The sequence below is a fragment of the Plutella xylostella genome, chromosome 12, assembly GCF_932276165.1.
Source record: "Plutella xylostella chromosome 12, ilPluXylo3.1, whole genome shotgun sequence".
NCBI lineage: Eukaryota > Metazoa > Arthropoda > Insecta > Lepidoptera > Plutellidae > Plutella > Plutella xylostella.
The window spans coordinates 11,727,882-11,845,318 of record NC_063992.1 but is presented as its reverse complement, the minus strand read 5'-3'; the positions used below and the strand labels follow the sequence as shown (position 1 = coordinate 11,845,318).

General features: G+C 41.4%; 5 protein-coding genes across 6 annotated transcripts; 4 read left to right on the top strand and 1 right to left on the bottom strand.

Moving 5' to 3' along the window:
• Positions 1-37,597: 37,597 nt before the first annotated feature.
• Positions 37,598-43,039, top strand: LOC119694070 (probable glutamate receptor). The gene is made up of 11 exons (XM_048624497.1): positions 37,598-37,712; positions 38,211-38,334; positions 39,599-39,825; positions 40,114-40,248; positions 40,324-40,451; positions 41,221-41,388; positions 41,481-41,628; positions 41,709-41,793; positions 41,881-42,092; positions 42,277-42,402; positions 42,929-43,039. Exons 3-11 carry the CDS (start codon positions 39,820-39,822, stop codon positions 43,037-43,039), a joined length of 1,119 nt encoding a protein of 372 aa, XP_048480454.1. The 5' UTR covers positions 37,598-37,712; positions 38,211-38,334; positions 39,599-39,819.
• Positions 43,040-46,146: 3,107 nt separating this feature from the next.
• Positions 46,147-47,430, top strand: LOC105381186 (39S ribosomal protein L4, mitochondrial). The gene is made up of 2 exons (XM_038119524.2): positions 46,147-47,037; positions 47,120-47,430. The coding sequence occupies exons 1-2, from the start codon at positions 46,406-46,408 to the stop codon at positions 47,334-47,336; spliced, it is 849 nt and encodes a 282-aa protein (XP_037975452.2). The 5' UTR covers positions 46,147-46,405; the 3' UTR covers positions 47,337-47,430.
• A 638-nt stretch (positions 47,431-48,068) lies between these two features.
• LOC105381156 (hydrolethalus syndrome protein 1 homolog) lies at positions 48,069-49,553 on the bottom strand. The gene is made up of 4 exons (XM_011550808.3): positions 49,323-49,553; positions 48,801-49,118; positions 48,504-48,685; positions 48,069-48,185 (listed from the first exon to the last, which is right to left on the bottom strand). Exons 1-4 carry the CDS (start codon positions 49,438-49,440, stop codon positions 48,135-48,137), a joined length of 669 nt encoding a protein of 222 aa, XP_011549110.3. The 5' UTR covers positions 49,441-49,553; the 3' UTR covers positions 48,069-48,134.
• A 2,597-nt stretch (positions 49,554-52,150) lies between these two features.
• Positions 52,151-71,976, top strand: LOC105381157 (aminoacylase-1). 2 transcript variants are annotated; one of them, XM_048624403.1, is made up of 11 exons: positions 52,151-52,342; positions 54,301-54,470; positions 54,880-55,051; positions 55,292-55,438; positions 55,507-55,577; positions 55,677-55,793; positions 56,008-56,103; positions 56,405-56,538; positions 56,810-57,032; positions 71,902-71,907; positions 71,964-71,976. In XM_048624403.1, the coding sequence occupies exons 1-9, from the start codon at positions 52,258-52,260 to the stop codon at positions 57,012-57,014; spliced, it is 1,197 nt and encodes a 398-aa protein (XP_048480360.1). In that variant the 5' UTR covers positions 52,151-52,257; the 3' UTR covers positions 57,015-57,032; positions 71,902-71,907; positions 71,964-71,976. The 2 variants fall into 2 exon arrangements, with proteins under 2 accessions (XP_048480360.1, XP_048480361.1); XM_048624404.1 differs by lacking the exons at positions 71,902-71,907; positions 71,964-71,976 and having other exon boundaries at positions 52,152-52,342; positions 56,810-57,264.
• On the top strand, positions 61,203-100,143 carry LOC105381187 (1-phosphatidylinositol 4,5-bisphosphate phosphodiesterase classes I and II). The gene is made up of 21 exons (XM_048624496.1): positions 61,203-61,614; positions 63,679-63,825; positions 73,372-73,509; positions 75,279-75,412; positions 78,711-78,896; positions 79,821-80,012; positions 81,129-81,308; positions 83,415-83,564; positions 84,730-84,842; positions 85,921-86,084; positions 86,921-87,086; positions 87,474-87,631; positions 88,444-88,581; positions 89,294-89,527; positions 90,183-90,353; positions 91,583-91,796; positions 93,350-93,569; positions 94,294-94,429; positions 95,023-95,160; positions 95,863-95,982; positions 98,612-100,143. Exons 1-21 carry the CDS (start codon positions 61,495-61,497, stop codon positions 98,660-98,662), a joined length of 3,270 nt encoding a protein of 1,089 aa, XP_048480453.1. The 5' UTR covers positions 61,203-61,494; the 3' UTR covers positions 98,663-100,143.
• The last annotated feature ends 17,294 nt before the right edge of the window (positions 100,144-117,437 follow it).

The window sequence follows — 117,437 nt, the reverse complement described above, 5'->3', positions numbered from 1 at the left end:
CGGAGGAGAAATCTGGGGTGTAGGATAGGGGAATAAGGAATATCCATGTATTTTTTATATTCTTATTCGATATTTCTACATCGTTCATATTATGGTAAAAAATAACTCCAAAAAAGTAATTTAACGTATTTTAAGGAACGTAAAATTTTTATTACCGAAATGACCACTTTAAGCGCCTAAAACTTTGTGTGACGTCATACTTTCGTTTCACAGCTCAGAATAATGAGTTTCGCCAGTCGCTCCGACGCTCAGTTCTATGGGCATGATGATGATGATGATGATGATGATGATGATGTCCTCTTCGTCGTATCCGACAACAGCGACTCTTGCTACACTCTGTTATGTGCTCTTATGTGGCTGGCAAGTCCGAACTTCGTCTTGAACACCCTGTCACACTGAGCACAGTAGAGCTGTCCCATCATGTTGTATGGGCATAGATTATTGTTAGAATGACAAATCCACTCATTTTACGTCACATCCGCTGTAAGAAAATGCGTCACGTTTGGTTTTGACTGTTATCAGCTCTTGCGAGCTCATCTGAAGGAGCTACCGATTCAAGCCAGCTCGGTACACACTGGCTTACCTTGAGGAGACTGACCCCAATATGTATAAATGCGTCACGATTCAAAAATTTGAAGTTACCGCAGTTTTTTTGTAATTTTCAACAATTACCTATGTATTCGCTCAAAAATAAATTATAATCAAAAATATTGATGGAGGCATAATTTTGAAATAACAAAGTTTATTAAAAATAATATTTTAGCTTTATTTGAATCACATGCATATTCCCTATTAATTACATAATAACTAGGTAGGTACAAACGGTCACGAATTCAATAAAAGTGCGATAGACGTGGCGCTGCACTCACAGAGGGCTAGCACGGGGCGCAAGACGCTCATATCAAGACGTGAACTTCAGTATTGCATCGGAACTCAGATCGCGATTTCTCGAGAGTGAGCGCGACGGAGAAGATTTTTCAGGCTTTGACGTGCACGTCTTGAACCCCGTGCTAAGCTAGAAGGATAAGTGTGCATTAGTCGTTTTATTTCCCATTTTGTGGCAAATATATGTACACGGCGAGCTACATGAATGGGAAGGGAAGTACCTTAAATACTGAAGATGGGGAATTTTACTACTATAACATAATAACTACTTATATAAAAAATCCTAAGGGACGAGAGAACTTCTTTCATGGAAAGGAAAACATTCTAAGGCGAAGCGAAGCTCGCAATGGGTCAGCTATCCTAACTTCCTAAATAATATTATAAATGCGAAAGTAACTGTGTCTGTCCGTCTGTTACTCTTTCACGCCAAAACTATTGAACGGATTAGAATGAAATTTGGTATAATACGGTCTAAACCCTGGGAAAGAACATAGGCTACTTTTTATCCCGGAATTCCCACGGGAAAACTTTTTAAGGCGAAGTGAAGCGCGCGGGTACAGCTAGTATTCAAATTAATCTACAGACATTAATTTCAAGTGGATCTATTAACAAAACGTCTTATGTAAATTGGTAGAGATTCTTGACGATACTAAAATAGACGAAATACACATACTATGACCCAAAATGTCGCCGCAGACCTTGACTTTAAATATTTTACGAACTTGTAAACATGTATAATTGGTGTGATATTTATATTTTATGCCTACCTCGCCATTATTAATACATCTAACATTAGATGATTTCAATTTATAGGCAATATTCAAAATTACAAGGTTTTTGAAAATACGCAGGCTTTATCTATTTACATAAAATTTACATAATAAATAAATACCTACATATTCTGCAGCTGCACTGACTGAAACAAAAACAAGGTACTTACTATTTGTATTCATGTGATGCCACGAGGAGTTGATGTGTGTCGGAGGAAGACAACGACCCTTGGATAAATATAAAGTAACTTACTGATTAACGTCTTTAGAACTTATCAACATTTCTTTAGACTTATCGAAACCTGGGCCTCAAGTCTGCTAAGGAAAGTAAGGAATGGCGGCTCAATGCTGTATCGTCTGAATGGTTTTCCGACTTTAGGTATCCGTTTTTTCTTTGTTAGTGAGTCCCAGTAGCGCAATATGAAACACTTATTACTGTTTATTAACGTTTTAACTATAAAAAACTATAGAATAAAATTTCCTAAAACCCAGATAATTAATACACCTACAGTGTGAACCCATGCTGCCGACACACAACTGTGCCGCCATTCCTTAGCAGACTTGGGGCCCTGTATACATGTCGCCTGTGGGTTAACTACACGCAGAAATCCTATAATGCCCTGCGAATCCAGTATAATAATGCCTTTAGGATTCTGCTTCTACAGCTGTACGCTATTCTATAGCGCATCTGGGATGTTTGCTGAAGCGCGGACAGACGGGTTCCAGGCGATCATGCGAAAAAGAGCTGCATCACTGCTGCGCAGGACTCGCGGCGGTGGCTGCAGCCTCCTGAAGATTATATCTGATAGGTTCGATCACAGAGTACATTATTTATACTGTTCGATGGTCCCTTTCTGCGGCATTGGTCAGGTCTGCACGTTCCATCCCGGCAATTGCAACGATTTTATTAAGTAACCTTCAAATGTGTTTTAGTATTTTTAAATTACCTATTTATTTTTTATTATGTAAGTATTTAGATTTTGTTGACATTAATGGCTTGTTTCACAATTTCTGGTTAATGGCTACCTGTTGGAAAAAATACATGCTGTCACTGTCTAAAACATATGTAATTACAAAGAAGGACAGCATGTATTTTATCCAACAGATAGCCATTAACCAGACATTGTAAAACAAGCTCTTAAATTTCAAATTTTATTTTTATGCTTGCTGATTATGATTCTAATATTATTTGACATGTTTCATTTATTTTTGTTATAATATTATCATGCATGTTTGTGAATATAATTTACTTACATAGACTTATTGCGGGTTGCACCATTTAACTTTAACTATTACAGACGTCAAATCTCTTGAAGATTGATCTGTCTCGCCAAGAGATTTGACGTTTGTAATAGTTAAAGTTAAATGGTGCAACCCACCCTAAGGATACATTGTTAGTAACTAGTTAGTACTAACACATTTTATGGATTTTACTATCTGAAAATAAATTGATTATTATTATTAAACCAGAAATGTAAACTTAGACCTAAGAGTTCCATTATACATGACCTATAGAGATTATTTAGTAAGCAGAAATATGTCTCACGATCCACGGCCTTTTGATCGATCTTAGGCCGTGGGTTCAAATCCTGGCCTGTACCACTGTAACGACTGTCACCGAGCCCGCCTCGGCAGCACGAGCCCGCCGCCCGCCGCACCCACCGCCGCCGCCGCCGCCTCCCAGGCCGGGCTGTGTAACGACGCGGCGCTCCGGACATTGTTAGTTGTTACTCTCGTACAACTTTGACCTCAGACCTTCGCATGCGTGACGTCACAGATGGACGTGGATGAATTGCACATTCATTATTTTTGATGTAACTAATAATACCATTGTGAAATGGTGGTAGAGTAATATTATTATTATGACAATGGATAAATAATTGTAAAATTTTACGTCCAATAAACAATATTTCATTTCATTTCATTTCACCGACCGACCGCAGCACAGTTTAGGAAGTAAACACTTGACGTAACATAATAACATATGACCGCAACTTCTATACAAAAGAATTCAACGCGCAAGTTGGTTCGCGGACGCGCGTCTTCTTGAAGTTACCTAGTATAATCATAGAACAACTGGCAGAAAATGCTTTTAGCATTAAGTCCACCCTTTGTACTTTTATTTGTAATATTTGTACAATAAAGAGTTAAATAAATAAATAAACAACGCGGACTCTATATAGAAGCGTCCGTAGTCGAGCGGGCTTCACTGATCGTAACTGATCACTGAGGTTAAGCAACAACTGGCACGGTCAGCCCAATGGATGGGTGGTTCAAGTGGTTCTTTTCTGGACGCCACGTGCCTGTTTCGTTTCCGTGCTTCGGACGGCACGTTAAGCCGGGTCCAGCCAGATTCGTCCCATTCCACACTCGACCCGGCCACACTCGACCCGAATTTCTAAAATACGATAAGGTTTAGGTACTTTTGTTAAAATGTATGAAATGTACCGTCAGCCACAAGAGTTTAGCAACAAAAGTAACAATTTGTACTTTTAATTATTTATTTATCATTTTCTATAAACATTATTAGTAGGTAACACATGTTTTGAATTATAAACGTAATAAGTAATAATAAATATTGACAAAATAAATTTCATAGTAAAGATTATACGTAAGTGCAGGAAAGAGATGGATGCAGGCTATCCAAATCTTGACCATTGTTATCCATAACATTATTTCATGTAAGAGCTAAAACAATGAGAAGGGTAAACTACCTTTCTCTGTTACTGAGGTAAAACTTAGGCTAGTTATACTATTTTATAAAATAATAATAATTTTAGTCAACATATTTCTTAAATTTAAGTGATAATCACTTTATATGCAATCAATGAAGAAATCCATAAACATTTTATGTCGACTGTACTTTGAGATAAGGAAAAAAATACAAACAAAAATGAAACTTATCGAAATTATTGAATTCGGGTCGAGTGTGGCCGGGTCGAGTGTGGAATGGGACGAATCTGGCTGGACTCGTTAAGCCGTGGGTCCCAGTTGCTGCTTCGGCAGCAGTCGTTAAGCCTAGTCGGAGGCCTTCTGTCGGCTTGAAAACATCTGACAGTCGACAACCCTCTCAGCAGCTAGCTCACGCACTAGGCCAGCGTGGTGGACTAGGGCTAAACCCTTCCTTCATTGGAAGGAGACCCGTGCCCCAGCAGTGGGGACGTAATGGGTCTTGATGAACGCGGACTCGGGTGGGTGTGAGTATAATCCTAGTAGATGTATAGTAATGTATACAATGTGTTGTTTTTCGGACCCGACAAACTTTAAGGGTAGATTCTACGAGTGATTTCATCGAGAAAAAACCCCATATGTACGGTCAAATCTCAATATTCTAGAAATGGCGGCCATTTTAAAGTTTTAGATACTTAGTTTTTTCTTCTTCTTCACAAAAATCATATCTCGAGATATAAACGCTTTACGGACATGAAATAAAATGCTTTTATCCGCAAAAAGTCATCTCTATCCAATAAAAATATCCACATTTGAAATAATTTAAAAGCATCTAATCTAGATTTTGACAATAAAAATCAGCAAAAATTTACATTTACTTTAATTACTTTGAAAATAGCCCCCCTTTGATGATATTTTTATGTATTTTTTTTTAAGTATTTGAAATAAGCTAATTAATGATACCAAAACCGTATTTGTACGTCAAGGTAGTCAAGAATTCGGTATGTTAAGTAAATTTTTTTGAGGCTAATTCCAAAACCGTTTCGAGATATTATCTTCCTAAAAAGTGCCTCATTCTAAAAAAAATAAAACATTCAAGGATTCCGATTATTTTATAAAAAATTTAAATATAATTTGTCCTTCAAGGTTAAAGTTTCAAACAAAGAGAATAAAAATGTTCAATGTCACTTCCAACTTAAGAGAAGGCGGGGTAAACTCAATAGGGGTTTCCATACTAAAGTCAACAGGACTGAAATCAATCACACTTTTTACCGTTAAATTGGGCTAATTTTGTTAGTTTTTCTGTTAAATTTTGTCCGCCTGTGCTGGTTGTTTTGACCATATCTTGGTGATACCTAAATCGATTTGATATTGAAATATCTTATTTGAAAGCTTATAAGTTGACAATGTTTTTAAGCTAAAGTGCACAAAAAATTATCGTATGAAAATTCTTTTTAATTTAACTTATTTGTGTTTACGTTTTGAATATTTTTTTTAAATGTTTATCTATTTTAAGTCGAATAATGCACATTTGATTATTTTAATTAGTGTATTAAGGTGTTAATATTGCAAAACAACCAAAAAATATACAGTGTTATTTGCAAGTAGACCTGATCCTTTCAGGAGGTGATAGAGGAAGGCATTTCCAGTCGATTATACCCTATAATGAATTATCCGAAACTTAACCATTTCTAAGATATTTAATATTTAAAGATTTTTTGAATTTTTGCCAAAATTTCATGTTTAAAACCGAAAATAAAAAAACTAGCCATATTTCAATACTTTTTTTGTTTGTTTAGCATTAGTAACATCTTAATAAACTAATTAAAATAATCAAAAGTCGAATAATGCACATTTGATTGTTTTAATTAGTTTATTAAGATGTTACTAATGCTAAACAAACAAAAAAAGTATTGAAATATGGGTAGTTTTTTTTTTATTTTCGGTTTTAAACATTTCATTTGTCAAGATTTCGCACTTTTTAACCGACTTCAAAAAAAGGAGGAGGTTCTCAATTCGTCGGGATCTTTTTTTTATATAGGTATATTTTTTTATGTATGTTCACCGATTACTCCGCCGTTTATGGACCGATTTTGAAAATTCTTTTTTTGTTGTATTGAATTGAGCTCCCAGGTGGTCCCATTTTTTTTTCAGAATTTTAGTTAACCCCCAAGGGTTGGTAAAGGGGTAAAAACAGGGTATGAATTTCCATTTTGGGCACATATTAACCGATTCTAATGAAATTAAGAACGTAAATATAGTTCTTATAACAAAAAAATATGATGGTGACCTTGAGCTGATCTGATGATGGAAACGGAAGGCAGTCAGGGGAACTCCTCAACGGTATATAGCAACTACTTCGTGTTTAGGCTTGAATGATTCGTATTATTAGTAGGACTTTCTGGTATCATTTGCACCTTACTTTTGATTGAAAATTATTGCAAAAAAACTAAAAACTATAAAATAAAATAATAATTAAAAAAATTAAAAAACCGACTTCAAAAAAACCACTAAAATGTAAGAAATAATTTAAGGTTTACACAAATTCTACTCGTATGTAACAGTACAAATATACCTAAGCAGGAACTGTAATTTTTTGAAGTTGGTGCCATATTTCTTCAGATTACTTTGTCACTGCACCAACATCAAAAAAGAACAGTTCCTGCTTAGGTATATTTGTACTGTCACATACGAGTAGAATTTGTGTAAACCTTAAATTATTTCTTACATTTTAGTGGTTTTTTTGAAGTCGGTTTTTTAATTTTTTAAATTATTATTCTTTCACAACTTTATTTTCAAACAACGTTCACTACTATTATTGTTATTGACAGTTTTGACACTTACGATTGACAGGTAGAAAGTTCCACCGAGCAACTCCATATAAAATGTAAATATTCACAGAGTTACGATCTTTGTGACGTCAGCGGCTGCACGGTAGAATTAATGAACGAATGTCGTCATAAAGTCGCCGGAAGAGCCGATCTTTAATTTTTTTATTAAATTAACGAGAGCAGTAAAATAAAAAATATCTGGGGGCACGGCAGTGCCCCCACCAAGTCGAGCAAAGGAGCGGCACGGCCGTACCATCCTTTTCTCGAAGCAATTCACGCCATTTTCGACCCCTTCGTTGTGGATAAAACTAGAGGACTGAATTTTCACTAACCATGCAGGCATTGTAAAGAAACGGTATATTTCAAATTTCATTCAATTTGAACCAGTAGTTTAAGAATTATAACGGGTCAAAGTTTCTTAATTTTGTCACTCACTCACTCACCGATCATAAAAAATCTAAGGCACTTCTAGCAGACCTAGAAGCTTCAAATTTGGAATATAAGTAGTGTTTGGTGTATGAATCAAGGGAAAACTAAAATATTCGAGTATTTTTTTTATTTTGGTCCAGTTTTCTAGATAGGTACATAACTGCTTAAATAATAATAATCAATCACATATCTGGGGGCACGGCAGTGCCCCCACCAAGTAAATATAGGCGCACGGTAGTGCCCCTGCCAAATCGAGCAAAAAATTCCCGTCATGCAAATTAAATCCGCAAAGGATGGATTACCTACCTACGGACAAAGCACATCAGGCTACTAGTGCTACCACTTATAGTCAAATTTTCTTAATGTACAATGAACTTAGTGTATTGGAAACTAAGGTTGAAATTTAATTAGGGAAATTTGATGCAGTACGAAGTATCAAAGTTACGTTTATTCATTACGTAGCCAAAAATATTCTTTAATATTCTTGATTCTTACCTCAAGTTTGCGATTTATGTAGGTAGGTACCTACCAAACTAAGTTAACGCACCTACGTACCTAGAAGGTACCGAAAAGAAAAAAAAGTAGAACTGTCTACAAAATACCCTCCTACTTACCTACCCTCCTGACCTACCCTCATACTTGGATAACTACCGGTGACAGTTGACGTCATACTGACAGCTGAATTGACATTGACAACTATAATTGTCACATTGACAGCTTCCCCAGATAACCTGTCACGTATCAGTGTTGCCAGTACAAATAAACCTACCTAAAGTAAGGGAATATTTTACAAACACAGATCTGGTTACCTATATCATAATCATGATAACGAAATGCTCTTCCTGTAATATAATTATTAACGAAGTATTGGCATTTCTACAATGCAAAATTAATGTGATGGATGACAAAAGCCTCATCGACATATGCGCTACCCACAATACAGAAGACGAAATAACAGTAGCGAAAAAACTTCTATTTGATACGACCCAAACAAGTAAACGCCTCGTAAATAGGAAACAAGATAAAGCACGAAAGGACCTACAAGATATCATCACACAACTTAGAGAGGTTGAGCCTAATCGGGCACCGATATTTGTTGCACGAGAACTACACAAACTGCCTCCTGTAAATTTCGACCACGTAGACGTATCACGCCTACTGAAGGATATAGTTCATCTGACTCAGGAGGTCAATAATATCAAGAGAAACTATTCGACGGCAGCAGAAGTGGCTGAGCTTAGAAACGACATAACTTGTATTAGGTCGGGCCTTCCCTCTACACCAACCGGAATCAAGCACACACTGCTAGCCGCATCGCCTCCTCCCACACCAAAGAAAAGTATCCAATCGAAGAACGCATCCTCAACAAAAAGAGCCACCAACGCATGGGCTATTCCCTCCTGCCCTCTAAAGACTACCCCAACTAATAAAACCGATAAAAACAATCAAAACAGTAGTGCCTTACCATCAGGCCTGTCTTCATTGGCTGATCCAAGGACTCCAAGTGGCAGTTCTAACACAATTAGTAAGGAAATTAACTCTAACAGTGAGAATCAAGAAGAATTTATACTAGTTGAAAGGAAAAAGAAAGCAAAACATATATCTAAACCTAAACCTAAACAAAAAACGTTAAATATTCGCGGTACTGCTGTAAACTACTCAAACACTCTTAAAGTTGCTATTAATTCTGCTGAGGTGTACACATCTGGCTTTGACAAGAGCGTCACAACAGAAAATATCAAAAAACACCTTGTAGACACTGGACTAAGTGCACTGCAGGTTGAACTGCTGCCTGAAAGAGAAGGGTTTAATCACAACGCGTTCAAAATAACTGTCTCTAGCAACAGCATAAATAGCGTGCTAAACCAAGATCTTTGGCCACCCGGCATATCAGTCGGCATATATAAAGAACACGCGTACCTAGCGTATCAAACCAAAAGAAAACATCGTCCAATCCACAAACATGTTCATGTTTGTGGATTGGACTAAACTAAAAATTGTCACGATAAACTGCAAATCACTGCGAAGATCCAGTAAATTCATTGAGGAGCTCTGCTCGAACAATGATGTAGTGGCTTTGCAAGAAACGTGGCTCCTGCCTACAGATTTACATACGCTACAGAACATACATGACAGCTGTGATGCGATAGGCACCTCCGCCGTCGACACTAGCGCAGGCCCACTCGTCGGTCGCCCACATGGTGGAATCGCAATCCTATATAAGAAAACTTTAAAAGCAACAGCCAGTATACTGTGTGAAACACCCCGTCTAGCGGCAATTGAGCTGACTCTATCCAGTGAAAACAAGCTGCTTATAATCAACATTTATATGCCTACCTGTAAACAGGATAACTTTACGGAGTTCGTAGACTGTCTCAGCAAAATTCACGCCATAAAGGAGGAGAGTAACTGCAGCGACTGCCTTGTGATTGGGGATTTTAACGCAGACTCATCTACACAGTTTGGAAGAGAGCTCTTATCTTTCTGTACTGAATATAACTACGAGTGCGTCGATAGAACTATGCTACCTGCTGATACATACACCTTTGTCAGTGATGCACATGGCTCCGTCTCGTGGCTTGACCATTGTCTGATATCAGAGACAGTGAAGAAGAGCATAACAGACATATGTGTGGACTACGATGTGACATGGACTGACCATCGCCCAATACGTATAACACTTTTAATAAATAAACTGTCAAGGGTGTCAGTCGGCCCAGAGAACTCTCACACTAATCCCTGGGCATGGAGACCACGGGATAGAAACGATATTGTTAGGTACGGTAACCTGATGAATATATACCTACCACATGAAAAACATTGTGAAGAACCTAAAACGGCTGCAGAGATAAATGAGCTGTATGAACTTATTGTTACCACTATGCAAATTGCTGCTGCAGGTGCATTCAATAAAAATAAAAAACGCAATAAAAAATATAAATCTCAAGCGGGCTGGAGTGAACATGTTGCGGAATACTATGCTAAATCACGGGATGCTCTGAGAGAATGGCACTGCGGCGGGAGACCTGCTGCTGGCGAACTCACTGATAATAGACGACTAGCTCGGTCCAAGTTCAAAGAGGCGCTCAAGAAATGTCAACAAAATGAAGAGCAAAATAAGATGAATAGCATAGCAAAAAACTTCTACAACAAAAACTTCACTAACTTCTGGCAAAAAACAAATAAAATATGCAAGTCTCGAAGTTCAATTCCCTCCAATATCGATGGTGAAACTGACAAAAAAATAATAGCAAACTTGTTTATCAATAAGTTCACACACCCGCCACCGGCTACGCAAACCTATGCCCAGTCACTGCAGACTGCCTCTGCTGGAAGTGATATTACGTGTGAAAGGGATCAGCCCGGTGGTGATACAGCCAACAGTATTACGCCCAAGTTGCTTCAGAAAATTATGAGTAAAACTGCGAACGGAAAATCCCCGGGGCATGACGGGTTATCAATTGAACATCTGAAAACTCTTGGGCGCCCCTTGTGTGTCATCCTGTGTAACCTGTTTAGAGCGATAATAAAACTGGAACACTTACCAATTTCACTTACTCGGACAGTCGTAGTGCCCATATGCAAAGACAAACAGAAGGACATATCCAACTCCAACAACTACCGTCCGATTGCCCTCGCACCTATTATAGCACGACTGCTAGAAAAAGTGATTCACTCTCTATCTGAGAAATACCTCTATAGCAGTGATCATCAGATGGGGTTCAAGAGTAACTCGTCGACAACAACAGCTATATACGTAGTCAAGCAAATAGCTCATTACTGCAAGCACAGAAACACATCTGTTATAGCCTGCTACCTGGACCTTAGCAAGGCTTTCGACCGCGTCTCTCACACTCTGCTCTGGGATAAACTTCGCGAAAGAGGAATGCCGGAGATCCTTGTGAGGGTTCTAGTGAAATGGCACCAACAGCAGACGAACTCCGTGAGATGGAACGGCGAGTACTCCAAACCTGAAAAGCTGTACTGTGGGGTGAGACAGGGAGGATCCAGCTCTCCAGTGATGTTCAACGTGTACATGGATGAGCTGAGCAGCAGGCTGGCGAAGTCCGGTGTTGGCTGCTACATGGATGGACTATGTGTGAACCATGCAAGCTACGCAGATGACATGGTGCTCTTGGCGCCCTCGGTATCCGCCATGAGGCTTATGCTAAAAATCTGCGAAGACTATGCAGAATCACATAACATGTTGTACAACGCAAGCAAATCTGTGTATATGGTGTTCGAGTCCTCTAACACTCCTGCCGAAAATCCCCCCTTACATCTCAATGGGGCAGCTCTAGCAAAGGTCAGCCAAGTTAAATATCTCGGACACCTAATTGACGACAAGCTTCGCGACGAAGCCGACATCGAGAGACAGCGCCGGGCTATCAGCGTCAAAGCCAACATGCTGGCGCGCCGCTTCCAGCGCTGCAGCGTGGAGGTGAAGCGCCTGCTGTTCACCACGTTCTGCTACAACCTGTACACGGCTGAGCTCTGGTGCCACTATACGAAGGCAGCATACAACCGAATCCGCGTGCAGTACAACAATGCATGGCGGATACTGCACCGCCTGCCCCCCTGGTGCAGCGCGTCAGAGATGTTCGTGGCCGGGCGCGTGCACGGCTGGGCGGCGCTTATGCGCCACACCACGGCGGGCGCGGCGGAGCGCCTGCGCCGGTCCTGCAACACCGTGGTGCGCGCGGCCGGCAGCTGGCAGGCGAGCCCCGTCCATGCAGTCTGGAGGCGACTACATACACACTCACCTTGACTGACAACTTTTTAATTATTGTGTGATAAATGCATGTAAAATAATGTGTAATATGAAATGAATTATGACTGTATTTGAAGGTAAAATGTAAATTAATTTTATATAATTTATTAGTAATCTTGCTTTATAAATAATTATTAATGTTAATGTTATTTAATCAAAAATATGGGTTGTGACCTGGAATAAATAAATTTATTATTATTAAAATACAAAAAGAAATGAGATTCCATCAAAAACAATACTTGTCAAAAAAACCAAGTCTCGTAACTCAGTTGTTCGTTCGCATGGAAACACGTGTTAATTAAATTATTTAGTGCGATGACCAATGTCAATATCCTAACTAATATTATAAACTAATATTATAAATGCGAAAGTAACTGTGTCTGTCTGTCTGTCTGTCTGTCTGTCTGTCTGTCTGTCTGTTACTCTTTCACGCCAAAACTACTGAACGGATTTGGATGAAATTTGGTATACATACGGTCTAGACCCTGGGAAAGAACATAGGCTACTTTTTATCCCGGAATTCCCACGGGAAAACTTTTTAAGGCGAAGCGAAGCGCGCGGGGAACAGCTAGTATTTATATAAAATATTAAAGATTTTAAGATTGAGATGGTTCTACCTTTTTTGGCATAAGATTTATTTGCCTAATCTCGTATTGCATAGTAACGTTTGGTCAAAGTCTCGTTACGCCGAAAATCGTATGGCATAAATCTCGTTTAGTAAAAAGTTATTTCGCATAACATTGTTTAGCCTAATAATGGTATGGCCAAATCTTGAATAGCCTAATAATGCTATGGCATAGGTTTATACAAAGTAATAATATTCGTTTGGCTTTTAACTTTGACGGAGCGTCTCCCTACATAGCGCAAACTGGTGCCTTGTATTATTTCCGCTGTTTGGAAAACGCTCCGCTCCGCTTCGCTGCGCTCCGCTTTGGTTTTGATGAACATGTGCACCTAACACGCTCCTCCTCGCTTTGCTCGTCGTCGCACCTATTTTTAGGTTTCGATCTCATGGGGTTTGTAATTTGTAATAATTATATTGGTCGTTAACTTTCGATTTTTGATCATACAATATCATGATTTTCGGGATGTAGGAGAAAAATACCACAATTTGTACATTTACTACATACTTAATATATTATTTATTAAGATAACATTAAGAGAAACAAGATTATACATAGGTATTGACGAACATAAATTTGAGCAAACGAAACATAGGTGTTTAAAGATTGTGCCTAAAGAGTTTTAGACGAAACGAGCCTTATGCCACATAAGTCTTGGCAAAGTGATGGTTCGGCCAAAAAAGTTTAGACCATACGAGTTATGCGAAATGAGTTTTGGTCAATAAAGATTATGCGAGATGAGCGGAACCCGATTGGGTTCTACCTTTTTTGGCATAAGATTTTTTTGCCTAATCTCGTATTGCATAGTAACGTTTGGTCAAAGTCTCGTTACGCCGAAAATCGTATGGCATAAATATCGTTTAGTTAAAAGTTATTTCGCATAACATTGTTTAGCCTAATAATGGTATGGCCAAATCTTGAATAGCCTAATAATGCTATGGCATTGGTTTATACAAAGTAATAATATTCGTTTGGCTTTAACTTTGACGGAGCGTCTCCCTACATAACGCAAACTGAGGCGCGAGCATAGGATTCGATACTATTTTCGAATCTACACGAAGGGTCGCTTTTACCAAACGCTAAACGTATTTAAATCAAATTTTAAATACATTTTGTACTAACTGACAGACGTATGACAGGCTACTAAATACGTTTAGAGTTTGGTGAAATTCCACCTAACATGGAAAAAACAAATGCCACTTTTGGAACTAACAAATTTGCCTTACATTTTGACAGTGATGTAGTGTGGCAACACTTCCCCCTACCAATAAACGTCATTCTAACATCAGACTTGGCTTTGATTGCGCGCGTCCTTACATGGCGACCGTGCCAGCCGGCCTGCCTCCGTGGCAGTGCCGGCGGACCGTAATATAAATTAAATGAATAATAAACTCTAAATTGTGAAAGTGGTGAAAAATGGACTAATTAGATATAAACTTGTTTAATCGATAAATATGGATAATCAAAAATATATAATAATAAATACATAAGTAAAAATACAGAAAAAAATAAACATACATAAGTACCTAATTTTATAAAAATAAATTTAAAAACGAAAATGGATCTATAAAAATAAATAAAAATGGATGGCGCCGGGAGACAAATTGGCTGCTGAGGAGAAGGCGCTGGGAGTGTGCGAGTCGGGTAGCAGAGGATGTCCTCCGAGCTACAGCTGCGAGGCTGGAGGAGGATGCTGCTGCCTGATGCCGCCCAGAGGGACGCGTGGAGCTGGACGCGCCCACAGTTGGACCCCCGCATGTTCTACCGCCGCGCCACCCAGATGAGAAATTTATATTCTTTCGGAACATTACTTAGAAATTCAGGTTTGCAAATTATTTAAATTCTTTTTTTTGAGTTGATTTACATTTTTTCAGTGAAATTCGTTAAATTCGTAAAGTTATTGTTGTCAAAATATAAGTAAAGTATTTTTGTAATTTTATGTAGAAGATGAATACATAAATATTTCAGTAAGAATAAATAGTATTCGAATGCTTAAATAGTAATTCAGTTCTAAAGTATTAATATTAGTAATTCAGTTATAAATTGTTGCATGTTTATTTTCTTTGGGAAGTGTAATTAGTTTAATGACGCTTGTTGACGACTAGGTATTTCATCAGCTGAATGTAGTAAGTAAATTTATTAGAAATCATACATATATCGTACGTGTCGATACTTATTTTCAATATTTTAATGTTATAATACATAATAGTATATTTCATATCAGGATATTTTATTTTACAGGTTTAGAGTACCTACTTGCAAAATTACATAAAATTACCAAAAAATAAAATATATAATAATAGAAAATCTTACCTTAATATCTTTTATAATTTGTTCAAAAATATTTTTTAATTTAAAATGTCTTAATTCCGTCAAAGTACTATTCAAATTTCAAAATTAAACTGCTAACCTAATCAAATTACAATAAATTAAATTATATACTTAAATAGGTAATTATTGATACATTTTTGTTTAAAAAATAAATATCCAAATTACAAATTCAATGCATTGCACAATTTTCTATTGTATTAATCACTTAATTAAAAATATTCTTTGGTACTATAAAAACACACCTTGACTAGCTACCTATATTAAATTAATTATTTGCATTTAAAAATTAAACTGCTATTCATTTATTAAATCACATAATTTTATAGATACGAAGATAAGAAATAATAAATAAATTATTTTATTGCACTTAATTTACAATTATTAATACATAATTAAATAAAAAGTAAAATAGAAAAAAAATATCAATTAATTAAATAATCCACCAAGAGCCAGATATTGCCCAAATGTAATAAATAGTATGGAGGTAAATACCTCATGTACCTACATATATAATTCAATAAATACAAATTTAAACATTTTTACTTGTGATAGTAAACCAATAAAATAATTATAATCTTTACAGTATAATAAAAAAAAAACCGTAATATAATGGTATCTTTCTTGTACCTTACAGAATCGCATTCATAAAGAGATATTTTATATGTCATAGTTTCGTAACGCTAAAACCGATAATATATTTTTCCCATTTAGCTCATTATCTTAAACTAATATCCCATAGAAAACATAGCAATAAGTCTATTATACCTGTAACGAGCCGTTACCAAACCATCCACCGCACCTACCCACATACCGAAGCCACAAGAGCGCCCGCAAGTCGAGGTGGGGCACCACACAGACGACTCCGGAGAATACAAGGGGCGCGGGGCGACCCGCCTATAAATAACCGCGAGCCGGCCGTCCGACCACCATTCGTCACCTCCTGCTCCGACGAGTGACCAGTCCGCTCCCGAGATCCTTCCCCGCACCTATATCTATCTTAAGTATCTATTCACGCATACTAAGCTCACAACACCGTCCTCCCTACGCTGTGGGTCGCCTACTAGCGGATCGAGGTTCCCCGGAATACACGGACGCCTGGGTCGCCTAGTTGAAAGCGGCCGTGTACCGAACTATACAATCGCTGAACACACACCGGCCCTCAGCCACACTTTCTTATCAACACAAGTACACTCCACAAATCCTGGAACAAATCGACACGCACCACCAGTATTCGCCCGACCTCCTGTACCCTATATTCCTTCCCCTTATTAAGATACATAGAAACGTCCGCGTAGGCCCCTTCAGGGCCCGATCAATATAAATATCGATAACCGTCATAAGTATTTGTGCATTTGTGTAGTGTGTTAATATTAAGTACATAAGCTGTAAGTACCCTAGATATATAAGTTAACCTGGTTGTAAATAAAGCGGGTCCAGTGCCGCCTGAATTGTGTTACACTAATTAATCGGCATTATTAATTCTCACCCCGTACACCTACCGAGGTTATTTCCCTCCAGGGGCCTCAGGATCAAGATCAGGATAGTTAGGACCGCTTCACGGTCATTGTTGATCCCCCAGGCGACCAGGCACTCCTTCAGAGGCCGGCGTCAAGCTGAGCTAGTCTAAAACCGCTTCCCGGTACATATTAATTGAGAGTTATTAGGTAGGTACCAGCCCTAAGCACTAGGGACGTTAGTCATAAGGGTAAGTATCACATTACAATATAGCACCCAACCCCTACTCTCGGGGGAGGCCAGGCAGGTCGATTCGCCCAGGGGTCGCTCCCCGGTGATCCAGACCAGCTCCTGCTGAGCTGCTACATTACATACCTATTCTTATAAACACGTATCAAAGTTCAATTACAGATTTGGAGCGATGCTTAGTTTATTCTTCGAATCCATATAACAAAAACATACTTCTCACAAAAATGGTCACACGCTCGACAGATATCGTATTTCGATCCGCCGCGCATGCAGTGAGGAATCTGATGATCATGCATATTGGGAAACCATGTCATGTCACGATGCAACATTTAAGCTATAGTTATAACAAGTCTAAAATAAAGTTATTATTTTTGGATGAAACTACGTTTAGAATATCATTCATTGGAAGTATAAAGCAGAATCACGAAATATGCAGTAGTCAAAAATTCAACGCGTTAGATAATTAAATACATAATAAAAATAAAAACTCATGATAAAAATAAATACTTACGTACAGTTAGATTCAGAGAAACCTGACCACCTGTAATTTTTTCACTAAATTAAAATAATGTAATGCCCGAACCATATTGATAAATCGAATATTAAAATATATCTCAACAGTATAATGAAGTTCCAGTATCATCATAATATTCAATACGAATTATTAAAATGTACAGTATCTCGAAAAGACACGTACGTCACTACAGAATATAGATAAATAAATAATAAATAAATTTAGTAAACTAATAAAAATATAACTACGTACCAGATTTAGATTACGAAAAATTATTTTGAAAAATAGTTACTGATTTTAAACTTAGGTACCCATAAATAAAAATTGTAAAGTTTGGAATGTAAAGAATTAAAATACATTAATAATATTAGATGTTGTTACGTAAACATAATGGTTTAAAAAGAAAACAAAATCGTAATAGGAGAAAGATAAGTAAAATGTGAGTATAAAGTTTATTTTGCGAGCAAAGACACGGCTAGATGTAGTATTAAAGATCTTTTTGTCGTTCCAAGAAATGATGATTAGGTACGAATCGTCTTGTCGTCGTCGTATGTAGATAAGCGAAGGGTTTAGGTATCGATGTTTAAGTATAAAGATTGTTTAGTACTCTTTTGAGACTAGGAATTGACAAGTATAGTTTAATTGAATGAAGATGTATGAATTATGGTGAAAATGGTTATGAGTAAGCTATATAGAATATTAGGTAACGTTTGAGAAGTAAAGTAGCTCTATACGCGTAAGAGCAGTGTATGGTTGAGGATACTTTGGTCTCTAAGACGTTGATAAACAATTGGACTGATCACCCAAGCGTTAACAATATTTTATTGGCCGAAGGATTCTAAAGGACATGAGTAATATATAGAAGGTAATACGAGTAAGGGACATACAGAGCGCAATTACCAAGATAATTAGCGATTACGTATGGTCAGAGGACTTATAAAAATAAAAAGTATATAGCAAAGTCATCGAAGGTACATATGGTAGGGTACAACAAGGTGTCACGTCCTTATTTCTGATCATAGTGCGGTCGAGAACCCTCCGTGAAGAATTTTGGAATTGCCTAAGAGTAGAGCTAGTTTAAATGTGCCCTTGTAATATTTATGGAATATGTGTTTTATATTATAATTATTATAGAGTCGACTCTCGTTGTTTAGCGTACCCTACAGATAAATATATAAATAAATAATAATAAGACCAGGCCTGGCCCACCAAAGAGTGGAAATAATTATATGTACCTTTTCGTAAATGTGTATGTGTGAAATTAAATGAATTATAAATAATAAAATAAAAGATGACTTTGAAAATAAAAGGATATGAATGATGAAATATATACGCAAAATAAATGAAATAAAGTAGGTATAAATAAATGAATAAAGGTAATTTTGAAAATAAATGAATATGAATGATGAGAAATATACGCAAAAATAAATAAAATATAGTAAATGTCTAAATAAATATATAAAAAAAGAAATATCTATAGAAATAAAAAAAATATAATGGTTAAATTAATAACTTACGTCAGTTTGGTAAAAAAAAAAGGAGACAAGAGAAAGTTTTAATCATGATGTAGTAAAGAAATCATATAGGTATAAACTAATAATTTACATTTAAATATATTTACTAGTACAATCAAGGACAAATCCTTCTATAATCATTAAATAATTTTGAATTTTAGTTGGACACAATTTGTGTTAAATGAGTTTCTTGTAGAGCAAGTATGTACTGAGTTTTAATAATATTGAAACTAAATAACTTGAAATAATTAATATAAATACTTATTGAAATTTTAATATTAAATCTAAAAATATGTTTGGAGTATACATTTTAAGGGTACCTATACAGCTATATAGATGTAATAAAAATACAATATTTTTAAATAATAGGTAAATACATTTATGTTTGGGTAATCAATTACCTATCAACAAGCGAGTCGTCAACAATGCGTCAACATTACGTTATAAGTAGTTCTAAGTTACAAATGTATAATCATTCGTATATTTTATATATTCTTAATTAGATGATGTTTTAAGCTGTGCTTGCTTCTGATTATGACTTCCTTCATTCAACATGATGAATATCTAATAATAATAACATACATATTTTTAAATATTTTTCATTTATTGGTTTCAAATGTCATACGAAAATAGGTACTGTTGAGGTACTGTGTATTACCTAATTTGAGTTGTTAAAAGATAAAGTAGCAGATAAATATTTGACTACGAAAGTAGTACAAACTTAATCATCCTATAGTGCCTAAGTACATATCTATAGATAAAATATATTAAAGTAATCAATATATTAAAAAAAAAAAAAAAAACTTATGATGTCAAGATTGTCAAGTATAGGTAAAATTGTTTTGTGCCTTCAGTGCTACAAAAACCGAACTTCTCTATCTTTATTATTATAAATTTTAGGTTTTCTGAATATTATACAATTCATAAGTAATTATTTCTGTATAAGCAATAGATATTAGTTACCTTGGTGAAAGAACGAAATTTAAATTAAACTTGGTATGCATTAGGATATAAATAACTAAAATTGTATTCAAAATAAAATATTCATCCTCAGAAAATTATACTATACTTGTTACTGCATACTTAAATTCATTATAATATTATGTAAACTTTTAGCAAAATTATAGTTTCTTGTTGTTTTGGCTCTATATAATGGTATACCTACTATAAAATATTTTAAATTACCACGGTGTTATCGATATGTATGAAATCATAGTTATTTTGGTAATAATATTGTATTATGTAGTCTGAGCCTATCTGAAACCTAGTTAAACATTGTGAGATATGGCGTTTCGACTTTCTCCGTGTTCGGCATCATAAGGGTCACAGTGACAGTTAAATAAAGTCCATTTTTCTCTCCACCTTTAGTTTGCAAGGTGCGGGTGCCTATATAAATAGAGTGAGTCGCCCGCGCGCCTCAGTTGGTTTTTGATTTTTGAAGTGAACACTTCGGCAAAATGGCTCAATGTAGCCACGGTTCTCGTCGGCTTCGCTCCGACGGGGAAAAATATAATATTGAATTTGCGGAGTCCTCGCTGCCGGGAGCTGTAGCGTGATGCGGACCAGGCGGCGTGGGGCCTGCCGGCTGCTGCGCACGCAGCCATTGCTGAGGATTTCGCAACGAAGGTTTGAGTTGATAAGCCGTGAGTAAAATGCTATTATTTACTGCTTTTAAAAGCTCAGCCACTGGTCATAATGCTCCGGCGCTTGGGGTTTTTATCCCACGCAGTAGGGTCCGATTCAATAGTCGTGGTGATGATTGATCACATATTCCGGTCCTACTAGTGGCGCTTGAGCTAGATACTTACATTAATGACCGCTTTTAGTAAAGCATATGTTAATTTTATACAGGAAAAAATTATAAAAATATATTTTTCTACCCTCAATTTCTAATATTTTTAGAAAACAGTTGATAAAAACTTTGCTATTACAATAATGCACTTGATTATAGCTTATGTAAGGCTTTACAAACAGGAGCTTTCCAGGACCATCATAGGATTTTTTTACAGGAAGCACGTGGCTCCGAGTTTCAGTATGTTGGGACATTGTGGCATGTGCGGCGAGTAATGTGATCCGCCGGTACCTACCCGCTGAGGGTAGGCAGGCCGATTCGGTGAAATTGAAGTTTCGTGTAACCTGCACCCGGCCCTGTGCTCCCGCGCTGGCCGCCGTCTCGTGGCACCTGCATCGCAGCGTACACCCGGCCCTGCGCTCCTGCCCTGGCCACCGGTTCGTGCCACCTGCATCGCAGCATACACCCGGCCCTGTGCTCCTGCGCTGGCCGCCGTCTCGTGCCACCTGCATCGCAGCGTACACCCGGTCCTGGCCCTGGCCACCGGTTTGTGGTACCTGCATCGCTGCATAGACCCAGCCATGCACTCCTGCCCTGGCGGCTGTACACCCGGTCCTGGCCCTGGCCACCGTTTTGTGCCATCTGCATCGCAGTGTACACCCGGTCCTGGCCCTGGCCACCGGTTTGTGCTACCTGCATCGCTGCATAGACCCAGCCATGCACTCCTGCCCTGGCGGCTGTGTTGTTCCACCTGCATCGCTGCGCACACCTGGCACTCCTGTTCTGGTTGCCAGATCCAAACGCCCCCTGTCTGGGAAGAGATTTTATGCTCAGCGGAAACGCCTGCACTATTGCTAGCACGGTCATCATCGTCATCAGCCATCATTATGAGTGACTTATCTAGAAGGTATCGAGTAACGTGCGCTATTCATCAGTGATTTTGGCATATGCAGACGAACGTTTACTGCCAAGGTTGGTCATGTTAGCCATACAAGGGCACACCAACGAAGCCTGAGTAACCACCTGCAGTCGCCGTAGCCACATCGGCATGGAGGACGACAAATCGGGTAACGTGCACCGCTTCTAAAAGTGTTATAGCACTTCAATTTGATGCCTCCGCTGAGGTATCCTGTTAAAGCAGCTTTCTTCTGAACTGCCCAAAGTGACCTGTAGACTGCTCCTGGGGATAGTTGTGCAATCAATTTTTTTTTTTTTTTATTTCATTTCGATGTCTCTTCTGAAGAAACTGTCTAATGCAGCTTTTGTTCTAAACTGCCTAAAGATCATTGGACTGCTCATGGGAATGGTGACGCACGGTAAGTACAGGAGCGTTACTCTATACTGATGAGAAACGAACGAACGAGAGCTGTCGTTCAATCGGCACGTTTAATACATACAAACAGATAGAGCGGCTCGCGCCGCAGTGCACTGAAAGTTCGTTTTTCGTCATATAAAGTGACCCCCCAGACACTATCTTTAAGTGTCATGACACATCGGCAGATTCCAGCTTTGAGTCTTTTCTTTTCTCGGCTGTGAGCAAAGTGAATCCCACCGGCGAGTGTTCAACCTAAAAGCACTGAGCTAATTCCTGATTTCGTGAAAGTCGCTGTTGCTATACCATACCGCTTCTCAAGTTACCGAACTTATTATGATCCTACTGTCGGGTGATCATGATCAGAGTGTCATCGCGGTTTCTGAGTGGCACCACATTAGCTGTCTTCCTTATGTCCCAGTGGATTGTGAGTGTGTATCCGAGCTCTTTGTTGAAAAATGCGTGAACCTCCTACGCAGCAGCTGTCTACTATATAGTTGTGTATCGAATAAATCGAGTAACGGTGCTCTTGCACGAGACGACTACCTTTTGGTAAAATTATAACTTCCACTATTCTGGGAACATGCATATACCTACTGTGTACTGTGTATCACATCACGAGTAGCCGCAGCCTTACTCAAATTACTGGGCTAGATAATAAACAATGGCAGTCGTCATTAAATTTCTATGAATTCATCATTTGGAGCACAATTCAAAGGATGAAAGTACCTATTCATGCCTAAACGGCTTCTCAATGAAAATGTATTTTTAATTCGATTCTGGCGCAAACGTTTCATAACTATTTTTCAACACTGTATCTGCTGAAACTTCTTAGACTGACTGGTGCAGACGTGCCGTTTTCACAATTCCATTTTGAGTAATCCTCAACTTTTTTATGGATCTTTCAGTTAGTTACGTAACTAGTTACCAAATAAAATGTTTGTACTCGCATCTGATTGGAGCTCTCTGGTATATATATCTACTAAGCTAGTACAGAGTTATAACCGGGCAGTGGTGACGTGGCGTCGTGGTAGCTGCTTGATTTATTAGAGTTTGCTGAAAACTTTCAAAATAAGTAATAATTATTAGTCATAACTCTTCGCAGTTCTTTCAGAATGCAATATCAGGTCGCTGAAGTAGGTAACCTTCCTTAGCTGGGTATCAACAACAAGCCTTTTTGTTTTGAAGAATGTCATAGTTATTCACCGTTCCACTGTCATATCGATGTCCAAGGACTTTTTCTTTGGTATAGCTTACTACCTAAGTTTACCTATAGATAGCCGCAAGTTATCTGCTGTTGGCGAACTGTCAGTTCTGATTGATAAGTCAGGCTCGAGGTGGCTCGTCCAACTGTCCATGTTCCCGCCACCATGATTGTTGCTTCCACAGATTAGAGAGTCTATGTTGGCTGTCGTTGCATCAGGTCTGATCAGGTACAACTAACATCTTTACGTACCATCTTTATTTAATCGAGCTATTTTATTTTGTGTTGTCTTGGTTAACTTAATGGTTTTAAAATTTAACCTACAACAATGTAAGTAGGTACCTAGTGTACCTACTTACGTACCTTTGAAGTTGCAACAAGGCGAAGCCTAAATTAAGGTTTTGGCCGGGACCTACCCTTAGTGTTGACGAACATACCTAAAGGTGACCTTGTTAATGTTTTTCATATGAAGTACTGAACATTTTACTTATCCTGGTGGCATGACTGATCATTTACTTACCCAGTTAAGACATGTTAGCCGGGTTTCATTTATCAACTATTATAATTGTTATTGTTGTGTTAATCAATCTTTATTAATTGATGTCATCTACCAAGGAATGCTGCCAGAGCTCATAATATTCACACCATGATGATACAGAATGATAGTAGCCCACAAAATCGGTGCAAAGGCTTATAAAATAACTTTCCTTCCTAGTAGGACTGCGCAGGAACTCGTTAACCGCCGAGTTAGTTAGAATACAAAATTAGACTGTGTGTTACTTGTCAATCTAGAATATGAATATGGTGACCTGCATCGTGTTTTGAAAAACTGAATACTTAGTTATCCGCCAGTGTCACAGCCTTCATCTAATCTTTTCCAGTAGCTGATGAGGCTGAGATATTTAGTAAAATTATCTTCCCTTCAAGCACCACTCCTCGTTCCAAGGACTAGATGCCGCGCCAGGTGTTGCAGGTCGTGTCGTCGTACGGGGCTGACTGAGCAGGTCCACGAGGCTCCAGGGTCGGCTGCTGCATTTCTGAGGTCAGTCCAGAATTACATACCCTAGTCAGCATGTGCTGACCTGAGCCCCAGCGGCCTGGATCGATATTCTACATTTTACAGCTTTTAAATATTGTTGCAAAGTATTTCACTGGTTCCATCCATTCGGCTAGTGTATGTTAAAAATATTGCCTTGACAATAACAAGATTTTGATTAATAATTACTTATAAGTATTGCTTTCGAAGAGGCACTGTGTGTATCCATATGTATAATACCTACCTATATGAATAGGTACATACCTTCCATAACTTTCTGACAAGTCAGGAATAATAAGGAAGTACTTAAGTCTTATGTATACTTATACCTTTCTTTTTAGTATATCTACTACCTAGAAATCTATGCATTATAAATTTATAGATTCAAATATTTATCTACTGATATACTCATCAGTAGCTTATGGGTCACAGTTGGTTTTCTCTCCACCATGCGATAATAAACACATCTCACAATGTTTAACTAGGTTTCAGATAGGCTCAGACTACATAATAGACCCATTTTTCCTGAAATAAAAATGACATATTATGTATCTAGCCTATCTGAAACCTAGTCATTTCTGCATGGTGATATTACAACTGAGGCGCGCGGGCGACTCACTCTATTTATATAGGCACCCGCACCTTGCAAACTAAAGGTGGAGAGAAAAATGGACTTTATTTAACTGTCACTGTGACCCTTATGATGCCGAACACGGAGAAAGTCGAAACGCCATATCTCACAATGTTTAACTAGGTTTCAGATAGGATAGATACATAATATGTCATTTTTATTTCAGGAAAAATGGGTCTATTAACTTGTACACTATAAATATAACTAAAATTATCTTGACGTTATTCACACTTAAATGCATCATATATATAAATTCAAATTCAAATTCAAATTCAAATGGTTTAATCGACGTAAAATTTTACAATTATTTGTCGATAGTCATCTACCACCATTTCACAAAGGCCCCGTCATTGAGAAGGAAAGAAATGGCGAACATTATAATTACTGCGGCGGTGACATTATACTTTTAATAACCTTTAATGTTTAAGTAAAAAAAAAAAAGTTTTGTTGTCAATGATGTGATTTTTTTTGTGTTCAATATAAATTTCAAAACCACTTATTAAGCCATGAATATTGCTGTAAGTAAATTTAACCATAACCATGTTTGTCTATGTATATTATTTTAAATTTGGTTTTTTTTCACAAGACTTAAGTAGAACAAATTTTTAAATAGAAAATTAAAAAATGATTTATGTAACATTTTTTTTTCGAAAAGGGGGAAGGTGTAGTGTGGCAACACTTCCCCCTACCAATAAACGTCATTCTAACATCAGACTTGGCTTTGATTGCGCGCGTCCTTACAGTGACATTTGACGATACGCAACGTAAACGGAGGTTTCGAATCCTGTGCTCGGGCAACTGGTGACTTGTATTGTTCCCGCTTTTTGGAAAACGCTCCGCTCCGCTTCGCTGCGCTCCGCTTTGGTTTTGATGAACATGTGCACCTAACACGCTCCTCCTCGCTTTGCTCGTCGTCGCACCTATTTTTAGGTTTCGATCTCATGGGGATTGTAATAATTATATTGGTCGTTAACTTTCGATTTTTTGATCATACAATATCGTGATTTTCGGGATGTAGGAGAAAAATACCACAATTTGTACATTTACTACATACTTAATATATGAATATTACCCTGGAAAAAGTTTATTTAAATTAAACATTATGAAGTTATTATTAAAATAAAATATTAAGTACTTATTATTTAACTAAACTATCTATATATTTTACAAATAAAAATGATAATAATATAAAATACTTATAACTGGCCTGGAAATATTCTACCCTTAATAAACAGGAGTTTATCAAAGGTAGAATATTTCTTTTAGTTCGCTGCCGTCGCCCGGGATGGTTCCGAGGAGGCTGGCAGCGTTCCCTCTCTGTATAGCCAGGCTGATGCGCTGGCTGAGATAGCTGCCAGCCCTCTGGTCCCTTGATACCTCGACCAGGCGCGACGAAAGTTCTTTTACTAATCGTCGCGCTTCGGGTCCCCACGGCCCCAGGGTCTCAACCCCAAACGGCACAAATATGTAGCTGTCAGACAGACCGTTGTATTTGCGCCGTTTGAGGTTTTCTGCAGCAGCCGCCGCCGTGCCCGCCGCCGCGGCACTACCCTGGATGTGGGAGGGGGCCACTGTGTCGGTGCAGGTGGCGTCCCAGACAAGGCATTTCCCGTACTTCCAGGGCATTACGGTCATACCGTCGGGCCTCTTCCCGTCGTCTCTCGCCAGGCCGGTTGGCTCCAGAATTTAATAATTTAATAATTTAATATATTATTTATTAAGATAACATTAGGAGAAACAAGATTATACATAGGTATAGACGAACATAAATTTGAGCAAACGAAACTTAGGTGTTTAAAGATTGTGCCTAAAGAGTTTTAGACGAAACGAGCCTTATGCCACATAAGTCTTGGCAAAGTGATGGTTCGGCCAAAAAAGTTTAGACCATACGAGTTATGCGAAATGAGTTTTGGTCAATAAAGATTGTGCCAGATGAGCGGAACCCTGCATTGTGACAGCCAAGCGAGACGCTCGGGTCCGCCGGGCCCCCACACTTGTTGGGCGCTCCCGGGCCCCAACACGTGTTGGCCGCTGGCCCTTGCGCATAAAAATCCTTTGTTTCGCGTTGCGATTTGTTTATAAGTAACCGTTGTTCGAAAGGGATTGAGTCTTTATTAGTATCCATAATAAGTGATCTCTTATTTATTGAAAAAGTTTTGCAATGTGTACTAGAACTAGAGTGTAACATTACCTCTTGCCTTGTACCAATATAGTCATTTAATTAAAGTGTGCGGTTCTACTGTGTGAGTGAAGTGTATAATTATAGTGTGACGCAGCCACTTTACAGGCGTGATAGAAGTTCGCCATCCGCCACCGTCAAACTTGGGTCTTGGGTGTTGATATTTATCTTTAATATGTATCTATCTATGTATTTGTGTAGATATATCAGCTGTCTGATACCCATAACACAGGCTCTGCCTAGCTTGGGGTCGGATGGCCGTGTGTGAGATGTCCCCACATATTATTATTATATTATACCTTAAAGCAACAATCGTCGCGAGAATCTGGTGAGAGAATTCCAATCCTGATCTATAGAGACCGGCTGACGCTGCTTCAGAAATACCACCTATCCGCACCACCGTAGTTTGACCATCTAAACTAAACCCTCAAGGCACCTGACAGAAAGCAATCAGTATACTTTATCATCCTTCATAATACTACATTTGAAATTAAAAACCTTTTATCTCTATGTCCTGAACGATAGTGGTGGTTACTTCAACTAAGCAAACGTGGTGATTAATGCAATTTTTTGAATAGGGTTAAAATAATCTAATATTGCTTTAATTTAACCTTGTACCTACTTATCCAAAGATCCATCATCAAGTCCATCCGCGGCAAGGACGGCGTCTCCAGGATGGCCGACATCCAGACTGCGCCGGGAGTGCTGCGGCGAGCATACACGAGCATATTATTATGCCCACTCGTCGAGGAAGACGCGAGTCAGGTGTAACACATTGGAACAACACTTCCAAGGCGGGGGGGATGTTCGGGCCAAAATAAACCGGAACAGCGCCATCTAGTGGCAAGCCTGGTACTACTACAAATACTGCCACCTGATTGGATGTAGATGGCGTGAAGCATTATCACTGTGATTGGTTGAATTGTTCCCTACCCCAATCCCTCGAATCTTGTAAATTGTAACTGTCTTATTTTAATTAATATACAATATATCAGTATCACAAAGCGGTCGTTCCTTATTTCTAAACCAAAAATATAGGACAAATTCAATAGTCAAATTAGGCCGCTACACACAGTATCCAGCAGAATATCACCAAATAAATTTACCTTTAGTCAACAATAAAAAACTCAAATTTCTTTATTGCTTGAACAGTGTACCTAATATCTGTTATATTTTGAAAATGTTTAATAATGAAACCAGTGCGAATCCAAAAATATCTAGCACGACACCCCCACCAACCAGCAAAATACCAACGAATAAATTGAACTCTAGTTGTAAATAAAATTAAAATATCCATGATATATGTATTAGGGCATGCAATACCGCAATAGGGTGTTAGGGACAAAATTCACGCTTTTTTCAATACCGGAATCGGACTTTTTAGGCTATAATAAAGCGATTAAGATATAGTATTCCTATGTACTGTGAAAGCGCACTTGTTTCCAACCGTTTGATGCAGTTTTCGGCCGTTTGATATCTACTGTTGTCCATGCGTAAACGGACACTGGATGTAAAAAAAAGAATTTATTGTAAAATTTAAACTAATACTCAATTCTCGTAAAAATCTATTATGTAGTCTGAGCCTATCTGAAACCTAGTTAAACATTGTGAGAGATATGGCGTTTCGACTTTCTCCGTATTCGGCATCATAAGGGTCACAGTGACAGTTAAATAAAGTCCATTTTTCTCTCCACCTTTAATTTGCAAGGTGCGGGTGCCTATATAAATAGAGTGAGTCGCCCGCGCGCCTCAGTTGGTTTTTGATTTTTGAAGTGAACACTTCGGCAAAATGGCTCAATGTAGCCACGGTTCTCGTCGGCTTCGCTCCGACGGGGAAAAATATAATATTGAATTTGCGGAGTCCTCGCTGCCGGGAGCTGTAGCTGTAGCTGCTTGATGCGGACCAGGCGGCGCGGGGCCTGCCGGCTGCTGCGCACGCAGCCATTGCTGAGGATTTCGCAACGAAGGTTTGAGTTGATAAGCCGTGAGTAAAATGCTATTATTTACTGCTTTTAAAAGCTCAGCCACTGGTCATAATGCTCCGGCGCTTGGGGTGTTTATCCCACGCAGTAGGGTCCGATTCAATACTCGTGGTGATGATTGATCACATATTCCGGTCCTACTAGTGGCGCTTGAGCTAGATACTTACATTAATGACCGCTTTAAGTAAAGCATATGTTAATTTTATACAGGAAAAAATTATAAAAATATATTTTTCTACCCTCAATTTCTAATATTTTTAGAAAACAGTTGATAAAAACTTTTCTATTACAATAATGCACTTGATTATAGCTTATGTAAGGCTTTACAAACAGGAGCTTTCCAGGACCGTCATAGGATTTTTTACAGGAAGCACGTGGCTCCGAGTTTCAGTATGTTGGGACATTGTGGCATGTGCGGCGAGTAATGTGATCCGCCGGTACCTACCCGCTGAGGGTAGGCAGGCCGATTCGGTGAAATTGAAGTTTCGTGTAACCTGCACCCGGCCCTGTGCTCCTGCGCTGGCCGCCGTCTCGTGGCACCTGCATCGCAGCGTACACCCGGCCCTGCGCTCCTGCCCTGGCCACCGGTTCGTGCCACCTGCATCGCAGCATACACCCGGCCCTGTGCTCCTGCGCTAGCCGCCGTCTCGTTCCACCTGCATCGCAGCGTACACCCAGTCCTGGCCCTGGCCACCGGTTTGTGGTACCTGCATCGCTGCATAGACCCAGCCATGCACTCCTGCCCTGGCGGCTGTACACCCGGTCCTGGCCCTAGCCACCGTTTTGTGCCACCTGCATCGCAGCGTACACCCGGTCCTGGCCCTGGCCACCGGTTTGTGCTACCTGCATCGCTGCATAGACCCAGCCATGTACTCCTGCCCTGGCGGCTGTGTTGTCCCACCTGCATCGCTGCGCACACCTGGCACTCCTGTTCTGGTTGCCAGATCCAAACGCCCCCTGTCTGGGAAGAGATTTTATGCTCAGCGGAACCGCCTGCACTATTGCTAGCATGGTCATCATCATCATCAGCCATCATTATGAGTGACTTATTTAGAAGGTATCGAGTAACGTGCGCTATTCATCAGTGATTTTGGCATATGCAGACAAACGTTTACTGCCAAGGTTGGTCATGTTAGCCATACAAGGGCACACCAACTAAGCCTGAGTAACCACCTGCAGTCGCCGTAGCCGCATCGGCATGGATGACGACAAATCGGGTAACGTGCACCGCTTCTAAAAGTGTTATAGCACTTCAATTTGATGCCTCCGCTGAGGTAGGGTATTCTATTAAAGCAGCTTTCTTCTGAACTGCCCAAAGTGACCTGTAGACTGCTCCTGGGGATAGTTGTGCAATCAATTTTTTATTTCGATGTCTCTGCTGAAGAAACTGCCTAATGCAGCTTTTGTTCTAAACTGCTTAAAGATCATTGGACTGCTCATGGGAATAGTGACGCACGGTAAGTACAGGAGCGTTACTCTATACTGATGAGAAACGAACGAACGAGAGCTGTCGTGCAATCGGCACGTTTAATACATACAAACAGATAGAGCGGCTCGCGCCGCAGTGCACTGAAAGTTCGTTTTTCGTCATATAAAGTGACCCCCAGACACTATCTTTAAGTGTCATGACACATCGGCAGATTCCAGCTTTGAGTCTTTTCTTTTCTCGGCTGTGAGCAAAGTGAATCCCACCGGCGAGTGTTCAACCTAAAAGCACTGAGCTAATTCCTGATTTCGTGAAAGTCGCTGTTGCTATACCATACCGCTTCACAAGTTACCGAATTTATTATGATCCTACTGTCGGGTGATCATGATCGGAGTGTCATCGCGGTTTCTGAGTGGCACCATATTAGCTGTCTTCCTTATGTCCCAGTGGATTGTGAGTGTGTATCCGAGATGTTGTTGAAAAATGCGTGAACCTCCTACGCAGCAGCTGTCTACTAGTTGTGTATCGAATAAATCGAGTAACTTGCACGAGACGACTACCTTTTGGTAAAATTATAACTTCCACTATTCTGGGAACATGCATATACCTACTGTGTACTGTGTATCACATCACGTGTAGCCGCAGCCCTACTCAATGTACGGGGCTAGATAATAAACAATGGCAGTCGTCATTAAATTTCTCTGAATTTCGAAGGTCATCATTTGGAGCACAATCCAAAGTGTGAAAGTACCTATTCATGCCTAAACGGCTTCTCTAATGAAAATGTATTTTTAATTCGATTCTGGCGCAAACGTTTCATAACTATTTTTCAACACTGTATCTGCTGAAACTACTTAGACTGACTGGTTAAGATGCAGACGTGCCGTTTTCACAATTCCATTTTGAGTAATCCTCAACTGTTTTATGGATCTTTCAGTTAGTTACGTAACTAGTTACCAAGTAAAAAATTACTTGTGTCATGCTCGTACTCGCATCTCATTTAGGAGCTCTCTGGCCTCTAGCTGAAGGCTAGAACTGGTATATATATCTACTAAGCTAGTACAGAGTTATAACCGGGCAGCGGTGACGTGGTAGCTGCTTGATTTATTAGAGTTTGCTGAAAACTTTCTAAATAAGTAATAATTATTAGTCATAATATTAACTCTTCGCAGTTCTTTCAGAATGCAATACCAGGTCGCTGAAGTAGGTAACCTTCCTTAGCTGGACAACAACAAGCCTTTTTGTTTTAAAGAATGTCACAGTTATTCGCCGTTCCACTGTCATATCGATGTCCAAGGACTTTTTCTTGGGTATAGCTAACTACCCAAGTTTACCTATAGATAGCCGCAAGCTATCTGCTGTTGGCGAACTGTCAGTTCTGATTGATAAGTCAGGCTCGAGGTGGCTCGTCCTTCTGTCCATGTTCCCGCCACCATGATTGTTGCTTCCACAGATTAGAGAGTCTATGTTGGCTGTCGTTGCATCAGGTCTGATCAGGTACAACTAACATCTTTACGTACCATCTTTATTTAATCGAGCTATTTTATTTCGTTTTATCTAGGTTGACTTAATGGTTTCAAAATCGAACCTACAACAATGTAAGTAGGTACCTACCTACCTACGTACCTTTGAAGTTGCAACAAGGCGAAGCCTTAAGGTTTTGGCCGAGACCTGCCCTTAGTGTTGACGAACATACCTAAAGGTGACCTTGTTAATGTTTTTCATATGAAGTACTGAACATTTTACTTATCCTGGTGGCATGACTGATCATTTACTTACCCAGTTAAGACATGTTAGCCGGGTTTCATTTATCAACTATTATAATTGTTATTGTTGTGTTAATCAATCTTTATTAATTGATGTCATCTACCAAGGAATGCTGCCAGAGCTCATAATATTCACACATGATGATACAGAATGATAGAAGCCCACAAAATCGGTGCAAAGGCTTATAAAATAACTTTCCTTCCTAGTAGGACTGCACAGGAACTCGTTAACCGCCGAGTTAGTTAGAATACAAAATTAGAGTGTGAGTTACTTGTCAATCTAGAATATGAATATAGTGACCTGCATCATGTTTTGAAAAACTGAATACTTAGTTATCCGCCAGTGTCACAGCCTTCATCTAATCTTTTCCGGTAGCTGATGAGGCTGAGATATTTAGTAAAATTTTCTTCTCTTCAAGCACCACTCCTCGTTCCAAGGACTAGATGCCGCGCCAGGTGTTGCAGGCCGTGTCGTCGTACAGGGCTGACTGAGCAGGTCCTCGAGGCTCCAGGGTCGGCTGCTGCATTTCTGAGGTCAGTCCAGAATTACATACCCTAGTCAGCATGTGCTGACCTGAGCCCCAGCGGCCTGGATCGATATTCTACATTTTACAGCTTTTAAATATTGTTGCAAAGTATTTCACTGGTTCCATCCATTCGGCTAGTGTATGTTAAAAATATTGCCTTGACAATAATAAGATTTTGATCAATAATTACTTATAAGTATTGCTTTCGAAGAGGCACTGTGTGTATCCATATTATGTATAAATAGCTACCTATATGTATAGGTACATACCTTCCATAACTTTCTGACAAGTCAGGAATAATAAGGAAGTACTTAAGTCTTATGTATACTTATACCTTTCTTTTTAGTATATCTATTACCTAGAAATCTATGCATTATAAATTTATAGATTCAAATATTTATCTACTGATATACCTACTCATCAGTAGCTTATGGGTCACAGTTGGTTTTCTCTCCACCATGCGATAATAAACACATCTCACAATGTTTAACTAGGTTTCAGATAGGCTCAGACTACATAATAGACGCATTTTTCCTGAAATAAAAATGACATATTATGTATCTAGCCTATCTGAAACCTAGTCATTTCTGCATGGTGATATTACAACTGAGGCGCGCGGGCGACTCACTCTATTTATATAGGCACCCGTACCTTGCAAATTAAAGGTGGAGAGAAAAATGGACTTTATTTAACTGTCACTGTGACCCTTATGATGCCGAATACGGAGAAAGTCGAAACGCCATATCTCTCACAATGTTTAACTAGGTTTCAGATAGGCTAGATACATAATATGTCATTTTTATTTCAGGAAAAATGCGTCTATTACAAAAAACTGAATTTAATTGCTTTTTCTCGTTTAATTTTTACCTATACGACCTTTAATCACAATATATGCCATTTATTACAAGGAAATCTAATACCGGTATTAATACCGGGATCCGGAACTGTTTTCAATACCGGTATTGAGTTCCGGTATCGCATCTCAATACCGGTATTGAAGACAGAACAGTTCCGGTATTGCATGCCCTAATATGTATGTATGAACAAACTTAACATATTTGGCTTAATTAACAATAACTGGAAACTAAAGTAGGTATTTAATATTATTATCTCTATCCTCCACGGGACAGGCATTGCCTAGTGTGGGGGTCAGTACATTCATAACATTCACCATCTCTTGTATATTTTTAAAGGAAATAAACTTTTTTACTTTACTTACTTTACTATGATATTATACAAACACGTGCAGGGTTTAGGACCATAAACTAATACTTTTCCCACAGCAAACGCAATTCTTAAATATAAGCTCTCTTTCAGACTAGAAAAAAAATATATTAAAGAAACCCAGCAATAGACCTATTGCGCTAGCAAGAAACATAACATCTGCAAGCCATTAAATAGACCCAAACTAAAACAATAGGGTAAAAGTAGACAAAGCCAAAGTTGGTTTAATAAATTCCCACATTGCAACAAAGATACTTTGAAATAGAATATAACAAAAATGTTTATAGACAGTAACTGCACCCCTAAAACAATAGCTCACCGAATATTTTAATGGAATTCTTTAAAGTATTATTTGTCCGCTTGGATAAAAATTAATATGTAACTGTTATTGGTTACAGCAAACCCCAAGCCTCCGCGGTAGATATTTTAAGCAGCGTTGATAATATCATAAAACATTCAAATAGTAATGATATTATTGTCTTGTCTCTCGGATCAAATGATATAGATCCCTATCAATTTGTTTTTGAATTGTGTAATGCCTTGTATAGATTGAAAATATTCAGAGTTTTTGTCCTTAGTATAGCAAATAGCGAATATATAAACTCAGATATGCAAAACCGTTATGTAAAATTATTATGTAAACATTACAAATATGCAAAATTCATTGATGCTAATGAAATGGACCGTGATACACTATGCTAAGCTAAATATAGAGATAGTTTTTTTTTTTATTCAATAAAAACGCACAAATTGATATGGTCAATGTTATTGCGACGACAATTAAAAATGTAATATCGTGGTTTATTTATTTATTTATTTATTTTTTGGACAGTGGCCCCGCGCTGGCCGCTGGTCACGCTGGCCGGTCAGTCCAAGAATTTTCGTGTAATCTGTTAACTTGACGTACCGTCCTCACGTGAACCACTTGCGATCAGAGTCGTGAGCACAAGTTTCGATCCTCCGTTAACGTTGCGAGTCGTCAACTGTCACTGTCAAAATGTAAGGCAAAGTTAGTTCCAAAAGTGACATTTGTTTTTTTCCATATGCTAGGTGGAATTTCACCAAACGCTAAACGTATTTAGTAGCCTGTCATACATCTTATCTGTCAGTTAGTACAAAATGTATTTAAAATTTGATTTAAATACGTTTAGCGTTTGGTAAAAGTGACCCTTCGTGTAGATTCGAAAATAGTATCGAATCCTATGCTCACGACACAGGGCGCTTTCAACGCAAAGCAAGCGTGCGAGCAGCATGTTTGCACCGAGTGGTCCGCGCGTGTAGCGAGGGCATGCGGCTGAGGCGATGCGGTGATGCTACGTAGTTCGGTTGATGTAGTGAGCGCATCGCATACCCATATTACCCATACAATTTCATAATTATAAAGAATACTAACCGCACGAGGCGAGGCGGTGCGGAGTTGTAGTTGGGTGGATGTAATGAGCGACTACCTTTATTAAGATTATCTACCTACGTACCTTTAAAATCGATCTGCTGTTACCATGATACAGTGCTGCAACATAATAAATATTATTATTATTTCATAACACCAAAGTCCTCTACAATTACTAAAAGGGGCTCTACAATTATTTATGTAAGGTAAGTATACTTGAGCACATACTTAAACTCAAACAGTAAAATTATCGTAAGTACATAAGTTAAGAATGACAGTAAAATGAAGTATCACAAAACAGCAACCATTAGTAACAGGGTACACCCGAGCCCGCGTTGTTCTATGGTAATAGGTTATCAGTAGGTACAACACCGGTGTCAGGATAAATTTTAATGTGCTTTGTTTTCCCTCAATTTATGTTATGTCTAGGTAGGTAGGTAGTTTAAGCTCGTTAAGAGTAATTTAAACAAAAGCCACATTCAATTTGTAAAGAGAATATGTAAGTGATACTTTCATGGTGCCCTTTATAAAAACGAGTCTGTAATGTGCCGTTGTTAGAATGAATTCCATGTTGGCGAGGTGTCTACTGGTGGTGGTGCTCGCGGGGCGGTGGGGGCCGGGGGCCGCTGCGGGGGCGGCGCGGGGGGCGCGGGGGGCGCTGCCGCTGTTCCTGGACTATATGGCCATGCACTCGCTGGACCGCGCCATCATCTACTCCTGCCAGAACAAATCAGGTATTATTCACTGATTGTGTGAGTGAACCCACCAACCCACAGTGGACCAAGGTTAGGAAGGGAGTAAAGATGTTGGGGATATGCACAAAGATTTGGGTTAATGAGGTTCAGGCATTTAGAATAGTACCTAGATTTCGCGATATAGTTATTATTTTAAATTTAAATCCGATATTTTGTACGTTAGGGACGGGCAGAGGGACGAATAGAGTGTAATCAAAGTGATCGTTTGTCGGCCACACTGCACGCGACTGTTCCGCGAGTTTCGCGTTCTCTGTACTATGAGGTATGCGGTGGCTGAGAATCCTTCACACACAAAAGTGGTGGGACCGCCACGTCTTTCTTCAACGGATTGCAGAACCTGGGCTGTCTGACCGCCTGGCCTCGTGCATTGGCGAGCAAGTGCCACGCTCTTGTTTTTACCCGTTTAATTTATTTTTTTAACCGACTTCAAAAAAAGGAGGAGGTTCTCAATTCGTCGGGATCTTTTTTTTTATTTTATTTTTTTTATATTTTTTTTTATGTATGTTCACCGATTACTCCGCCGTTTATGAACCGATTTTGAAAATTCTTTTGTTGTTGTATTGGGTTGAGCTTCCAGGTGGTCCCATTTTTTTTTCAGAATTTTATCTCACCCCCAAGGGTGGGTAAAGGTGTAAAAACAGGGTATGAATTTCAATTTTGGGCACATATTAACCGATTCTAATGAAATTAAGAACGTAAATATAGTTCTTATAACAAAAAAATATGATGGTGACCTTGAGCTGATCTGATGATGGAAACGGAAGGCAGTCAGGGGAACTCCTCAACGGTATATAGCAACTACTTCGTGTTTAGGCTTGAATGATTCGTATTGATTAGTAGGACATTTTGGTATCATTTGCACCTTACTTTTGATTGAAAATTATTACAAATAAACTAAAAACTATTAAATAAAATAATAATTAAAAAAATTAAAAAACCGACTTCAAAAAACCACTAAAATGTAAGAAATAATTTAAGGTTTACACAAATTCTACTCGTATGAGACAGTACAAATATACCTAAGCAGGAACTGTTCTTTTTTGAAGTTGGTGCCATATTTCTTCAGATTACTTTGTCACCGCACCAACATCAAAAAAGAACAGTTCCTGCTTAGGTATATTTGTACTGTCTCATACGAGTAGAATTTGTGTAAACCTTAAATTATTTCTTACATTTTAGTGGTTTTTTGAAGTCGGTTTTTTTTTATAGATTTTGTATACTTTTACAGAACAATCCAAGTTAGTGTCCCTGCTATCGGCGGCAGGAGTGAGTGCGGCGCTGGTGGACCTGAGCCCGGCGCGAGCGGGGGGCGCGGGGGGCGCGGGGGGCGCGGTGGGCGCGGGGGGCGCGGTGGGCGCGGGGGCCTTCCCCGCGGTCTCAGACACCTTGCACAGGAACGCTGTGCTCGTAGACTTCGATTGTGATGGAGTTGTGGAACATATCAAGGTATGCAGCGCTGATTTATTAATTATGCAGGAACAATTGATTAGGCTATTGAAGCGTCCGTAGTCGAGCTAGCTTCAGTGATCGTAATTTGATCACTCAGGTTAAGCAACACATGGCACCCATTGGATGGGTGACCGATTTCAAGTGATTCTTTTTTGGGCGCTTCGTTGCTTCGGACGGCACGTTAAGCCGTGGCTCCCGGTTGCTGCTTCGGCAGCAGTCGTTAAGCCTAGGCAGAGGCCAACGGGCAGCTTGAAAACATCTGACAGTCGGGTTGCCCGCTTACCCGCTACCCGCTTACCCGCTACCCGCTTACCCGAACACTCTCTCAGCACAACCTTGCTTGTGATGGGGTTCACCAACCCGCACTAGGCCAGCGTGGTGGACTAGGCCTAAAACCCGTGGCCCAGCAGTGAGGACGTAATGGGTCGTGATGAATTGATTAGGCTGCAGTGTTCCACATTGTGTACTTAGTACTTACACTAGGAATGCCGGCAGGAGGTGCCCCTGGGCGAGCGCGCGTGGGTGGTGGCGCTAGGGGCGCCGGGCGCGGCGCTGGCGGCGGCGCGCGCGCTGCCGCTCACACTCTCCTCGCAGCTGCTGCTACTCGTGCAACACCCAAGTCAGTATACCTCGCCTTAATAACATATTGATACCACGTAAGTACAACTAAATTAATTGAATGCTTTTGTAACTCCAGAAAAGTCAGGTGAAGCCTTGATAATGGGAACACCCAAATATTCCGAAAAACTTTTTTCCGAATTTGAAAATACCGAAAGTGTAATTTACGAAATATTGCAATACCGATTTTTTAAAATACCGAATTATAAAAATCACGTAAATTATAATTCCGAATATTATAACCACGAAGATTTGTTATTACGATTGTCAAATACACGAACGTAAAAAAACACGATTACTTAAGTACACGAAAAATAAAATACCGATTTATTATAATCACGAAAAATTTAAATCCCGATCGAAAATGTGATAATTCGTGATTTTGACAACAAAAAAAAAAGTCTTATTAAAAACCTTAGAACCAAAACCTAAAGATAGGTGCGACGACGAGCAAAGCGAGGAGGAGCGTGTTAGGTGCACATAGATATCGAAAAACAAAGCGGAGCGCAGCGAAGCGGAGCGGAGCGTTTCAAATATAGAGCAAAATAATTGTTCGGATTTTTATGGTGTTTAAACTTACAAATCTTAGGACCTAAACCTAAAGATAGGTGCGACGACGAGCAAAGCGACGAGGAGCGTGTTAGGTGCACATAGATATCGAAAAACAAAGCGGAGCGCAGCGAAGCGGAGCGGAGCGTTTCAAATATAGAGCGAAACAATTGCTCGGATTTTTATGGTGTTACCCTTAAAAACCTTAGGACCTAAACCTAAAGCGTAAAGGAGCGTGTTAGGTGCACATAGATATCGAAAAACAAAGCGGAGCGCAGCGAAGCGTTTCACACAATATATATTATGTAGATTAAACAATATTGTTAAATTGTATACGGATTATACTGTTAATAAACACGCTATTCCTAATAGATAACTATTTCTTGTTAACTTAAGATACATTCGGGAACTTGTATTTTCGGAATATTAAAACTTCGGGATTCGTAATTTTAACATTTCGATATAATAAAAAAACATACTTTTGAAAGATCGAAATTATAATATTCGGAAAATTGACTTTCGTCATTTCAATAAATCTGTTGTTTGAAATTTCGTTTATTATCCTATTCGTGATTTTCGTTATTCGGAAACTTAAAATTCGGGATTGTGAATTATTCGGAACTATGAAATTCGTAATTTTAAAAATCGTTATTTTCATATTCGTAAAAAAGTAATTCGGATTTATGTAGTGTACCCCTTGATAATGTATGTTTTAGCCGAGTGGCACGCATATGACATTCACACTCGATACTTCAAGAAGAACACCCCCTTGAACGTCACATTCTACGGGTCGTATTCCGAGGAGAACCTTCGCTTGGGGAGCGCGGCGCGCGCGGAGGACGCGGCGGTGGCCAGCCCGCCCTCGCTGCTGCTGGGCGCCGGGAACTACTCCCACGATGAACTACAGGCCAAGTTTAACGAACTAGAAGCAAATGTTATGGCAGTAAGTACCAACCTATGCAAATTATTAACTTTAATGTAATTTAAAGCTGCTTCATTTTCTACTGAAATACACTTAGTTAGGTAAAATTGATTTGCCCCTAACCGAAATAAAAACTCTCCCTTTTTATGAAATAGCTGCCCAAGTACACAACAGATAAACGTTCATCTCGTGCTCTGGTGTCAGCACCATCTGTAATGGTGGTGAAAGTTTTATAGGTTATTTTTATCACCTCGTCGCTTCCAACCATCGTCCCTGGTAGTGATGCACACGTGTGTTGTGGCGTGGTAGGCGCTGGCGGCGGCGGCGGGGCGCGGGGCGCCGCGGCGGGCGGCGCTGCGCGGGCGCTGGCTCGTGCTGCTGCCGGGCACGCTGCTGCGCCGCCGCTACTCGCTGCACAACGCCACACTCGTCGGCACCTTTGTGGTTAGTTGTTTACCAAACTATTTACATTCAATTACTAAGTAATTGATGCAATAAATATAATGTTGCCCACTGCAGATCAACCAGAAGCCGCGGCATCTGTCGGACGCGCGCTACATGTACAGCGTTGCGGCGCGGCACCTGGACGCGCACCCGCGGTACACGCTGCTGGTCGTCACCTACATGCAGGACATGTTCCACTTCCAGTCTGTAGTTTTTTCATTATTTAGACCGTTTATAGAGACCGAAACTTATTGTAATGTTCCCAATGATTTCAAAAGGATAACGCAGTAATATATATGTCAATGAATGTTCCACAGTTCCAAATACGGTTATTAAGTAGGTACAATGTCTTTATTCATTACTAGCTGTTCCCGCGCGCTTTGCTTCGCCTTAAAAAGTTTTCCCGTGGGAATTCCGGCATCAGAAATGAGGTTATCCGTCAGAGGACTAAGGTTACCGACATAGCTGTCAAAATATGCAAGCTGAAGTGGCAGTGGGCTGGTCATATCTGCCGAAGAACCGATAACCGTTGGGGTAGACGAGTTCTCGAGTGGAGACCACGAACAGGCAAACGCAGCGTCGGACGCCCTCCTGCCCGCTGGACTGACGACCTTAGGCGGGTGGCGGATAGTGGTTGGATGAGGAAGGCCGAGGACCGAGTGTTGTGGCGCTCCTTGGGAGAGGCCTATGTCCAGCAGTGGATGATTATTGGCTGATGATGATGATGAATTCCGGGATAAAAAGTAGCCTATTTTTTCCCAGGGTCTAGACCGTATGTATACCAAATTTCATTCAAATCCGTTCAGTAGTTTTGGCGTGAAATAGTAACAGACAGACAGACAGACAGACACAGTTACTTTCGCATTTATAATATTAGTAAGGATAATACCGTCTGTCTTAATAAAACTGTCACGGCACCGTCTATGAGCCGTGATTATCTCTTGTGAACTGGTATGAGTGTTGCCCCTGCAGGTTGTCGATATTCCGGTCGGAGCAGTGGGCGGTGCTGCGCAACGGCTCGTGGTCGGGCGTGGCGGGCGCGCTGCGCGAGGGACGCGCGGACGTGGGGCTGGCCCCGATGGCCGTGAAGGCCGTACGCCTGCAGGCGCTCGAGTTCGCCGGACTCGTGGCCGAGGTCGAGTGAGTCTACTTCTCCATACACTAAAATTAACAGTTAACTGTTGATCTAGCAGACAGTGGGTCATTATTTAATGTGTATGATTGTGTGTCAGACTGCCTACAGTGTTCCGGCAGCCGGAGGTGGCGGCGTCGCCGTCGCTGAGCGAATTCACGTCGCCGCTGACGGGCGCCGCGTGGGCCGCCGCGCTGCCGCTCGCCGCCGCCGCCGTCGCGATGCTCGCCCTCACTGCCACGCTTGAGGTCACTGATTTTGTAACTTTACTTATTCCAAAACATCCCGAATTAAAATTTGATGTTTACTTATTGGTAATTTATTTCAGACCATCTATCTTGGAAGCGCCGATAACTACAGAGCCAACTTTGGAGATATGCTTCTTGACTTCGTTAATATATTTTACTTAGATGGTGAGTTAGTTAATAAGATGAAGTTTAGACGTAGCGTGACGTAGCTATGATATGGTTGTGTAATGTGTTGTGGTGTGGTGGGCGCAGCGTCGTGGCGCGAGTGCGGGCTGTGGGCGGGGCGCGGCGCGGCGCTGGCGGCGGGCGTGCTGGGCCTGCTGCTCATGCAGTTCTACTCGGCGTCGCTGCTGGGCGCCGTGCTGGCGCCGCCGCCGCGCCTCATCGCCTCGCTGCAGGACCTGCTCCGCAGCGACCTCGCCTACAAGGTCGAGGACGTCGCCTACCAGCGGCAGTTCTTCAAGGTATACGCACACAGCTCCACGCTTATTTACTCCCTGTGTTATTATACTTATTATTGTAAGTATAGTGTATAAGTACGTTACACAAAATGTTGCTTACTGTAACAACCTAGGTACCTGAGCAAAAATTATATTTACAAACTAACGTAACTTTGTAAGTAACAATAAATTAATGTTATTACTGTAGGAACACATGGACATTCCAGAAATAGCTGCACTGTACAACACGAAGATTTTAAAAGGACCTCTTCCCCCGTTTGTTGATAATGCAGTCGGGGTCAAGCATCTTATGGAGGGAAACTTTGCTTTTCAGGTAAATTGTATTTTTTTACCCCCGACGGAAAAATAGGTGTGTCATAAGTTTAACGCATGTGTATATTCTGTGAATCTGTATCTGTCTGTGGTAGCGTAACTCTCATCTCAAACGGACTGATGATCGTTTTGTTTTAGGGTCATAGGTAATGACTGTTACCCCGACTTTTTTTGCAATATTTTATCAGAATCGGCTCAGCAGTACAAAAGTTATGCGACTTTTTATGTCGAATGTCGGGTTCGTTTGGGTAGTCGTGGTGTGGTGTTGCACGAGGTTACCTGTGCACGTGTTCCCGCGCATGCACCAGCACGTCTCTCAGTAGTGGTGTCATTGACTTATATATTACTTGCGTAAGGACAGGCCCAACCGCTCTAGAAAATGGCACCCTCGCGTTGGTCCTAAAATCTCATAAATCGGTCATAATTTGTATGAATTAAGGCTAGCGCGCGGGTGTCATTTTCTTTTGACAAAACGTTCTGACGGGCGTATCCTTCCTTTTGAAATCGTTGAGTGGTGTGTGTTGCAGTGCACGGGCACGTACCTGTGGCACGAGGCGGCGCGCTGGGACGACGCGCTGCTGTGCTCGCTGGACGAGCTGCGCGTTTTCCCGCGCATGCAGCAGTACGTCTCTCAGTAGCGGTGTCATGGTGTGTGTTGCAGTGCACGGGAACGTACCTGTGGCACGAGGCGGCGCGCTGGGACGACGCGCTGCTGTGCTCGCTGGACGAGCTGCGCGTGTTCCCGCGCATGCAGCAGTACGTCTCTCAGTAGCGGTGTCATGGTGTGTGTTGCAGTGCACGGGCACGTACCTGTGGCACGAGGCGGCGCGCTGGGACGACGCGCTGCTGTGCTCGCTGGACGAGCTGCGCGTGTTCCCGCGCATGCAGCAGTACGTCTCTCAGTAGCGGTGTCATGGTGTGTGTTGCAGTGCACGGGCACGTACCTGTGGCACGAGGCGGCGCGCTGGGACGACGCGCTGCTGTGCTCGCTGGACGAGCTGCGCGTGTTCCCGCGCATGCAGCAGTACGTCTCTCAGTAGCGGTGTCATGGTGTGTGTTGCAGTGCACGGGCACGTACCTGTGGCACGAGGCGGCGCGCTGGGACGACGCGCTGCTGTGCTCGCTGGACGAGCTGCGCGTGTTCCCGCGCATGCAGCAGTACGTCTCTCAGTAGCGGTGTCATGGTGTGTGTTGCAGTGCACGGGCACGTACCTGTGGCACGAGGCGGCGCGCTGGGACGACGCGCTGCTGTGCTCGCTGGACGAGCTGCGCGTGTTCCCGCGCATGCAGCAGTACGTCTCTCAGTAGCGGTGTCATGGTGTGTGTTGCAGTGCACGGGCACGTACCTGTGGCACGAGGCGGCGCGCTGGGACGACGCGCTGCTGTGCTCGCTGGACGAGCTGCGCGTGTTCCCGCGCATGCAGCAGTACGTGTCCGTGGCGCGCGGCTCGCCCTACAAGCAGCACGTGCTCACCGCGTCGGTACCTACCACTCAGTATTCATATTTTATCATTAGCATACTAATAGTTATACTTAAGATGAATAGCTGACCACCAATTTCCAGAGACCAGGATCGGCGGACTTATAGTGTATAGCTGTTCCCGCGCGCTTCGCCTTAAAAAAATTCCCGTGGGAATTCCGGGATAAAAGTAGCCTATGTTCTTTCCCAGGGTCTAGACCATATGTATACCAAATTTCATTCAAATCCGTTCAGTAGTTTTGGCATGAAAGAGTAACAGACAGACACAGTTACTTTCGCATTTATTATAATATACTAGCTGTTCCCGCGCGCTTCGCTTCGCCTTAAAAAGTATTCCCGTGGGAATTCCGGGATAAAAAGTAGCCTATGTTCTTTCCCAGGGTCTAGACCGTATGCATACCAAATTTCATTCAAATCTGTTCAGTAGTTTTGGCGTGAAAGAGTAACAGACAGACAGACAGACACAGTTACTTTCGCATTTATAATATTAGTTAGGATTAGGATTAGGATTATATAGTTAGTATTGTTGTCAGGCTGCGCGCGATCCAGGAGCGCGGGGTGCGCGCGCGCATGCTCCCGCGCTACTACTCGCGGCGGCCGCGCTGCCCGCCCGAGCACGCCGACGCGCCGCGCCCCGTCGCGCTGCCGCAGGCGCTGCCCGCGCTGCGCATGCTCGCCGCCCTCGGTACTTACTGCCGCTGCTCGCTGCTGCGTCACTGCAGCTGTTTAGTGCTTAGTTATAAAATATAAATATAAATATGTGGGGACATCTCACACACGGCCATCCGACCCCAAGCTAGGCAGAGCCTGTGTTATGGGTAGCGGACAGCTGATATATCTACACAAATACATAGATAGATACATATTAAATATAAATACCAACATCCAAGACCCGAAGGGAATCAAACCCGGGACCTTCGGCATAGCAGTCAGGGCCACTAACCACTAGTTACGCCATTCGACCGTCGTGTTTAGTACTTAAGTTATAAAATGGGTGTAATGAGAGACATGTCGGAAAGCAGAGAGCCCATACCACAGTATCGATTGGGTGAAAGCGATAACGGCCCAAGTAAGCTTTTTAACGAACGCCGAACGCGGGTGGATTAAAACACTTTGCTACATATGCTACTGGCTTGGTGAAAATTATTCGTACCATTTAATAATGTACTCCCTTGCGGGGGTAGGCAGAGGTGCATTGCTGCACCCACTTTTCGCCAGTGTTATGTTAGTCACAATGTAATAGGGGGCGGGCCTATTGCCATTTTACGGGCACATCCAAGACCCGAGAAGAAATATCTGTGTTTAAACGTTTAAACAAATATCTGTCCCAGCCGGGAATCGAACCCGGGACCTTCGGCTCAGTAGTCAGGGTCACTCACCACTAGGCCATTCGGTAATAATACTACCTAACTAACATTTAACAAATGAAGCCTAATATCTACGTAGGTGGTCTGAAAAGTTTCCGACCTCAACTTGAAAATGGCAGCACAGAGCACACATCAATTAAAGTCAGGGAATGTAATGGTGTATCTTTTGACAGCAACACTTCAAAGTTTCAGCCATTTTTTGATGCGCGGTTTTTATTTGACAGTCACTTGAGTGAGTCGATGTGGGTGGCCTCATTTGCAGAAAAAGAAAATTCTGTTTCACCAAGACAACGCCCCGTCTCACACCTCAACGGTTGCCATGGCGAAAATCCATGAATTACGGTTTGAACTGCTTGACCATCCACCTTACTCACCAGATCTAGCCCCAAGCGACTTCTTTCTGTTGCCGACTTCGAGATCGACTCACTCAAGCGACTGTCAAATAAAAACCGCGCGTCAAAAATGGCTGAAACTTTGAAGTGTTGCTGTCAAAAGATGCACCATTACATTCCCTGACTTTAATTGATGTGTGCTGCCATCTTCACGTTGAGGTCGGAAACTTTTCAGACCACCCACGTAAATAGATTTTTTGTTTTCTTACAGGAGCTGTATCCGTAGGCGTTTTATTTATTGAAATAGTTTCTTCACGCGTCGGGAAATATTCCAAATCTAATAACAAATTTGTTGTGTAGAACTCTGGAAAAGCTAGCCAGTATAAACACATTTTTTTTATTATTATCGTATGGCTTTTATCACTGGTTGGTTACACATAAAATAATAATATTTAAATAGGTACATGCACAGATTAGACAGCCTATGTACCGCACATGCAGTAGCGCTGAGAGTAGCGCAGAGCTGGTGGTGGGGTTGATGCTCAGACCAACTACAAATGGGGTTGATGAGATGAAGCCATCGGCTGGTATTTAGAATAATAACTAGTAACGCCTAGTTTTTTATTTTCTCTGTGAACCATGGTGCACAGATTATAATATTTCTGTCATCCACCTCTCATCTGTCAAAATAAATAATATAAAATATAACCTCAATTCGTTTATTATTTTACTAAAACCTTATTATTTAATCACTGAGTTGTGTATATTACCAGATGAACTCATTATACTAGTATTAGTACGGTTAAGTAATCAAATAGTGTAAAGATGAGTTCTCTAATTAATGCTCTGAAAAGACTACACATAACAGTAGCTCCTCAAGTAAGGGTATTTTCGTCGGTGAGCAGCACACCGGCGGGCGGCGACGCGGTGGCCGTGTCCCGCGAGCACTGGCAGTTCCCGCCGCAGTACACGAAGCCGCGCGAAGTATGGATCGAAAACTTGGACACAATCGAGGAAAAGAAACTGGGCTTGATGGAGCTTCACCCGAGTGTGTACGCCGCGTCGCCGCGCATCGACATCATCCACAACAACGTGACCTGGCAGAAGAAGTACCGCTGGGTGTCGTGGGCGCACACGAAGACGCGCGCGGAGGTGCGCGGCGGCGGGCGCAAGCCGTGGCCGCAGAAGGGGCAGGGGCGCGCGCGGCACGGCTCCATCCGCTCCCCGCTGTGGCGCGGCGGCGGCGTGGCGCACGGGCCGCGCTCCGGCACGCCGCACTTCTACATGCTGCCCTTCCACCTGCGCCTGCTGGGCCTCACGTCCACACTGTCCGCCAAGCTCGCGCAGGACGACCTGCACATCGTCGAGGACCTGCACCTGCCCACAGATGAGCCAGGCTACCTTGAACAATTGATTGAAAGCAGAAACTGGGGACCATCCGTTCTGATTGTTGATGTGTGAGTAAATCAATTTATTTAGTTATTTATTAATTATCAACTAGTGTTGAGTTAGAGTAATATGAAAGTGTTTTTTTTTCAGTGATGACATAGTGCCCCGTAACATAACGGCTGCGACGGAAGGTCTGGCGCATGTGAATGTGATGCCGGTGTACGGGCTGAATGTGTACTCCATGCTGAAGCACTCGGGGCTGGTGCTGACGCGCGCAGCGGCGGCGGCGCTGGAGCGGCGGCTGCTGCGCCACCTGCACGCGCCCACGCTGCACCAGCAGCAGGCCTTCAAGCTCGACCAAGTGTAATGCTCATCACATTGGCTACTTATAATATAATATATGTACCTAGGATTTTTGTTAGTAATAGCTTTAATTGTTAATAAATTGAACTTTGGCACTATTTCACACTTGTTCTGAATTTGTATATGAAATCAAACCACCTTAAGGCTTGTAAAAAACGGCTTAAATGAGGAATGAATTAAGTACAATTTTATTCTGAAAAACCTAATTATAAATCCCTGTTTCTAATACTATCGCAAAGTGACTTGTACCAAATATTTTAACAAAATTAAATCTATTGCTCTGTTGCTTTGACAGTCTGACTAAGCACTACAGCAATAGATTCAAATTACGTTTAAATTAGGTGCATTGTTTTATGCTTAACATTTTCTCAAATTTTAAATACATTTTGTGTTGACTGACAGACATGACAGAAAACCTAAATATGTTTAGCGCTTGGTAAAAATTGCCCATATTTGCGATCTTCTGTTCTTCTTTCTTTCATTTTGGTATTAAATTTATATCTGAAGGGTTGCTGTTGTTAAAGTTATATTGATTACATACCAGATAAAATGAAAAGCATGTGATCTTGTGTGTTGCATAGGATATCCTTCTACTTTTTCCATACATCCAGACTCAGGATTTCTGTTCATTAAATAAAACATGCAGATAACCAATTTTGTTATGAATTAGATTTTAATTTAACCCTTAAAGGGAAAATAGTTTGCACCTTATTTTAAACTGCAACAATTTTTTTAAATTGCCATGCCTTACTAAGGCTCAACATAAAAAAACCAACTTCATATACTGATGGTAATCCCATTGTCAAGGTTTCTTCTTGCCATGCTTGTGTTCTACTTTTAGTTTCTCTGTCATCTGAAAGCAAAGATACATCTAAAATAATACAAATGAATACACTTTGTTGAATTCATTTTTAGGAACTAGACAATTTGAAAAGCTCTTTCATGATTCAAAACAAGAAAGTACCATACTCAGTGGCTAATCATTAATCAGTTAGTTCAATAACTAAAGCAGAAATTACCGACTTTTTAAAAATAATCTTTACTGTAGTATGATGCCATAGTAAGCAGCATGTGAACAATAATATCTGATCTTAAGGCTATACAAACAAAGCAGCAGTTACACTTATGTATTTGAATAAAAATCCAATATAATCATGGATTATGTGTGTACCTGGTTGGTGGTTGGCTTCGGCAGCATCCCGGCCATCCTCTGGCGGGTCTGCCAGCGCAGGTCCTGGCGCCGGCTGGTCCCCGGCAGCTGCTCGCGGTGGCGCTCCCACACCGCACTGTAGTAGTGGTAGAGGGCCACAGGGTCACATTTCTTTTGTAATGGCTGTTTTGCAACTTTGATTACTGAAATAATTAAGCAATGTTAAGACAACTTTACAATCTTTCTCACTTGTCTACCACAGAGCTCTCTCTCTCAATAGTTAAAGATTCCACATTACAGGTAAATAGTGTAACTTACAGTTAGTGGAACTTGTAGTTTGTGTTTTGGTAGCGGTGGCCGAGCGAGGCATGCTCTCCATCCGCACGCATGAGCAGGATCTCCGCGGGGCGTCTGCGGCCGCCGCTGCACTTCTGCTGAGTGACGGTGCAGACTGCACTCGAGTGCTGTGGCACTCACGAGTACATTGCAGATTACCCTTTTCAAGATTCTTGGAACGTATACGAGAGCAAAACGTACTTGCACTATGCAATCTTTCAGGGCCTTGAATTTCATAATTTTCCTTGTCATCAGATTTATGTTTTTTTTGTAAGTCATATTTTATGAATTTCTTCAAATCTGAAAGTAATCAAGCACATTTCTGATAAGTGACAGCCTCCCATGTTGGAGCTTTAATTTGATAAAGAATAATCGTGAAGAAATTGAACCAGAGTTTTATTAAAAAATAGAAACAATCATTCAAATGCTGCATTGCGGTTGCGGGTTGCGGCTCGTCATGCGGGAGTTATACGAGTAAGTACTAAAAAGCTTCTCACAACTTACCAGTCATAAAATACTTGAGAACTTCACCGCTAATATTATGAATGCCCAAGTCATTGAGGTATCGCAGTATTTCTCGTGCGTCCAGTTCCGACGTAACTTCGTAATAGTCAGCCTCCATTTCCTAGATAGAAATAGGAAATACAGGTTAAAAGAAGTTAAGTGTAATGAATCAAAATTAATAGATCCAAACAAACTGCAAAACAAACAATAACATAACGAAAAACGCAAACATGACATAATGGGGACTACCGTTTTTTTGCTCACCAGTTGGCGCCACTGTCGACTGAGGTAAAGAGGTACCATAGCTGTCAAATTTATCAAAGGCGACTTTATCAAATTGGCGCCAAATATATTAATTATAAAATAACTATCATCATATCGAGTTACTATGCCGCAATGTTGTTCAGATCCGTTATATTGGGAAAGAAAAGGAGGACATATGTTACCAAGTGATAAAACTGTTCTAAAACAGTGGCTTGTGAAATAATTATTATCCGATTATCTCGTGTTTGTGAAAATCATTATAACCAATTTCAGAAAGAACATAATGTAAATAAGGATTAGGCATTTAATAAATACACTAAAAATAAGAGAATTACACACTGATTTAACTTTTATTTATCCTCTCCGTTTAAACACACTGCTATACAAAAAATATAACACATTAGTAATCCACACAATGAATGCTGGTTGAGTTGTTAGTTGAAACTTAATAATGGTAGTATAGTATACTAAGTATTCTATTATTTGTGGGGGTGTCAGTACCTGCACCTGGCTCACTCGAATGGAGCCTTTGTCCATGTCCGCCTTAAGGTCTAAACTCCACTCCTAAGCTTGGACCATTTCCTACCACACTGGTCCTCTGCAGGTTGGTGGGTTCGAAAATCTAGATATGCAGGTTTTATCACGATGTTTTCATTCACCGTAAGAGCGATGGTATGTACACTGTACATAAATTCCAAAGTAGTTACTCATTGGTGACAATATCTAGATCTGGAGTTTCATTTTTAGTGTTTACACTGCTATACAAAGTTTCTTAAGGCCACTCAACAGTATACACTGAATCATTTTGTTGTATGATGCTGTCCTCTACGTTAACAACCAAGTTACTGTTACGGTCATAGTCTTGGTGTCTGTAAAAAGCAAAAACATAGCTGTTACCTAAGCAAACAAGCATACATTTCGTAAAAAATAAGTTTGTAAACAGTAAACAAACTAACCTCTGAATTAGCTGCTCTTTGAGACCGCTTATTTATGCGCCTCTTTTCCTTAATTCAGCTTTCAAAGCGTGCACATTCATCGATAAATAATCCATATTTGCGATAATTTCGCGAAAAGAGATCACTTTTCAACAGGGAAATGAACGAAAATATAATTTATCACGAAGCCCGCCAAACAAATTATATGAAAAGTAAAATGTCACTTAACCTCAGTCGACACCAGCGCCCCTAGCGGCAAATTCACACGCGTTACTCCCCATTATGGCAGAACATTGGCAGAAGTAGAAGTACTCTGTGTGTATTATTGGACTTGTTGGTTGTCAATGTCAGTTTGCAGAATCTTTTCTACCAAGTTGGGTTGGTTTCTTATTTACCGGATGTGGCAACACTCACGATTACTCCATCTCGCTCTTTCAAACCTATGCAACCAAAGTGATTTGATATTTTCCACGTATTTTCAGTGTATTGAGGTAAGTTGGAACATTAAATATGGCATTGATGGATGAACCGGATGTTGTGATTGTGGCTATCGATATGGACAAACAGTCTATAGTCTTGTTATATTAAAATTTTATAAAAATACGAGACAGCACTTTCATTTCTAAAGGATTTTAGTGGTTGATCTAGGTTAGGATCAATGTAAACAAGCTCTAAACAAGAAATGTAAGTTAGTAAAGTATAGCAACCGTTAGATGTCGCTAGTTACTTCTAAAGTTATCCCCCGAAGTGTAAGTTAATCGTATGATAGGTAATTGGTAGGTACCTAGTTACTAAATTAAATGTACCTAGTTATTGATTTTTTAAATCCTTTATTGCACAAATATATTCTTATAAATAAATGTACTAAAGAGTTGACTTAATGCTAAAAGCATTTTATACCAGTCAATCCTCTCGAAAGCTCGATATATCGATTCAATACTGGCTTAAATAATTAATTAGGATCGAGGATCCATTTCCGTTTCTATGACTTAATAAATGGACTGTATTGTATCATAAATAAATTATGGTGAATTTAAGGGTGGGTTGCACCATTTAACTTTAATTATTACAAACGTCAAATATCTTGAAGATTGATCTCTCTCGTCAAGGGATTTGACGTTTGTAATAGTTAAAGTTAAATGGTGCAACCCACCCTAAGTTGTTTGGAGATAAGAGACCGTTCCCACTTATCCGATCAGTCTTTTTGCCCTGAAACCGGATTCACCGGATGTCATTACTTATATTCGATCAGTTTGTCGATGCCATATAGGTACCTACTTATAATATTTTACGTTGTATTTTTCAAATCCGTTTCAAACCCAACAAAGAGGTTCCAGAAGGTAGGTAGGTACTCGTACCTAACCTAGTACCTACTTATCTCCATAAGCTGAAAATTAATTCTGAGAAAATTTATAAAGCATCACCATCGAAGAAAAAATGTAGGTTCTTCGATAAGCATCATATTTTTTTTGTTGGGTGTAAATACTGTGTGGGTAAATACCTAACTAGATACATAATATGAATACATTTCATAGCGTCGCGAAGTATCATGTTATTTATTAGATAATGTAGGTTGGTGTTTGCACATGATTACTTTATCACTAAACAGCGTTTATTGCAGCGGCAGCGGCTCCCTCCGTCGTCTCCGCACTCGCCAGCCGGAGCCCGCCGCCCGAGGACCTCCCGCCGCCGCCGCCGCCGCCAGCCACTGAGATCAACCCGCAACCAGCGCTACGATGGCAAACTATGAAGATAATGTCGCCATCAAAAACTTCAGGGAATATTTAAAAATACCAAGTGTCCAGCCAAATGTAAATTATGGTAAGTACCTACCGATATATATTATAGAATATACTTAATTAAGTACCTATACTCTCTAAATTTAAAAAATATTATGGAATGTCTCCTTTTAGTAAATGTAACTAGAAAATTTTAGGTAGTTTCGCTCCTCCTACATTACCCGACTTATTATCTACATAATACCTCATCATAATATGCAAGGTCAACACATACAATGATAATATTCATATTATTGTACCTGTTTACACGTTTACAAGTAAAAAAAGCGCCCCCTCTGAACGAATATTTTTTTTACCCCCGACGAAAAAAGGGTGTTATAAGTTTAATCGGTCTGTGTATCTGTCTGAGGTAGCGTAGTTTCGAAACGACTGAACCAATTATCGATTTATTTTTATTTGGGCCATGTGATGTTACCCCAAATGTTCTTAGCCTTATTTTATCAAAATCACCTTATCCGTTCAAAAGTAATGAGACTTTGAATTTCGGGGGTTTTTAACGATAATTGGGCACTAATACCTATACTTACATCCATGACTTATTTACATAGTTTTTTTAACGCTCTTTATGGAATTTATAACACAAAGGAGAATGGCCATTTCTCTATGGCGCCATGACCCAGAGCGGCCATTGATGAAACATACACTGATGTGTAGTCCGTGACTACTAGGTATTAATTTTATTATTATGAGACATGGGAGAACGAAGATATAGGTGCTGAAAGATCAAGTCTTTCTACTGTACTAGATGTTACCCTTGAGCTAAAAATTGATTCTAAAAGTGTTTCCGTGGGAATTCCTGGCTAAAAAGTATTTTATGTTACTTCGGGATAACGGGAACTTGAATAGAATGAAATAATTTTTGAAATTGGTCTCTTTATAAAAATAGGTTTCTGAGTGTGAAATGTGCAAAAACAATTATGATATTATTTGCATAAATAAAATCATGTAGGTAATACATTTTGTGATGCGCTATGAATTGGGAATCCCATGATTTAGATTATAAAACTTATTTGTTCGTGTACCATTCAGCAAAGTCTTATTTAACGAAAAAAAAATATTTAATTAATTTACTTTTGAAACCTAATATCTCAAGAACCCCATGGTTTAGATTTTTTTTAATATTTTTCCCTGATAATAGACATTTTTATCAATAACTTAAAATAGGTTTGGTGAGTGGCTGCTAACTTATGCAAAGCGGGTCAGGTTTCGCCATTCTTCTTTATTTACAATTTTTAACCCAAACAGTATCGCTAGGTAGTTCGGCAATGTAGGTAGGTAGTTACCTACATGTCAGATAAACAAAGTAGATGTAGCTATCCATATATCAATCAGGGATCAGGATATAACACTTTAGCAGTTAATGATGCCTAGCACGGGAGGATGCAATTGAGATGACATGACAACTAAATTGCATAATAACAGGAATATACTTAGTAAACCAGTAGGAATGTTAGGAGGATAACTACTTAACTATAACTCAATCAGAATCGAATGTAATAATATGATGTAGTAAGAACCGTGGTAGCTCAGTCGGGTAAGCGCCCGCTTCTCACGCCAGAGATGCGGGTTTGATCACGGCGCTGACATGTACCAATGAGTTCTTTTAACTTAAGTACAATGTATACCATCGCTCTTACGATGAAGGAAAACATCGTGAGGAAACCTGCATATCTAGATCTAGCACATCTAGATATGTGAACCCACTAACCCGCAGTGGACCAGCGTGGTGGGGAAATGGTCCAAGCTTAGGAAGGCAGTTTAGACCTTGGGGATATGCACAAAGGTTCCATTCGAGAGAACCAGGTGCAGGTACTTACACCCCCACAGAGAATAGAATAGAATATGTAGGTAGGTACAGTACTTATTTATAAATGTTACTTAAAGTGTACGTCACTCACATGCTAATCCCATGCTTATGTATCACAAACAAAAACGATCACAATTATTGTAACAAGTAAACATTTATAAATACAATTTCAGATGCGTGCGTGTCGTTTCTGCGCGCGCAGGCGGCGGGACTGGGGCTGCCGGCGCGCGTGTACGAGCCGGTGCGCGGGAAGCCCATCGTGGTGCTGACATGGGCCGGCGTCCAGCCCGCGCTGCCCGCCGTGCTGCTCAACTCACACATGGACGTCGTGCCCGTTTTCCAAGTACATACTACTACAATTAAGTTAAATACGGCCATAAAGGAGCGAGCGGTGGTAGCTCAAACTGGTAAGCGCCAGGTTCTCACGCCAAAGATGCAGGTCCCGGTGCTGAATGTACCAATGAGTATGTGGACCGTGAATGCCGTCGGTCTTACGGTGAAGGCAAAATATCGTGAGAGACCTGCATATTATCTAGATTAAGCACATTTGTGTGAACCCACCAACCCGCGAAATGGCCCAAGCTTAAGAAGGCCAGTTTAGACCTTGGGGATATGCACAAAGGTTCCATTCGAGAGAGCCTGGTGCTGGTACTTACACCCCCACAGAGAATAGAATAGAAGGGCATAAAGTTATTACATTAATTTTAAACTTATTACTGAAATGTAATACATATTATGGGTTAAAATTTCAGAATAGTTGGAAACACCCTCCATTCAGCGCTCATATGGACGCCGACGGGAAGATATTCGCGAGAGGATCTCAGGACATGAAGTGCGTCGGCATCCAGTACCTCGAGGCTATCCGCCGGCTGCAGCAAGACGGTGTCCGCTTGAAGAGAACACTTCATATCTCTTTTGTGCCTGGTAAATATAATTTTCCTTATATTTATAGGAGCTAAGCGCCAAAATTCTTTAGTAGGGGCTTCTTTAAGATACGCTTTAAATAGAATTCATGTTAAAAAAGTTTTACCACGCATCGATCAGAAAATCATGTGAGTATGAAGTGGTTCAAGCTAACCAAAAAAATAAGCCTCACATTTTTTTACTCAGAAAATGATTTTCGCGCTATGACAAATTTGTGTTTATTGACAAAATTAATTTCAGATGAAGAAATCGGAGGACACGATGGTATGGCCAAGTTTGTGCATACAGAAGACTTCAAATCTTTAAATGTAGGATTTGCTTTGGATGAAGGAATGGCCAATCCTGGTGAAGAGTTTATTTTGTTCTATGGTGAAAGGAGCATTTGGCGTAAGTATTTTTTGTACCTAAAATACGTGATTTAGTGAGGTTTCCGCCTAACTTACTTTGTATTGCAGAGCTGCACATTCATTGCACCGGCCAGCCCGGCCACGGCTCGCTGCTGTTAGACAACACAGCGGGTGAAAAGGTAAATAGCCCATACCAAATATGCCCTTAAGAGATTGCTAGGTAGGTATGTGGTGTTCAATAATGTTTTATTTGTAATATTTTATTTTTATTTTTGCAGCTAAGATACGTAATAGACAAGTTTATGGACCTGAGACAAAAAGAAAAAGACGTATTGGAAAGTAATCCAAAGTTGACTATTGGGGATGTAACTACTATTAACCTTACGCAAGTATATGTAAGTTAATTCATTGAAATTGTGACTGAGTGCCTCACTTAAATTACTTTATTTATGGGTACATCTTTTTTTACAAGCTTTCTGTATTTGTAATGGCATATGGTAAGTACTTCGTAAAATTTGTTACGTAGCTACAATGAATAGTGGCTTTGATAAAAATAATAATTTTATTATACAAATAAAATATTTTAATGTATCTAACAATAATTTTTAGGGTGGCGTACAGTCGAATGTGGTCCCAGAAAAATTGACTGCTGTATTTGATATAAGGATAGCTGTGACCGTGGACCACGTGGAGTTTGAAAATATGGTGAGATTCTTTTTAATGAAGGACACAGTACCAACACAGTTACCGATAGGAATATTTGCAATCTCGTCATAGACATGCTTACGTCTAATAAATGAATATTTTCAATCATAAGTATTTCAATTAATTTAATTGATGTGTCGTGATGAGAAAAGTTGTTAAGTATACTTATATTATTTAAAATAACTTTGTAAGTAGGCATAAAAAATAAACATTTTAAATGTCTTGACGATTTTAACACACAATACATAAAAAAAAACATTATACCAACACAATAATAACAACATTATTTTTATACTAACAGATCAAACAATGGCTGAAAGAGGCTGGGGACGGGGTTACGTATGAGTTTGAGCAGCGAAACCCTTGCGTTCCAAATACTAAAATGGATAACTCTAATCCATTTTGGATGGCTTTCAAATCTGCTGCTGACAAAATGTAAGTGGTTGATAAAACTATCATCATTACGAAAATGTAGTGTAGTGGGAGAAAATTATATACCTCGGTAGTACCACCGTGCAGTGTAATGTAGCCCGTAAAATTCTTAACTCGCGATTGGAGAACTTAACTATCGGTTTCCAAGACGCCTGTAAAGCCTCAAGTTACCTAACTACCTACAAGAATTTTGAAATTTATCCATATCTTTGTACCTAAGTCCTATAAATTAGTACAAAAGACACACTCCAGATGATGGTGTTTCTGGTCGCAGGGGCCTGCAGCTGGACTGCCGCATCTTCCCGGCCGCCACGGACAGCCGCTACGTGCGCAAGGTGGGCATCCCCGCCTTCGGGTTCTCTCCCATGAACAACACGCCGGTCCTGCTTCACGATCACAACGAGTTTCTCAAAGCCGACATATTTTTGAAGGGAATTGATATTTACATAAACCTTTTGACTGCTGTTGCCAATGTTTGATATTTTTTACTAATTTGTACCTAACTATATTTACTAAGAAAACACATGTTTTTTACTATATTTTTTAATATTAACTACCTAAATATTTTATTAAGTATATTATTATTATTTATCGAGGTGCCTGCTTGTTGTATAAGTATCTGTATAAAATAATTAATGTTAAATTATTACAAATGTCTACATTTAAAAGTTATGTTGATTAAAGTCATTTTGTTGCACTGTTATTATTAAAATGAAATACAATGTTTCATTCTTTTTTCTTTCTCCTGCCCTCTTGCCATTTTAGCTGAGGTCGGGCCGCCCGGGCCGTCGATGCGATCAGGTTTTAGGCTTTCATATCCTCGATATTGAACCACCATGTCGATGGTTGTCCTCTCCCTCTCGCCGAGTCCGCGCCACCCAAGCGCCACCACAAAAGTCTTTAAGGCGCCGACACATTAGCGGACGCGGCTTACGGACGCAGCTGTCAGCCGCGCCGCGACTAAGTGTGCACGAACTGTCCCAAAAGATCGTGCACGAGTGCATGAGTGGAGCAAGATTGAGTGCAGGGTAGTGCAGCCAAAGAGTATAAATACTACTTTTTCCAAGTCCTTTCTATTAATATATTTTGAAGTCAATGGTGACGGGGACTCTTATCAATGATTTCTTCTCCTCTTAACAAAATTAGTACCTATACACTATATTAACAAAAGTAGAGTTTACTCACTCACTCTTCCCGCGTCGGGGAATCAAATTTTGCGATCGACGAAGTAAGATTGTTAATATTTTGAGCCTTACAAAAATGTTGCTAAGTTTATTTTAAATTTTCTACCATGAAGTATGAAATTCAATTGTTATTTTTCGTAAACCAGAATTAGTCTACGGTTTCCTTGGTCCTCTATCTTTATTTACAATTCTATTCTATTCTATTCTATTCTCTGTGGGGGTGTAAGTACCTGCACCTGGCTCTCTCGAGTGGAACCTTTGTGCATATCCCCAAGGTCTAAACTGCCTTCCTAAGCTTGGACCATTTCCCACCACGCTGGTCCACTGCGGGTTGGTGAGTTCACATATCTAGATGTGCTAAATCTAGATATGCAGGTTTCCTCACGATGTTTTCCTTCACCGTAAGAGCGATGGTATACATTGTACTTAAGTTAAAAGAACTCATTGGTACATGTCAGCGCCGGGATTCGAACCCGCATCTCTTGCGTGAGAAGCGGGCGCTTACCCGACTGAGCTACCACCGCTCCTATTTACAATTATTTATGACTTGATTTTTTACCATTAATCATCGAGAAATCACTTACACCATTTATTAAAGAAGACAAAGCTCATCCAGCATTTACTATTGAAGTACAAGATCTTTCCATAACTTCTTTAAAAGAGGTGCATGTACCAAAACCTAACTTTAGGAAAGGAGATTATGTTGCTATTAACGAATATTTAACAAAAATTGATTGGCTTACCGAATTAGGACCATGTTGTGTGGATGAAGCAGTGGATGTATTTTATCGGCACATTCTAATATGTATAAAAAAACACATTCCTTTGAAAACTAATAATTCTAAATTTCCCCCGTGGTATAGTCCGGCCTTGCTTAAAATAATGAAAGAAAAACTTAAAGTTCACAGACGATGGAAAAAGTTCGGCAATCCCAGGGATTACGATGAGTTTAAACTACTTCGCGCGAGGCAACTGCGTGTCCATAATCTCTGTTTCAAGAAATATACTTCGAACATCGAGAATTCTATTAAAGTGAACCCGGTTGCTTTCTGGTCCTACGTGAAATCACTTAGAGGGGGATCTAATTATCCTAAGGCTGTAACATATGGTGATAACAAATTTACGGATGGTCGTGATATTTGTAATGCCTTTAATAATTTTTTCCAGAGTGTTTTTGGTACTCCCATTGGAACTTTCGTTTCTCATAACTCAAGCTCAAACAACGACTGTCTTTCAGGTTTTAAGATCACAAAGGGACCGGGAAGCGACGGAGTCCCACCTTTTTTCTGGAAACAATGTACGAAGTCGATTTCTTTCCCTATCACTCTAATTTTTAACCGCTCTTTACGTGAAGGGACGTTCCCAAAAAAGTGGAAAACTGCACAAATTGTACCAGTTCATAAAAAGGGGTCGAAAACCAAAGTTGAGCACTATAGGGGAATCTCAATACTAAATACCATGGGTAAATTATTTGAAAAACTTGTTTATGATGTCATATATCCTATTATAAGCAAGGGGATCTCAGATAAACAACACGGGTTCCTTCGCAGACGCTCGACTATTACTAATTTGGCAACTTTTCTGAACTATGTGATGGGTGCTATGGACGGTGGCGGGCAGGTTGACGTGATCTACACAGATTTTGAAAAGGCTTTCGATCGTGTGGATCATGTCATCCTGCTCGTAAAACTACATAACCTCGGAATTCACGGAGATCTTCTACGTTGGATCAAATCTTACCTCACCAATAGATCTCAGGCAGTTGTTATTGGAGGATATCGGTCTGATTATGTTTCTATCCCTACAGGCGTCCCACAGGGATCTCATTTGGGCCCGCTTTTCTATTGTGCATACCTGTATGATATAACTGACTGTTTTAAATTCTCCAAACATCTTCTTTACGCCGATGACAAAAAAATATTTTTTAGGGTAACCAATGAACAAAACTGTGCCGCAATTCAAGCTGATCTCAACAGATTATGTAAATTTTACGAAAATAACAATATTACTGTAAATGCGAACAAATGTGAATGTATAAGTTTTACACGCAAGAGATCCCCTATCTACATATTACAATTACCATTTGAACGGTATAAATGTCAACCGGGTAAGAGTTATTCGAGATTTAGGTGTTTTACTAGACGAAAAACTACTTTTTGATAAACATATAGACACAGTCACTAACAAAGCATACAAAAATTTAGGTTTTGTTTTACGTACCTGTCAACTTTTTAATGATCCGCACACAATAAAGATAGTTTTTTTATGCATATGTTCGCAGCATATTAGAATACGCCTGTCATATTTGGTCACCCCAATATGTTATATACAAAACACAACTGGAGCGTATACAAAAAATATTTATCAACCACCTAAACTATCGTGCTAGAAAACCCGTGGACGCGTACATAGATGGGTGCAGATTGCATGGACTGTTAACGCTAGAAGAACGCAGAACAGTGCTTGATATGTGCTTGCTGTATGACATCGTGCGAGGATTACTAGACTGTCCTGAGCTGGTAGGTAGCGTGGGATACCGAGTACCAGGCCGTCGCACCCGTCATACGCCTTTGTTTCACGTTCCATCTTGCTCCACTAATTATGCTGCTAATTCTGTACTCAACCGAATAACACAGACTTTCAACAAGAGATTCGGAAATATTGATATTTTTAACTGTTCTAAAATGTGTTTTAAAAAACAAATTATAGATATACTCACAAACAGATAATATCTATCCTACCCCTATCATTACCAATTAATTAATTTAATGTATTAATTATACCTATATATTTATATGTATGTATTTGATAGTAAATTTTTACTTATCGTAAGTACTTATGTATGTATTGTAATTATGTATTATCTATTTAATATTTTTATAACAGTAATTTATATATACAACTTATATTTATTAGTATAATTAGTCTTAATTCCTATTTCTTACCCTATCCTTCTTCCCAAACACTACTCTGAGAAGCTAATCAATTTTACTTGATGAATGATGGTTTTATTGCCTTACAAACAAGATTTTAATTTTAACTTTAATTACGTAAGTACTATACTCACATCATTATGCAGTTAGTTGGACCTATTTAGTTACATTTAAGTTATCTAATTGATAAGATTATAGTTATGTTACTTATATATACCTAAGTTTTTTAAGCCTTTTTTGTGATCTGTCCCGATCTCGATATAGAATTTACTATAGTAATCTTACTGTGAATCCTATTATTAGCCTTACTGTTTTGTTTGTACTTAGCATTAATTTTTACAATGTAACGCTGTTGGATTTTCAATAAAAACTAAATAAAAATAAAATAAATGATTTTTAATTAGGTATGTGGGTAGCAAATATTATTTTTTGAATAATATTTGTTCATTTTATGTTATTATTATTATTCTAAGCATCCTTGATTCTTACTTTAATGTACACAGAGCAATTTTTTTGACAACCTTGTATCATGTCATTAGATGAAATTTGACATTTTCGAATAAGAAATTGTAAATGGGCGAACGACCGAAACGAGAGCTGGCGAATCGAGAGCGCTCTCAGTAAATCAATTCGTATCATTAGTTGTTGTCGATATCTATCGCCTACTCTTGGCTGAGTGGGCTTCTAATGACTGGCTCTATCGAATTAGATTCATCCGCAGGTCTCATAAAACGGCGCGAAATAGTGGTAGTGAAGTGATAGTGGGGTGGTGTTGTGAGTCTCGGTAGAGCAGCGGCTGCAGCCGAGGCGATGTCTGCGCGGTGGTAGCGGGCGGCAGCAGCATGGCGGCGGCGGCGGCGGGCGCGGGGGCCGCGGGGGGCACGGGGCCGGGGGTCTCGCTGAAGCCCATCGAGGTCCCGCAGGCGCTGCAGGACGGAGACAAGTTCATCAAGTGGGACGAGGTGCGTACACTCACTCCGCTCGCTCACCTGACGAGCTAGGACTAGGCAGAGGTGCAGAGCTCTGCTACAGAGCCATGTCCACCAGTGGATCATTGTTGGCTGATAATGATGACAGTGGCATATCTGGTACAGGATTTGTCTTATGACATCCTGAAGAAATATGGTCTTAATAAGTTTTTAATAGAGCTGTAGTCAGTTTAATTAATTTGGAGAACTGCATATCCCCTAACCTGCACCTTCGGAGAGAAAAGGGTGGTTTATCTGTGTCTTTCCTCAGAAATTTGTGGCAAGGGGCACTTTGTAAAAAAACAGACATCAATGCTCATGTATGCACATCCTAAGGCCATCCACCGATCTCACTATTTAGAAAAAAACAAACTTATTAAAATTTGATCTACTTTTAAACCTTTGATCATGTTGAGTTTTTGTATGAGGGTCATGGCATTTATGATTATATTTTGTAAAGTGTATTATAAAGTTCCTATATAACATGTATATGTCGCAGGCATCTGGTTTAATCTCCTGTTTGATTGAACCGCTAGCCCGTTCATTGGATGACGCTACTCAGTTGAATGACTAAACAACAACTCGTCAAGAGGTTGACTGTAACATCCAACGTCTTGACTGAACGTTATTCAGCGAAGTTGTTAAATAATAGCGGTTCAATCAAACAGGAGATTAAACCAGATGCCTGCGACATATACATAATAATACTTCTAATTTCTGGCAATTACTGAGCTGCCCCTGTATTTTGTAACTCCAAGTGGCATTGGTTGTTATTTAAATTGACTGTCAACTTACAGCATTACTAATTAATAATAATATACCTACGAAAGTCAATAGTTTAAAAATAATACTTTTTGGGTATCATAATCATATTTTGAACCAACAATTTTGGCAGCAGGGAGGGGGGGAACACTTGAGTCTAACAAAAATTTGCACCATGAAGCTTAATATTTCGTAAACCAATGACAGAATAAAAAAAATGGTTTGAGCATACCTATAATATTTTTTGAAGACCTATTTAAAGATACATCACCAAAACAATGGAAATAAAAATCTCCACTCAACGTTTGTAGGAGGTATCCCAAAATTGGCCATAAATGTGTAATGTTGCATGCGAAATATCAGCTTGATACCATTTACCTGTTTTTGAGAAAATAGGTGGTGACAGACCGAGAGACAGACGGACAACCAAGTAATAGTGATCATAAGGGATCCTTTTTTCCTTCTGAGGTACAAAATCTTTTAAGAAAAGTTGTTGATGTAAATATTTATTTCCACTGCCAAACCATGTCTTATAATCAGTACAATAGTTTGTACAACAGAAATGTTTCAATATTAGTGTGAAATATGTAATTCAGCATATCTAAACAATTGGATGCATCACATCACAATCACTGTTTTGCTATCTTGTGGCACATATTGTGCCTTCCTGTTACCATTCCCAATTCACAGTAATAAGCATTGCTGGCATTTGGCTAAAATATCTTTAAAATCTACACAGTTTATACCAGGTTGAAAGAATGCATCACTGCTTAAGAATGAATCAGTATGCAGATTATAATCATAATATGATTGCATCTTAGTATGTTTGGAAGGTGCCTTTATCCAGTATGGTCACAACACAAGTGAAACTTATTCTTTGGTGAAGTTTTATGTATTATGCCACCTTGACAACATTAAATTGAATCCAGTTGCCCGAGCACAGGATTCGAAACCTCTGTTTACGTTGCGTATCGTCAAATGTCACTGTCAAAATGTAAGGCAAATTTGTTAGTTCCAAAAGTGGCATTTGTTTTTTCCATGTTAGGTGGAATTTCACCAAACGCTAAATGTATTTAGTAGCCTGTCATACGTCTGTCAGTTGGTACAAAATTTATTTAAAATTTGATTTAAATACGTTTAGCGTTTGGTAAAAGCGACCCTTCGTGTAGATTCGAAAATAGTATCGAATCCTATGCTCGCGCCTCTGAATACATTGCAGGCTGCACTTACTAAATTTGTTTTCCTTTCAACTGGTCCAATTTACAGTGTCAGTAACTAATGTGTGTGTGTGTGCAGGAGTCGGGCGCGGGCGTGCCGGTGACGCTGCGCGTGGACGGGCGCGGGTTCTTCCTGTACTGGACGGACCAGAACCACGAGGTGGAGCTGCTGGAGCTGGCCACCGTGCGCGACGTGCGCACCGGCGTGCACGCCAAGGTGCCCAAGGTCAGTCACTCACTCTGTTCTGTACAGTGCGACAAACTTATCTGTTCCGGTGAGAGCGAACTTAATTGATCCATATCTCATTATTTACTAATGAATTATATATTGATTTAGATTAGATGGGTTTATTGAAACCACAAGAGCGAATTACCACTACCGGCAAACTTAAAATCTTATAGAATGAAGAAATATTACACATTTACGTGAGCTGTCACCGGAACAGATAAGTTTGTGGCACTGTAAATGGCGCTTAAACGTCACTATTTATATGGCGTTATGATGATGCGCCACCGACCGGATAGAGTTTAATGGCGGGTGGTAGAGAATTGAGTTGAGCCCCAGCTATCGTCAAAAACTTATATGAATTTTGATAATTTGTGAAAAAATAATTAACCCTTACCCATACTAAAAAGTCATGTGACCAAAGGTTGCTGTCCTAAAATACACGTAATTTTATCCCAAGTTGTTCAGAATGAGCCCTTGAGATAGATAGATACTATGTGTAGATTGTAATAATTTAAAAGAGGATTTGATGGTATACTTCAATCAGTGGTGAGAGCTGACAGGACGCCATGCCGCCCGCGAGCCGAGCGGCGGCGGCGGCGGCGGCGGCGGCGCCGGAGGGGGGACCTAGTGGAAACGGAACTGAGCAGGACATTTGTCACGTACTTTCTTATCATCACTAATAATAAATGAGGAAAAACAACATCTTCATCGGAGTTTTCATCAGCTAAGCAAGCTTAGACCTGCTTAGATTATCTTTGATGTACTTTATCCTATGTTGGCCGTCACCTGGCTCATGGAATCTGAACTTCTGAATGCTCACCTCATACTTTACCTATGGTGCAATGCTATTAGGACATTCAGCTGGCGCTGACTGCAAAACGATTCTAGCACTAGAAGTGAGTGAAGTCGATGGTAGAGTGGGCCGCGCGGTTCCGCCCCTACCCGCTCGAGGTAGAGCTGTTATAGAGTTCCATAAGAACCATCAGTACATCCACTTTAGAGTAGAATAGACATTGACGAAGGTTCTTTATTAATTAGCTAGGGCGGCGGCGGCGGCGGCGGCGTGACGTCACGGCGCAGATAGCGACTGACGGCGGAGACGGAAACATGCTTATCGCATTACACTAATGTTTACGTTCCTTACTTTGATTGAAATTTCATCGTCGTTTACTGTTACTAGTTGAATTGAATATTATTAATCGTATATGAATTATTTCAGCGTAACTAACGTACATTTTTAACATTTCTGTTTCAAACTGTACTTAACAGTTTTTTTATGGCTTTGATAAATTCATCTATTGTTTTAAAGTCATACAGGTATTTATTATCAGTTAAGATATTTATGAATATGAAATGAAATGTGGTGTGTTGTGTGAGGGCGGGCGGCGGTCCCGGGGGCGGGCGGAACTCATCACAAGCAGAGCCCCTCGCCGCCGCCGCCGCCGCCGCTGAACTACAAACACTATTTGTATTTTAATGCGTATATTTATTCCACAAAAGCACTCAACTCCCAACAACTATCACATGCCTCAACACTACCGAACACGGTTTTGCTATTAGCTTTAAATTAAAAATCTTTTTCAAGCACACTAATGGATATAATAGTCATATTATGTTCATCTGTACATAGACATGTAATTTTATATCTTTTTTGATCAGTATTAGGTATAGGTATTTTATTATGTAAATATGTATATGTAAACTCTTATGTACCTATTATAAAATGTTTTTGGAAAATAAACGAAATAATAATAATAAATACGTTCAAGAGATGAGTGATGAATGTAGTCTTCGAAAAGTCCTATATCGAACGACGATCTGAGAGCAAACGGATTGTTTTCAATGGAGACTGTAATATTCTTACTCAAGCTCACCACAAATCAATATACATATTATCTATATACCTAAGCGCAAATCATTTTTTTTTAATCATATAGTTCCCAAGATTAATACCTATGCCTAGGTGCTGAGGTAGACGCAACGAGTACTCTCTAGATTAAACTTAATTAAGTGAGACATTCAAACGCTTGCTGCATCTGCGTTTTCCATTGTCATCTTATCAAATCGCAAGCGAACTCAAGTTGATTTCACGGCTTGAATTTGAAATCGGTTCAGCAGTTTATGATTTACACACATACAAAGAGGCATACACGTAAATGTTACAACTAGGTTACAACACAAGTCAAACGATATAACCCTATCCACCCTAACGTACAAACCCCCGCCGCCGCCGCCGCCGCCGCTCGCCCATGCTCTAGCGATCTGTAATCCATTAGTTTAGTGGAATCAGCTACACGGCCCGGCGCGGCGAGACTCCGGGATACTCCCCACAAACCCGCTCATTTCCGTACCTTTACAATATTCATTACAAAAGATTTAATTCCAGAAGATTTTGGAATAGAGATGATGGCTCGGTCGATAGTAGAGCAGCTGCTAAGCCGAGTGCATAGTTACATACAATTACATACCTACTACTAGTTTCACTTAATGTAGAACTGTTTTCGTGTTATGCTATTTGATTCTATGAAATTAGATCTTCCCAGTTTATCATAGAAGTCGACGCCTAAATTAGGACAAAGCCGGTCCTCGGCTGGAGGGGACCCTGTTGAATAGAAACTGGCGTCGATTGTTCTGTTGCACCGGTGCCGCCCCCCCTCTGCCTCGGGCCTCGACGGAGAGAGGAGTGCTCACCTGCTCACGACGAGATTAAAGAATAGGTACCTACATCTATGAATGTACACTCATGAGCAATGAAAATGTTCCACTCACAAAATGTCGACACCAAATGTCCCCGAATTCTTAAAACATTTCATTTAAAATTTGAACATAAATCTTACGTTTTAGTTAGTTATTTTCTGATGGACTGTTAAATGTAAGTACAAAATACTTCAATATTGCAGAAGGTGTCGTTTAGATAGCTTTCTTTCTATTCATCATCAGCCAATAATCATCCACTGCTGGAAATAGGCCTCTCCCAAGGAGCGCCACAACACTCGGTCCTCGGCCTTCCTCATCCAACCACTACCCGCCACCCGTCTAAGGTCGTCAGTCCAGCGGGCAGGAGGGCGTCCCACTCTGCGTTTGCCTGTTCGTGGTCTCCACTCGAGAACTCGTCTACCCCAACGGTTATCGGTTCTTCGGCAGATATGACCAGCCCACTACCACTTCAGCTTGCATATTTTGACAGCTATGTCGGTAACCTTAGTCCTCTGACGGATAACCTCATTTCTGATACGATCCATCAGAGAAACCCCAAGCATAGCTCTCTCCATAGCACGCTGAGCGACTTTAAATCGGTGGACCAGTCCTACCGTCAGTGTCCACGTCTCACCATACGTCATCACTGGCAGGACGCACTGGTTGAAGACTTTTGTCTTCAGGCTCTGAGGAATGGCCGAGGAGAATATGTGACGAAGTTTCCCGAATGCAGCCCAACCCAGTTGGATGCGCCTTGCAGCCTCCTTGTCGAAGTTGCTTCTGCCTAGCCGAATAGTCTGCCCGAGGTAGACATATTCTTGCATAACTTCGATTGTTGCCTCACCAACACACAGTAAAACACTAAACATCATACACTGAGAGACCGGGTTCCGCTCATCTTGCATAATCTTTATTGACCAAAACTCATTTCGCATAACTCGTATGGTCTAAACTTTTTTGGCCGAACCATCACTTTCCCAAGACTTATGTGGCATAAGGCTCGTTTCGTCTAAAACTCTTTAGGCACAATCTTTAAACACCTAAGTTTCGTTTGCTCAAATTTATGTTCGTCTATACCTATGTATAATCTTGTTTCTCCTAATGTTATCTTAATAAATAATATATTAAGTATGTAGTAAATGTACAAATTGTGGTATTTTTCTCCTACATCCCGAAAATCACGATATTGTATGATCAAAAAATCTAAAGTTAACGACCAATATAATTATTACAAACCCCATGAGATCGAAACCTAAAAATAGGTGCGACGACGAGCAAAGCGAGGAGGAGCGTGTTAGGTGCACATGTTCATCAAAACCAAAGCGGAGCGCAGCGAAGCGGAGCGAAGCGTTTTCCAAACAGCGGAATCAATACAAGGCACCAGTTTGCGCTATGTAGGGAGACGCTCCGTCAAAATTAAAGCCAAACGAATATTATTACTTTGTATAAACCTATGCCATAGCATTATTAGGCTATTCAAGATTTGGCCATACCATTATTAGACTAAACAATGTTATGCGAAATAACTTTTTACTAAACGAGATTTATGCCATACGATTTTCGGCGTAACGAGACTTTGACCAAACGTTACTATGCAATACGAGATTAGGCAAATAAATCTTATGCCAAAAAAGGTAGAACCTGAGAGACCAGACATCATTTATTTATTATTTGTTGTTAGAATCTCGATTCCATGAATTTGATAGTGACAAAAGCGACTGTTGCAGTGGCCGCAGCCGAGCCTGTGTAGTGAGACGCTTCTTAGACCATGACTCCGTGCACTATGAATATCGAGATATGAAGAGCGGCTCGTTGGCTGCACCGGTTGTATTTCAGATTTAGAGCGCGCTTTGTATTGGGGGTTATTTGAAATTCCCTTTGTCCCGTGAGTGTAGTGAATTTTGAATGTAGCGCAGCTTTGTCTGAATGTCATCAATGTAGCGCGCGTGGCGCCGCCGCCGCCGCCGCCGCCGCCGCGCCGCGGGCGGACTTCCATCAACTTTGCAGAACATTTTTGCTCCACAAACACTGCTGTACACTGGAAAAGTTCGGAGAGGGGCTTCATTATTTTAAACAAGAACATTAGAATGAAGTCGGTTTAAAAACACAGTAAAACAAAGAACGTTAATCTAGGAACGGAACAGGAAGCAGGTTTAATATTCAGTTCATTTCAGCGTCCGAGTTTGGTTTTTAAAACATTAATTACTGAGCTCTCGCAGAGTGCATTTTTTCGTCGAATGCTCTCGGCTAAATCCGAATTCTGGACTCTCTAGTATCTACTTTTCAAACTTCTTAACGTTTGTTAAATTCGCTTTGATTTAATATGGCGGTGATGATAAATGTTACCCTATAACATGGCGTTTTACGCAATGCTAACGTAAATGCACTAGTTATAGGAGTGGATGGATGGTTTGATTGATTTGCTGTGTGCTGTGGCGGATGCTTGTCTGTGATTGCCGAGTGTGGAGTGTGTGTGACGAGTGTGTGGAGCGTGTGTGTGTCGAGTGGCGAGTGTGAGGAGCGTGTGGACGGCACACAGCGGTGCACGGCGGGTGGTGCTGGTACACTCGGCGGCAGGTATTGATTGGGCGCTAATATTAGCGGTCGCGCCTCGCGCCGAGACTGATCCACGACGCCACCGGCGGGACGTTGCTCACTGATATAATGCTCGGTATAAACAAATACCCAACATAACGTATGGCATGCAGTGACTTTGAATGAGATATCTAACAGGTAAATTGCTATCTTTGATGATCTAATCATCTCCGATAATTAATACATTCGCTGTATAAGACCTTATCACAAATATCCATGAGAAATGAATACTAGATTCGACTCTGCCAGGGATGGAAATCTAATCCTTTTACCCACTTTGTAACTGTGGTAGTGAGGACCGCAGCCGCGCCGTGCAAACGACACTACAGCAACATTCACCAGCACAGTGGCAGGAAACTAGGAAATAGAATACATGATGCAATCAATCTCACGTGATGCGAGGGGGAAGGGGGACGGGGGGCGGATGGGGGAAAACTCCGGTATTACTCACTTTTTTTTATTCGCTGAACGCTCTCGGATTAAGGCTTTTGGGTTCCGCCGCCGCGGCAAACACCGCTCTATAGTTTCGCCAAGTGTATATCTCATAACGTATTTTTATAGCAGCGTTGCATGTGAAGTTGATATTTGCTCAGGTGTGCAGTGTGCACATCTGTAGTGGCTGCAACACGTAGGTACTGCTGCTCCTGATATACCCGACATACCCACCAGAGAGCGATGCATTCAGGGAGAAGCTATAACGAGTCGTTGCCCGAGCTGCTTTGTCGTGTATCTCAAAGGTGCGAGGACGAGCAGAGCAATACGTCGATGTATTGAAATGGCTTAGTGAAGGGCGCACTGAAGCCGCCTGCCTCGCCCGGCGGCGACACACGAGCCGGCTCCGTTCCACGAACACCTATTGTCAATTCACGAGCACCCCGAGATGCACTAACAGTAATTAGTGGCCGACTGAAACTCCTCCGTATGTATGTATACGATATACTTATACATTTTAGTACGAGTGGAATGAAACCGAGATTACAGATGGCTTTATGAAAAGCATAAGTCCAACATTTCATTAAACTGTCAAGTTTTCCAAAGGCGTGCGCTCCGCTTTGCCGCGGGTAGGTCTGCACGAGTACCCGCGCGGTGCGCACGTAGGTACCTCTACCTACGTATGTACGCCGTAACTCTTCTTTCATTTCCGTGAAATGTTAGCAAAATGTCGTCTTTGTGTACAAGTGGGTCACAAACTGTTTCGTTTGAATAAATGCTGTTGAATCGTACCATGTACTCATCTCCGTCTCCACTCCGCCGCTGCGACTCCGGAACTCCATCCATACTACTATACGCGTAAAATACATAGACTTTCTTTCTATTTACTGCAAATAATTTCCAGGTAAAACTGATAATACGAAAGAGGTACACGAGTGTGAGGTTCAGCTCAACGGTGTCAAGCTGACGGCTTCTCTGCGATCCGGCGGTGGAGCCTCGGTGGGACTGATTGTACGGATTATTGGATGAAAAGAGACTGAAAACAGGCTAATGCTAAATGCTAAAGAGCGGTGGTAGCTCAGTCGGGTAAGCGCTCGCTTCTCACGCCAGAGATGCGGGTTCGAATCCCGGCGCTGACATGTACCAATGAGTTCTTTGAATTTATGTACAATGTATACGATCGCTCTTATACGGTGAAGGAAAACATCGTGAGGAAACCTGCATATCTTGATTTAGCACATCTAGATATATGAACCCACCAACCCGCAGTGGACCAGCGTGCATGGTGGGAAATGGTCCAAGCTTAGGAAGGCAGTTTAGACCTTAGAGATATGCACAACGGTTCCATTCGAGAGAGCCAGGTGCAGGTACACTCCCACAGAGAATAGAATAGAATAGAATAGGTTAATGCTATATTTCCGCAAACTGAAACACATTCCAGCACTTAGGTACATAGTCGCAATTCGTCGCTGTACGTGCGGCGGCCGCGGCGTGCCTGCGACCATGTGTCACCGCAGCAATGCACGCCGCACCGGCGACCGCCGCCGAGGAATGTGCCGGCTCAGCCCGCCCGTCCTGGCCGCCCGCCCCGGCCGCCCTGGCCCGGTCCGCCCGCCCCGGCCAGATCAATATCACGTCACGTGGACATCGCCCGCGCGGAATACCATCACGAGGTGTGCCCAGGCCATGGCAGCTAGAATCGTTTTTTTTTCGTATAATTTAAGAAAAAGAAAGTATATTACCTATTACCGCAACCTCCACAATGGGGCTCCCGACAGGACTAGATAAAAAGAATACTTACTTTAAAAAATATATATACGTGTCGACTATGGTAATTATTCCTTCTAATTATTTTAATATCACGTAACATGGAGCACCCGATCCCAGTTTCATACAACATGCTGGGACTTTAGACATTTAATTATACTTGAATATGGAGTTAATTACAGTTGGTAATTGTATTGTTGATTAGGCATTAATAGCGTCTATTACTACTGGAATATTATGGAATATTTAGGCGCTTAATATTGTATCCAACCCGACTGAGCATGGCGGTTCATTATTGGTATATGAGGCATAAATTAATATCCTTTGAGTCGACATCCGTGACATGCGAGTCCCTGCCTCATCCAGGACCAGGGACATTGCTTTCCGTCACTTGAAAGTTTTACACGATGCACGATCGTGCTATTCTATTCTATTCTCTGTGGGGGTGTAAGTACCTGCACCTGGCTCTCTCGAGTGGAACCTTTGTGCATATCCCCAAGGTCTAAACTGCCTTCCTAAGCTTGGACCATTTCCCACCACGCTGGTCCACTGCGGGTTGGTGGGTTCACATATCTAGATGTGCTAGATCTAGATATGCAGGTTTCCTCACGATGTTTTCCTTCACCGTAAGAGCGATGGTATACATTGTACTTAAGTTAAAAGAACTCATTGGTACATGTCAGCGCCGGGATTCGAACCCGCATCTCTTGATTGAGAAGCGGGCGCTCACCCGACTGAGCTACCACCGCTCGATGCACGATCGTGCTATTTCAGTAAAATATTTTATCATTTGAGCAGTTTTAGCTCAGAAGCTTTTCGTTCCTTATACATCCGTATTTTAAGCGTCGTTAATGGATTTTTAATATGAGTCGGAACAACGTCGCCCGCTGCTGCAGTTTCGACCGGCGGCGGAGACGGTACTATAGTTAGTAGTAGGGAGGTGTAGGAAGCTGCTAATTCCGTGCAGTTATTCCGATGCTGGGTCGACGTGTAGCCACGTTGTCGCTGTACAGCCGGGGTTCGCGGCTGCTGGCGAGCCTCCTCCCAAATTGCATGCTTTATATTAAAAAAAAACGGCGATGTGAAATAATCTGATATTTCTCTTACATTTCTTTTGATACAGTATGCCTTCTTTCACGATCAAAGTTATCACGAAAGAAGTTTAGATACTGATCATATTCAAAAGGGAAAAAGTTATGTAATATGTAAGTACGTATAATAAAGCCGCTGTTCCCACCTGGTCCCAGCATACAACAGTTTGATGGAGATCGGGGGATTGTCTGCAGTATCGCTCTATTGATGTTCGGTAAACAAATGTTACTTCACTAGGCGCCTGGCACTGCCCGCTGTAAACAAATCGTAAATTTACAACACTTTGAATCAATAGATTCTCGAGAAAAAATATTTTAAGAATTCTAACTAGACTAACTTTTTCTAGAGACTAGCACGTAACTGGTACACGAAAAAGTTTCGTTTCAATTGTGTAGGAGAAATGGGCGGGATTTAGTACCTTCTAATCGTAATAAGCGTAGCTTACTAAAGCTAATACACAAGTACTCCTAAGACAGTAAGCGGCGCACACCGCGGCGGCCGCGGCGCGGGGCCTCCTCGACTCGAGGGCCTCCCGAGCACCCGCCAGCTCCACCGCCTACTCTCTAGCGAACATCATTCAGGGTTGCAGATACCCATCATTTTCTACTGCAATGTTTTAGTTCATCCAGTCTTTAACTATCTACTGTACTTGTACTAACATCCAGTGTTAGGGAATAGTATAGTCATCAAATTGGGGGTAACTCAAGTGGTCATTCTGAACAACTTTTATTCCTTGAATTAAGAAAGTTATTTTGAGTGAAAGTTTATGAATTGTCCATACATTTATTGTGAATTCTTAGTAAGAAAAGCAGAACATAACAACAAAAGACTTGATCAGGGAGATGAGCCAACACACCTGCCAGACCAGCAACAATCTGTATACGTTCCCGTTGTCGTTCCCTACGTCGTTTACTTCAGCACTGTTGCAACACCCTGTATACTCTAGCTGGTGGTTCGCAGGACATGCGCGTGCGGCACGTGGTGTCGATGGGCCCGGCGGGCGCGCTGGAGGACAAGACGGTCACGGTGTGCCACGGGATGGACTTCGTCAACGTCTGCTTCATCAACTTCTGCTGCGCCAAGAAGGAGATCGCGCAGGTCAGAATACTATTGTTTACACTCTAGGGTAGATTGCTGGATTACGGCAAACAAAATGTACAATGAAAGATTATATTAGTAGATATTCATCCAAATCGTTACTAGACTAGCCCTTGTGCTACATCAATGTGTCCCACCTTGTATACGTCCGAGTTTGACGCACAATGCGGCAGAAAACGTTGCTAACATAACTGGCTAATCCTTGCTCCACGGTCACAAACCCTCTTCACGGAAGTCCGCAACGCGCTGTGGCTAGTAGGGCATGCAATACCGGAACTATTTTCAATACCGGTATTGAGTTCCGGTATTGCAACTCAATACCGGGATCCCGGTATTAATACCGGTATTAGATTTCCTTGTAATAAATGGCATATATTGTGATTAAAGGTCGTATAGGTCAAAATAAAACGAGAAAAAGCAATGAAATTCAGTATTTTGTAATAAATTTTTACGAGAATTGAGTATTAGAGTTTAAATTTTACAATAAATTATTATTTTTACATCCAGTGTCCGTTTACGCATGGACAACAGTAGATATCAAACGGCCGAAAACTGCATCAAACGGTTGGAAACAAGTGCGCTTTCACAGTACATAGGAATACTATATCTTAATCGCTTTATTATAGCCTAAAAAAGTCCGATTCCGGTATTACTTCAATACCGGTATTAACTTTCAATACCGGTATTGAAAAAAGCGTAAATTTTGTCCCTAATACCGGTATTGCGGTATTGCATGCCCTAGTGGCTAGTGACTGACTGCTGTGCCGAGGGTCCCGGGTTCGATCAGATATTAACACATACACCAGTTTAAAGATAAATACTGTTGTATGTGTCGTATGACTAAGAAAACGTTTCTACTTTTATGAAACCATTGCCTTGTTTGTCCCATCCTAATTGATTAGCGGTTTGTCACCGACACGCTAAGAAGATGAACACGAGTGATGTCAAAACCAATAAACCAGCCCATTAACAACATACAGTAGGTAATCGAATATTTACGTAAGTCCAGGTTTTGATTGGAGTATTAACGGACATAAGGGAGTGTGGTAAACCTTAAGTAGCCTCTCGGAAGCTGATTAGTCATCCGCAGTGAAGGAAGTTTCCGACACCACCTCGAGCACACGTGTGGAGGTGATAAAGAGTTGTAAATTATAATGAATGTTGTGTAAATTGTGAAGTAATGAGGCGTGCGGTTATTGTCAACACCAGCCCGCGGAACACCTGCGCGGTGCCGCTTTTTCTATGGACCGATATTTTAATTCACACCAAACGCAATGTGTGTTAAAGTAAAATAGGCAGAATGGCTACTTATATTTCGGTATCATTGTTATTTATCTTTTGTCGTATCCTGGATGTTACTCTAGCTTACGAAGCCCTGACCATGACACGATCTGTTGTATTAAATCTATATACCGTTAGTATGACTACTCTGGAGTTCATGTAAGGAGCATCCTCGAGTCACGTAATACACTAATCGGACTGGCTAATTCTTTCACCACACAGTGACAAACCCTTTCCCAGACGTATAGTGTTTGTCATCGACAGCCTTAAAAGAATATGACAACTGTCGCTATCTCTGTCTGCAGTAGCGCTCAGAAGGGCTAGTACGGGGCGCATTTAAGACGTGACAAGAGTTTTTCATCGCGCTCACTCACTACGCGCAGCCTCAAGAGCGAGCGCGACGGTGAACTTTTGTCACATCTTAATAGCGCCCTTCAGGCCCTGGAACTTTTGTTTTTGTTTCGCTGTCTGACCCCCCTCCCCCGCAGCTGTGGACGCGCGAGCTGTTCGCGCTGGCGTACAACCTGAACCAGCTGACGGCGTCGGCGCTGGGCGCGCTGGAGAAGCTGCACGCGCGCATCGCGCTCCGCCGCGACAAGCAGGGCTACATACAGGTCAAGAAGTGAGTACCCACTACCACCTACCTATGTATTTCTACTACTGTAGGATCCAAACCACCGTAACTATAACATTGATCCTGTAAAACGCATGCTATTAAACCCTTATAGGCTCTGTAAAGTAAGTCTGTGCGTATCGATGTTGAAAGCTAGCTAATGGCACCTATCTGTATGCCTCAAACTTTATAAGTATACAACCGGCGCCGATAGACGTGCAAACAGTTCCATGTAGACTGCAATCTGGTACATATCTAGGGACGCTCAGGTGTATAACTAATCAAGAATCTACCCAATTAGGATTGCGTCTAAGAAAGCCTTAACTCACAATACTGCATATGACCACGTGCGTGTCCCCTAGACACGACCGCACGCCGCGTCGACGAGGCTGCGAGATCCCTCAACACGTACACTACACATTATACAGTAAACTCTTGTGACATTGCAATTGAACATTTTAGGCTGAGTTCACAGTAGTAGTAATACTGTTAGCCGCCGACTGTGAGCTTTCTCATTTACGCAAATTGCGCGACATGCTTGTTAGCGCGGTAGAGATACTAGAGGTACCTAATACGTCATGTTACCCCCACCGTTTCTCTAAATAAGCAGACTGAAATACAGCCCCTAGAGTAGTGGTGCAGGAAACAGCAATACTCTGCATGCCGAGACCCCGACAGGACAGCGGGCCGCAGGGTAATCAACCGGGTCCATGATTTATTGTTACATGAAGAACCTAGAGGCAGTACCTACGTGGAGTGTGGGGGGAGGTGAGGGTCGCGGGCCTCGTGGAGTGTGCTCCAACTGCGGCTGCACATAAAACGTTGACGACACACTCCGCTCGGTGGCGATGGCGGCATTACGCGGCCGATCCCGTGTAATCTCCCGCCGCGGCTGAGACTCCACCTGTTGCGTGGAGGCACCCCACCCCCGCCCCCGCCCCCGCGCCCGCCCGGGAACACAGACACATCGAGCACTCTCGCTAATGACTCGTCAACATAATCATGTCGGCACTAAATCATGTTTTACTACTACTCGGCGCTCACAGATTTAGCTTTGTGATTTTGAAATCGATGTACTTGCCTAATAATGCCGTCGATAATGAGGCGGTTGTTCGCGGCTCGAGGCGTGCTCGTGTATCGGAATATTTTACTTCAACAAACTCAATTTTCATCAAAGATGGATGGGTTTATTATTTATTCATTACGGTTATTAGCTGATGCTAATTCTAGGGTCGCTCTGTATCATACAGCCTGCCCCTGTTACAGCGGATCGCAGACACGGAATGATTTATAATTCAACTTGTGTATTTTATTTTGTTCTTATGTACGTACAACATGTACAAAATATTAAAATGTGTACATTTTATTCACATATATTATGTATGTAGGTAGCTGTTCTCGTATTTAGACAGGATCTCTTCAGTGTACATAGTTTTGAAAGTGTTTTAAGTACTACCTTGAATGCCATCCTTTTACGTACAAGACTCCTCGTTCCTGCCCCCCCCCCGCCTACTCACCCCCTCTCCCCTCTGCGGTAATGAAATGACGACGGCACTCTATTGTCCATGTGTCAATACTAATGGAACTACATCCCTCTACTAGCTTTAACCCTTTCTCTACACATAATAGAAATAGTTAGCTAATTGCCTTGTTGCATATTCAGAGTTATGTTTTAATAACGATATGATCAATACAATCAATAAATGGCATTGCAAACTACAGTGGCCAAGCTGCGAGTGCGGTAAGAGGCGGGTTCCCGAATTCATTTATGTAGCACTCCATTGTTTGTCACAAATGTATTATTTGCAGCTAATTGTTTATTTAATTTGGCGCATTTCTAACGTTGCTAATTAAAACATTGCAAAACGATTATGCATACAGCAAGAAGTAATGAAGCTAACGCCAGATGAGTCACGGGGCTGCGTCGCGGGCGTTTATGTACGGTTTATTGAGAACATGCTAATGTAATCTACTTAAGTAGGTATTAAAAGCTCCTTAACGCTCGTTTTTACAATTTATACCTACATATTTGATAAAAATGTTCCATGAACACAGCATAGTATAACACTTTTTCTGTAGAAGGTACGGATTTGCAAAGGACTGCTAGATATTCCAGTTTATGTGGGGTCACGTACACGCGAGATAATCTGAAGCGTCGCAGATCGCTCGGCGACGGCGGTCCCTCTAATAACTACGCTGTTGTCTTTTGTTATCATCTTTATGAATTCCTTACTGACGTCACACACGGTGTACCGCTAGTGACGTCACACCCGGTGTTTGAAATGAAATGAAATCGTTTATTGAAATGAAATCGTTTATTTTTTTGACGTAGAATCTTAGAATTACTTGTCAAACGTCATAATCTACCACCATTTCACAAAGGCCCCGTCATTAAGGAGCGAAAGAAACTCCTCGAGCATCTTTTCAACTTTTTCTTATAACTAATATACAATTTTACTTATATCTAGTTAATACAATTTTACTCAAGCATATCCATTTTATTTTTCCAAATGCCTTAGCTGAGTTGGACAAGACCACGCGTTTTTGTCGTTTAGATAATCATTTAAACTATAATAAGCTTTACTACATAATGTCGTTTTTACAAAATTCTTAAATTTAGTCTCAGTTAGGCTAAGTGTTTCATTTGATAATTTATTATAAAAGCGTATACAGTTCCCATGAATGATGTGTTTGTTTTCGAAAGTCTGAGAGTGGGAAAGAGCAACTTATTTTTGTTTCTGGTCTCAATACCGTGAATGGCTCCTACTTTACTAAATGAATTTAAGTTTTTACGAACATACATAATATTTTCATAAATATATTGACATGGAACGGTTAGTATACCTATTTCCTTAAACCTGTCTCTTAATGAAATTCTAGATCCTAATACATAAATGGCTCGAATTGCTCGTTTTTGCAGAACAAAAATTTGATTAATATCAGCCGCCCGTCCCCACAATATAATTCCGTAAGACATAACACTATGGAAATAACTAAAATACACAAGCCTGGCCTGTACCGCTAGTGACGTCACACACGGTGTACCGCTAGTGACGTCACACCCGGTGTACCGCTAGTGACGTCACACACGGTGTACCGCTAGTGACGTCACACACGGTGTACCGCTAGTGACGTCACACCCGGTGTACCGCTAGTGACGTCACACACGGTGTACCGCTAGTGACGTCACACCCGGTGTACCGCTAGTGACGTCACACACGGTGTACCGCTAGTGACGTCACACACGGTGTACCGCTAGTGACGTCACACCCGGTGTACCGCTAGTGACGCGACACGTTGGTTGCAGCATCGTGCGTCTGTTCGCGAGCAGCAAGGAGGACCGGCGGCGGGTCGAGGCGGCGCTGGGCGCGGGCGGGCTGCCCTGCGGAAAGGACGACCGGCTGCACGTGGACAAGTTCACCTTCGAGGACTTCTTCACCTTCTACAAGTGCCTCACGCAGCGCGACGAGGTCACGCAGCTCTTCAACCAGATGTGAGTGAGGGCAGCAGGGGGACTGCCCCCGTATTTTGTAACTTTTTGAGAGTTAGCAACCGGTGATAATTGGTATCAACTTAGAGACTTATTAACCGAAAACACCAAAAATCTTAGTGAAATAAATATGCAAGGAGCCTACCAATATATCCTTACATTCAACATAAACGTTTGTGAAATCAGATAAGTCAGTAAAAAGTTATTAATGAATAATGCTCTAAGTTGTCAGCCATTTTATACCAACCAACCCCACTCGGAGTTACATAATACGGGGGCTGGACGAGAGTTGACAAGTTTAATGCGATGGGATAGAGTAGAGATATTGTGGTTAGCGCAGACCTCCAGAGCTTAGGTAAAACGCTGGGCTCACGTGACAACTGTCGTCCACTAGTTTTTGATTTCTATAGTGATCCCCCAAAGATATCATACCTACGAGATAATACATTAGAGGATATAACAACTCTGTGTTAAAAATCCCGTACTTCGATCTTCCCGCTTTGTATTGTTTCTACCAAAATTAACTGCAGTTTAACAATTACCACTTATTATTGACTCTGTAAAAGATACCATTCACTACATCGCGACTTACGACTGTCGCGCGCAGAAGAGTTCTGATCAATGTCTTTGATATATGGTGTTTATTTTACGACGACCGAATGGCGTAGTGGTTAGTGACCCTGACTACTGAGCCGATGGTCCCGGGTTCGATTCCCGGCTGGGGCAGATATTTGGTTAAAGACAGATATTTGTACTCGGGTCTTGGGTGTTGATATTTATATTAAGTATCTATCTATCTATGTATTTGTGTAGATATATCAGCTGTCCGATACCCATAACACAGGTTCTGCCTAGCTTGGGGTCGGATGGCCGTGTGTGAGATGTCCCACATATTTATTTATTTACAATACGTGGTGTGTTGTCCAGCTCGGGCGGCAAGCCGGTGCTGTCGGCGGCGGCGCTGGCGGGCTTCCTGAACGGCGTGCAGCGCGACCCGCGGCTCAACGAGATCCTGCACCCGTACGCCGACCGCGCGCGCGCCGCCGAGCTGCTGCGCACGCACGAGCGGAACCCCTGCCACGTCAGCAGGGACCAGATGACGCCCGACGGCTTCCTGAGGTAACACACTGTATACACAGCTGCTCGGTTAGAATAAGGCCATTTAATGATAATAATCCTTTGTTTCAGGCATCAGTGGCCATCATCATCGTCATATTATAAACTAAACACAATACATTTTAAAAATACAAAAATTATAGATAACATGAAAAAATAAAACTAACTTAAACTCTAGCACTAGTAACAGGGGATTTAATAGTCTGTTTCGCCTCCCTGTAGGACGATTTAATCGTCCACTGATGAACATAGGCTCCTCTTTCTTTGGCCTTTCTCATGCAATTAGCTATTACTGGCTTCCTGAAAAAGGTTGTCGGTCCAGAGGGATGAGGAGCGTCCCGACTGCCTATTCAAGTTCACAGTTGTTGGAATCCATCTAGAAATGTCAATATATTTACTCAGCCGTTTCAATATTTTGATTGCTCACGTCGGGGTCACCCTACCCAATTTTAGTAAATAGCAAATTTGCAATCGCAGTTAACATGTATGTTATCGTGGGATCACGATGAGATGGAGATTTTATGACTTTAACATTCACATAGTGAACTGTATTTTGTGTAATAATTTATTTGTAAGCCGAATTTTAACAGTGCCATAAAGTAAACATCTTTATGTGACAGTCACTGCTCCCTTGTTTCCGAAATGCAATGTTTTTGTGTGGAAGTTAAATTTATGCTATCTCAAATTAGACTTTATGATATTGTTCTTAGGTGGTGAATGAAAACATCGTGGTCGTTTGCACATCTAGATTCAAGCACCCTAAGTGCATTGTACTCATTTAAAAACGGCGATACAGCTGGCGAACTATCAGTTCAAGTACAGTACAGCGAAAAGCGGATGACTCGCTTGTGTGTCTCTGACTACCCCTTCGAGGATTCGTGAGCATATTATGTATGTGTCGTAGGCATATTCTGGTTTAATCTCATTTTTGATTGAACGACTAGCCCGTTCATTGGATGGCGCTATTCAGTTGTATGACTAGGCCGAACGTTGATTGTGCAAGCGTCACATTGTTCATTGTTGATTGAACGAAAAGGAGATTAAACCAGGTGCCTGCGACATATGTATGTTGACATGTGTCAGTATGCTGACGGTCCCTCCCCCCTCTCCCCCCGGCAGGTTCCTGCTGTCGGCGGACAGCGGCGCGGTGGCGGCGCACCGCGTGGAGGCGCTGGACCTGGACCAGCCGCTGGCGCACTACTACATCAACAGCTCGCACAACACCTACCTCACCGGCCACCAGATCACCGGCAAGAGCTCCGTCGAGATCTACCGCCAGACGCTGCTCGCCGGCTGCAGGTCACACACGCACACACACACACACACACGCACGCACAAACACGCACACACACACACTGCTACACTGTCTCTCCCACTACATGGCAAGGAGGGCCGCCACAAGTGGTCACAATACTCTGTCGAGATCTGGCCATAGCCACACAATTACACAACAAAATTATAATTACAGTTAAAAACCTTCCTACTTAATTAATTCTTAGTTAAGTAGGTACATCTAGGTTTGTTTTTAATAAAACAAACTTATCAATATTTCACACCAACATATAATTTAATATACGCAATCAGTCTTTCTGAGTAATACAATGTAAATAATCGATTATTTAGTAATAACGGCCACCTGATAACGTAGAGTTGACTAACTCGTGACCTCGGCCATTCATCACACGTGACGAATTGACATTTATTTTCAAAATTATTTATAGCACAATAACCAAGTTTATATATTATCGATTAATGATAGATTAGCTCATAAAAATGTGTCTGTTTAGTCATAAAACGATGTCAATTTCCCTACGTGCCAGCCCGAAAATTACATCGTTAATATTATTAATGAACAGCGATAAAACAAAACTTATTATGCTTGCCGTAAAACTAAATTTGTTCGCTGACAATATTTTAACGTTGCCAAGAACTTAATTATAAGGCTTTTGTGTTTCCATGTGTTTTACTTGGAAATGCATCTGAGGGCACAACTTGAAGCCAGTGCAGTGATGGAACCCCCCCCCCCCTACCCCCCGCCACTCCGCGTCGCGGTGGCAAAATAGATTAAAACCCAGTAAGTGGATAGACAGATTATTTTCAGCTGATATTGTAGTTAATTTCGGCCTGAAGGTCGTTATATTTATTGAAAGCGCCGACTAATCGATTTTAGACTAACTCTTGCAACGCGTGGGTTGTTATGATGGATTATGAAAAGTGACGATATGGTAGATCAATCAATTCAGTTTTAGATTTGAAATCCATGTTTAGGTATTTCACTTTGAGGCTCACATGAACTGTACAAAACTGTGCGCTGAGCGCTGACGCTCCACTGTCATCAGCTGTGAATCGATCAGTGCAGTGAAGCGAAGTGCCTGGAGGCCCACTCTTGCTTTAAAGGACAGCTCTACGAAACTTCGCATTTCACCAAGTTGGATTAGGCCTCCCGACGTGGATCTGACGTGATAGATGGTCACGCGATCCCAGATGAGTGATGCACTGGGAACATTCGCCGACATAATGTGTGTTGTGTGTTTCTGTACGTGTATCTATGGCGGAACCCACAACAAACTAACAAACTCCCGACTAAAACTTTCTCGGAGGATAGTAGGTACTCGTATGATATAAAGTGCATTCAACCTTGATGATAATTTAAATTCAATAATAATAACGACAAATAATGATAACTATTAACGACAAAGTAAACACGTGTGTGAACTCACGTGTTGTCACTCGCTCGACGAATCAGAAGCCACTTCCGGCGCTCCTCTAATGACATCTGTCATTACGCACTCTCAATATTTGACCACATAATCTATGTAAGTTGGAAAACATTCCGATTCTCACGTTGCCGTGGGGCGGAAAATTTACATCCACGGCAAGTCATCATCATTAGACTAATTTAACCCAACAAATTAATTTGATAAATATTCCCAATTTTTTTAGGAAAGAAATATTAAATTGACCTTATTGCATCGTTATCCTCATTATTCTCTCTTGGTTACATACATCAGATATACTTATTTTTTGCTTGTGAAGTGCGGCTCTCTTGGAGCGGCTCACATAGTATACTACACTGAGACTAAAGCCCGATTTACACACTGTAGATTGATTACATACTATAGCCAATTTTTTTAAACAAACGGTTACTGATTATGTCTCTTGCACATTTTCGATATTAACAGAGTGTGATTCGTTATTGTTAGGGCCAATAGCAACGGAGCAATAAATTAAGTGGACCAATAGCTTACTTACTTACTTATAGTCCTGTTACTCCCCTGTGGAGCTTAGGGCTACAGACATTCTTCGCCACGCTTCCCTATCTTGAGCCGCCTCCTTCACTTGGGCCCACGATAGACCTGCCCTCTTCCAATAGCAACACAGTAAAACAATTTGGTGTGGCTGCAGGTGCGTGGAGCTGGACTTCTGGAACGGGCGCACGGAGGAGCCGGTGATCGTGCACGGCTACACGTTCGTGCCCGAGGTGCCCGCCAGAGACGTGCTCGAGGCCATCGCCGAGGCCGCCTTCAAGACCTCCGACTGCCCCGTCATACTCAGGTACTGCACGTCACATGTAGGTACTACACGTCACATGTAGGTACAGTACGTCATACTCAGGTACTACACACGACACTGCAGCATACCAGGTACATCACGTCACACTTAGGGTAAGTACCTACGTCAGATACAGTCAAGGAACTTAAGTACTTCTCTAACGAGAAGGTTTTTTTTTTAATTTTTTTACTTGGATACAGTACACTCATAAACTCGCATTAATCGCATTCTGTGGCATAATAATATGTATAGCTAGAGACAACTCTCAGTTATGTTATCTGCCATTTACTATTTCCTAACTTAAAATTTACACAGCAGCATCCAGTGAGGGAGAAAAGTATATAATGTATTTAATATAGGTTGGTAGAATTTAATTAAAAGTCTAAATGTGAAGACTTGGCTTGTGATTGTAGCTCCCAGATCAACAGTTGGTTCGCACAGACAGAACGCCGCGGGCGCGATAACAACCCTTCAGAAACTTCCACGCGGCCACTGCACCTGTATAATTCGTGTGTTGGATAACACACACTTAAAGTCTACATCACAATTAAAAAAATAGAAAGCATTTCGTAATCAACTTGATCACAGTCCACTTTTACGGACCGCCACAACACTCTGTCGGCCTTCCTGATCCAGCCACTACCGGCTACTTGTCTAATGACGGTCCACTCCAGTAATATGTAGTCTACCCCTCTGCTCATCTACTACTACTACTCCGCTGGCTCAGCGACCCGAAGTGGATCTTGGCCTCCGACATTAAAGTGCGCCAATCTTCTCTATTCTGTGCCAATTCTGACCAGTCGGACACTTCCAGCTCTTTTCTCTTCCTCTGCTCATCTATTATTCCTTATTCAGCCGGCCCACTGTAACGTCGCGCCAGCTTGCATATTTTAATAGCTACTTATGTCGATTACTTTAGGTCATTACGAATGACCTCATCACATAAAACGCATAAGACCTCTTTTATACTCCATAAGTATTTCATTCACCCATAGGTTGCCTGGAAGAGATGAGGTCGCTTCTTGCGATAAGGCCGCCTATTATGCTTACCCTTTCTTTGTTATGTAATGTATGTTGTTTTTTTTTTCAATAAAGTTGTATTGTATTGTGTATAATGGTATTTTGCAGTAGTATAATAGCTAATAGTGTTGTGTGTTCGGTTGTGCAGCTTCGAGAACCACTGCAACCCGCGCCAGCAGGCGAAGATCGCGACGTACTGCCGCGAGATCTTCGGGGACATGCTGCTGGACCGCGCGCTCGACTCGCACCCGCTCGTGCCAGGTAACTACATACACACCATCCCATCCCAGGCCAGGCAGAGCTTGTGATATGGGTATCGGACACCACTATTTATTATTATTATTAAACGTTTAATACGGACCAACGATCCAAAAAAGTGTTAGTATTACATTTATCTTAAGCTAATGTTAGTTATACATACACAAAAAAATACACTATACACGTCTTAATTGAGCCCCTTGCTAGCCCTTCTGATATCTAAGCAGTTACATACATAACACATTATAATATTAACACCCTAAAGCCGAGTACAAATTTCTGTCTTAAAACAAATATCTGCCCCGGCCGGGGATAGCAGTCAGAGTCACTAAACACTACACCATTCGGTCGTCTAACAGAGCAGCACACGCTTATAATCTGTGCGGATACAAGAATGTCAAATGTAAGATCTTATAACATCCAAATTCCAAGCCATAGTGTGCAATTTTATCAGAGACTATCACCAGGATTCCACCCTACTGTGAATCCATATCTACTAGTATTTCTAACTGTGACATGTTGTAAAACCTATCTACTATGTGTGGCATTAACACAATTACGCATATTAAAGCCTTAATCCAAAAAGCATTCCTAAAAGTTCCACGCTTACACTGTAGTTTTGTTTGCTTGTCCCACTTGGCGTGTTAGAAACGTCCAGAGCCGTACTGAGTAAACGTCGCGTCTGTTTGTTTGTTTGTCGTCGCGCCGTGGACACACGCGCCACTGTTTGTTTACTGGACCGACTGTCTTTATTCACTCTTTGTATTACTCACGTAAGTTTTAAACATTTGCTTTCCTTCAAAGCTACACCGCTTCAAGGCTGAAGATGTCTGTATTGGTTGTTTTGACTGAAATACTCTACTAGGAAATGATAGCAGTATTTACTTAATTAAGTCTGGTGAATGACCAAATGTTTTGGTTCTGTTACCATTATCAAATAAGAAAAATAGCCTTAACGGCATAAAATCCTTATAAATCCCTCTTTTTTTGTTGTAAAGTGCTTAACATAGTAAGTATTTATTATGTTTATTTTAGTGAAAATTGTGTTGTAAAATGTATGACGAGTAACATAACGCTTCAGGAGGCGAGCTGCCGCCGCCGTCGGCGCTGCGGCGCAAGATCATCATCAAGAACAAGAAGAAGCACCACCACAAGCGCGCCGCGCCCCCCGCGCCCCCCGCCGCCGCCCCCGCGGCCCCCGAGCCCGAGCCCGAGCTCGTTGAGCCCGCCGAGCCCGCGGACCCCGTCCCCGCCGTCACTGGCAATGGGGACCTGCATCTCACGCAGAAGGTAAAATAATAATAATATCACGTTGGGTACATAGAAGTTTAATTAAAATTAAAATTATGTCAGGTTAAAATTATTAATTACATAAAGGTATGTATGTAACACCTGAAGTTAATACTTGTACATATGTGGGGGCGACGATGGTACAGATTAATTAGAATATGACATATGGTTTTATTTTCATCGACATCATCCGACCGATTGCTTACCGAAGGGATTAATTATTTCGTTGCGAATAACTGAGCAGAAAAACCCTCGTGAAGACTTTCACAAGCATCCTTTTCAAATAAATAATTGTAAATCAAGTTCTTTAATGTCCTTGCATATGTATGTAATGTTTGAATTTATAGATACGGTAAATTATTTAAACGTTTATTGTAATTTCAGATGATTTTTTGAAGAGTTCATACGGCGGAGAATCCATGTTAGTGGCGAATGTAAACTTGATTTTAGGAATTAGTCGGACACGCTGTAGATTTTTGTGTGACATTATGTCCTGCAGTTAGCGCTAGAAACAGGAGTGTTTTTATTAGCAATTTCACGATTTCATTCATCAATAAGAATGTAGTGTTAAAATACTCGCTATGTGATTGAATAAAGACAAAAGAGAACACAATGCAATATCCTGTTTTACGTAGATATGCACAATTCAAAAGTCATCAAAGCCCCAAATAATGATGTAGGTATATTTACAACAATATGAGTGTGTTTCTTAATAAAATCTAAATTCATTTTGTCAAACATTACATCTACGCCATTCTTTTGTCTAATATCCCCTATCCTTATGTCTGCAGCCCCGTCTCGCGCGTCAGTCGTCTTCATCATCATCGTCATCATCGTCGGGCGAGGACGCGGCGCCCGCGTCGGACGAGGAGCGGGAGACGCACGCCGGCGCCGAGCTGTCTGCCCTAGTGAACTATGTGCAGCCCGTGCACTTCAGCAGCTTCGACGCCGCCGACAGTACGTGCACACACACACACACACACACACAGCGAAATATCGGAAAATAAGAGTATTTGCAAATGCTATTCTAAAAACAACACAACCGTTTGTAGCAGTCTTCTTACAAATACTATTCTACACATAACACATCCATCTGTAACAGTCTTCTTCTATTGCTATTCTGCAAACAACACAACCGTCTGTTTCAGTCTTCTTACAGATGCTATTCTACAAACAACACAATCGTCTGTAGCAGTCTTCTTACAAATGCTATTCTACAAACAACACAACCGTCTGCAACAGTGTTCTTTTAAATGCTATTCTACACATAACACATCCGTCTGCGACAGTCTTCTTGCAAATGCTATTCTACAAACATCCCAACTATCTCGTTCCGTGTTTCAGAGAAGAGCCGCTTCTACGAGATGTCGTCGTTCGACGAGCGGCAGGCGACGGCGCTGCTGAAGGAGCGGCCCGTGGAGTTCGTGAACTACAACAAGCAGCAGCTGTCGCGCGTGTACCCGGCCGGCACGCGCGTCAAGAGCACCAACTTCATGCCGCAGGTAGTGGCGCCTCTGTCGTGTCCTACATACCGTAGGTGGTGTAGGTTGGCTGGTAGAAAATGCTTTTAGCATTTTGTCCACGTTTTGTACACTTATGTTATATTTGTGCAATAAAGTATTAAATAAATAAATACATACGGTGCACTATACATATACTCGACTATAACTGTCTATGACAGTCACTTGTTACGCTACTTCTGACGAAAACTTGTAACTTACTAAAGAAAAGGTTGCTGTGGACTTGAACTATAATTACTAAAATTTAGATAATTTTTAAATTTACAATGATTTATGTAACAAATGAGACATTTTATTTTATTTTATTTATTTTATTCAGGAAACAAACAGCCTTACTAATAATTTTACAAACATTTTTGTAAATAGACCTGGCGTTCCATAAAAAGATACACTAATATTACATTAATTCACACATTATAAATAAAGAATATCAATGTATCTATGAAGAAGATGGCGAATGTTTGGATGCCTTTTGTAGGAACTGGAAAGAGGAGGCCATATACAGGGATGGGAGGAAGACCCAAGAATAGACTTTTTCCCAGCAGTGGGATTCTTTCTTCTTTCGGTGCCATATCCTAACGGATGTCGGCGATCATCATGCAAAATAATTTTCTATTTTGTGCCATTCTCTTGAGTGTGACAATGTCCTTTGATCCGGTCCATGTCTTTATGTTTTAAAACCATGATGTTCTTGGTCGTTGTTCTTCCTCTTCCTCTTTTCCATTCAATTTTCCCTTCTATAATATTTAATAGCAGTGGGAAACAATAGGTTAAACTTTGACTTTCTTCCGCAGGTGTTCTGGAACGCGGGGTGCCAGCTGGTGGCGCTGAACTTCCAGACGCTGGACGTGGCCATGATGCTGAACCTGGGCGTGTTCGAGTACCAGCGCCGCTGCGGCTACCTGCTCAAGCCAGAGTTCATGCGACGGAAGGTACAGTAAAATTCAAATTCAAATTCAATTTATTTGCATAAACACAGGTTAGTTTTACAATGGTCTTATATGTAAGTTAGAACATGCCATGCTTTGCCATGAGGCGTACACAATAGAGAGAAGACGTCGGTCTTAATTTAAACAATTGAAAAATATAAATAAAAGAAAAATATGTCGGTACTTATTTACGAATTATTAAATTAAATTATTAAATTGTAAAGGGCAGAGAAACCTGAACCCCTCAGAAGAATTGTTACTATGGGTATTTCTCTGCACCTGACCGTACCACCACCATCGACATTCATTCATTGTCGCTTTTATTTGTTACTGCAACATGCCTTCCCGGCAAAGGTACCGAGACCACCGCCATTCAATCATTATTATTATAGCTTTCATTTATTACTGCAACATGGCTTCACTGCAAGGTGACACTGAAAATTAATAAGCAAGGCGTTATAAAAAAAAATCTTCAATGTAAAATGTCTCGCATAGAAAATGCACCGTATTCACTGTTACTCAAATGTAAAATCTGACGCTATAAATAAAAAACATATTACTGTTTCACTAAAAGCATAAATATTTCTTTAAATTAACTGATATTCACATTAGGCATAGGCAATTATCCTAGTTACATATAGAGATTACATAAAGTTAGTTACTTACCCAATCCTAGGTAGTTTATCATCCTGTGCTAACTCCTCTCACCCCTCAGGACCGTCGTCTAGACCCGTTCGCCGAGTCGACCGTAGACGGCATAATCGCGGGCTCTCTGTCCGTGCGCGTGGTCTCCGCTCAGCTGCTGTCGGACCGCCGCGCCAGCACGTACGTGGACGTGGAGCTGTTCGGCCTGCCCGCCGACACCGTGCGCAAGCGATACCGGACACGGACGGTCCCTAATAACGCCATCAATCCGGTTTATAATGACGAGCCGTTTGTGTTTAAGAAGGTAGGTTGGGTTGGGTTGGTTCGCAGGTTGCGCACCACCGCAGTTGGCAGATTATCATTGTTTGCAAAAATGACAGTTTATGTTTATAGTAATGAAACACCCTTTTTATAATTTATAAACGGTGTTTCATAAAAGTGTTTTTCATCTATCTATGAAAGTGTTTTTATCGAAGATGTCTGACAGGCTCTTCAAAAAAGTGACCAGACAGGAAATATTTAGTTCTGCTACCGACCGCCAGGGACGCTATTCATATTTTCATACAAAATGACTCGAAGAATTTTACTTCACGCTCACGATGAAAATTCAATGCTAAGGGGTCTGATGGTTCAGTCGTTAGTAACTGTTACTGTTGGACTCAGTCGGGGCATTAGAATAGAATAGAATAGAATGGAATGGAATATCACTTTATTGGACGTAAAATTTTACAATTATTTGACCATTGTCATAATATTAATAATTTTTAATTCATTTTTCTAAATGCCTTAGCTGAGGTGGACAAAAGCACGCGTTTTTGTCGTTTAGATAATCATTTATACTATAATAAGCTTTACTACATAATGTCGTTTTTACAAAATCCTTAAATTTTGTCTCAGTGAGGTTTAGTGTTTATTCATTCATTATTAGTATAACAGATGCTAACAGTGTGTGTGTGCAGGTGGTGCTGCCGGAGCTGGCGCTGCTGCGTCTGTCTGCCCACGAGGAGGGGGGCCGGCTGCTGGGCCACCGCGTGCTGCCGCTGCAGGGGCTGTGTCCGGGCCACCGCCACGTGCCGCTGCGCAGCGAGGCCGGCCTGCCGCTGCCCGCCACGCTGCTGCTCACCATCACCGTGAGTACCCGCCGCCTGCCGCTGCAGCCACGCTGCTGCTCACCATCACTGTAACTACATACTGTCATCATTATCATCACGACCCATCGCGTCCCCACTGCTGCGGGCACGGGTCTCCTTCCAATGAAGGAAGGGTTTAGGCCTAGTCCACCACGCTGGCCTAGTACGGGTTGGTGGACCCCAACACAAGCAAGCTTGTGCTGAGAGAGTTGTCGGGCAACCCGACTGTCAGATGTTTTCAAGCTGCCCGAAGACTTCTGACTAGGCTCAACGACTGCTGGCGAAACAGCAACCGGGATCCACGGCTTAACCTGCAGTACCAGTTATTAAGCAAACGTAGGTGGTCTGAAAAGTATCCGACCTCAACGTGAAGATGGCAGCACACATCAAGTAAAGTCAGGGAATGTAACTGTGCATCTTTTGACAGCAACACTTCAAAGTTTCAGCCATTTTTGACGAGTGGTTTTTATTTTACAGTCGTTGTAAGTGAGTCGATGTGAGCATTTCTGTGAAAATTGAAAAAATCGAGTATCGAGCTGTCTTAAAATATTGGTTTTTGAAAGGGAATACCCCTACGCAAATTAAAGATGAGTTAGATTCTATGTACGGGGACTCTTCACCGTCATTTACCACTATAAAATTTTGGGCAGCCGAATTTAAACGTGGCTGGAAGAGCTCCGGAGATGATAAATGTTCGGGACGTCCAAAAACTGTAACTACTGACGATAACATCGCTAAAGTTCTCCAAATGGTGTTAGACGACCGCCGAATTAAAGTGAGAGAGATAGCAGAGGCAATGGAAATGTCCAGAAAACGTGTTTATCACATATTAAATCAAGATTTAGGCATGAGAAGGCTGTCCGCGCGTTGGCTGCCGCGTTTGCTAACGTCAGGACCACGTGACGTCAGGACGACGTGTTCGAATGAACATTTCCATCCAATGCTCTGTTGGCGCAATAAATCCGTGTTTTGGCGCCGCCTAATTACTGTTTTACAGGCTATGTAGAAGAATAAAAATAAATTTTAAGAAAAAAAAACTTGTATCTATGTTAGGTCGGAAACTTTTCAGACCATATCATATTCTATTTACAGAATTTCAAAATTCGTGAAAAAAACAGATTTCAGTTTCCCGCTTAGATATAACATGCTGCACATGCTGATTTCGGCTTAGTATACCCTTTTTGCAACAACCTGTATTAACGTGTGTGTGTCATGTGTGTGTGTGACAGGTGAAGGACTACGTGCCGGACCAGCTGTCGGAGCTGGCGGAGGCGCTGGCGAACCCCATCAAGTACCAGTCGGAGCTCGAGCGGCGCGAGCAGCAGCTGGCCGTGCTGGCCGACGACGCGGGGCTGGACGAGGGGGAGGGGGGGGCGGCGGGGACAGCGGGGGGGACAGCGGGGGCGGCCGGGGGGGGAGGCAGCCCCGCGCACGAGCCCTTCGGTGAGTCGGCGGCACCAAGCCAGTCATTATTGCTTTACAAATACTTAAATACATTCATGTGGGGTTTGGAACGCAAGAGGAAGTGTCTATGGTGAGGAATGACAGATAGTGATGAGGAGAAGATTGAAAGACGACGAAAGATGTGTACTTATTAGGATTTATTTTATAAAATTTTAAAGCCAGTCTTTTCAATACCACATACTTACATACATATGCTCACGACTACAGTACAATGGATTAAAAGTCATAACGACAACATAGGAAATTGCGAGGCTGACCGACTAGCAAGAATGGGATCAAATACCCTACCAATAGGGCCAGAACCATTTATTAGTTTGTCATCAAAGGCAATAAGGCAATGTCTCACCGATAAAACACTATCTGAACACAATCAGGAGTGGAAAAATCGGGTAGATTGCAGACAAACTAAAGCGTTTATTGTATCACACAACCATAAACTTACACGCTACTTACTCAACCTGTCCCGTAGTAATATATCATTAATGGTAGGATTAATAACAGGACATTGTTGCGTGAATAAACACTTATATACCATAGGTAACTCAACTAGTCCCTTATGTAGGACATGTAAGGAAGTAGATGAGACGGTTGAACATATTCTGTTAGCTTGTCCACCTACAAGACCGATTATCTATTCTTGGACCAACAGAGCGCCTACCTCAGCTATTACAACACCCAGGCCTGCTACTCCAGTTTACTCGGGAGCTAGGCTGGCTGAGCTGAAATCAAGGGGATATGTACAAAGGTTCCACTCGAGAGAGCCACGTACAGGAACTTCACCCCCTATGAGAATAGAATAGAATAGAATGCTCACGACTGTAAGTGTAAACCCCGAAAGGGTAGTCGCCGCTTTTCGCTGTACATTTTGTTCTTAAGTTAGTGATAAAGCGAGCCGTATCAGCGTTTTTGAATGAGTACAATGCACTGAAGTTAATTGTCGGGCCAACCCCAGTATCACATGTTTTCAAGCTGCCCGAAGACAGAGACCCTAGGCTTAACGACTGCTGCCGAAGCAGCAACCGAGACCCACAGCTTATCGTGCCGACCGAAGCACTGAAGCGTCTAGCAAAGAACCACTTAAAATCGGTCACCCATCCAATGACTGACCCTGCCAGTTGTTGCTTAACCTCATCACTTAAGATCACTCAAGCCAGCTCGACTACGGACGCTTCAAATGATCAAATTACTTCTCACTGATATACCTAGGTACGGTGGCCTGCGCCTAAAAGTATACAGGCGGAGTTCTTATAATAGCGATCCCTGATGATGAAGGGACCAGCTACATCTGTTATAAATACTTGGACGTGTTGTGTGTGATGTGTGTAGCAGTGGTGTTTATGTGGATGTGCTAGAGCAGCATGTGAGCTTGAGATTGCTATTTTAAAATTCCGCCTGTATACTTTTAGGCGCAGGCCACCGTACCTACCTACTTCAATAATGTATCTTACTACTACCTACCTACTGTTTATTTCTTGTAAACCTGTGTCTAATGGTGTCACTGTCAATAAATATGATTTGATTTTATCTCCCAGTGGTGGTCCCCGCCGAGCCGGCCTGCGCGGCGGCCCCCGCCCCCGCCCCCGCGCCCCCGCCGCCGCCGCCGCCCACCACGGCGGAGTGCCTGGCGGCGGTACTAGACTGCCGCGGGGCGCGCGACGCCCGCGCCGCCCTGGCGCGCAAGCTGGACCAGCTGCGCCGCAAGCACCAGCCCCGCGCCGCCAGCCTCGTCAAGCGGCTGTCCACTAGGAACATGTGAGTAGAAGGAAGAAATGTAAACAGACTGCTATGTAACTATACAGGGTGTTGCAAAAAGGGTATACTAAGCCGAAACCAGCATGTGCAGCATGTCATATCTAAGCCCGAAACTGAAATCAGAATTTCAAAATTCACGAAAAAAAATATTCATTCTCCATAGTAAAATGTCACGTGACCAACTAAGTTTCTATGAAAAACGTATATTTTATTATATTAAATTAGATCCGAAATAATAAATAAATATACTTAAATGTCATTTTAAATGTGAAATGATTATGGATAAGGGGAGGCTCTTTCTGTCTAAAGGAGAAGAACGGAGGCAAGAAACTCCTGAGCCATCTTTTCAAAAAAAGACTTAAAAGAACAAACGTAAAGAGACTGCTATGAAACTAGGATAGTGGCATGCGTTGTGGCATGGTTCCATGCAGTGACATATAGTAGAACTTTAGACAAGGGCTTATCACTGATTACCTGCCAGTTTTAATAACTATATCTACCGATGACTGGTAGTTACTTTCAAACTATTCTGACACATTAAAAGTTACCACCTGTCAAAATGGTATGAAAGTAACTATCAGTCATCGGTAGAGTTATTGAAACTGGCAATAAGGCAGGATGGTGGCGTTACGTCACTCAAGAAGGCTCCTTTGCGAATGGACTCTGACTCATCGTTATTTTTCAAAGAAGGTTGAATGTAAATCTGTAACTGTTGCTTCGCCAGGTCGGAGCCGGCAGCCGACAGCAGCTCGCTGGCGGCGGCGGAGCGCGCGCTGCGGGCGCGGTACCTCGCCGCCGCCCACGCCGCCTGCGACAAGACGCTCCGGGCCGCCCACCAAGCACAGCTCAAGCAGCTGCAGGTGAGTCCCGTGTAGCCTGCGACAAGACGCTGCGGGCCGCCCACCAGGCACAGCTCAAGCAGCTGCAGGTGAGTCCCGTGTAGCCTGCGACAAGACACTGCGGGCCGCCCACCAGGCACAGCTCAAGCAGCTGCAGGTGAGTCCCGTGTAGCCTGCGACAAGACGCTGCGGGCCGCCCACCAGGCACAGCTCAAGCAGCTGCAGGTGAGTCCTGTGTAGCCTGCGACAAGACGCTGCGGGCCGCCCACCAGGCACAGCTCAAGCAGCTGCAGGTGAGTCCCGTGTAGCCTGCGACAAGACGCTGCGGGCCGCCCACCAGGCACAGCTCAAGCAGCTGCAGGTGAGTCCCGTGTAGCCTGCGACAAGACGCTGCGGGCCGCCCACCAGGCACAGCTCAAGCAGCTGCAGGTGAGTCGCCGCCGAGTCACGTGTAGCCTGCAATTAGCAGCTGCAAGTGATGCCCAGCCGGGTCACCTATACAGGCCTAATCACTAGTTTAGATGGCAAGATTTACCATCTATTTATGTTTGATCACTTATATGTATTTTTACATGTTTGCTCCTATCACTAAAGTGTTTACTACAATATTCCAGGACGAGCTGGAGGCGGAGAAGAAGGCGAGCTCGCTGCGGCTGGCGGCGGCGCGCAAGGAGGGCGTGCGCGCGCTCAGCAAGCGCCGCGACGCCGAGCGCGACGAGCGAGAGCGGATCAAGCGCGAGATACACAAGCAGGTGAGATACACGAGCAGGTGAGATACACAAGCAGGTGAGATGCACAGGCAGGTGAGATACACGAGCAGGTGAGATACACAGGCAGGTGAGATACACGAGCAGGTGAGATACACAAGCAGGTGAGATACACAAGCAGGTGAGATACGCAAGCAGGTGAGATACACAAGCAGGTGAGATACGCAAGGAGGGCGTGCGCGCGCTCAGCAAGCGCCGCGACGCCGAGCGCGACGAGCGGGAGCGCATCAAGCGGGAGATACACAAGCAGGTGAGATACACGAGCAGGTGAGATACACAAGCAGGTGAGCGGAAGATACACAAGCAGGTGAGCGCAGCAGAGAGAGATATACAAGCAGGTGAGCGGAGAGAGAGATACACAAGCAGGTGAGCGAGCGGGAGATACACAAGCAGGTGAGCGGGAAGAGAGAGATACACAAGCAGGTGATAATGCATATTGTAAATAAGGTATAGTGCACGCGGAACTAGCTGGCCGAGCCTTAGGTATGTGAGCGGTGGGAGACGGGGAGGCGGGGGCGCTTGTTGTCAGTTACTACTAAGTCCAAGTGCCCCCGCCTCCCCGTCCCACCGCACGTCCCGTGTACTATAAATAAAGATTTAACAGTACTTATATCAAGAACCTCCCCAACTCACGGTTCTTCCAAGACTCCTCAACATGGAACTTATGTATAATTTGTTGTGTTTCAGTCGGTGGAGCGCGGCGTGGCGGAGCGGCTGCGGCTGGAGGCGACGTACTCGCGCCGCCGCGAGCTGCTGGCGAGACAACACGAGAGAGAGCGGGACGCACTGCACCGCCACCAGCACCAGGTGAGACAGAGACAGCACCAGCTGAGACAGAGACAGCACCAGCTGAGACAGAGATAGCACCAGGTGAGACAGAGACAGCACCAGCACCAGGTGAGACAGAGACAGCACCAGGTGAGACAGAGACAGAGAGAGCTGCTGGCGAGACAACACGAGAGAGAGAGGGACGCACTGCACTGCCACCAGCACCAGGTGAGACAGAGACAGAGCGAGCTGCTGGCGAGACAGCACGAGAGAGAGCGGGACGCACTGCACCGCCACCAGCACCAGGTGAGACAGAGACAGCACCAGCACCAGGTGAGACAGAGACAGCACCAGGTGAGACATCCATCTAAATGTGTTCAGGAAGACTCTTCATTTCATTTCATTTCATTTATTCTTTCACAATAATACATTGTATTTGAATGTCACACAATAAAATTACACAATGATTATAATAATGCAATACAAAACAAAATACTAAAATAATACAAATAATTTAAAAAAAAAAACAAGTCAAAATAGGTCATGCACATGCAAGTTAATAAATTCGTCAACTGAGTAGAAGCACTTTTTCAACAAGAAGGCACGTAGAGAATTCTTAAATAAAGTTATTTTGTCAATTTGTTTCAAGTCAATTGGTAGTTTATTGTATAAGAACACAGCCTGGTATCGCGCACTATGTTCCGCAATTTTGAGTCTGGCGCTCAGAGAATTAATGCGAATATCTCTCCTCCTTGTTTTATTTCGCGCTTCCTTAAGATCTGATGATTCGTATCTGGGTAGATTTTTTGATAACTTTGTGAGTAGTACAAAAATATACAAGGAAGGGGCAGTTAATATTCCTAACCTCACAAAGTGTTCCCTACACGAGTCCCAGGGTGGAATCCGGACCATTGTACGGATGGCCCGTTTCTATTGTAAATGCTTTTTTCATGTTGTAGTCATGACTCTGACCCCAAAAAATGATGCTGTACCTCAACCTGGATTCAACTAATGCGTAATATACCATTTTAAGGTTTTCCAAAGTCAGCTCGTCTCTTAAAGTTCTGAGAGCATAGCATGCCGAGCTGATTGAACCCTCTATTGCGGTAAGTTCCTGCTTCCAGTTTAAAAACGAATCTATATTTATACCTAAGAACCTAACTGTCTCCACTAAACCTATCTGATCTCCGTCAAAATGAATATTAAGGGTGTCCTCATTCCTAGCGGTGTTTCTAAAGAGCATAGCACTAGTCTTACTTGGGTTTAGATGGAGTTTATTGCAACTAAACCACATCTTGAACGCATTTAGAGCAGCAGTAACGTTTTGGTTTAGGGTTTCAATATCGTCAGCATATAGAACAGCATTAGTGTCATCTGCAAATACCACCAGTTCTATATTTGGTATATTGTTGTGTATGTAGGTTATCAGATCGTTTGTGAAAGTTATAAAAAAGAGTGGTCCCAGAATTGATCCTTGTGGACACCTCTTGTCACCTTACTCATGTTAGATTTAAATACCTTTTCCTCGCCAGTTTCTTCAAATTTTATTTCAACAAATTGATATCTGTTTTGAAGGTAACTTTTAAATATCTCAAGAGCTTGTCCTCTAACTCCATAGTGATCTAGTTTGTCGAGCAATATTGTGTGATCCACTGTTTCAAAAGCGGCACTCAGATCAAGGAATAGGCCAACAACCTTTTTCTTATCATTGAGTTTTTTGACGATGTCATCTACTAGAGAGTCAATGGCATCACTTGTACCTACACCTTTTTGGTAGCCAAATTGTCTGTCATTTAATACTTTGTTCAAGTTAAGATGAACAGTCAGTCTGCTTTTCAGAAGTTTTTCATAAATCTTTGATAAGGTTGGTAGTAGCGAAATAGGCCTATACTTCTTGGGGTCAGTTTTTGATCCCTTTTTTAAAACCGGTAATATTTTCGCAATTTTCAGCTGTTCTGGGAATATTGTATGTTCCATGCAGTTATTAAAGAAAAATGACAACGGTTCTGCCAATACATCGATATTTTCTTTCACAATATTGATTGGGATTTCATCAAATCCAAACGATTTCTTATTTTTCATGCTAGCTACTAATTTGACTAACTCTGCCGGTGTAACAGCTTTAAGATACATACAGTCTTCTGTTCTTACCGTGTTGGTTGTCAATATAGTATGAGCTGCGTTAAAATTTTCTGTGGTAGCAATTTCGCTATGGTCAAAAAGTTTCGAAAATGTGTCCACTACAAGTCTTGGGTCATCAGTAATTCTATTTTCAAGTTTTAATGTCAGCTTTTTTTCATGTTTACATTTTTTTTTGTTACGATGTTTGTTAACCACGTTCCATATTGATTTCGATGAAAATTCAGTTTTTACAAGTTCTTTTATGACAGTATTCCGTTTTAGACTTCTAATAACTTTACGGTATTGGGAAATATAATTATGCTTGTAAACCAAAATAGAAGCGTCGGTATTGGATGTATTTCCAGAACTTAAAAAACGCTTCATTTTGCTGGAGACCCTTATGCCTTTTGATATCCAACGATTTTTGTTCTCAATTTGGTGAAGTTATACGAATTCATTGGAAGTCTGTTTTGGTTTTGTCATGTTTACGAACACATTTCGCAACAATAATCATGCTGAAAGTAACCCTATTTCGTCTACTTTCCAGGAAACGGAAGAATTGAACGCGATGTACGGCCCCCCGGACGCGGACGGCTAGACCCCCCCCCGCGCCCCCCGCGGCCCCCTCTGTGATACTCTCTGCCCCTTCTAGTCAGGCGCCTGCGAGAATACGCGAGAACGTGCGAGATTGTACGAGAACTCGCCAGAACGCGCGAGAATGTTCGCCTCTGATCTTTCTTCCCTCCCCGTGGACTGGCGGACGTAGACGTCGTGTCTAACTATACATATCTCCTTCCGCCATCTTGGATGTACAAGTGTTCTTCCCGCTCTCATCGTGATAGCTGTAGGTTATTGATATTGTACTGTACCTCGGCAGTCGCCGCCGAGCCCGTTTGAAGCTTCTACTACTTCAACTATTGTTTAAACAGTTCACTACAATGTTATACACACTAGTCCTGGCGCCCTGGCGGTTCGTTGTACAAATATATAATTAACGTAAAGAAACTTTGGTTGTAAAACATTCTGTCTTATGATTGTGTAAAATTACTTATGAATTTCTTATGTAATATTTATAATTATGATTTTATTAAGTCATAAATATTAGAGTAGCGTCAATACAAGAGATGAATGTCGCCAACATTTTGAGAAAAATGTACAATTAAGTTAAGTTATCTCAAGCATTTTTTTGTAGTTCTTAATTATACTTATAATCAAAATAGGAAAGTTATGCAGTGCATAATGTTCAGCAGAAACTGGCCACCTACCACGTGGATTCACAGAAATAACAATATTTGCGCCCAACACCTACATAGTATTAAACTTAATCCAAACCGAATTTACTTTACAAAGTTAGCGTATACGGAGATTTAGTGAATACTAAGCAGATCTAGGACCTAGACCATCAGTAAGTACTGAGCTAGATCTAGAATCTAGGCCATCAGTGAGTACTGAGCTAGACCTAGGATCCAGGCCATCAGTGGGCGGTGGCGCTGCCTCGCTCTTATGAAACTTGTCTGAAGTGATTCCTTTGTTCAGTGGTTAGTGAAGTGTCAACTTAGTGTTAGTAGCTCGTATATACATATTATATTATTAACTATGTAGAGAGTGTTTCGTAGCGGAGTCTCTGCGCACAAAATCTTCCTTGTGTACTTGTTTGATGCATGGCACGATAGTACATTAGAATATGCAGCCAAAAAAAGCAGTTGAATGGTGTAATTTAGGTCGATAATTCTAATATCAGCGGCCTTCACTCAAGTTGTATGTTGTATCCGACTTATTCATATAAATAAAAAAAACCGTCTAAGTATACCGTAGTGAGCACCCGTAGTGCGCAGGCTCGTGAGTTGATCTGTTGTGTTCACGGTTTAGTTTTGAGTCTTCATATAAGTACGTTGTAGAGTTGAACGGGTATGTAGTCGGTAAGCGCTTGAGTTTACGTTTCGTACATGTTACACCGAGTACACACTTCTTGTACAAGTTAGTTCGTTTCGTCACACGTTTTGTAGTAAAATATAATTATGTAGATCATCGGAGTAATTACTAATGATTAGACCGGGGTTGATAAGCACTAAAATGTGATGAATTTAAGCAATTTAGTCCCGAATTCAGTCGTGACTGCTCGGCCCCGACGCAACTCTGTGTTAGGTTTTGATTCTAATAATGTTGAGTTCTATAATGTCACGCACAATGTTATTTATTTAAATTCCAGCAGATCTCTGTTACGTTATCGGTAAACATTGTACCATAGATGTTGAATAATGTGATGGTTAATTTATGATTATTTATTAAAATGTTTCGGTCTCCAAGACTACTGCGGTACTTATCACATAGTTAGCCACCTTTTATCCAAGCACTTTGTTAAAATTTTCTCGTTTATTTCATAAAGCATACGTTGGTAAAGTACCGCATGGTCCACGGTTCTCGTCTTACAACTAAAATATAAGCCTGAGGACAATCATTTGAACAATCGTTTTGCGTCGGGGCCCACTACAGTAAATAAGATAATATATGAGCGGTGACGTCACCGTGTTAGCATAGTACCGGCAAGCAATAGCTCGCACTGCCATATATGTGTGTGTGTCTGTGTGTGTGTAGCCACTGCCCGTAGTCCGGAGGTAGTGGCTACGCTGTAGTCAGTCCCTGTAGCCCGTAGTCGGTAGTCTCGAGCTCGACTCTGAATCTCATCCTCTCGCTCGGGGATTCTTCGTGTAAGCATCTATTTATATCTACAATAATCACGTTTGTAGTTCATTTATAATAATTTAATTGTTTAAGAACACAGTTAAGCATTATAATGTAGTTAAGTGTAGGGTAGAGCAGCGTCGTGCTGTAGTGAGTAGTTCCGTAGTAACTCGGCCTGTGATCTCCCGGAGCCGTCGGGCTCGTTCTAGTAGTCAGTGCGATCCGTTGCCGTAATGTTTAGTTGCGCGTTTGTCGCCAGTAGGTTAGTAGACTCGTCCCTACGTCGTTGCTATTTCTACGGTTGTGTATTCGCTGTATGCTTCTATTTAGAGTAACATATTATTATATTCTTTATTTACAAACAGTTATCTTCTTTTGGCGAGAGTTTACTTTTGCTATTGCATTATTTACTATACACAAATTCTCTTCCAAAGTTACATATTTATAGGTACATATTATATACTATTTACCAGCTCGTTCATAAAATTATACATTAGATTGTACTTTCAAATATTGCTATCAATTGGTGTAGGAAATTTTCTTTATAAGAACGATATTATCAAATTAATCTTGAAAAGCAAAGTTTCATATATTCTGAGCTTAAAACATCACGAAATTGACGGTACATAATATATTAATAAAGGAGTTTTTTTCAACAGCTAGGGAAAATACATTATGTTAATCTCCTTCAATATCTCGTATTTGGTTGTTGGAACATCTCCGTTTATGATGATGTGTTGCCGCCGGTCATCACTGATTGGTCGAGGCTGTGTGCAGTGGATGCTGATTGGCTGACACTACCCGACCGGGCGGCGCTTCACTCACTGTCTTCTCGCCTTGATAGCTATATTTTTCTACTGATTCTTATGAGCTGTGACCTTCCGCATCAAATGCTTTACTATTATAATTATAAACTATATCATTATATACGTATTAATATACCTGTTATGTTGTGTTTTGTATTTATATCTTGAGTCGCTTTACCCGACGCACTGGTCGGGATCTTATGTCTGAGTCAACATTTACCCATGTTTATCGCTCTTGAGCAGAAGCTTGGACTGTATCGAACTCTAACCTAACGCATGATGATTTAATAACCTTATGTTTGAATGTTGGTGAAAGCTTTTGCCCAAGAAGTGCGCTGCGACCCCAACTAGGAATAAATACGTGTAAAGAAATTATACACCGTGTGCAGTTGTACACCTATGCATGTCACGCGTGCTGAGTGTGTGTGTGTATGTGTTCACACGAGGTTGTGTGTGTTCACACGTGGTTGTGTGTGTTCACACGTGGTTGTGTGTGTTCACACGTGGTTGTGTGTGTCCACACGTGGTTGTGTGTGTTCACACGTGGTTGTGTGTGCACACGCGGGAGGTGCTTCCTTGCTCGATGTCGAGGCGCGGTGCGCACAATTCGTAATAAGCCCCATTTTACTGACATCGCTCAAGAAAGTGATAGCACACTGTCTTGATAATTAGATTCATTAATAATAATATTAAGTGAGTTGAATATGTAAGCAACTCGATGTGTTGTATACATCCACTGTACTGTTCCTGGCTCCGCCCGACACGCGGCGTGCGTGGCGTGTGTCGCGTGCGTGGCGTGTGTCGCATGCGTGGCGTGTGTCGCGTGCGTGGCGTGTGTCGCGTGCGTGGCGTGTGTCGCGTGCGTGGCGTGTCGGGCGCTGCCGTGTGTCCCTCAATCGAGCTTCATTGTATTGTAAGGTTCTCTTGTTCTGCCGAGCAGTGGCCGCGTGTCGTGTCGCACAGAGTCACGTCGTAGTCATGCATCTTGTTTCAACATTATTAAGTTAATAGTAGGTACAATCAGTCAATCACTGAATTATTTATAAACAAAATAACTGCCTATGTTAGTGCTCATATTTCTTGAAAATGTATTTTTTATTAAACTTGTCTAGATACCATGTTATTGCAAGCACAAGTCATGTTCTTAGGTAATGGAATTAATATATTTTGTATTTATTTACGTGTTCACTCTCGGCCTTGTTTGATCGTGTAAACGTGCCGAGTGAAGCCACATTGTTGAGTCGTGATTGTTTTTGTTTATTTTGATTGTTATTGTTACATAATCTACTTATAACGGGATGAAGCGGCCCGCGGTGAACGGCTTCACTGAAAATCTTTACTTGTTGTCTTGTTAGTAAACTTACTGATTAGTCTGTAATCTGAAAAATATTCAGATAATTTTGTGTTACCTATGTGTATATCTTCGGAAGTATTTTTGGTATGACGTTTATTCGAGAAGTGTTCTCGCGCTAAGGTTTTCAGTGGAGTCGGCGGCCGCCGCGGCGCGCGGTCCGAGGCGGCGGCGAGGCGCGAGGCGGGTCGCGAGGCGAGGCGCGAGGCGGGGACTCGCTGACACTTTCACTCACTCATTGATTGTCCGTGTTTCGTCGAGCTCATAACTTGCGCGACGCTTGACACTCTGACGCCGTGTTTACATCAAGATCAGTAAACAGCATTTGGCTTCAGCCGCAGATGCTGTTCAGAAGAGCTACTACGGGGCGTAATTAAGACGTGGAAAAAGTTCTCAGTCGGGCTCGCTCTTGAGGCTGCGCGATTTGAGCAAACATTGGTCACGTCTAAGTTTGCGCCCCGTGCTAGCCCTTCTGATGGTACCGGCGCCTGGGCCCCTGCCCGGAGGAGCCCGCTTCGGTCCTCTGCTGGCCTCTCTGTCCTCTCTGTCCTCGGCCGCCGCGTGGGCGACCACTCTCGGAATAGTCTAGTCATTGAAATTCCTCTACCTATCGTATCTATACAAACATAAGTATGACTGTTTACAAGTAGTATAAATTTAATCGTGTATATTATAGATGAACTTATATCTATTAAATTTGGTGTCTGTTCTATTTGAGTAGTTTTGTTTTACATACCCTCTGATTTGCTTTCACCTACGCCTACCAAGCTATCAAAAAAATCCTACAAAACATTATAACGAGTATTATAATGTAATATCGACTAACCTGACTCGTTGACAGTATAGTGGTTATTTAAATGAACACAGTCGTAAGTCGTAACAATGGTTAATGTCAGCAATTTCGGGGAATAACGACATCCTACAGCGGCAGCGCGCGACACACCCACTTGACTACTCAGTACTCACCCTCCACCTACTATATTCATGAAGACTAGTGGAGGCGGAATACTCCCTGGGCTGCTGTGGGCGACATAGTATCCATAAAGTACCGTAATGTTATACTTATTCAGTTAAAATGTAACTGCAGTAACGACGTATACAGCGTACAGTTGAGAACGGAGCAACACCGATTCTCAATAAGTAAGACTTACTGACGTGGAGTCCTTCGACCCGCCTTGCTGGCCGCTAGTTCCCCCTGCTCAGCTGGCCGCAGCTAGGACCACCCCTACTCCATGTAGGTAACCGTCTTGCCCCTTCTCCCCGAGCGGGCTGCAACAAGTTTCAGTAACGTCAGTAAAGCGCCTCAATTCGACAAAATATATTTTTACTTTGCGAAACTGAACGACAAGCAAATCATCCGTGGTGGCTGTAATGGTTCAGCCGAGAAGCGTATTAGCGTTACCTTATTATGGGTTGGGGAACGCCCCGCCAGTGCGTATCATCGTATATAGCTGTGGTAATGGAGGAAAGAACAATTTCTTTTCAATTATTAGGAGGGAAGGGATTTGTAGCGCGTAATGCAGAGATATAGCGGCTCGGCGCCGGCATTAATTACGACCCCCGAGCGCGGGCCCCCTGCTCGCGCTCGTGTCATACCTAAACAACACCTATAGGGTAAGTACTTAGGTAGGATACAGGTTATATAAATTCTTTTCAGTTCGCTATGGCAGGGGCGCCATTACACGGACGAATTTCAATTTCGTGTAGGGTATCTCGCAGCAGTCTCATTTTACATCGCAGAGGCGGAAATGGTAAGCATCAATAAATTATTTTCATTAGATAAGAAGTTCACCCTTTCTTAAATTATTAACAACTAGTTTCCTAAGTAGGTAGTTAGGTACTAGTGGATCCTTGAGCGATATAAGTGTAGGTTCCATTCACGAGTAGCAACAGCAATCATGTAGGTACTGCGTCTAAATATAAAACGATATAAAATAAAAGGCTAGCACATCATTTTTATTAGATACAAAGAAGCTTTGTGTCAAAGCGGAGAGCATGAGGTGCGGGGGGCGCGGGGCGCGGGGTGCGGGGCGGCGCGGGTCAAGTGGCTACAAGCGACTGCTTCTGTCTTTGAGTCGAGTTCACCACTCACTCACTCATTGCAGACATCTAGCATAGCATACCTAATCATATACATTATCTTCGGCTCACATTATCAGTAGCCGGTTTACTTGCGCTTACCTTATATTCAGTGCATGTTCATGTAGCACTTTTAAATAAGTTTCGTATAGGTACTAAACTTAAACAATTTCCTTAAATATCTCGGTGAAAGATAAGTTTGAGACGTGAGCACAGACAGTTCCGTATTGTAGTTTACAGCCGAGACACGCACACACACACTACAGATGAGCGTACCTGCATGTGAGTAGTAGGCGGCGGGGACACTCAGAAACTTTCTGCTGAATTTATCCGTCTTAATTTACCGTTATCAATAAATATTTGTATGACTGTCCGGGGGCAGACACCGCGGAGCCCCGAGCCATCTGCCGAAGTGGCCACTCGTGACGAGGTCAAACACTGGACGTACAAGACAATCGAGCCAAAACCTTGCGATACAACCTCCATTATAAACACGTGACTTTAAAATATAAACTTAAGTATAACGAAAAATGGTTGAGCATCAAGAGTGAAGCCTGGCGGCGGCGGCGGCTGCAGTTTGGAAGTAGTTAGTCGCGGGAAATTCTCAATTTCCGCGGATAATAGCCCGCCCAGCACCTACCCGCCAGTACCTACCCCGCCCACCGCGCCGCGCACACCACTGCTCCTGCTTAAACTTTCATCATTATTGTCTCATGTTTCACCATGTACTCACTGAGCCGTGTGAACGAGTGTGAGTGGACACCACGCACTGGTAAGAGTGGCGTGGGACGCCCTCCGGCCCGCTGCACCCATCGGCATCATCCGTCAGTTAATGAAACGTCACACGTCATTTTAGAACAGCAGACCCGGTATTGGCTGGAGGTAAGAAAGGCGGAGGACAGATAGAGTGTAGTGGAGCAAAGCTTGGAAGCAGTTGATGATTACGGGCTGATGATGATGATGTTGAGCCGGTTAGAAAATATGCACATATTTGCGTTTTTGCGATTCTTGTAGAATGTAGGGAATCCCATTTGCTAACGAGCTTTCTTCGCTTCATCATGGCGAGTGCTCTCGAGCGTAATAATTTGATCAAAAAGTACTTACGTATTGTATTTTTAAAGTTGAGGAACTTCCATCAGAAACTTCAAAGGTGGTCCCGACGAGAGCGAGGCTAATTAATAATTCAACTGGAATCAAAGGCATCGCCTAATTAGTCGACAAAAGAGTGGCAAATTGAACTGAATTTGAGTGTAATTTATTAGGAAATGGCGGTCGAATCCAAACTCGTAATTAATGAAACGCTCGTTGGAATATTATTAAATTTGTATGAAAAAAATGTGATAATAACAAATAGTACTTACTTAATAAAAAATAACGAGTTAAGCAGGTCTAGCTTTCCCTTTCGGGAAATATACTCACGGATCGTGTAAACCCCGCTTAGTGCTTATAATAAATGGCACAAGTTATAGTTTTAGCACTGAAAAATCTTTCCATGTTCTTTCATAATCACTTATATCTAATTAAATTATGTGAAAGGATTTCATAGACGCATTTTGATCCTTCTGAGTACTTATAGATTTTATTGACGTGATAATTGAGGATCTGTATCACCGTTTTTAATTTTTATTGTTATTTTCATTGAGTTATATCATATGCTATTCAGGAAATACCTGTGTAGCGAGGAAGTATGTGACGCTCGCCGGACGCGGGCTCCTCCCGGGGCGGGAACAATGGCCGGCTTAATGCTCAATTATTTATAATAATAACACAAATGTGACTCGCGCTCGTTTACATAGTGTACAGCCACGCATTGTGTCTGCAGAGCGGCGCTCCGCCGAATTATATTATACATTCCACCGTCTCGTAATATGTGTACAGCCATTACTGTGTAATGTGCGAGTGTGTGTGATGCATTGCGTATTATACTCTTTCAAATGTTGTGAGGAGAGAATGTGTGCAGAAAATTTAATTTCGCGGAGTCTGTCTGACAGCGCGGGGCGGCGGCGGCGTCGGCGGCGGCGGCGGCCCGCTGACTGATGCGTTTGAGGTCATGATTTAAATTGTTTTAAATTATTTTGCAACAGTTCTATTTGGTATTTTGATTATACACAGATTGCAGTTAGATTATGGATTTGTGTTAAAATGATATTAGCAATTCTTCATGTACTTTCTTCTACTATTCTTCATGTAAGTACTCAATGAATTCACAAATTATAAACACTAATAAACACGCTTTAACAACCCATAAGGTATCGCCATCACTAAATATGGCTAGTTTTCGTTATCAGACCGCTACCAACTGATTTAAGTTAGTGAAGAGGCCATATGAGTAAATAAGCCGAATGATACACACTCTGCTGTATCTTTGTTGATACACCTTCCGTAGAGCCCTGTTTTAGATTTCAGTAAGTTTTACTCGAGGAGATACTTAGCTGAATTTATTCAGATAGGTACTTACCCACAGCAAAAGAAAACGCATAAAAATAATAATGAGTAATCCCAACCTCATCACGAGTTCATGATATCATTCGTATTGCTTCCTATTTGGTTAATCAGCTGAGTAAATAAGCAAACACTGAATAATGGAGTATCTGCGGAGAGCCTGCAAGCGGCGGCGGCGGCGGCGGCGGCGGCGGGGCGGGCGGCGGGCGCGGGGCCATCCGTCACCGGGTACTAGTGCCGGCCCGGCGCCCTCTCCCCTACACAATAAGGGTCAGAATCTCTCCATCAGCGGCATGACTCCTTCAGATTTCCTCACTCACGTATACAATTGTCTGTATGAGCTGAATATGTATTAGACTTTCATGAAGTATAAGAAAGATCGGTTGGATAAACGCACGCAAGAGCTTACAGGTTTTAATTTGGATTTAAAATTGTAATGAGGTTCATTTTTAATACTTAAGTATCTTAATTTCAATCATGGTGAGGTAATGGAGCTAAGTTGTCGTGTTAAAGTGAATATTTGAAGTGCAGGTACATGTAGGCACATACACTGTACAAGTTTAATCAAAGTGTAATTACGTCGCCCACGTGCGGCGCGGGCTCGCTCCGGCAATTTTGTATGCAGTCGCTGATTGTACGGAGACGAATTTTATACAGACAATTATGTACCCGACACACCGAACACTCTATCTAATTGATGTAATCAGAACAACAAAAATAAACTAAGAGAAAAACTGATAAGTACAAATATGTCAAGATGCTTTCGGTCTGATCGCAATTGAAACCCTATCCGGTATAACGGATCGGTCAATTATTGTATTGCCGGTTGTATGAGCCGACAACGTCCAATTATACACAACCAACCAGCAGACACACACACACACACACACATGAACAAACACACACACTATCACACACACATAAACAAACACACAATGCATTGTAAAATCATTTTATACTTACTGAAATAAATCACAAACTGACTGCTGACTATGATAATTAATTAATACAAGGCTTTTATTCTGAGCTACTCATGACATCTCACTAATATTTATAAACGTGAATGTTTGTAACATCGCGTCGTTATACACTCTCGGGCAAAGAAACAGTTCCATTTGCAAAATGCTGACAACAAACAGCCTCAATTTTTTTAAACATTTGGTAGGAAATTTTAACAAAGTGTTACTGTTTTTAATTGGTAATATCCTAATGCTATGTTAAAATTAAATGTACTCCTCATTAGGCTAGCTTTTTCCGTTTAGAAGTAATTTGGTGATTTTCTTAGTGGAATCTTTTCATTGCCCGTGAGTGTATAATAATATTTACAAGAAAACATCTGAACCATTTTTTTTAATTTGTCATATAATAGTAATAAGCTGATACCCTAGATTAAAACAAGGCTACTTTTGAAAAGCTACTTACAGTTACGCCTGCAAGATAATTATCAGAAAACCCAATTGATATGTTTTCTATTGGTATTTTAACTTAGGCTCTGTGGCCCACAAACGGAACAGTTGAATATCATTAGCAGTAATCGCCGGCACTGAGCACCCCCGAGGGAGCATCAGCGCTCCACCAATCAGCAAAGAGTAAATATACTTTTAATTGCGTTTTAAACCACAACGTACCTGCCGCACGACATTGCGTGCCTCGCGCGGCACTCAGTGGGACCGGGGGGAATACTGGAGTGCTGCTCTATTGGACATTGTGTAGAAGAAGTTTCAAAATAATGCCTACGAGCTACGGCGTAGCTGCTACGGCGTAGCTGCTACGGCGTAGCTACTACGGCGTAGCTACTACGGCATAGCACGCTATAGCAGTGATGACCGTTGTTCAAATGAGATTTCTCTGTTCGATTACCATTAAACTATTTTGGTTTGTTATTTATATCATAATAATAACATAAATTTATATCCTCATGCTGTTTTTTTTATCGAATACATACCTATTATTTAGTTTTGTCTACCGACAAGGAAAATGCAACTAAGCGTACAGAATAGGCACCACGGGAAGGATTAGGGAAGTTATGACTCCACAAACCTTGAATGACCAACAGCTTTTACTCCCAGCGATACCATCACGTGATCACGTAACACTGCACACCACACTAACTGCCGATGGAGATTACAGTCAACTTCCATATCAGAATGGCGCAGTGGGTCACGACAAAAAACAATAAATTATACTAAAGTTCTAGAAGGAAACGATAAGCAATACTCGATTCAAGGAGCGTAATGTAATACACTTACTTTGGTATATATGTAAAAATAAATTTTGGTACATTACAAGTTGATAATCACGACTACAACTCTTTTTTTCACTGTTTTAAGTACCTACTTACCTAATTTATGAATAACATAAATTTGAAAGTGTGTGTGTAATTATTTGTATAATAATTTACGGTGCGAACTCATCCCGAGTGTCCTGACCTGAGCTCGTTATCCGGCTCAGGAAATAGTCGAGTATCGTGATGCCAAAAATATGTTACATACTTATTTCATTTCGCTTTTTTGTGTCATTAGTACAGAAGCAAAATGCTTGCGTAATCGGATTTCTTCGAGTATTTATACATCATTGGAAAAGTATGTGTATTTGCTATAAATACTTACTTGGAGTTTTTTATACTGCGACATGAAATAAACTCATTTGCAGCGGTTCTATAAATCACTATCGCTCACGGAACGGCAGAATTGAGTCTTAGTTCAATTAAGTATAAAATATATAATTTAATAGGAATAATTATGCATTGTCATGTTTTATAATAACTCCAGTGAGGTGCTACTTGATGGAGCTCGCGCTGCCGGAACCAGTTGTAATTAAACTTCTTTATACGAGTATGTATTGTAAAATCTAGCAATTTTTTTTGGTCCGTAATCATAAATATAGTTTAAAAATGTTTACTAGGTGTTTATATTCCAGTACTGTATACCTCTACACCTACAGTCATATTGGTTATACCTGTGCCAAAAAGGGCCACCAACCTAGTTAACTGAAGTTCAAACAGGTTCCAGCAAAATTGCTATAGGAGTGATTGTTTTTGACAACTGACGAATGTGCCATGTGCCCCATTGCATACTGTACTCGTAACACTTCCGGCATCACACACACGGAAACTTACACAGAACTATAATAATTATTTATTTATTATAGACTCTAAATGACGACCGAATGGCGTAGTGGTTAGTGACCCTGACTACTGAGCCGAAGGTCCCGGGTTCGATTCCCGGCTGGGGCAGATATTTGTTTAAACACAGATATTTGTACTCGGGTCTTGGGTGTTGATATTTATATTTAGTATCTATCTATCTATGTATTTGTGTAAATATATCAGCTGTCCGAAACCCATAACACAGGTTCTGCCTAGCTTGGGGTCGGATGGCCGTGTGTAAGGTGTCCCCACATATTACATATTATATTATTATAATGGGTAGTTCAGTAGAAAACCACTTTCTATTGTATGAAATTGTTTGAACCGTGTTTATTTGTTTCAATAAGCACAGTAAAGTAGGAACTTGAAGAATAAATTAGTAAAATTATACTTCTTTATAATGTAAAGTTATTAAAAATATTTTTATTATTTTTTTCCGTTAGCATCCATGAAACTTGACCCTCAGGAGTACAATTTATAATAATCGTTAAAGCAGAGTTTAGTTAATTAACTGAAATTATTGGGAAGGTAAAATTGAAACCCTTATCACTCAAGTGTGTGTTCAAATTAATTACACTCGAATAACTAAAAGTATACGTTTTATGGTAATGCTGCGGGTTAGGGAATTCGTTCCGCGGTAATTTATGTGTGGACCGCGCCGTAGCTCAGCCTCCCGAGCGCAGGGGCGCCCGGCCGCGGCCCGCGGACCACCAATACTTCTTCTTAGTGTGTTGGTGACAAACACCAGAGCTGGTTTGTCACCATGGTGAATGGTTTAGCTAGTCGGAATATAATAGTAATAATAAGTTATTGCTGTCAAGATCCACAACGTTGACCTCGGGCAGCAGTCGGCTTGAGGTAACTATAGCAAAAGAAGTCCGAAGGTTGACGTTGTACCATTTCAGTACATCTATTTATTTATTTGAACACTTTATTGTATACAGAAACATAAAATAAATACACAACAATTGAAAAAGGCAGTAAAAGCATACAATGGCGGGCTTATTGAAAAAAAGCAATTTCTTCCAGCCAACCTTTGTTGGTGGATAAAGATGAGTTACGAGCTATTTAGTTACAGGTACAATAACAATACCAATTTAATTTTATACTATTTAAAATCTGCTAGTATCAAAAGGGTCAAAGTCTAATTATGACTTAGGACAAGAACGTCTAACGACACAATGGTTGTTCATTGTTCAATACTCCGCTAGTGGACTTTGTGTATGAAAAAATTGCATAAGTACTGTAAAGCTTGTACTTTCTTCTCCTGAACCTCCTGTAGGTTCTTCATCATGTAGGTTGACCGATACATAATGTTTTTAGCATTAAGTTCACGTGATGTTGACGCTGTACATCTACCCATTAATTATTATTCCGTTCTTTATTTATTGTTAATGGGTTAAGATACTGGTTACCCGATATTCTGACTGGTTTATTTTAACTGCGGTAAAAACGCTGGTAGCTAGTGTGTGTCACCGACATCGACACGCTGGTACAAGCGGCCCGCGGCCCGCGCTGGGCCAGCGCTGCAACAAAGCCAGACTTCTTTGAGAAGCGCCAAAATTTATATATTTTCCTCTAAAACCTTACATTATAGAGGCTTAGGCCTAAATATAAGGAGCTTTTCAGATAAACTTAATTTAGGATCTTTGCGCTTGTTTTGATTTTGAATAAAAATACTTATCTGAAAATCTGAAGTGATCATTACAAAACATTTATTGTAGATTTCGTGTTTATCTTGCTTGTTCTTCTGCTCTTCGTTGTTAAGCTTGTTTCTTCTGTTTAATTACTAGAATTATTTAGGCCGGAAAAATACAACTGACAAACCTAAGTACTTACTTATTTTAAAAGTACCTACCAAACTCACAATCTGATTGTCGTATGATGGCCTGTGAAATTACTGAAATTTGATACAGTGATGATTCTATCCCTCCTATTATATTACAAGTACTAATCTAGTCACCACACCAATAAACATTTACTCAAATTATTTATAGTTTATTACAATGTTTCGGTAGTATTGTTTTTAGGGTTCCGTAGCCAAAATGGCAAAAACGGAACCCTTATAGTTTCGTCATGTCCGTCTGTCCGTCTGTCCGTCTGTCCGTCTGTCACAGCCGATTTACTCGGAAACTATAAGTACTACAGTGATGAAATTTGATGGGAATATGTGTTGTATGAACCGCTACAAAAATATGACACTAAATAGTAAAAAAAAGAATTGGGGGTGGGGCCCCCCATACATGTAACTGAGGGATGAAATTTTTTTTTTCGATGTACATACCCGTGTGGGGTATCAATGGAAAGGTCTTTTAAAATGATATAAAGTTTTCTAAAAAACATTTTTCTTAAAGTGAACGGTTTTTGAGATATCAGCTCTCAAAGTCGTAAAAAGTATGTCCCCCCCCCTCTATTTTTATAACTACGGGGTATAAAATTCTAAAAAAAATAGAGGTGATGCATGCTAATTAACTCTTTCAACGATTTTTGGTTTGATCAAAGTATCTCTTATAGTTTTTGAGATAGGTTGATTTAACTGTAATTTTGGTTAAGTTATTGTGCTTACTACGGAACCCTTTGTGCGCGAGCCCGACTCGCACTTGGCCGGTTTTTGCAACCTGTAGCCGGCGCAGTGACATCAGAGGCTGTGTGTGTGGTCTAGCCGCCGCCCGCCGCCGCCGCCGCCGCGACTCGACACTCCACGCTCCTCCAGACTAAACAAAATTAACAACCACGTCCAACTTTGCCGACGGCGGAATAGAAATACTCCGAGGTCTATTTCAGGAACTTCACGTAGTAGTTATATCAATTTATTATACCAGACCAGACATATTTCATTATTCTATTAATTATTATTCGTTACTATTTTAGTCTGCTGACTGGTGGACCGCTACGTTTGCATACGGACGAACTTACTACCTAAGTATAAATAGTCTTGCTAAGCAAAGTAAGTGTTTTTTTAACTCATATATACAAACAGGACAACATACCTACATAATAACAAATGAATCAATCACTTCATTAATGTAGGTACCTATACCGATTGAAAGCACAGAGTGTACATAATATTTCACTATGTTCTTATTCAAGGGATTTGTTCACAATAATTGTAAATGATCTTATCGAGCAAGTTTCATAGTTAAATCGCTACTTATATGATCTATTCGGGGACTAGGAACTAGCGGCTCCGGTCTCGAGCACTAAATTATACAAGTTTGCGAGACGCGAGCTCACGAGTACTCACGGCCGTCGACGATAAACACCTCCGTGCTCTATAGCTTCGGCTAGTTTAATGCATTCCTTAATTACACGATCACGTATGAAGATAATATAATGGATGTTGTGTAGTGTTTATTCTTTATAAATAGGCGAAAGACTGTCGCATGTCCCGTGCCAAGTTGGGCGGTACTGCCCAGTCTCCATGCAGGCGGCCGCTGCGGCCGTGCTGCAGGGATGTGAGCCGAAGCGTCGCCGCGGCGCATCACTAGCGGCTCACGGCGCATCCCGCTCCTACCTCGTTATTAGTTCTCCCGACAACTACTTATCTCCGTACACCTACATAACTAATTAATATTGTGTTTACAGTTTTAGTCAGATAAACTTTTTAAACAACTGTAAACGAACACAGTACTGTGTTCTAATGAGTAAAGTATTATTTGGATATCACAATGAAAGTTTGCAAACTCTATACAATGTGAGTCTTTTTTTCCAGCCCGGTGCACCGGCGACCCGGCCGCCTGCGGGCTTGCGGGTGCACGGCGGCGGCGGCGGCGGCGCCACCAGTCCTTATATCTGGCAGTTCGCAAGAGGCCGGGACATTGATCTGCCGCGGGGAATTTCACTTTCATTTAAGAAATTCCGCCGTGAATAATAGCTTCAGGCACTTTACTTACGGATCGAAGGAATCGTTTCGCCCTCAAAATATAAGGCGGAATAATTTATACCTACGAGCAACAATGGTGCTTAAAAAGAGTTTGCTTTTCTTGTGAGCGGAGCGTTGAGCTACCCGGAGCGACGGGAGCGCGCCGGCTGCAGACTTACAACCAAATTCAATTCACTGATGAGGTGAGCCAACCTGAATGAGATGGCTTAAGCCACTTTTGCTGATGAGAAAATGAGATGGCCGCATAAATTCACACCGACAATCGACTCGGGAGCTAAACCAATTTAAAATAAAATACAGTGAGTACTGAGTGGTACAGTGAGTCGTGGACGAATCCGCTCTTTGTGGTCTTCGCTCGTTACTTTGGTTCTGATAAAGTCTCTTATTAATTCATTAAGGTGACACTTTGAAGGAATAAATATCAGTGCATTCACCCAAATGAAGAATAATTCACGAATCTAATTATTACGCACAGAATTAAAATGTGTCACGTAGATGTCTAAGCTAGAATTCAGAAATAAATATTATTAAATTTCAAAGTTAGCTAAAAAGTAATCTGTACATCACAGGAATTTTGGACTCTACCAAAATCTTTACACCTAGCTCAGCCAACGACAAAGTTTCATTCTTGAAACATTCCAAAAATACCTCTTGAGCTTTAATTAAAATGGCTATTTATACTGTGGAGTATTTACCTGCGTTGTGTGCTGCGGGTCAAGTACAGCTACAGGGCGGGAAATTTGCTTAAGAATTTCACCCCCGCGCCCCCCGCGCCCCCCGCGCCCCTCTCGGCCCCCTCGACTGTCCTGGAGCCACGAGCAAGGAGCTATGGTGGGTTACTAAGCGAAAGCTAAATATAATAACCTCATATATACGATATTTACAAAATTCTTTATGAAAATACAAATTACCTACGGAAAATTAAAATCTTATAATGTACTTACTTCTTAACATTTCATATCATTTTCACTGATCCTGAAAAAAAAAACTGGGGAAAAGGTTGCCTAAATAATTTTGAGACCTATTTTGTTTACAGCAAAGGAATATATTTTACAATTAAAATTAATTGATCGAAAGCGGTTTTATTTCTATTATTTGCGGCTCAAGCAAGCATTGCAATATTTTTAACTTGATAATATTTTTTTATGTAGTGCCCGGCCAACCCTGGCCCCCCGCGCCCAGTTGACAACGAAGAGTCAGTGGATATCATGCCGTGACGGAAACTTATTCTTATATCAGAAGCCATATATTATCCGCTTCACTCCCGGGAAGCCCAAAAAGTGCTATTAGTGGAAAATGTAAAGAAAAGTGAACTGCCGTTTATCTAAATTTGAAAAGTTCCTAAAGTAACATCTCTCTGTCACAGGGTTAGAGAAGGTACAGTATGTGGAAGAAATTACGCAAATATTAATATTTTATCAATTAAGACACATATGCATATACCTACCTAATAAATTTAATATCTGGGGACATCCGTCTAACATATTGTTGACATGATCATTGGAGACCGAACTGACTATTGACGTACGAGTACTATGGGTGTCCGACAGATGATTTAAGGTATATAAATACATACTTTATAAATATAATATAGTGGTTGTAGTGGAGGTGATACATTATGAACGATGATAGAGACCGAAGCGGATTATTTTTATTATTAATTATAACAATGGCCAGAAACAAATGAAGAGTTGGTCAAATGTGTATTCACTGCTATATCAGCACAAGTGTAGAGTAAATGTCTATGTTTAAGAGTAAATCAATCTGATTCTAAGAAATATCCTTATTTAGTCTTACACAAGATGCGATTCGCAAATGAAGAGCTTATATCTACGTACTTCTAGCAACAATTGCAACATGCCCTCAACCTATGAACCCAACCACTAACTAACTCAAATCCAATAATCTTGGAATATGTTAGCTTATGTTAGACTCATGTCCATTGACGGATTAGAGTAATGCCACTCGGGCGGTGTGGCAGCGCTGCGTTGTTGCACGGCAGTGATCTCAACGTCAGCGCGGTAAATGCCACTGGAGTGCTGCGTATCGCGTCGACAATTATACCTGGCGCTGCGTCGTTTCACGGCGTCATCGTGTGGTATGTCGGTGTCAGACACCAAGTGATATCAGTTTTACTCCGTGAGGCTTGTTCCTGGTGAAGTGTCGGCATTGCGCGACCGCACCCGCGCAGCGGTCGCTCGAGACACATACATCACACACGGCGGCGGCGGCGGCGGCGGTACACCCGCGACTAATGGCCGCGCTACACCCGCGCCGCGCTCGCCAGCTCATCTCCACTCACCTGTATCGAGAATATTTATCAATTTACATCATGTAAAGTGATAGTTGGTGGCTAGCCTGTGTATCACCTCTGAATATCACAGTCTTGACCATACGCAATAAATCTGCACAGCTGATTATTAATTCTCAATCACATCAGTGATAATTTTTATAAAGTTATTCAAAATTTTCATACAATGCTTCTTATATTTTTTTTAATTTAGTCAAATTATGTATTAAATACTTATATACAAAATAATTCACGGCTATTATAAGCAAAAAATAAATCACGACGTGATAAAAAAACTGCTCTTTCCCGGCAATAGGCGCACTCCCTAAGTGTAAGTGTTGTGGAACAAGTGCGAGTCCCACTGATCCCCGCGGCGGCGGCGGCGCCCAGGAGGGAGGGGGGGGGGGGGGCTGGCTTACTGATTGTTCTTGCTTTATGTAATAAGTTCGCGCCCAACAGGGACACCCGGCAAATTACTACTTATTTTTAAGGGAAACCTGGTTATTTATCTCGTGTTAACTTGATGTGTAGGTAAGAAGTAAAATAAAAAGAGCCTTTTATTTTAACATGAGCCAAGATTTTTACATAGAAGAGTCACGTTGCATAGTACCTACTATGCTATGAGCTGAAATTATGTACTTTATAATGCTAGAATAGCGACGTAGCATAGTGCTATGAGCTACGAGAGTGGC

Excerpts from the sequence above, each read along its gene's own strand:
- LOC119694070 (XM_048624497.1), top strand. Across the intron at positions 41,389-41,480 it reads GGACTCGTGGCCGAGGTCGA|ACTGCCTACAGTGTTCCGGC; the intron begins GTGAGTCTACTT and ends ATTGTGTGTCAG. Across the intron at positions 42,403-42,928 it reads AGGGAAACTTTGCTTTTCAG|TGCACGGGCACGTACCTGTG; the intron begins GTAAATTGTATT and ends TGTGTGTTGCAG.
- LOC105381186 (XM_038119524.2), top strand. The coding sequence starts at position 46,406 with ATGAGTTCTCTAATTAATGCTCTGAAAAGACTACACATAACAGTAGCT. Across the intron at positions 47,038-47,119 it reads TCCGTTCTGATTGTTGATGT|TGATGACATAGTGCCCCGTA; the intron begins GTGAGTAAATCA and ends TTTTTTTTTCAG.
- LOC105381156 (XM_011550808.3), bottom strand. The coding sequence starts at position 49,440 with ATGGAGGCTGACTATTACGAAGTTACGTCGGAACTGGACGCACGAGAA. Across the intron at positions 49,119-49,322 it reads TCTCAAGTATTTTATGACTG|ATTTGAAGAAATTCATAAAA; the intron begins GTAAGTTGTGAG and ends GATTACTTTCAG. Across the intron at positions 48,186-48,503 it reads CGAAGCCAACCACCAACCAG|ATGACAGAGAAACTAAAAGT; the intron begins GTACACACATAA and ends CTTTGCTTTCAG.
- LOC105381157 (XM_048624403.1), top strand. The coding sequence starts at position 52,258 with ATGGCAAACTATGAAGATAATGTCGCCATCAAAAACTTCAGGGAATAT. Across the intron at positions 55,794-56,007 it reads TTAACCTTACGCAAGTATAT|GGTGGCGTACAGTCGAATGT; the intron begins GTAAGTTAATTC and ends AATAATTTTTAG. Across the intron at positions 56,539-56,809 it reads AAATCTGCTGCTGACAAAAT|GGGCCTGCAGCTGGACTGCC; the intron begins GTAAGTGGTTGA and ends TTCTGGTCGCAG.
- LOC105381187 (XM_048624496.1), top strand. The coding sequence starts at position 61,495 with ATGGCGGCGGCGGCGGCGGGCGCGGGGGCCGCGGGGGGCACGGGGCCG. Across the intron at positions 87,087-87,473 it reads CAGCTTCGACGCCGCCGACA|AGAAGAGCCGCTTCTACGAG; the intron begins GTACGTGCACAC and ends TCCGTGTTTCAG. Across the intron at positions 93,570-94,293 it reads CGGCTGTCCACTAGGAACAT|GTCGGAGCCGGCAGCCGACA; the intron begins GTGAGTAGAAGG and ends TTGCTTCGCCAG.